We start from the raw sequence: 144,179 nt of genomic DNA, 5'->3' as shown, positions 1-144,179 counted from the left end.
AGACCATCACCTACCCTGTAGTTTTTTTGTTGTTTTTTTTTTTATGTGCCTTCATATGCTATAGCTCTTTAGATTTTATTGCACTGTGGATCTGACAGCCACAGTTTGAATACTCGATGTCCTGTACTTATAGCAGAATTAACAAATAAAGTTGACTTTTTACTAAAATAACACTTAACGTTACTGTACCCTCTGTCGTACTCATGCGATCCAACAAACACAGAATCTGCAGCAGCCCTCTCTTAGTTTGAACTTGGGACCCCTGGCCGTGCATGTTGCACTGTAAACAGAAGTGGTCAGCATCATGTTGTGTGCATGTCACTGTGTGAGGGGAGCTGAGCGTGAAGAACCAGCTTCATTCACAAGTGACACATAATGGGATATATACAGATTGTGTCATGCATTATAGGCCCCGGTGGTTATGGGAGCATTCTCAAGAAGAAAGGCAGAGAAATATGGCAGCATCCATCACAGGATGGGCTCGAGTGGAGAAGGTGCAGCGAGTAGGGAGGGAGTGAAAGCTGGGGGTTGGGGGGCTGCCAAGGACGTTTAAGAGAGCTGTCAGCGGAGGCTGATCTATGAAGGACCCTGTTGGCTAAACCTATATCCTAACGTGTGTGAGCGGGGGGAGAGGTTTGAGCACAGTCACACCAACGTGTGCTGTAACACATGGGCTCACACCCAGGAGGATAAAGTGCCGTATAGCCTCAGTGCACAGGTTAAAGGTTCAAAGCTGGTGCTTATCCACCCAGAAAATCAAATATATTCAATGTGTGCATGAGATAAAAATAGGGAGAACAGAGCACCTAATTGAATATGGTTTAAAACTGCTTTTTATCAGATTATGAAAACAGAAAAAGTGTTTTTTTAAGACCTTCATATCTACATGAGAGCAGGCCCTCTCACTGAGGTCACCGTGTTGCAGCTGTATATTCATACTGTAGCCCAAAGGGCACATACTTACTCTACATTTTGCACCGCAATTGGAAGCCGAGAAAAACATGTACAATAATTCTTGGCTTAGCCTGCATTCACTTAGTTGTGAATAGATATGCATGAAAATGGGTTTCTTTAAGCTTCATAAAGTTCATTTGACATCATGAATTTAGGGTTAAAAAATCTGCTAGTGATATTTTGAATTAACAACTCACCTGCTGAATCAACTAGCCCTGAAAATGGATAGCGCTGGAGTGTCAGGCCCATACCCGGCCATTGCCGGCGACAGGACCCCCGAGTGTTAAACCGTGATGAGTAAGAGGATTGCCATGTTGTGCATGGAAGCCCAGGGCGCAGACCCGGGTGGAGCTGCTGCGGATGCAGATCTTGGTAACAGTAGCAATTTATCAAATGAGAACTTTGAAGCCTGAAGGGAAGAAAGGTTCCATGTGAACAGCAGTTGAACATGGGTCAGTCGGTCCTAAGAGATGAGCGAGTGTCATTCAGAAAGGCGGGGCGATGGCCTACGTTGCCCCAACTGATCAAAAGGAAGTTGGGTCCAGATTCCCGAATCTGCAGCTCAACGTATCGACGAAGGAGCTGGTGGTGGACTTCAGAAGACAAAAGACCCCTCCAAACCCAGTTATTATTAATGGAACTGAGGTGGACACTGTGGAGTACTACAAGTACCAGGGTGTCCACATAGACAACAACCGGACTGGACTGTACACCAAGATGCTGTGTATAAATAAGAAAGGTCAGAGCCGACTATACTTTCTCAGGAGGCTCAGATCTTTACAATGTCTGCAAAACGTGCTGCAGATGTCTTATCACTCAGTGGTCTCCAACGCCATCTTCTACACTGTACTGTGCTGGGGCAGCAGGCTGAAGGCAGCTGACATGACAAACATCACAAGCTCATCAGGAGGGCTGGCTCTGTCCTGGGGGTGGAGCTGGAGTCTGTGGTGGAGGTGTCCGAGAGGAGGATGCTGAGAAAACTGCTCACCATCTGGGCAACACCTCCCACCTCCTGGCATGCACACTAATGTCCAGTCAGAGCACCTTCAACAAAGCCTGAGGCCACTGAGGTGCACTGCAAAATGCCACAGGAGGTCTTTCCTACCTGTGGCAATCAGACTGTATAAATCCCTCCTGCAGGATACTCAGAGAAATGTGAAATACTATTAAACATCTGTGCAAGTGTCTTTCAGTCATTCTGCATAAACACGTTGTTCTCATTGCAAAAACAAACAAACAAAGTAACAATAAATAAATAAATAAATAAAAACATGCTAAATCCAGTGAACACAATAACACAGCAACCACTGAGACTGGAACTCCAAAAATGCACTGCATTGTGGGTCCCTGAAAGACTGAATACAATGTCTGTTGGTTGTTTGTGCAGGCTAACAGTAAAAACATATGGCTAATCATAAGTGATGGTCAAGCAGCATGAGTCTTCCTCAGAAAAAAAAAAAAAGGAAAAAAGACAGCAAAAACATGAAGGGGAAACAAAATCATGGCTGCTGATGGCAATATGGAATCTACAACCTCACCACTAGATGACATTAAATGCTACAAACTGTGGCTTTAAGGTAACTTAAAGGACATATTGCACACCAATTAACACTATCTTTTTAAAAAATTATATACAAGATTATAAATCATTACTTCCAACTCTTAAACTTGTGTGAATCCTGATGTAGCTGATAAAGATAAAATTAGCCACACAGTGTCTGAAAAATGCACACAGATTGAGAGCTATTATTTGCCATAAAAGTGATTGTAACCTCAGGTGCTCGAGCTATACTAGCCTGAAGGTCACTCCACCTGTGCCCACTTCATGACTTACACAGTACAAACAGTCAATCTAGGTTGTTTTTCTGTCCAAATGTAATTTGGTTTTAATCTAAATTAAAATAAAGATTTCACAAAGCAAGATTTCGTGTCTGCTACGACAATGCACATGGAATGTATCAAACCTAAACCTACTTCTAGGCATCTTATACTATATATGCTACTCTGGAACCACCCCTAAACCCAAACAGTTCCACTGTCAACCCCACTGAGGTCCTTAGACTGGATCTCATTCACATAACATCACTGTCCTCAAAATCATTGTTGATTAATGATCTAATTATTGATCATCACTTAGATATGATTGGGCTATGTGAAACCTGGCTTAAACCTACAGCTGTCCTCCCCTTGAATGAGGCCTGCCCACGAGCATATACATTTAGTCACGTACCTCGTGATGCGAAGCAAGGTGGGGGTGTTGCTCTTATTTATAAATCTAGGTTTAGCTTATTAGCTGTTGGGGGTTACAAATATAACTCGTTTGAGCATCGGATTCTCCGCTCTGCTCAGGATATTACACATTGCCAAGGTCAGAAGAATAAAAATCAGTCATATTACTTTGTCACTGTATATAGGCCTCCTGGCCCATATTCTGAATTCTTAGATGAATTTGGTGCGTTCATCTCTAACTTGTCAACTAGTGTAGATAACATTCTGATCATTCTGATCAATGCGCATATTAAACAAATATGTAGGACTGCTTTTTTGCATTTACGTAATATCTCTAAAATTAGAAAGGTCTTGTCTCAGAGTGATGCTGAAAAACTAATTCATGCATTTATTTCCTCTAGGCTGGACTATTGTAATTCATTATTATCAGGTTGTCCTAAAAGGTCCCTGAAAAGCCTTCAGTTAATTCAAAATGCTGCAGCTAGAGTTACTAACGGGGACTAGAAGGAGAGAGCATATCTCACCCATATTGGCCTCTCTTCATTGGCTTCCTGTTTAATTCTAGAATAGACTTTAAAATTCTTCTTCTTACTTATAAGGTTTGAATAATCAGGTCCCATCTATCTTAGGACCTCATAGTACCATATCACCCCAATAGAGCGCTTCGCCTCTAAGACTGCAGGCTTACTTGTAGTTCCTAGGGTTTGTAAGAGTAGAATGGGAGGCAGAGCCTTCAGCTTTCACGTTCCTCTCCTGTGGAACCAGCTCCCAATTCAGATCAGGGAGACAGACACCCGCTCTACTTTTAAGATTAGGCTTAAAACTTTCCTTTTTGCTAAAGCTTATAGTTAGGGCTGGATCAGGTGACCCTGAACCATCCCTTAGTTATGCATGCTATAGACTTAGACTGCTGGGGGTTCCCATGATGCCCTGAGTGTTTCTTTCTCTTTTTGCTCTGTATGCACCACTCTGCATTTAATCATTAGTGATTGATCTCTGCTCCCCTCCACAGCATGTCTTTTCCTGGTTCTCTCCCTCAGCCCCAACCAGTCCAGCAAGAAGACTGCCCCCTCCATGAGCCTGGTTCTGCTGGAGGTTTCTTCCTGTTAAAAGGGAGTTTTTTCTTCCCACTGTCGCCAAGTGCTTGCTCACAGGGGGTCGTTTTGACCGTTGGGGTTTTATGTAATTATTGTATGGCCTTGCCTTACAAATATAAAGCACCTTGGGGCAATGTTTGTTGTGATTTGGCGCTATATAAATAAATTGATTGATTGGTGACTTTAACATTCATATAAATAAGCCTTTGATCCCCTCTGCCAAATCATTTATGGAAATTGTGGATGCATTAGGATTTCGGCAATGCATTTGGGATTCGACGCACATTAGTGGAATACGCTGATCTGGTTCTCACACGTGGTATTGCCTGTCACGAATATTAACATCATGCCTCTTACATCAGTGGTGTCTGATCACTCACTTATTAAGTTTACAGTTTCGTTGCCGTGTGTTTAGTGGAACAACAACCTTATATATCATTATGCAATGCATCAATGCATTATGCGATGCATCAACTCCTCAACTAAGACTGAACTCGAAGCTAGACTGCCTGATGTCTTAGCTTCACATTTGACAAATACCCAGTCAGTAGACAGACTTATGGATAGTTTAAACTCAGTGCTCAAAACTACACTCGACATGATTGCACCACCTGTGCTTAAATCGTGCTCCCCCAAATCACAGTCACCTTGGTGCAATGATTATCTGCGTGACCTCAAGCATAAAGCAAGAGGTCTAGAAGGGAAATGGTGTCATTCAAAATTAGAAGTATTTCACCTTGTGTGGAATGATGCTATCTTAGATTATAAGCATGCATTATTGGCTACAAAGCGGACCTGCTACTCTTATTTGTTCAACAAAAACAAGCATAACTCAAAGTTCTTGTTCGACACGGTGGCAACACTTATGCATGGACAACACCCTGTAGTTCGCTCTCCTTTTACAGCACAAGATTTCCTGGATTACTTTGGGAAGAAAATAGAAGACATCAGGTTAAACATATCCCGGCATGCCTTAACCCAGCCACTACACCCTGCTATTGACGTGGGCGCGACTACTGAGGTATTACCTAGATTTACAGAATTTGACAGTATCTCACTAGGCATGCTGACAAAACTTGTAATGTCAACAAAAAGCACAACCTGTTTATTTGATCCTATATCAACAAAGCTGTTTAAGGACATGTGGCCCACTCTTGGGCCAACTGTGCTGGAAATGATTAATCTTTCTTTAACTTCTGGATCTGTTCCTAAATGTTTCAAATCTGCAGTGATTAAACCATTACTTAAGAAACCTAATCTTGACCCGAGTGTATTGAAAAACTATTGGCCGATATCAAATCTATCATTTTTCTCTAAAATTCTGGAAAAAAAAGTGGTGTCACGGCAGCTCGTGGACTATCTTACTGAGAATAATCTCTTTGAGCCACTGCAGTCTGCTTTTAGAAAATATCATTCCACAGAGATGGTTCTCACTAAAGTGGTGAATGATCTTCTGTTTACAATGGATTCGGACACCACTTTGGTTCTGTTGCTGTTAAATCTCAGTGTTGCATTTGATACAGTGGATCATCATATTCTACTTGATAGGCTGGAAAATCATTTTGGGATTACTGGGAGTGCCCTTGCATGGCTGACGTCATACTTGACCAGTTGTTCTTGCTGTGTTTTGTACAGTAACACTACCTCTAACCTTAGTGACATGAAATTTGGGGTTCCAGAGGGGCCTGTCTTGGGTCCCCTGCTTTTCTCCCTTTATATACCACCGCTTGGGCACATATTGCGGCGTTTTGGGATTACCTTTCACTGCTATGCAGATGATACTCAGTTATACATGCCGATAACTGCTGGTAATCTCATTCACATAAAATCCTTAGAAGATTGCCTTGCAGCAGTGAGAAGTTGGATGTCTAGAAACTTCCTACTTTTAAACTCTGATAAGACTGAAATGATGGTTCTTGGTCCAGTGAGACATCGGCATCAATTTGACCAGTTAACGCTCAGCCTCGGCTCACGTGTCATACATCACACTGACAAAGTGAGGAACCTTGGGGTAATTTTTGATCCTTTGTTGTCCTTTGGCCTCCACATTAGAAATATTACTAGGACTGCTTTCTTCCACCTGCGAAATATAGCGAAGATTCATCCCATCCTGTCTATGGCTGATGCTGAGACCCTGATTCATGCATTTGTCTCTTCCAGATTGGACTACTGCAATGTTCTATTTTACCGCAGTCTAGCATTAGGGGTCTCCAATTGGTTCAAAATGCTGCAGCCAGACTTTTGACACGAAGCAGAAAGTACAACCACATTACACCCATTTTGGCATCCCTTTACTGGCTTCCTGTCCCAGTGAGATCAGATTTTAAGGTTCTGCTACTAACCTATAACATTATTCATGGACTGGCACCTCCCTACCTAGCTGACCTAATTAAACTTTACGTACCTGCCCGGGCTTTACGTTCTCAGGGTGCAGGACTACTTTGTGTCCCTAAGGTGAATAAGAAGTCTGCGGGTCACAGAGCTTTCTCTTATCGTGCCCCTGTTCTGTGGAATGATCTCCCTGCGTCAATAAAACAGTCAGATTCTGTGGAGGTTTTCAAGTCCAGACTTAAGATGCACTTATTTTCCCTTTCATATGGCTAGCATACGGGTACAGTTTTGTTTTACGCTTTTTACTTTTTTAATTCATTTATTAGTAATTGGAACAGGCTGCAGCCTCAACTTTACCTAAATTATGGGTCTTTTAGTGAATTTTAGGGCTAGTGGCCGGTGATCACCTGTGTATTTCTCTGTTTTTCTTGTTGTTTAATGCTGGCAAATTATACAGTATTTTTTGTGTTTCTAATGCCTGATTCTGTTTTTTCTCTGTTTAAAGTGCAGCTCCATCCAGAGATGGGAGTTGTATTTGTGTTGGCAATCCTCCTGTCCTGTGCGCCAATAGCATTTCTTGTATATTCGTCTGTGAATTGTTCTGTAATTTATGTTTGTAGCATGGATCAAGCAGAGGGTCACCCCTTTCAGTCTGGTCTGCTTGAAGTTTCTTCCTCAGAGGGAGTTTTTCCTTACCACTGTTGCTCTGGGGGTTGGTAAGGTTAGACCTTACCTGTGTGAAGCGCTTTGAGGCAACTCTGTTGTGATTTGGCGCTATATGAATGAAAATAAATTGAAAAATGAAACTGAATTGAAAATAGCGAAGTGGCCTCTGTATGTGTGCATGCATGTGTATGGCTTCGATCACAGAGAAACTGGGGAGAGCTGATAGTTGCTGTTTGGTATACTATGTATTTTGGGTCAAGGAAGAATGCTGTGAAAACAGAAAGTTGACAGGACAAATGTTTTAGGAGAAATTACTGATTTTAGCTAACCAGTAATCAATGGACACTGTCCTGCAATGCACCATGAAGTTTGTTGTTTTTGAGTTTTAAATGTTGTTATTGTGGTTCATGTTAGTTAACAGTGTTGTTAGTTTTATTGATTATTGTGTTTTTGTAGTTCATTTGGTTTAGTCAGTTTAGCTTAAGTGTCATATTGCTGTTACCATGAGTGAGTTAAGGGTCATATTGCCAGTACCATGAGTGAAAAGTGTATTGCTGTTTGATGTCTTTTGCTACTGTCGATGTTTGTGCATGTCTAAAAATAGAAGCACCTGTTTACGCCAGAATGTGAAAAGATAAAAATCTCTCTGTCGTGTGCGTGCATGTGTGTTGTATAACTTCATCATAGACAAACTGCTGCGCTTACATTTGCTGCTTTGGTATGCTTATGTATTTTTGGTGTCCAGGATGAATGCTGTAAAATGTGAACACTTTGATAGGACCCTTAAATTTTTGGAATGAAACTAGTGTATATTATCTAAAATTTGCTAATTACATTCTGGACTAACACGCCATTCCAGCAGGGGATTGCGTGCGTGCATGATTTTATTTATTAAGTTCAATATAAGTACATAAAGTAATTGTAAATACGTTAAAAACACATGGATGATACAAGAAAGTGAAAACCTTATTTCATTAAGGTCCATTTAAAAAATAAAATGACAAAATAGAAGTAATAATAATGATAATGACAATAATGATATACTGAACATTGAGTGAGGCCAAAAGCCATGTTTCCTGCCAATTTATTTCTCTCAATGAAATTTATTCGACTTTTGTTGTGATCTAGTTGCAATCACGTGTCCCTACCCATTCCAATACAGAAGCTGAAGTGTTTTAGTTAAAAAGTCTGTAGAACCCGGTGGAGAGCATCGAGGCATGTGAGAGGCAAATAAAGAAAAATGCTTAAGATGAAGGGTTTTAGGCATGCTAATGCTCCCCAGAGCCATTTCACTGAAAAAAGTCTAAAGGAATTAATGATATGGTGAGATGTTGAAGAGCTTCCAGGCATGTGAGAGGCAAATAAAAAAAAAATGAATAAAAAAAATGCTTAAAATGGCGGAGTCAAGAAGGCCCAGGTTGGGAGGGGGGTGTGGGGAGCTGAAGGGTTTTAGGCATGCTAATGCTCCCCAGAACCATTTAACTGAAAAAAAGAGTGACAAACCTCAATGACATGGTGAGGTGGTGAAGTGCTTCTCTCATTGATGTTAGTGACATGAACATATTATTTACTGTTGTAAATTACATTGATCATTCAATAAATATACTGATCTCAAGAATAGAGAAGTTTCTGTTCTTGGTGTTCTACTTAGCAAAGATATTTTCATGAATACCTTTAATAAACCCATATGTATGTACCATTGAAGCCTACAATAGTTTATCATTAACAAATTGTGTCAGTCTATTTAAAGTAGTAGCTTCTTCTCAAGACCTTCATACACCCAAGCAATTTTGTACTATGGTGTATCACATACAATCGACATGATATATATATATATATATATATATATATATATACACTCAACAAAAATATAAACGCAACACTTTTGGTTTTGCTCCCATTTGTATGAAGAGTGAACTCAAGATATAAAACTTTCCACATACCACAAATATCACCAGTTCCTCAAATATTGTTCACAACCCAGTCTAAATCTGTGAATAGTGAGCACCGTTCTCCTTTGCTGGAATAATCCATCCCACCTCACAGGTGTGCCAATACCAAAGAGGCTGATTGAAGACCACCATGATGTAGCACAGGTGTGCCCTTAGACTGCCCAAGGCAATAAAAGGCCACTCTGAAAAGGTTGCAGTTTAATCACACAGCACAATGCCACAGAGTGTCGCAAGATTTGAGGGAGCGTGCAGTTGGCATGCTGACAGCAGGAATGTCAATCAGAGCTGTTTCTCGTGTATTGAATGTTCATTCTCTACCATAAGCTGTCCTCCAAAGGCGTTTCAGAGAATTTGGCAGTACAGTCCAACCAGCCTCACAACCGCAGACCACGTGTAACCACACCAGCCCAGGACCTGTGCAGCTATCATGGTGTCTAATCAGCATCTTGGTATGGCACACCTGTGAGGTGGGATGGATTATCTCAGCAAAGGAGAAGTGCTCACATATCACACATTTAGAACTGGTTTGTGAACAATATTTGAGGGAAATGGTGATATTGTGTATATGGAAAAAGTTTTGAGATCTTTGAGTTCATCTCATACAAAATGGGAGCAAAACCAAAAAGTGTTGCGTTTATATTTTGTTGAGTAGATCTACCTATGTTGATGTTTGGTGCAAGGCTTTGCCAAGTTATATTAATAATAATAGTGTGTATCAGGGCTGGATCCAGAGAGAAAATCTGACAGATGCATTTTTGCCCAATGATAAAATAAAAATCGTACGCATCTTGTTATTCAATAATCTTCATTCTTTTATTCATGTGCAACATACACTGTCACACTTCTTTTAATATATTTATTATACTTCATGGACCATAGTGAACACTTCTTATTGTATAAGATATGATGTCCTAGAAAAAAACAATACGATAGCAAATTGACTGTAAACCAGATCAAATTTGATTGCCACAATCTTTCGATTATACCTGAATCTATATATGATTTTTTTTTCAATTGATAAATCAATAAAAAGATGACTGCATATATTCTTAATAATACATATTAGATACAGACAGTTCACAGAAGACATTTTCCATTGATACCATCAAAATTAGAAACAGTCCAGCAGGTAACAATAGTCGTCATGTCCATGACTAAATATACTGTATTTAAATATGAAGACAGTTTCTTGTGTCAACATGATTTAATTTCTTTGATTATCAGAAAGTTTCCTATGCCACGTGACCGAATGGGTGCCTTCGTTCGGATACATGTACTTAGTAATAAATTAAATGTGTTCCAATCGAAAGTTTGTGTGTGGCATAAATACGAGGTATACTTCCATGATGATTATGAGATAATTAATACTTTTACAATCAATGCATTGTGGTATGTCCGATATCGTCGCATCAACAATCAACAGCGACTGAGCGAGTGGGGTTTTTTTCCAAAGTTTCGGCCATCGATCGACCAAACGATTTTAGTCGGAAAACCACAGAAAATGTAATTTCAGTCATCACAGAATGCCTTTCAAACCACACTATTGTCTGAAAACTATTTAATAACCCCTCACTGTTTCTTGCTGAAATAAGCGCCTCCTTGCACAACAACTTTTTCCTGGATGCCATGATCATCGACTCAACTGACTGACGCTATCTTTTGATTCACCTGCGCGGTGCATTGTGGGATCAAATCAAAAGCTGTGTTCACCGCGGGGACATGTTTAACACTATTCTGGATTATTCAAGATTTTTTACCAATGACGAACGATGCGTAAAAAAATCTGACTGATGCAACTGCATCAGTCCAAACCGGTCTGGATCCGGGCCTGTATATCATAACAAGAACCTAAACAATTTATAAATACATTAGACAGTAAATTAACATTAACAAAATTACATAATTAGTAAGTCCCTTCGGCTGCTCCCTTGTTTGCACTCGGGGTCACCACAGCAAATCCAAGGTGGATCTGCATGTTGAATTGGCACAAGTTTTACGCCGGATGCCTTCCTGACGCAACTCCACATTACATGGAGCAATGTGGCAGGGGTGGGATTTGAACCCGGAACCTTCTGAACTGAAACCAAGCGCATTAACCACTTGGCCACCACCCCTGCTCAACAAAATTACATAATTAACAGGAAATAAAAGGGTTTGAGTTCCCTCGTGTAAAAACTGTTGAGGTCTAAAGTGTTGGGAGGTGTCGTAGCACAGACCCACAACAGGGGGCGCAAATGAACGGACAATGAATAAGCCAAAAAGTAACAATTTAATGTTGTGACAACACACAACTAAATACACAAAATTTGCAAAGTCAATTAACACCAGGTGACGTGTGGGCAGGCTCGAAGGTAGAAGACCCCCGACGAGAGAGAAGCCGCGTCCCACACGGCTTCCACCACCAACGGTCTGAAGAACACCGGAGCCGCCAAGTCCCGAGTCCCCAGGTGGCCTCCGTCTTCGGCTGTCGATCCTGGTACTGCTGGCAGAAAGCAAAGACAAGATGAATGAGTGTGAGTCCGCACACTCAGTAATCCACAGTCTGCACACAGTTAGGAGGGAGCACCTCCACCTCCAATCACACACTCGTGCAGCTCCTGTTTAAACCACTTATCTGGTTTGGGGTGTGAGGCGAAGCCGTCGCTGTCACACCAAACGCCAATTCCACAGATAAGGACAAACACCACAGGATAACGGCTGCAAAAGAAGTTCAGATTATCACTCAACGATATGAGTCAGCAGAGAAATTACCTCTTCGGTAGTCGATTTCTCGGCGGGGAGGTGGAGTTGCAGTCCGGCTTATATAGTGGTGTAGATGAGTGACAGCTGGTGCGATGAGTGACAGCTGTCACTTCTTCTGGGTTTGGCGCCCTCTCGTGCTTGGAGCCCGCACTCCAAGCAGGGCGCCCTCTGGTGGTGGTGGGCCAGCAGTACCTCCTCTTCAGCGGCCCACATAACATAAAGTCCTAAAAACATTCTGGACTCATATGACATCCCAACTCAATATACAAACTTTTATTTTAGCACAATTTATTACCACCCTAACCCCACAGGCAACACTCTAGTATGGCCTTTATTTGGCTTTCAAATCAAATTCTTGTAGTTTGCGATCAACATATGTCAGTCTCCGCCTCTTTGTAACCTGCGATGTATTCAGAAAAACTAAACAAAACAACAACATCGCATATGTCTCAATACGACTGAATAATAATACGTATGTGAAAGTGGTGTCTCTGATTTCACTCCTGCTGTGTTCACCCACAGAGCTATGTAGAATTATTGTTCCACTGTGTTGCGGTGTCTTTAGTCAACAGAAAAACACAATTCTCATCAGCTTTCTCCAGACTTGCTGGGAATCCAAAAATCAACAAAAACAATGTATCAATTTTTCCAAAGGTTGTTTTGGCAGCCATCTTGGATTTCTAAGTATGAAAACCTTTGAAAACTAACTTTTCACTTTCTATACTTCTGGCTAAGCTAGGATCATGATTGAAGTCGCTAAATAGGAATTTTGGAGGCAAGGATCCAGAGATACTAATTGCAAATGACTGAAGTTGATGAATAGTAGTGTGTGCTGCCATTTTGGATTTTTTGATCTGTGCCATGTGGATGTCTTTTTCTTACTAATCAGATCCATATATTTGTAAATGCCATATATATACAGTAGTGTTCAGAATAATAGCGCTATGTGACTAAAAAGATTAATCCAGGTTTTGAGTATATTTCTTATTGTTACATGGGAAAACAAGGTACTAGTAGACTCAGTAGATTCTCACAAATCCAACAAGAGCAAGCATTCATGATATGCACACTCTTAAGGCTATGAAATTGGGCTATTAGTAAAAAAAAGTAGAAAAGGGGGTGTTCACAATAATAGTAGTGTGGCATTCAGTCAGTGAGTTCGTCAATTTTGTGGAACAAACAGGTGTGAATCAGGTGTCCCCTATTTAAGGATGAAGCCAGCACCTGTTGAACATGCTTTTCTCTTTGAAAGCCTGAGGAAAATGGGACGTTCAAGACATTGTTCAGAAGAACAGCGTAGTTTGATTAAAAAGTTGATTGGAGAGGGGAAAACTTTTTTTTTATTTATTTTTTTTTTTTTATATAGCGCCAAATCACAACAAACAGTTGCCCCAAGGCGCTTTATATTGTAAGGCAAGGCCATACAATAATTATGTAAAACCCCAACGGTCAAAACGACCCCCTGTGAGCAGCACTTGGCTACAGTGGGAAGGAAAAAACTCCCTTTTAACAGGAAGAAACCTCCAGCAGAACCAGGCTCAGGGAGGGGCAGTCTTCTGCTGGGACTGGTTGGGGCTGAGGGAGAGAACCAGGAAAAAGACATGCTGTGGAGGGGAGCAGAGATCGATCACTAATGATTAAATGCAGAGTGGTGCATACAGAGCAAAAAGAGAAAGAAACAGTGCATCATGGGAACCCCCCAGCAGTCTACGTCTATAGCAGCATAACTAAGGGATGGTTCAGGGTCACCTGATCCAGCCCTAACTATAAGCTTTAGCAAAAAGGAAAGTTTTAAGCCTAATCTTAAAAGTAGAGAGGGTGTCTGTCTCCCTGATCTGAATTGGGAGCTGGTTCCACAGGAGAGGAGCTGAAAGCTGAAGGCTCTGCCTCCCATTCTACTCTTACAAACCCTAGGAACTACAAGTAAGCCTGCAGTCTGAGAGCGAAGCGCTCTATTGGGGTGATATGGTACTATGAGGTCCTTAAGATAAGATGGGACCTGATTATTCAAAACCTTATAAGTAAGAAGAAGAATTTTAAATTCTATTCTAGAATTAACAGGAAGCCAATGAAGAGAGGCCAATATGGGTGAGATATGCTCTCTCCTTCTAGTCCCCGTCAGTACTCTAGCTGCAGCATTTTGAATTAACTGAAGGCTTTTTAGGGAACTTTTAGGACAACCTGATAATAATGAATTACAATACAACCCCTGGCAAAAATTATGGAATCACTTGGCCTCGGGAGGATGTTCATTCAGTTGTTTAATTTTGTAGAAAAAAAGCAGATCACAGACATGACACAAAACTAAAGTCATTTCAAATGGCAACTTTCTGGCTTTAAGAAACACTATAAGAAATCAAGAAAAAAGATTGTGGCAGTCAGTAACGGTTACTTTTTTAGACCAAGCAGAGGAAAAAAAATATGGAATCACTCAATTCTGAGGAAAAAAATTATGGAATCACCCTGTAAATTTTCATCCCCAAAACTAACACCTGCATCAAATCAGATCTGCTCGTTAGTCTGCATCTAAAAAGGAGTGATCACACCTTGGAGAGCTGTTGCACCAAGTGGACTGACATGAATCATGGCTCCAACACGAGAGATGTCAATTGAAACAAAGGAGAGGATTATCAAACTCTTAAAAGAGAGTAAATCATCACGCAATGTTGCAAAAGATGTTGGTTGTTCACAGTCAGCTGTGTCTAAACTCTGGACCAAATACAAATAACATGGGAAGGTTGTTAAAGGCAAACATACTGGTAGACCAAGGAAGACATCAAAGCGTCAAGACAGAAAACTTAAAGCAATATGTCTCAAAAATCGAAAAAATGTACAACAAAACAAATGAGGAACGAATGGGAGGAAACTGGAGTCAACGTCTGAGACCGAACTGTAAGAAACCGCCTAAAGGAAATGGGATTTACATACAGAAAAACTAAACGAAAGTCATCATTAACACCTAAACAGAAAAAAACAAGGTTTCAATGGGCTAAGGAAAAGCAATCGTGGACTGTAGATGACTGGATGAAAGTCATATTCAGTGATGACTCTCGAATCTGCATTGGGCAAGGTGATGATGCTGGAACTTTTGTTTGGTGCCTTTCCAATGAGATTTATAAAGATGACTGCCTGAAGAGAACATGTAAATTTCCACAGTCATTGATGATATGGGGCTGCATGTCAGGTAAAGGCACTGGGGAGATGGTTGTCATTACATCATCAATAAATGCACAAGTTTATGTTGATATTTTGGACAATTGAAAGGATGTTTGGGGATGATGAAATCATTTTTCAAGATGATAATGCATCTTGCCATAGAGCAAAAACTGCAAAAACATTCCTTGCAAAAAGACACATAGGGTCAATGTCATGGCATAGGGTCAATGTCAATGAGCAGATCTGATTTGATGCAGGTGTTAATTTGGGGGATGAAAATTTACAGGGTGATTCCATAATTTTTTCCTCAGAATTGAGTGATTCCATATTTTTTTCCTCTGCTTGGTCTAAAAAAGTAACCGTTACTAACTGCCACAATCTTTTTTTCTTGATTTCTTATAGTGTTTTGTTAAAGCCAGAAAGTTGCTATTTGAAATGACTTTAGTTTTGTGTCATGTCTGTGATCTGCTTTTTTTCTACAAAATTAAACAACTAAATGAACATCCTCTGAGGCCGGTGATTCCATAATTTTTGCCAGGGGTTGTAGTCCAGCCTAGAGGAAATAAATGCATGAATTAGTTTTTCAGCATCACTCTGAGACAAGACCTTTCTGATTTTAGAGATATTGCGTAAATGCAAAAAAGCAGTCCTACATATTTGTTTAATATGCGCTTTGAATGACATATCCTGATCAAAAATGACTCCAAGATTTCTCACAGTATTACTAGAGGTCAGGGTAATGCCATCCACAGTAAGGATCTGGTTAGACACCATGTTTCTAAGATTTGTGGGGCCAAGTACAATAACTTCAGTTTTATCTGAGTTTAAAAGCAGGAAATTAGAGGTCATCCATGTCTTTATGTCTGTAAGACAATCCTGCAGTTTAGCTAATTGGTGTGTGTCCTCTGGCTTCATGGATAGATAAAGCTGGGTATCATCTGCGTAACAATGAAAATTTAAGCAATACCGTCTAACAATACTGCCTAAGGGAAGCATGTATAAAGTGAATAAAATTGGTCCTAGCACAGAACCTTGTGGAACTCCATAATTAACTTTAGTCTGTGAAGAAGATTCCCCATTTACATGAACAAATTGTAATCTATTAGACAAATATGATTCAAACCACCGCAGCGCAGTGCCTTAATATCTATGGCATGCTCTAATCTCTGTAATAAAATTTTATGGTCAACAGTATCAAAAGCAGCACTGAGGTCTAACAGAACAAGCACAGAGATGAGTCCACTGTCCGAGGCCATAAGAAGATCATTTGTAACCTTCACTAATGCTGTTTCTGTACTATGATGAATTATAAAACCTGACTGAAAACTCTTCAAATAGACCATTCCTCTGCAGATGATCAGTTAGCTGTTTTGCAACTACCCTTTTCAAGAATTTTTGAGAGAAAAGTAAGGGTTGGAGATTGGCCTATAATTAGCTAAGATAGCTGGGTCAAGTGATGGCTTTTTAAGTAATGGTTTAATTACTGCCACCATAAAAGCCTGTGGTACATAGCCAACTAACAAAGATAGATTGATCATATTTAAGATCGAAGCATTAAATAATGGTAGGGCTTCCTTGAGCAGCCTGGTAGGAATGGGGTCTAATAAACATGTTGATGGTTTGGATGAAGTAACTAATGAAAATAACTCAGACAGAACAATCGGAGAGAAAGAGTCTAACCAAATACTGGCATCACTGAAAGCAGCCAAAGATAACGATACGTCTTTGGGATGGTTATGAGTAATTTTTTCTCTAATAGTTAAAATTTTGTTAGCAAAGAAAGTCATGAAGTCATTACTAGTTAAAGTTAATGGAATACTCAGCTCAATAGAGCTCTGACTCTTTGTCAGCCTGGCTACAGTGCTGAAAGAAACCTGGGGTTGTTCTTATTTTCTTCAATAAGTGATGAGTAGAAAGATGTCCTAGCTTTACGGAGGGCTTTTTTATAGAGCAACAGACTCTTTTTCCAGGCTAAGTGAAGATCTTCTAAGTTAGTGAGATGTCATTTCCTCTCCAACTTACGGGTTATCTGCTTTAAGCTACGAGTTTGTGAGTTATACCACAGAGTCAGGCACTTCTGATTTAAAGCTCTCTTTTTTAGAGGAGCTACAGCATCCAAAGTTGTCTTCAATGAGGATGTAAAACTATTGACGAGATACTCTATCTCACTTACAGAGTTTAGGTAGCTACTCTGCACTGTGTTGGTATATGGCATTAGAGAACATAAAGAAGGAATCATATCCTTAAACCTAGTTACAGCGCTTTCTGAAAGACTTCTAGTGTAATGAAACTTATTCCCCACTGCTGGGTAGTCCATCAGAGTAAATGTAAATGTTATTAAGAAATGATCAGACAGAAGGGAGTTTTCAGGGAATACTGTTAAGTCTTCTATTTCCATACCATAAGTCAGAACAAGATCTAAGATATGATTAAAGTGGTGGGTGGACTCATTACTTTTTGAGCAAAGCCAATAGAGTCTAATAATAGATTAAATGCAGTGTTGAGGCTGTCATTCTCAGCATCTGTGTGGATGTTAAAATCGCCCACTATAATGATCTTATCTGAGCTAAGCACTAAGTCAGACAAAAGGTCTGAAAATTCACAGAGAAACTCACAGTAATGACCAGGTGGACGATAGATAATAACAAATAAAACTGGTTTTTGGGACTTCCAATTTCGATGGACAAGACTAAGAGTCAAGCTTTCAAATGAATTAAAGCTCTGTCTGGGTTTTTGATTAATTAATAAGCTGGAATGGAAGATTGCTGCTAATCCTCCGCCCCGGCCCGTGCTACGAGCATTCTGACAGTTAGTGTGACTCGGGGGTGTTGACTCATTTAAACTAACATATTCATCCTGCTGTAACCAGGTTTCTGTAAGGCAGAATAAATCAATATGTTGATCAATTATTATATCATTTACCAACTGGGACTTAGAAGAGAGAGACCTAATGTTTAATAGACCACATTTAACTGTTTTAGTCTGTGGTGCAGTTGAAGGTGCTATATTATTTTTTCTTTTTGAATTTTTATGCTTAAATAGATTTTTGCTGGTTATTGGTAGTCTGGGAGCAGGCACTGTCTCTACGGGGATGGGGTAATGAGGGAATGGCAGGGGGAGAGAAGCTGCAGAGAGGTGTGTAAGACTACAACTCTGCTTCCTGGTCCCAACCCTGGATAGTCACGGTTTGGAGGATTTAAGAAAATTGGCCAAATTTCTAGAAATGAGAGCTGCTCCATCCAAAGTGGGATGGATGCCGTCTCTCCTAACAAGACCAGGTTTTCCCCAGAAGCTTTGCCAATTATCTATGAAGCCCACCTCATTTTTTGGACACCACTCAGACAGCCAGCAATTCAAGGAGATCATGCGGCTAAACATGTCACTCCCGGTCTGATTGGGGAGGGGCCCAGAGAAAACTACAGAGTCCGACATTGTTTTTGCAAAGTTACACACCGATTTAATGTTAATTTTAGTGACCTCCGATTGGCGTAACCGGGTGTCATTACTGCCGACGTGAATTACAATCTTACCAAATTTACGCTTAGCCTTAGCCAGCAGTTTCAAATTTCCTTCAATGTCGCCTGCTCTGGCCCCCGGAAGACAATTGACTATGGTTGCTGGTGTCGCTAACTTCACATTTCGCAAAACAGAGTCGCCAATAACCAGAGTTTGATCCTCGGCGGGTGTGTCGTCGAGTGGGGAAAAACGGTTAGAGATGTGAATGGGTTGGCGGTGTACACAGGGCTTCTGTTTAGAACTACGCTTCCTCCTCACAGTCACCCAGTCAGCCTGCTTTCCCGGCTGCTCGGGATCTGCCAGGGGGTAACTAACGGCGGCTAAGCTACCTTTGTCCGCACCGACTACAGGGGCCTGGCTAGCTGTAGAATTTTCCACGGTGCGGAGCCGAGTCTCCAATTCGCCCAGCCTGGCCTCCAAAGCTACGAATAAGCTACACTTATTACAAGTACCATTACTGCTAAAGGAGGCCGAGGAATAACTAAACATTTCACACCCAGAGCAGAAAAGTGCGGGAGAGACAGGAGAAGCCGCCATGCTAAATCGGCTAAGAGCTAGTAGCTACGCTAAGCTAGCGGATTCCTAAAAACACGCAAAGTGAATAATGTGTAAATAATTTAGACTTATACGCAGGTGCAAAAAATTATAGGCTGTTCATCTACAATGATCTCCAATGCTTTAAAATGGACAAAAGAAAACCAGAGACATGTGGAAGAAAACGGAAAACCATCAAAATGGATAGAAGAATAACCAGAATGGCAAGGGCTCACCCATTGATCAGATCCAGAATGATCAAAGACAGTCTGGAGTTACCTGTAAGTGCTGTGACAGTTAGAAGACGCCTTTGTGAAGCTAACTTATTTGCAAGAATTCCCTGCAAAGCCCCTCTGTTAAATAAAAGACATGTGCAGAAGAGGTTACAATTTGCCAAAGAACACATCAACTGGCCTAAAGAGAAATGGAGGAGTGTTTTATGGACTGATGAGAGTAAAATTGTTCTTTTGGGTCCAAGGGCTGCAGACAGTTTGTGAGACGACCCCAAAACTCTGAATTCAAGACACAGTTCACAGTGAACACAGTGAAGCATGGTGGTGCAAGCAACATGATATGGCCATGTTTCTCCTACTGTGGTGTTGGGCCTATATATTGAATACAAGGTATCATGGATCAGTTTGGATATGTGAAAATACTTGAAGAGGTCATGTTGCCTTATGCTGAAGAGGACATGCCCTTGAAATGGGTGTTTCAACAAGACAATGACCCCAAGCACACTAGTAAACGAGGAAAATCTTGGTTCCAAACCAACAAAATTAATGCCTCGCAGATGTGAAGAAATCATGAAAAACTGTGGTTATACAACTAAATACTAGTTTATTGATTCACAGGATTGCTAAAAAAGCAGTTTGAACATAATAGTTTTGAATTTGTAGTGTCAACAGCAGATGCTACTATTATTGTGAACACCCCCTTTTCTACTTTCTTTTACTAATAGCCCAATTTCATAGTCTTAAGAGTGTGCATATCATGAATGCTTGGTCTTGTTGGATTGTGAGAATCTACTGAATCTACTGGTACCTTGTTTCCCATGTAACAATAAGAAATATACTCAAAACCTGGATTAATCTTTTTAGTCACATAGCGCTACTATTATTCTGAACACTACTGTGTATATACGTATATATATATATATATATATATATATATATATATATATATATATATATATATATATATATATATATATATATATATACACACACACACACACACAGTAGGGAAAATAAGTATTTGACCCCCTGTCAGTTTTGCAGGTTTTCCCACCTACAAAGAATGGAGAGGTCTGTAATTTTTATCGTAGGTACGCTTCAACTGTGAGAGACAGAATCTAAAAAAAAAAAAAAAAAATCCAGAAAATCACATTGTATGATTTTTTAAAAATAATTAATTTGCATTTTATTGCATTAAATACGTATTTGATCTCAAAGAAAAACAGAGCTTAACAGTTGTACAGAAACATTTTTCTGCCATTACAGAGGTCAGACGTTTCCTGTAGTTCTTGACCAAGTTTTCACACACTGCAGCAGGGATTTTGGTCCACTCCTCCATACAGATCTTCTCCAGTTCTTTCAGGTTTGGAGTTTCAGCTCCCTCCAAAGATTTTCTATTGAGATCAGGTCTGGAGACTGGCCAGGCCACTCCAGGACCTTGAAATGCTTCTTATGGAGCCCCTCCTTAGTTTCCCTGGCTGTATGTTTGGGGTCATTGTCATGCTGGAAGACCCAGCCATGACCCATCTTCAATGCTCTTACTGAGGGAAGGAGGTTGTTTGCCAAAATCTTGCAATACATGACCCCATCCATCCTCCCTTCAATACGGTGCAGTCGTCCTGTCCCCTTTGCAGAAGAGCACCCCCAGAGTATGATGCTTCACGGTTGGGATGGTTTTCTTGGGGTTGTTCTCATTCTCTAAACATGGTAAGTGGAGTTATTCTACTTTCTAATAAATAATCATAACAGTTGTTGTCTTCTACCAAGCTGCTTGCCTGTTGTCCTGTAGTCCATCCCAGCCTTGTGCAGGTCTACAGTTTTTCCCTGGTGTCCTTAGACAGCTCTTTGATCTTGACTATGGTGGACAGGTTGGAGTGTGATTGATTGAGTGTGTGAACAGGTGTCTTTTATGCAGGTAACAAGTTCAAACAGGTGCATTTAATACAAGTAAAGAGTGCAGAATAAGAGAGCTTCTTAAAGAAAAATTAACGGGTCTGTGAGAGCCAGAATTCTTGCTGGTTGTAGTGGGTCAAATACTTATTTAATGCAATAAAATGCAAATTAATTATTTAAAAATCATACAATGTGATTTTCTGGATTTTTTTTTTTTTTTTTAGATTCTGTCTCTCTCAGTTGAAGTGTACCTACGATAAAAAAAAATTACAGACCTCTCTTTGTAGGTGGGAAAACCTGCAAAACTGACGGGGTCAAATACTTATTTCCCCAGTGTGTGTGTGTGTGTGTGTGTGTGTGTGTGTGTGTGTGTGTGTGTGTGTGTGTGTGTGTGTATGTATGTATATATATATACTCAACAAAAATATAAACGCAACACTTTTGGTTTTGCTCCCATTTTGTATGAGATTAACTCAACGATCTAAAACTTTTTCCACATACACAATATCACCATTTCCCTCAAATATTGTTCACAAACCAGTCTAAATCTGTGATAGTGAGCACTTCTCCTTTGTTGAGATAATCCATCCCACCTCACAGGTGTGCCATACCAAGATGCTGATTAGACACCATGATTAGTGCACAGGTGTGCCTTAGACTGCCCACAATAAAAGGCCACTCTGAAAGGTGCAGTTTTGTTTTATTGGGGGGGGGGGGGGGGGATACCAGTCAGTATCTGGTGTGACCACCATTTGCCTCATGCAGTGCAACACATCTCCTTCGCATCATCCGTGAAGAGAACACCTCTCCAACGTGCCAAACGGCAGCGAATGTGAGCATTTGCCCACTCAAATTGGTTACGACGACGAACTGGAGTCAGGTCGAGACCCCGATGAGGACGACGAGCATGCTGATGAGCTTCCCTGAGACAGTTTCTGACAGTTTGTGCAGAAATTCTTTGGTTATGCAAACTGATTGTTTCAGCAGCTGTCCGAGTGGCTGGTCTCAGATGATCTTGGAGGTGAACATGCTGGATGTGGAGATCCTGGGCTGGTGTGGTTACACATGGTCTGCGGTTGTGAGGCTGGTTGGATGTACTGCCAAATTCTCTGAAACGCCTTTGGAGACGGCTTATGGTAGAGAAATGAACATTCAATACACGAGCAACAGTTCTGGTTGACATTCCTGCTGTCAGCATGCCAATTGCACGCTCCCTCAAATCTTGCGACATCTGTGGCATTGTGCTGTGTGATAAAACTGCACCTTTCAGAGTGGCCTTTTATTGTGGGCAGTCTAAGGCACACCTTTGCACTAATCATGGTGTCTAATCAGCATCTTGATATGGCACACCTGTGAGGTGGGATGGATTATCTCAGCAAAGGAGAAGTGCTCACTATCACAGATTTAGACTGGTTTGTGAACAATATTTGAGAGAAATGATGTGATATTGTGTATGTGGAAAAAGTTTTAGATCTTTGAGTTCATCTCATACAAAATGGGAGCAAAACCAAAAGTGTTGCGTTTATATTTTTGTATATACACAGTAGTGTTCAGAATAATAGCAGTGCTATGTGACTAAAAAAAAGTTTTTTGATTCCTTATTTCATAAGCTTTCCAAAACATCACAGAGAAACGGGACAGAGAATTGAGTGTTTCTTTGTCCTGCTCAAAGACACATCCACTAACCACTCAGGCAGAAACCGTTGATTTTATACCACTTCAAAAGTGATTACATTCATTTCAACAAGTGTGTCCCCCCTTATTTTTCATGTTTTACAATTTCTCCAAGGAACTAATTTATTTCATATTAATCTGGTTAGGTTCGGACTTAACCAGATGACTCAGTTGCAAATATTTTAATCTGTTCCACACATATGGTTGAACCATTTAACGTGACTTCAGATCAGATTGATTGAGGCGCATGCATGTTGGAATCTTTTTCCAGTGTGACTCCTGCCACCAATCCCTGTTGACGAGGGTGAATCTGTTGAGCACATGTTGATGGTTGGTGAATTCCCAGATCTAGTTAGAACAAACAAGTTGCACACAGAAAGGGGCTGGGGTTTGCTGACCTCTGTGCCTCTCTGCTGCACGTGAAATGAATGTAATAAGGAGAAATATATTGATTGCATCACCTGCGATCTTGACCCTGCCCTCTGTGACTTTGACATTTACCTTCAGCTATGACCTCTGTTGTCAAGCTCACATGAGATATGCATATTATGGGAAGGTACATACCTGGAAAGTTCGGTGCACAATTATGCAGCAGTTATCAAAATTAACTTTTGCAACCTTGACCTTTACCTATGACCCTCATAGCAAAACACTTGGCACATTATATCAAGGTGCATACCTGGGAAGTTTGGCACAAAATAAAAGTCGTCATATAGTTGAATTGCTTTGTTACATTAGTCAAAGAGGTTATGTTGTTGCCATTTGCCAGTAGGTCTGTTTGTTTGTTAGTCAAAAAAAGCCAAAAAAAAAGATCTCAACAGCTTTCACTGTCATTTGATGAAACAAAAACTGATTACATTTTGTTTTGGATTTGGACCAAGAGGTGGACATATATTTTTTTACTTTGATCTTAAGTCCTTTTATCATAACTTTTTGATCCTAACTCTTTGATCTTGCAGTGGATCCTCTCTTTAATTTTTAAGCAATGGATTCACTCATTCAGTCATTCATTGACACTTTTGCCATCCAAGTGCTACATTATTACCTCCAGGAGAATAATCATCCAGTTATTAAAACCATCATTCATTACAGCCTCAGAAAATCAGAGCTTCCCAAACATGTTGAATTAATAGCAGTCGGTATAAAAATGACCTCGCCACTGTTCCAGCTGTGTTGGATGTGCAGCAGTCAAACGGTGAAAACCATCAAACAGGACTGTTAGCCAAACGGGTGAAGAGCAGGAAACCCTGCCAAGGTGATGCAGCATCGGGACCATTACTAAAGCTTAATGATATGAAAAGCCTTCTATCCATCATCATGCTATGGCACTATACATCTTTCAGCAGCCCTCAGAGAAGAAAGGGGGATGATTCTTAAAGGGGTCACTTTTTGCACGATGTAGTAAAAGCAAGAGTCCCGCCCCTCCCATTGCTCCCGTGAGCTTCACAACATTCTCATCTCCTCTTAAAGATCTCGTTTAGGATTGTTATGCTCGAGGAGGGACGGCACAACCTTGGTGAAGAGTGAGGGTGAGGTGATGTGGTGGTAAGATGCACGTATGAAACACAAAATCTCATCTGAAATTCATCCTAGCATGCACCAGGAGAAGAATGTGTCACTCAGTGCCTCTAAGAGCTGATGGATGTCTCTTTGTGACCTCATAAAGAAACACTCTAACATGTCACACTACAGATCAACGATCAAATCGCTAAAGGAATCATGCTCGCCACATCAAAGCTACAGCTTTTCCCCTTTGCTGTCCCTTCAGGTTTTGGCTTTGTGACTTTTAAAACAAATGGGGCAAGTGTACAGCAACAGGAGAGCAGAATAAGTAAACACAGAGGGCAAATTCAAGTCTTGAACTTAATTTTATACGCCAAAGCCAATATGCAATAATCGGGATTTTAGTGCGTCTGTCCTGTTATTTGTACTGTTTGAATGGAAGACACCTGCTGGAGGATTTACACCAGCAGATCACAGACAATAACTGTAAAGACAGAAGTGCACTGGTTTATGACTTCAGCACTTTCAGTTTGAAGTCTTCCAGCACCAGTGAGTTTAAATTATGGTGGGAGACGTCCTTGGGATGTGAACATCTCATTTCACCAGGCAGTGCACACACACACACATACACACACACAAAAGTCATTTCATTGGGAGTCTATGGGAGGCTGGACTCAGTGGAGTATGGCATAAGAATTATACGTACATCTGGCAGCAGTAAACCTGTAAAATCTTGTGTGCGCGCGCACACACACACACACACACATATACACATTTGTGACATGAGACAGAAGACTAACTTTTTGCACATTACTTTGAACTGATGTGCATGAAATAATTATTTATTATTTTTGAGGATTGTCGCTACTGATGCTTGTAAGTCTATGCAAATGTGATGCTTTATTCCTGAGAGCTGAATCAGCCCTCTGCTTCTCCTTAGATAACACACAAGAGGCAATTTAATGTAATAACTGCCAGTCTCATTTGTAAGTGTGTATAATTGATACATCAAACTCTCATTATGGCCATAAATATCCTTTTTTTTTTTTTCATTTTACTATCAAATCAAAAGTGTACACATGTAAAATTGAAGAATTAACATAAGGATGTGGCAATCTGTGACGATGATGATTATTATTATTAGCTTGAGGGTCCTGCACAGTATTTTCCTAGGACTGCACTCTTCTGGACAGAGACTTCAGCCATTGTACGTAGAATCTGCTGGAGCCCTTCTCCCAGTTTGGGTTATGCACTTAAGAGCTCCAGTTACTAGTGGAACCACTGTAGCCTTTGCCATCCACATCTTTTCTAGTTGTATTTTCAATCCTTGGTACTTCTTGATCTTCTCATACTCTTTCTTTCTGGTACTGTCATAATTTGGAAAAGCCTAACTCTTGACACAACTGCCCTTTTCTTCTTCTTGTGAACCACCACTATGTCTGATTAGCTGGTCAGACCCTAATGCTCGTGGTCTGTTCTTCTGCTGCCATGATCATTGTCTCGGTGATGTCCTTTAGCCGTTTTGAGCCAGAAATGTCTTGATGTCAGCCACCCCCTCTATCTTCCGGTGTACATTCCATGAAGGTATCTGGTCTTCCAAGATGTCTCCTGCTCTTCCTCACCACCCTCTCAGTTCATCACCAAACATCTGAACACTCCTTGATTCATCCTGGGTAGTGGCGTTGAATCTTTTTAGCTCATCTCTCAGGGTGCTGGACTTTGTGTGGAACCCTCTGTGAATTTTTGGGAGTTAACATGTGTTGAGACCTGTGACATCTATTTTGTCCTTTGGCCAGATTTATATTCTAGCCAGGTATTTGATGACTGCTAAAGCATAAACAGGCTGATATGATTGAGCTTGGTTCTGAGCACCTGTCAAACTCTATGGAGATACTTGGCTGCATAGCTGTCCTCTTTGGTCTGTGGTCTGCAAAGGTACCGGTAACTGTCTTCCATGTCTGCTTTTGTGGGGGGTGGAGAGAGATCTGATGTCACATCACATATTGGCTTGTTTTATGTTGCATTTGTAATCTGCATCAGTTCTGTTTTGAACCCGAGGTTCCTCTAGAACAAAAGTTCATTAACTTCTCATTTGGACCACCATGCTCATGTCGAGTGGCAGTGGTGATGATGGTGATGATGATGTTAATCCCCAATGATGGAAAGCCTGTGTGTCCCACAATTCTTATATGATTGTACAATAGTTCTCTGTAGTACCTTGAGTCTTTTCGAAATGGGTCCTAAGGAAGAATCTGACTTGTGGAAAACCAATATTTGATGCCTTGACTTAACCTCTTAAGCCCTAGAGCCTATTTCAGCAAAATCACATACCCATACATTATGATTTATTTCTCAGCTTGTACAAGTTCAAAAATGCAAAAGTTTGGATCAGCTAAAAGACAGGTCCTTGGGGATGTTGTGGATGCAAAAAAATTGAAAGTAAATAATACTTGGTAGGAGTAAATGAGGTTTTTTTTTCCAAAAAATGAATTCCGATTTATGTCTTTATTTGCTTGGCGTTTCAGCTGTGGTTAGTTGATATGTGATTGAAGTGGATACTTTTGTAGAGGAAACTTCACTTGACATTTTGATATATAATAAGTGTATGTTGGCGTCATCATTGGTCGGTTATAATTGTTCAAATGTTCCAAAACAGGGCAAGTCCCCAAATTTGGGGACTCTAGGGTTTAAAAGGTTCATTGTTGTCCACAAGGCCCTCATAACCTGCATATTTTCCATCTCTGCTTTGTCTGCCAAAAGCTGATGAGCTCATTCAGGTGTGTTCAGTCAATCAAGAGCTCACAAATACCTGAAGGAGCTAATCAGCTGTTAGCAACAGCAGCATAGAAGAAATTAGACTTATTTTTACCAATAGAAAGTCTGATGTCAGCTTCAGACAGGAGGACACAACTGATTCAGACTGATACATGCATGACTCTGTTGAGTCCACTGTACTGATAAAAGACAATCCTTTAGAAAAATGAACAAAGATACATGGTTCTGGTGTGGTTTGCTGCAATATCCAGTCATACAACACTTTCTACCTTATCCAGGCATCATTATATTTCACACAGTTCACAGAGACTTTGCATTTGTCCACAAAATCAATGAAGGGGTTAAACCTATGAGATGAAGCTCCACCTTCCACGTGAAGCACTTCTTGGTTATGAAGGGATGACATGTACACCTTAAAAATTCTCTCTAAAACACAAATAATATTGATTTTACTGAAGGATGGTAGTTGTACATGATGCCTTTATTTATGTAAATCATGCTGTTATGTATCATTTGGACCTCTAATACATCTGTAGTCCCCAGATTAACCTCAAATTATACCAGTTCATCGTTAAGACACTTTTAAAAGTAATTCAAATTATTTCTGGACTTTTCTATGCTATGTTGTCAAACTTGTGGAGAGATTCAATGATATTCATATCTATCAGCTCCATAGTCTTTGAGGGTGAGACATTCCTGGGAAAAGCTTATGGAGTTATGAGGTCCCTGGAAAGAGGTGAGGTGTTTGGTCCAAGTCTTTAGGGTCCTGGTGTTTCCTGTCGTACTGTATGAGACGTCAACTAATGTCCCTAAGGTGATTCCTGTGGTAAAGGTCTCTTCAGAAAATTCTTGGGTACCACTAGAATTACTCAGGCTAGGTGTCCCACTTACATCACGAGGGAACATCAGCTATGATGTTTTGGCCATGTGACACATTTCCCTGGATATGATTCAGCACACACGTGCCTTAGTATTGAGGACCTCAACAACTGGAAAAAGTCAAGGGGACAGACACATTTCACTGGGGCTGTTGCAGATTGATGACTATCAATCAATCAATCAATTTTATTTATATAGCACCAAATCACAACAAACAGTTGCCCCAAGGCACTTTATATTGTAAGGCAAAGCCATACAATAATTACGTAAAAAACCCAACGGTCAAAACGACCCCTGTGAGCAAGCACTTGGCGACAGTGGGAAGGAAAAACTCCCTTTTAACAGGAAGAAACCTCCAGCAGAACCAGGCTCAGGGATGGGCAGTCTTCTGCTGGGACTGGTTGGGGCTGAGGGAGAGAACCAGGAAAAAGACATGCTGTGGAGGGGAGCAGAGATCAATCACTAATGATTAAATGCAGAGTGGTGCATACAGAGCAAAAAGTGTTGGGGAAAGTGAGGAACACGGACCCACAACAGGGGGCGCAAATGAACGGACAATGAAGAAAGTCAAATAACAAGGCTTTACTGTTGTGAACACGCACAACAAACACAACAGATCACAATTGTGGAAATAAACCAATTCCAATGGTGTCGTGTGGGCAGGCTCGACGATAGGAGACGTCTGTCCGAGTCGAACCGGAACCACCCGATTTCCTCTGCCACCGAACCCCGGGAATACTGGAGCCGCCAAGTCCCGAACTCCCAGGTGGCCACTGCCTCCGCTCGTCGGATCCGGTACTGCTGGCGAGGAACAGAAACAGATAGATGTGGGTGCGGCTGCACCCAGCAACACGTAGGGTGGAAACACCACCTCCACCTCTACTCAAAAACAACACTGCAGTGTAGGAATATGGGTACTTATCCGATATATGTCCAATACAGTCTTCAGCTGTCTTAGGCACAAGCAATAAAGTGTTATTCCTCTGAAATGAAGCGACTGGCTGAGTATGTTACCTCCTTAGTAGAGCGATATCTCGGCCATGAGGTGGAGATGCCGTCCAGCTGATATACCCCTCCGCTGATGGATGTCAGCTGTCTCAGTTGATAGGTGACGGCTGTCACCTTGGCTGCTCCTGTGAGGCGGCAGCGCCCTCTGGTGCCTGGAGCCCGCACTCCAGGCGGGGCGCCCTCTGGTGGTGGTGGGCCAGCAGTACCTCCTCTTCAGCGGCCCACACAACAGGACCCCCCCCCTCAACGGGTGCCTCCTGGCGCCCGACCGGGCTTGTCCGGGTGGCGGCGGTAGAAGTCGGCCAGGAGGGCCGGGTCCAGGATGAAGCTCTTCTTCACCCAGGAGCGTTCTTCGGGGCCGTACCCCTCCCAGTCCACCAGGTATTGAAAGCCCCGGCCCATCCGTCGGACATCCAGAAGCCGGCGCACAGTCCAAGCCGGCTTGCCATCGATGATCCGGGCAGGAGGTGGCGCCGGACCGGGAGTACAGAGGGGCGAGGTGTGATGCGGTTTGAGTTTTGACACATGGAACACAGGATGGATCCGCAGTGAGGCCGGAAGCTGAAGCCTCACTGCGGCGGGATTGACGATTTTGAGGATCTTGTATGGTCCTATATATCGATCTTTCAATTTCGGGGAGGCCACTTGCAGTGGAATGTCCTTGGTGGACAGCCACACTTCCTGCCCGGGGCGATACGTAGGGGCCGGGGTCTGCCGCCGGTCTGCAAGGGTCTTAGCCCTCGTCCGGGCCCTCAACAAAGCAGAACGGGCGGCACGCCACACCCGACGGCACTTCCGCAGGTGGGCCTGGACCGAGGGCACACCGACCTCTCCCTCAACCACCGGAAACAATGGGGGCTGATACCCCAAACACACCTCAAAAGGGAGAGGCCGGTGGCTGACGACACTTGACTGTTGTGGGCGTACTCGATCCAGGCCAGATGAGTACTCCAGGCCGCCGGGTGCGCGGCTGTCACACAATGTAGTGTCTGCTCCATCTCTTGATTGGCCCGTTCTGCTTGCCCGTTGGTTTGGGGGTGATACCCGGACGAGAGACTGACCGTGGCCCCCAGTTCCCGGCAAAAGCTCCTCCAGACGTGCGAGGAGAACTGCCACGGTTCTTCGCACCCCAGGATGACAGGAGAGCTTAGAACCGTGACAGAAGTCCAGGACCGCAGCCCTTGCTTCTGGTGGGACGTAGAGCCTATTCTTTGGCCCGGTTCCGGGGTCCGGGCTTCGTGCCAGGGCCTCCCGGACGGTCTTCTCCACGTCCCAGGTGAGGGTGGCCACGATAGTGGACTCCGGGATGATGGGATCCGGGGGATCCAACGACTCCGTTCTGACTTCGTCTTCATGCACCCGGGACAAAGCATCCGATCTTTGATTTTTGGTCCCGGGACGGTAGGTGATCCGGAAGTCAAAACGGCCGAAGAACAGTGACCAGCGGGCTTGCCTGGGATTCAGCCGCTTGGCTGTCCTGATATACTCCAGGTTCCGGTGGTCAGTGAAAACCGTGAATGGCACGGACTTTCCCTCCAACAGATGTCTCCACTCCTCAAGAGCCTCTTTCACCGCAAGGAGTTCTCGATTGCCGACGTCATAGTTCCGTTCGGCCGGGGTCAACCTGCGGGAAAAATAGGCACACGGGTGAAGGACCTTATTGGTCTTCCCGCTCTGGGACAGCACGGCTCCTATCCCTGAGTCCAAGGCGTCCACTTCAACCACTAACTGGCGACTAGGATCGGGCTGCACCAGAACGGGTGCAGACGAGAAGCGCCGTTTCAACTCCTTGAATGCGGCATCGCAACGATCCGACCAGGTGAAGGGAACTTTTGGCAAGGTCAGGGCTGTCAGGGGGCTAACTACCTGACTGTAGCCCTTAATGAACCTCCTATAGAAATTAGCAAAGCCGAGGAACTGTTGCAGCTTCCTACGGCTTGTGGGTTGGGGCCAGTCTTTCACCGCCGCAACCTTGGCCGGGTCAGGAGCGACGGAGTTGGAGGAGATGATGAACCCCAGGAAGGACAAAGACGTGCGGTGGAACTCACACTTCTCGCCCTTCACAAACAGCCGGTTCTCCAACAACTGCTGTAGGACCTGGCGTACATGCTTAACATGGGTCTCAGGGTCCGGAGAAAAGATGAGTATATCGTCTAGGTATACGAAGACGAACCGGTGCAGGAAATCCCGCAAGACATCGTTAACCAACGCTTGGAAAGTCGCGGGAGCGTTTGTGAGACCGAACGGCATGACCAGGTACTCAAAGTGACCTAAGGGGGTGTTAAATGCCGTCTTCCACTCGTCTCCCTTCCGGATCCGAACCAGGTGATACGCATTTCTAAGATCGAGCTTGGTGAAAATACGGGCTCCATGCAGGGGTGTGAACACCGAATCCAACAGGGGCAACGGGTATCGATTGCGAACCGTGATTTCATTCAGTCCCCTGTAATCAATGCATGGACGAAGTCCGCCGTCTTTTTTACCCACAAAAAAGAAACCTGCACCCATCGGGGAGGTGGAATTCCGGATCAACCCGGCGGCTAACGAGTCCCGGATGTAGGTCTCCATTGATTCGCGCTCAGGCCGTGAGAGGTTGTACAGCCTGCTGGACGGGAACTCACTGCCCGGAACCAAATAAGTGGCACAATCATAAGGACGGTGGGGGGGAAGGGTGAGCGCCAGATCCTTGCTGAACACGTCGACAAGGTCATGGTACTCCACCGGCACCGTCCCCAGATTGGGCGGGACTCTGACCTCCTCCTTAGCCTGGGAGCCGGGAGGAACCAAGGAACCTAAACACACCCGATGGCAGGTCTCGCTCCACTGTACTACTACCCCGGACGGCCAATCGATCCGGGGATTGTGTTTCAACATCCAGGGGAACCCTAAAACCACTCGGGAGGTAGCAGGAGTCACAAAAAACTCGATCTCCTCCCGGTGATTTCCGGACACCACCAGAGTTACAGGTGGTGTCTTATGCGTGATTGGAGGGAGTAGGGAGCCATCTAGTGCTCGAACCTGCACAGGCGAGGTAAGCGCCACCAGAGGGAGCCCTATCTCCCTGGCCCATCTGCTGTCCAACAGATTCCCCTCCGAGCCCGTGTCCACCAGTGCTGGGGCCTTCAGGGTTGAGTCCTCATAAAGGATCGTAACTGGGAGTCGTGTGGCAATGTGGGTGTGTCCCACGTGAATGTCTTGGCCCACCCCTAGCCCAGTCTCTAGGGGCGGGCATTGGTGTTTAACCGCTCGGGGCAGTCTCTTACTTGGTGCTCTATCCAGCCACAAACAGAACATACTCCGTGGGCCCGCCTCCTCTGTGCATCTGGTGCCCTAAATGTTGCCCTGCTTGTGTCCATAGCTTCGTCAGCAGGGGGAGCTGTAGCCACATGGAGCGCAGGGGCCGTGGAGCGTGGGGAAGGCGGAGCATGGTCGGAACCGGAAGGGAGAGGGACGGCGCGTGCCCGGCCACGCCCTTCGTCTCGTTCCCTCTAACCGGTTGTCTAACCGTATGACAAGATCGATGAGCCCATCTAAATCCGGCGGTTCGTCCTTAGCCACCAGGTGCTCCTTAAGAACCAATGACAGTCCATTTACAAAGGCGGCGCGGAGGGCAGTGCTATTCCAGCCGGACCTCGCAGCCGCGATGCGGAAGTCGACTGCATAGGCAGCTGCGCTCCGACGCCCCTGTCTCATTGACAGTAGCACGGCTGAAGCGGTTTCTCCTCTATTAGGGTGATCGAACACGGTTCTGAACTCCCTCACAAACCCATCATATGTCTGAAGGAGCCGTGAATTCTGCTCCCAGAGCGCTGTAGCCCAAGCGCGTGCCTCGCCGCGAAGCAGGTTTATTACATAAGCTACCTTGCTAGCATCGGTCGCGTACATAACAGGACGTTGTGCAAAGACGAGCGAACACTGCATAAGGAAATCCGCGCACGTCTCCACACAACCTCCGTACGGCTCTGGAGGGCTTATGTATGCTTCCGGGGAAGGTGGGGGGGGGTCGTTGAACGACCTGTGGAACGTAAATATTACACACAGGGTCGACAGGAGGGGGAGCTGCAGCAGCGCCCTGGGGGCGCGCCTCCACCTGCGCGGCGAGAGCCTCCACCCTGCGGTTAAGGAGGACGTTCTGCTCAGTCATAAGATCCAACCGAGCCGTGAAAGTAGTGAGGATCCGCTGCAACTCCCCGATCACTCCTCCTGCGGGCGCCTGTGCGCCCTGTTCTTCCATTGGCCGTTCAACAGCCTGTTGACGCCCCTCAGGATCCATGACGTTGGCCGAGATATCCTGTTGGGGAAAGTGAGGAACACGGACCCACAACAGGGGGCGCAAATGAACGGACAATGAAGAAAGTCAAATAACAAGGCTTTACTGTTGTGAACACGCACAACAAACACAACAGCTCACAATTGTGGAAATAAACCAATTCCAATGGTGTCGTGTGGGCAGGCTCGACGATAGGAGACGTCTGTCCGAGTCGAACCGGAACCACCCGATTTCCTCTGCCACCGAACCCCGGGAATACTGGAGCCGCCAAGTCCCGAACTCCCAGGTGGCCACTGCCTCCGCTCGTCGGATCCGGTACTGCTGGCGAGGAACAGAAACAGTCAGATGTGGGTGCGGCTGCACCCAGCAACACGTAGGGTGGAAACACCACCTCCACCTCTACTCAAAAACAACACTGCAGTGTAGGAATATGGGTACTTATCCGATATATGTCCAATACAGTCTTCAGCTGTCTTAGGCACAAGCAATAAAGTGTTATTCCTCTGAAATGAAGCGACTGGCTGAGTACGTTACCTCCTTAGTAGAGTGATATCTCGGCCATGAGGTGGAGATGCCGTCCAGCTGATATACCCCTCCGCTGATGGATGTCAGCTGTCTCAGTTGATAGGTGACGGCTGTCACCTTGGCTGCTCCTGTGAGGCGGCAGCGCCCTCTGGTGCCTGGAGCCCGCACTCCAGGCGGGGCGCCCTCTGGTGGTGGTGGGCCAGCAGTACCTCCTCTTCAGCGGCCCACACAACAAAAAAGAGAAAGAAACACTCAGTGCATCATGGGAACCTCCCAGCAGTCTAAGTCTATAGCAGCATAACTAAGGGATGGTTCAGGGTCACCTGATCCAGCCCTAACTATAAGCTTTAGCAAAAAGGAAAGTTTTAAGCCTAATCTTAAAAGTAGAGAGGGTGTCTGTCTCCCTGATCTGAATTGGAAGCTGGTTCCACAGGAGAGGAGCCTGAAAGCTGAAGGCTCTGCCTCCCATTCTACTCTTACAAACCCTAGGAACTACAAGTAAGCCTGCAGTCTGAGAGCGAAGTGCTCTATTGGGGGGATATGGTACTATGAGGTCCCTAAGATAAGATGGGACCTGATTATTCAAAACCTTATAAGTAAGAAGAATTTAAATTCTATTCTAGAATTAACAGGAAGCCAATGAAGAGAGGCCAATATGGGTGAGATATGCTCTCTCCTTCTAGTCCCCGTCAGTACTCTAGCTGCAGCATTTTGAATTAACTGAAGGCTTTTCAGGGAACTTTTAGGACAACCTGATAATAATGAATTACAATAGTCCAGCCTAGAGGAAATAAATGCGATGAATTAGTTTTTCAGCATCACTCTGAGACAAGACCTTTCTAATTTTAGAGATATTGCGTAAATGCAAAAGCAGTCCTACATATTTGTTTAATATGCACATTGAATGACATATCCTGATCAAAAATGACTCCAAGATTTCTCACAGTATTACTAGAGGTCAGGTAATGCCATCCAGAGTAAGGATCTGGTTAGACACCATGTTTCTAAGATTTGGTGGGGCCAAGTACAATAACTTCAGTTTTATCTGAGTTTAAAAGCAGGAAATTAGAGGTCATCCATGTCTTTATGTCTGTAAGACAATCCTACAGTTTAGCTAATTGGTGTGTGTCCTCTGGCTTCATGGATAGATAAAGCTGGGTATCATCTGCGTAACAATGAAAATTTAAGCAATGCCGTCTAATAATACTGCCTAAGGGAAGCATGTATAAAGTGAATAAAATTGGTCCTAGCACAGAAACTTGTGGAACTCCATAATTAACCTTAGTCTGTGAAGAAGATTCCCCATTTACATGAACAATTGTAATCTATTAGATAAATATGATTCAAACCACCGCAGCGCAGTGCCTTTAATACCTATGGCATGCTCTATTCTCTGTAATAAAATTTTATGGTCAACAGTATCAAAAGCAGCACTGAGATCTAACAGAACAAGCACAGAGATGAGTCCACTGTCTGAGGCCATAAGAAGATAATTTGTAACCTTCACTAATGCTGTTTCTGTACTATGATGAATTCTAAAAACCTGACTGAAACTCTTCAAATAGACCATTCCTTTGCAGATGATCAGTTAGCTGTTTTACAACTACCCTTTCAAGAATTTTTGAGAGAAAAGGAAGGTTGGAGATTGGCCTATAATTAGCTAAGATAGCTGGGTCAAGTGATGGCTTTTTAAGTAATGGTTTAATTACTGCCACCTTAAAAGCCTGTGGTACATAGCCAACTAATAAAGATAGATTGATCTATTTAGATCGAAGCATTAAATAATGGTAGGCTTCCTTGAGCAGCCTGGTAGAATGGGGTCTAACAGACATGTTGATGGTTTGGAGGAAGTAACTAATGAAAATAACTCAGACAGAACAATTGGAGAGAAAGAGTCTAACCAAATACCGGCATCACTGAAAGCAGCCAAAGATAACGATACGTCTTTGGGATGGTTATGAGTAATTTTTTCTCTAATAGTTTTATTTTAGTTTAATTTTATTAGCAAAGAAAGTCATGAAGTCATTACTAGTTAAAGTTAAAGGAATACTCGGCTCAATAGAGCTCTGACTCTTTGTCAGCCTGGCTATAGTGCTGAAAAGAAACCTGGGGTTGTTCTTATTTTCTTCGATTAGTGATGAGGATAAGATGTCTAGCTTTACAGAGGGCTTTTTTTTATAGAGCAACAGACTCTTTTCCAGGCTAAGTGAAGATCTTCTAAATTAGTGAGACGCCATTTCCTCTCCAACTTACGGGTTATCTGCTTTAGCTGCGAGTTTGTGAGTTATACACGGAGCAGGCACTTCTGATTTAAAGCTCTCTTTTTCAGAGGAGCTACAGCATCCAAAGTTGTCTTCAATGAGGATGTAAAACTATTGACGAGATACTCTATCTCACTTACAGAGTTTAGGTAGCTACTCTGCACTGTGTTGGTATATGGCATTAGAGAACATAAAGAAGGAATCATATCCTTAAACCTAGTTACAGCGCTTTCTGAAGACTTCTAGTGTAATGAAACTTATTCCCCACTGCTGGGTAGTCCATCAGAGTAATGTAAATTTATTAAGAAATGATCAGACAGAAGGGAGTTGTCAGGGAATACTGTTAAGTCTTCAATTTCCATACCATAAGTCAGAACAAGATCTAAGATATGATTAAAGTGGTGGGTGGACTCATTTACATTTTGAGCAAAGCCAATTGAGTCTAATAATAGATTAAATGCAGTGTTGAGGCTGTCATTCTCAGCATCTATGTGGATGTTAAAATCGCCCACTATAATTATCTTATCTGAGCTAAGCACTAAGTCAGACAAAAGGTCTGAAAATTCACAGAGAAACTCACAGTAACGACCAGGTGGACGATAGATAATAACAAATAAAACTGGTTTTTGGGACTTCCAATTTCGATGGACAAGACTAAGAGTCAAGCTTTCAAATGAATTAAAGCTCTGTCTGGGTTTTGATTAATTAATAAGCTGGAATGGAAGATTGCTGCTAATCATCCGCCTCGGCCCGTGCTACGAGCATTCTGGCAGTTAGTGTGACTCGGGGGTGTTGACTCGTTTAAACTAACATATTCATCCTGCTGTAACCAGGTTTATGTAACGCAGAATAAATCAATATGTTGATCAATTATCATATCATTTACTAACAGGGACTTAGAAGAGAGAGACCTAATGTTTACTAGACCACATTTAAACTGTTTTAGTCTGTGGTGCAGTTGAAGGTGCTATATTATTTTTTCTTTTTGAATTTTTATGCTTAAATAGATTTTTGCTGGTTATTGGTGGTCTGGGAGCAGGCACCGTCTCTACGGGGATGGGGTAATGAGGGGATGGCAGGGGGGGGTGAAGCTGCAGAGAGGTGTGTAAGACTACAACTCTGCTTCCTGGTCCCAACCCTGGATAGTCACGGTTTTGGAGGATTTAAGAAAATTGGCCAGATTTCTAGAAATGAGAGCTGCTCCATCCAAAGTGGGATGGATGCCGTCTCTCCTAACAAGACCAAGTTTTCCCCAGAAGCTTTGCCAATTATCTATGAAACCCACCTCATTTTTTGGACACCACTCAGACAGCCAGCAATTGTGACTACATTTGAAAGCTGGGGATGGATCAGTTGGGTGTCTGGATGGTTGTCATCCAGTACCTGGGGTAGTTCTGTAGCATGGTGCATTGTGTAGCACCAGCACATATTCTTAGGACGTGCACCCAAATGCAGAGCAAAATAAATTCTACCAGAGGACTCAGATCTTTAAGTATAGTCACTCAGAATTGGTTATTCTTTACAGTAGGTGTTTCCCATTAGTCATCAGCTATCAACCAACAGCAACAACGCACATTCCTTAAAACAGCAATGATCTAACCTATCTCGCTGTTTACAGTTCGCTGGCAAGATGTCCCCTCCTCCACCCCACAGCCACTAGTTGGTTCCCATCCTCTGAATGGAGAGCAATCTCCACCCTTGCCATTTTCATCAGCAGGATTTGTGATTAAGTCCGCTCTCTAGCATAGCAGGACTATCGCCAAATTTAGTACACCATAGACTATACATGTCTGTGCATTAGCTTGTCGTATTAAAATGATAAACTTTAACTTGACTTCTGAATCTTTCTGGTCAAACTGATCAGGGAATATTTGCAATTGGAGAAAACTGATTGCTATCTATCGATTGATCGATATATATATATATAGAGAGAGAGAGAGAGAGAGAGAGAGAGAGAGAGAGAGAGAGAGAGAGAGAGAGAGAGAGAGAGAGAGAGAGAGAGAGAGAAATCAATAAATAAATTAATAACGTGTGACTGCCGCATTATTCATTCATAGACTGCGCTGTGATCCAAAGCTTCCCAAATGATCATGAAACAGCGCATCATCCTCAATTGCAATTTTATTATCATAAACACTTGAGGACACGCCCACCGCCGGCTCTCCAGCTCTTCCATTGGCTTACCCTGTAAATATTCAGCCAGCTGTCCGGTCATTGGCTCAATCCTCGCACAGGCGATTTCATAAAGCAAATCTTTTCGAAGTTGTGTGAAGGGAATAAGTGGGTGAAAACCTCCTGGGATAAGCGTGTGATTTTGTTTGCGTGCGCGCCGTGTCACTGCGGTCAGAAGATGGAGATCTGTCGGAGCCTCTGTCTGTCTGTGAGTACCTGAACGATGCTGTGAGTTTGGAATCTGCTGCAGAGACACGACACAAAGTTGATCTGCGCCTCGATCCGCGCGCAACTTTGCTGTCGGAACGGATCAAAAGTTATCGATTGGGCTGAGATATCAATCAGATTGATTTCAGATTTAAACAGCAGAGCTGGTGGATTTCCTCAAAGAAATCGGTGATGCGCACAAAAAAGAAGACATGATTGACACGGTTAATATTAAAAGTTATTATTATTATTTTGTCATTATTATCAGAATTACTCTACTTTCTGGTAGTTTTTAATGTGTAATTTTCCAATTTTAAATATGCTTTGCTACTGAGATATAATTATTAACAGTTGTGCATTTAAAAATTAAATCCTATTATTATTATTATTTTGTTGTGTTTGGATTGCAAGAAGATATGCAGCTGATGCATCATGGAATTATGAGTGATGTTGCAACTTTTCCAGCTGCTGTAGCTGATTTATTGATAAAGTTGTGGTTATGAAATATCTAAAAAAAAAGTTTTCAAGCATTTCATTCATGCTTTTCAGTGTGACACTTCTTTCAACATTTGGTTGTGTGTCTCTGCTGCATGCATGGATCATCCGTGTTGTGCACAGACAGTTGTGTGTGTGGCTGTGATTGTTTGGTTTGTGCTGCTGTGTATGCAGCACTTTGTGTGTCTGTGTTCTGCAGTGATGCTGGAGGATCCAGGAGCGTATGTTTCCCAAACTGAAGCTGTGTGTGGCTCTTTGTCGCAGTGTTATCAGGATCAGACTTGTCTTGAACGCTTCAGAAAGCACATGCTGATGTTGCACACTGTGGTAATAGCTTCTTAATGCCAGCATAAATAACCAAATCAAAAGTGATTCTCGGCTTCAAACAACTCAATATTTTAGCACGGATATGACACTGTGTTTGTGTGATGCTTCACTGTTGTCCACTCTGTAAATGTCAGAACAATAATGAATGTGTTTGTGCATTCTTGCTCTGGAAAACATTCATTGTAACTTTACTTGAGGGATCAAACTGGGTGTCTTTGGCCTCACAGTGCAGTAGTTGTTAGACAGGACGATGTCCTTGAGAGGATAATGTCCCACTATTTTATCAGGTTGGTCTCCAGTGGTTTCAAGTGATCATCTGTCTTTTTCCCCTTTCATCCAATAGTCTATGTGGCTTAATTGCCGAGATGCTGAGAGTAAAGCCCCGTCTTATATTTAATCTTCATTTATTTGGCTGTAATTCTTAAGCAGTACACCTGTGAAATTGTGCATCCATCATTTTGCTTGTTTTTTTTTTTCCTTTTGTGATATAAAAGACTAATTTAAAAAAACTATTTTAAAGTGGTTTCAATCACATTTTCTTTTCTCCACGATTGCACGCCAAAACATACTGTACTCACTGTAGAAATAAAACAAGAAAGCTAAATTAAATTGCTTCACTTTGTAACACTCAAATGAATTAAGTTTGTCCAAATTAAGTTAACAAGTTGGTGTAAATATTATTGAGCCAAATCACAGTTCACTGTTTTCAGTGTGGGGTCTGTTATGGTTAAAGGTCCGGCCCGGTTCAGGCTATGGAACCAAATGCTGGGAACAAAGAACAGAGCAGGTAGTGAGCAAAAAGATATTTATTTACAAGAAGTAAAATAATAATGCTGCGCTGGGGGTGCCTGCAGAGTGGAGAGTCAGCCCACTTGTGGCGGTGGAAAATAGGGAGCTGCAGGTTCCCGAGCCAGTCTTGCAAACGAACTGAAAACTTGAGAGGATCAGAGCCAGGGACCAGGTGGGCGTACAGAGCCGAGACCGGGAAGTGGAAGAACAGAGGAGAAAGATGGTGAGTGATTGCACTCTTAACACAGGATGCCTTTAACAGTTCACAGGAGGCTTAAGCAGAAGTGTTCACAGTTCTGGAAATAATGTTCTCCTTTTTGGAAATAAGGTTTACTATTCAGGAATCGTTCACAGTTCATGAGTCATCTTCAGAGGTCGGGGTCAAGTGTCGCGTGTCTGTGATGCAGTTCCAATTAAGCGAGACTTGATGGCTTGGAAAGTTCTTAATAGTTCAATGTCAGAGTTCATACAGTTCTTTGGAGGAGTTCTTTACCATGTACAGTCACAGGCAGGAATGAGTGAAACCCATTGAGACATGAAGAAACTTAACTGGAACGAAGCAGAGCCGCGCGCTCTGAGCTGAGAGCCGTAGAGTTCCAAAGTGGCATTGCTGTGCAGATAGCCAGGAACCAGGGCAGCATGGGAGCCACGCAGGATAGCATCTGGAGCACCAGGAAAAACAGTTCAGTCTAGTATGGGAATTAGAGAGCTGGCCAGGTTAACTTAAGTTTAGCTGCGGGAAGCTCCATCATCTTAGTGCGTGGAAGCAGCAGGAAGACGAGGTCAAGGTCAGGAGTCTCGGAAAGCACCAGGCAGCAAGTATCTGGTACAGAAGAACTGAAAGGCTGAGTTTAAATAGCCTGCTGCTTATCAGCCGCTCATACATGGCAGGTGTGCAGCCGTGATGAGCAGTGAAGCGCAGCAGGTGTGAGTCGGCTATGAGTGTGCCATCTGGGGGAAAAACACGTAAACTACAACTAGGATTAAAAACAGGATCAGGAGGCAGACCATGACAGAGTCTCCACTATTCCACAAAGGACCCCAGTGTACTGATGAAATTTAAAGAGGCCCAAGCAATATTAAACTTTTAATGTGACCTGGTATAAAGCAAATTCAAATCACTATGAAATTGTTTTCATTGGTAATACTCAAATGAATTAAGTTTGTTCAAATTAACAAGTTGATGTAAATATTTCTTGTTAACTAATTTCAAACCAACCTAATTTATTTGAGTATTACCAGTTGAAGCAGTTTATTATGTTAGTCCAACAATTCTCTTTTTTTAAGTGTATTGCAGTATTTAATTTGTAATTCTGCTTACACAGATTAAACATCTGTGGGTTTGTGTTACACTTAAATCCCAATGACAGCACACAGTTGTAATGATTGTACCACAATTTTATTGAACTGTGCCATTTTTGAAGTGATGTGACTAATTAAATAGAGATTAATATATATATTTGTGGCATTGAGATAATATAATGAAAAATGTACAACTGGGGTCCACCTGCACTCAAATCAGAGTCTTTAGAATGAAGTTGGCATACCTGGACCAAATTCCTCAGTCTTTGGTGGGAGGTGATATCCAGTACAGGCAACAAGTGAGGAAACAATGACATATACCTCAACCACGTTTTTTGGACCCCTGCCACTTAGCTACCATAGCAGTGCCAAATTGTACAGTCTTTGGTGGGAGGTGACATCTAGTATACACAACAAACTATGATGAAAAATAAACAACTCGGGTCCATGTGGACCCCAACCAATTTTTGGACCTCAGCCAAAAAAGGCTACCATAGCAGTACCAATTACTGCAATTATATGCCTCCAAATATGATTAAAAAATATACCACTGGGACCCCAACCAATATATATATGTGCCCGGGTTAACCTGTTTTATACATAGGCCAAATGGCAATCATTTTAATCAAAACAATTGCCCAACATTTGTTTTTGTAATGCTGATGTCTTACAAATGTAATATTTAATGGGCTAAAGTAGCAGAACGATAAGAGGTGGACTCCCCAAACTAAGTGGAAATACTTGGTTAAAAGACAAACACATTTGAAGTCCTTCATGCAGACTTTGTTCTGTAATCAAATTTATAACAAAATTACAGACAAAAGATAGATAACAGTAAATGTAAATATCAATGAATCATAGAGAATAAAATCAAAGAGTATAGATTAAAGCATTAGTCCAGTAACCATAAAGAATTAAAGTGAAAGTTCTTTTTGTCTAAGATTTCTAGCAATAATGATTAAAGCTGAATTCTGTAATGGATAAATAGATAAAGAGAATAGATTAAGGCATTAAATTACTGGTTGGTATAAAGTGGTCAATTCTAATTCCACCCCACCCAAACTATAACATGTAGTCCTAAAAACTATATGCAGTATATTCTGAATACTCATGACATGGGGAACATTAATCAAAATTAGAATTCTGACCGCTTTATACTTTTTGTACTCAGGCTTTCTTGATGACATCCTCAGGATGGGGGGGGGGGGTAATTAAAATTCTGACCACTTTATTCAGGCTTTCTTGATGACATGATGTAGTCTTTAGTAGGAGCTGACATCTACCTAAAAAAAAAAACAAAAACTTGATCAAAAATACCGAGAGATTTTTTTAATTTTTTTTTTTTTAAGGGACCATACTCAAACAAGATGTAACATAATTGGTAAGATCTACACGTACATAAAAATATATGGACACTGTAGAAATACACTGAAAGCACACATCCGCGCGGACCCCAGGTGTACTGATGCGGGTTATTTAATATGAATTATAACAATCATGAAGCTGCCTGCTACAGTTCAGAATTGCTCCTCTCATTTGTCACAACCTCCTCCTTCTAATAGGCAAAAACTGCCTCATCTTGGTCTGGCAGTGTTGTTAATTAACCCTTCTTGCTAACAACCGCAGTTTACAACGCTGCCTTATCACAGTGGCGCCTGCCAGGAGAGCTAGCATTAGCGCGGCCACGTATTTTTGCAGGTCTCAGCCGAGGTGATCCACTGTGCTTCCTCTCCCTGCGGATGTGCTTCAGAGACTATTACTCAAACCGCAATGTGTTTTTATCTTAAATTGAATTGTTGAGGGAGATGTTAAAGAGCCATACATCACACGGACACTCAGAGCGGCGAGACGCGGTACAGAAGCACACAATGGTTCATTGGAACGTGGCCGTGCTCATAAATCCACCGGCTGAGTGGATCAAGCTTGTAAACGCCGTCCCGTATACGTTGGGTGTTTTTTGCACTTTGGAGTATTTTGCCTTGAGGAGCTTAACTTCTCCTTCTGTACAGTTACTCCACTTGCACTTCAGAAGTAGTTTGCATCAATCTCTTTGTTCACCTTTGGCCATTCTGGCTCCCAATCACACGTTCCTGAATTAGAGATGGTCACAGTCATGGAGAGGAGAGCCCCCCCGGCTCTGACTGGTTTCCTCTGTGCTCACTTGGCCTCTGGCTGATGTTCTACTCCATGTATGGATTTTCTGTCCTCTAACTCCTCAGCCTGTCTGCACGTGATATGTTGTTCAGAGCGTCCCCTGCAGAATGCTGCTGATTGCAGGGTCATATCTTCACCTTTATGTCCGTGTTACTGCACAAACCCATACTGACCATTCACTGCTGTTTGACTTGTAGTGAATATGGAGAGTTTTGATCTGATTATCATTTGCCCCAGCTGCCAGAACAGTGTACTGCATTTTGGCTGAGGAGTAATGTGTGTATTTGCCGGGCTGCTGCACAAAGGTTCACGCTGGATTTGAACTGATTCATACGCATGCATTGTAACAGATTTCTTAATTAGTTCAAACTTAATTGCTGCACTTTTGCTAAACAGTTTGGAAAATTAACTTGCAACAGTGGTGCTTGCTTGTGCAGCCTTATAACACAAGACAGCAGCACTCTGATGTTTGACTTGTTGCAGTAGTACTGTTGCAGAAGGTGTGTGTGTGTTTTCCCCCCTCTTTAGGTGAGGATGTTGTTGTGGTTGCTTGTGCTCCTGCTGTGTACCGTTTCTGCAGCTCAGCGCTCGGAACCCATGTTCTCAGCAATCACCAAGTCCGTCCTTCCTCCTGACTATGACAACAACCCCACCCAGCTCAACTATGGCGTGGCCATTACAGATGTGGACGGAGACGGAGACCTGGAGATGTTTGTCGCTGGGTGAGAAAGAGAGGAAAATAAATAGCTTTATTTCTGCAGTTATTACATCTGTAGTAAGCAGGATTTCACAAAAGTGGTGGAGATGTGGGCACTGGGTCAAGTAATACCTGCTTAAATTTGAGTATAATCGAGTACTGGATTGTGGGTTTGATTAGTGATCTCTAATCCTGATTAATTTGATCCTGTAAGGAGGTTTGCTGTTTACTTTAGTAATCATGATCAAGGTCAGGAGCCAACCCTTGATCATGATTATAGTATCAAAGCAAGGTCAACACAGCATAACCTCCTTGGTGAGATTCAATGAGCAAAGATCTGTTATCAGGTTGGAAGATGAGTCATCAGGGTCAAAGTAGAGAAATATGAAAATTCAGTAAGGTATGTCTTCTATAATATATTCCAGTTCTAAGGTAGAACTATACTAATGTATACTAAGGTATATCTAAATATCTAAAAAAGGAAGAGTAGAATAGAAGAGTAGAATAAAGTAGAGTAGAGCCACTTAGGTGCCTGGTCTTGAGAACCAGGGATGGTAGACTGAAAAGCTTTTTTATCCCATGGGAACTCTCCCTACCCACCCAAGCGGCTCAAGAAAAATATGTGTGATATATGCCTCGAGACCCATTAGAGCTTATAGCCAGATTCTGCAGCTCCCCCTGGATGGGACACCAGTCCATCTCAGGTTACTTCTCCAACTCAGCTTGGTGTCTATTTACAGCTGGGTGGACCGGGACAATGCACATAAATGATCTTCTCCAAGGATACAGACACATAGCGTGATCAGGAATCAAACCCAGGTCTACATATGGTAGTCTAATTTCTATCCCACTGAACTACCTGCGGATCCTCGGCAGTAAGACAGAGTGGTTTTTGGTGGGGGTAGGTCTCTGCCAGGGCTGCATCTTGTCACCAATCCTGTTTGTGATATTCATGGACAGGCTATCGAGGCATAGTGGTGGTGGTGGTGGTGGGGGGGGGGGGGGGGGGGTCTTCAGTTTGGCGGGCTCAGGGTCTCATCATTACTTTTGCAGATGATGTGGTCCTCCAGCACTCACTGGAGTGTGAAGCGGCTGGGATGAGGATCAGCACCTCTAAATCTGAGGCCATGGTTCTCAGCAGGAAACAGATGGACTGTGTACAATGGGTAGGGAATGGAGGTCTGTCCCCAAGTGAAGGAGTTCAAGTACCTGTGGAGCGTGAGATTGTCTGAAGAATCGGAGCAGCAGTGGCGATGTTGCATTCATTCTACCGTACTGTTGTGACAAAAAGGGAGTTGAGCCAAAAGGCGAAGCTATGGATCTACTGGTCAATCTCTGTTCCTACTCTCACCTATGGTCATGAGGGTTTGGTTATGACCAAAATAAGTAGATCATGGGTACAAGCACCCGAAATGGGATTCCTCAGGAAGGTTGGTTATCCATGAGGAGCTCAGAGTAGAGTCGCTGCTCCTTCGTGTTGAAAGGACCCAGCTGAAGTAGTTCGGGCATCTGGTAAGGATGCCTCTTGGGTGCCTTCCTAGGGAGGTGTTCCAGGCACATCCATCTGGGAGGAGATCCCAGGAAAGACCCAGGACTAGGTGGAGAGATTATATCTCCACAGTGGCCTGAGAATGCCTCAGCATCCCCTAGTCAGAGGTAGTTAATGTGTTCCTTGAAAGAGAAGTTTGTGATCCCCTGCTGGAGCTGTTGCCCCTGCAACTCGGTTCCAGATAAGCAGGTGAAGATGTTTGTAGAGTATGTATGTATGTATGAATTATCTGCTCTGGGTCATTGATTGAGATAAAATACGAGTGATGCGGCTCAAACATTAAGATTAAAGCTCTGTGATCAGTATTAAAGGATCATAATCAAATATCAGTGAAGAAAATCAGTGATGAAACCTTGTAGAGCAGGTAGGTCTGTGAGGAGGTAGTCTGCCACCTTGGACCTTAATTTGTATTGTCTCTATTATAAAACACCTTGAGCATCTGCTAGATAGAAATGTGTGATAGAAATGCAGTCCTTCTGAAAGATATATGATCAGGATGAAAGATAAGTAATCACATCAAAGATCAGGATGAAAGATGAGTGATGAGGATGGAAGATAATTGATCAGGATCGAACTTCAGAGTGAAAGATAAGTGGTCAGAATTAAATATCAGCTATGAAAGACACATGGTCACAAACAAAGACAGGGATAAAAGATTAATGATCAGGATCAAAGTTAATGATCACAAAATGGTGGCCAGGATCAAAAGTCAGAATCAAATATATCAGCAGTCCAAGATGAGTGACAAAGGACCAAGATCTGTATTTGGGTCGCAATTCAATAATCCCAATCAAAGGTGAGTTATCAGGATCACAGATCATGAAGATAGATCACTCATCAGCATCAAACATCAGGATCAAAGCTCAGTAATAAGGATCAAACATCACAATCAAATTTCAGCCATCAAACCTGAATGATCGATATGCAAGACCTGGATCAGTTTTAGAGCTCTGCAATGAGATTCAAAGGTCAGTGATCAGGGTCAAAGATCAGAAAGGAAGATAAGTGATCAGGACCAAACATCAGGATGAAAGATGAATGATCAGGATCAAAGCTCAGTGATCACCATCAAAGGTCAGACTCAAATATCACCAATGATAGATAAGTAATCAAGAACAATGATCTGAATCAGAACCAAATGTAAGTGGTCAGTATTAAAGGTCAGCAATTAGAACTTATAATTCAAACAAGAGATCAAAGTAATGACTCTTTCACAATGAAAAGGAAAACAGTTAAATGAAAATGTCAACAGAGACTCACAGAGAAGACTGTTTGGTTGAGATATGCTCTCTGAGGCCTCTAGCTTCTGAGTGACATGTCTATTGCAAATAGAAAATTTTTGTTTCTTTACTAAGCTACATGTCAAACATAAAGGCAAAATTATAAAAGATAACCGACGCGAGGGCGCCCTGAAACTCACTCAGCTGGAGAAAATGGATGTGATTGGACAGAGCTGCATTGATGGGAACAGTTTGGCAAGCTAGACTGTATCTGGTGAGGCGAAATGATTTTGTCAGTGCTTATCAGAATATAGATGGATGAAAATGATCCTCCTTAAAAAATGTCATTTAGCCAAGAGGTGCTATTCAGCAAATACTCTGGACAGGATGGTATCACAGATTTTAGTGGGTACTACAACGACTTTTACTTTTATTGCATTAGAATTGTTGCACTATTGATCCTCTCTTGTAGTAAAGCATGAAATGTTCAAATTCAATTTAATGTTGCTGTTGTAGATTTAGTAGGAGTAATGATTTTATAATAAATCACACAAATTTGTCCCTTTCTCACCTTCTTTTGCTCATGATTTTAAAATTTATTCTAGTAGTAGGGGTCAGCATGTGCAAAGTTTACTTTAATTTACCTTTTACTTTTTATTCCGCATTTGGTTTGATGTTAAATGGACTCAAAGTCACACAAGTCTATATTAGTACAATGAGAAAATCTCGTGTTATGAACAAAATTTAAGTCTGCATATGTGAGGTATGTCACTGGAAACCATATCAAACAAATCTAAATTACGTACACACGATGCAGAGTGTGTATAGATTTATTGGGTACAAATTCATACTGTATATGTAAAACACAAATCTAAAAAATTACAGAGGATAATGCATAAAGAGCAGTTTCTCCCCAATATACAGGCCAATGACAACCCCACCAGGCCAGAAATATTTTTTACAATGCAGATGAAATAACAAAAACAATACCAAATTTCCATTCATTTGGAAATTAATACTTGTTTTGGTGCATGTACAACACTTAGATCAGCACTGCAATCAAAATTAAAATAGTCTTGATCAAAAAAGATAATCATTAAATGAGTCATGTAGTGTGAAACCATTTTATCTTCAATTTACGAGTTCATGTGTTTGAGGTTTGAGACTCTCACAATTCTGACATGTCTTGTTTGACACCTGTCCCACCAAATACCCATGGCTTCATTTTACCTCAGATTATTATTATTTTGCTTCTGTACACCACCACATTGGAATTAAGATGTGCTTGTATTGTAGACTTTCAGCTTTAATTCAAGGGGGTTAAAAAAAATCACATTAAACATTTAGGAATTGTACACATTTGTATACCTGTGAGTATTCAAACTAAATGCTGTGCATTGGGAAAGTACTCACAGGACTTCACTTTTTTAAACATTTTATTATGTTACAGCCTTATTCTACAATGGAGTAAATTCATTTTTCCCTTCAAAACACCCCATAATGACAACATAAAAAAGGTTTTGTTTATATATATATATATATATATTGCAAATTAATGAAAAACAAAAAACTAAGAAATCACATGTATATAAGTATTCACAGCCTTTGCTCAGTACTTTGATGATGCACCTTTGACAGCAATTACAATCTCAAGTCTTCTTGAGTATGATGCCACGAGCTTGGAATCATACTCAAGAGATATTCAATCGGATTCAGGTCTGGGCTGTGTGGCTGGGCCACTCAAGGACATTCACAGAGTTGTCCTAAAGCCAGTCCTCTGATATCTTGTCATTGTCCTGCACAAAGATGAACCATCGCCTCAGTCTGAGGTCAGGAGCACATGTACTTATGTACACATGATTTCTTATTTTTTTTATTTTATTTTTAATAAATTTACAAAAACAAACAAACAAACAAACAAACAAAAAAACCCAACTTTTTTCCCATTGTCATTATGGGGTATTGTGTGTAGAATTTTGAGGAAAAAAAATGAATATAATCCATTTTGGAATAAGGCTGTAACATAACAGAAAAAATGAAGTGCTGTGAATACTTTCTGGATGCACCGTATAAGGATTATTTTTAATTAAAATGATCACTTCAATCAATACGTTCAGTTACCATGAGACAAAGTCTGGGAATGAATCCTTGAACATTTCCAAGGCACTGAATATGTCTTGAAAATGTTCATTAATGTCAGTCATGAAGAAATACAAACCGTGTGATAATGTGTAGTTAATGTGCCTGAAGCAGGCAGTTCTCAAACACTGAGTGAGCATGCAAGAAGACTAAAGAGGAAAGGGAAGGCTCACAACACTAAGCAAAAGACTTAAACCCATCATCACACAGACTACCTGATAGGACATGACATGCAATCACAAGGACATATGTGCCAGCATGTTGGGTTCAGGTGCAGGCACAAAGCATATCATGGCATGTCACGCCCAGGGTTGTCTTGTGTTATGCCAGGTTTAAGTCTTTTCCTTTCTGTTGTGATCCTTCAAGTCACCATTTGTGCATCCATAATGTTGAATACCAAGAGGAGACTGTGGAAACTGGCAGGAAGTAGAAAGCAGTTTTCAGTCATTACAAAATATTTTTACAATCTAGCTCTTTCTTGTGGCCTCTCATTCAAGGTTGTCTTCAATCTTGTGTTGGGGAGGATCCACAGAATGCAGGCGAGACTAACCTAACACTACAGATACTACAAAATGGCAAACAGTGTGTCATAATCACATGTTCAGTGACGAGGCGATGCTGTATTGAAGCATCGTTGCAGAACAATGAAGCTGACTGGTCAACTGAATAACTAGTTTATGCAACTACAAATGTATATGGCAAAAAAAAAATGTATGTATAACATATACGTGTAGGGTGTGTAACTGGCGTATAAAATGTATATATTTACCAAAACTGGGGCTTTTATCCTGCTGCTTGCACTGGAAACCGGTTTCATCAAGCAGTCTAATCTTGTTTAGTCGACTAAACTCACTTAATTGATTAATCTTTTGACGTTGTTGCACAAAGCACTTAGTCGGCTAAAGTTTTGGGTTAGCCGACTGAAGTTTTTAGCCTGGTACAGGGGAGACTAATTTTATTTTAGTTGACAAAACTTCAGTGTCTTACCTCAAAGATGGTGGGTGTTCCAGGACCAGAATAATCCACTGGAGATGTTTACGGTTGCTGAGGTTCAACAGCGATACCGCTTCCATCCGCCTTGGCCATGGTTTTAGCAGATGATATTCCGGAAGTAAACACAACCAAACAAAACTCTTGTGCATTGGAGGTGTTTCTTGGCAACGGCACTCACGAGGCCGCTATGGCTGTGAAAATCGTCGACTAATGTAAAACGGCTAATTTACCCATCGATGTGAAACAAAGATTAGACAGCTAATGTTGGGCAACTAACCTTAGTCGACTAAGTAAGTTTAGTAGACTAAAAGATTACACTGCTTTATGAAACCTGGTCTGTTGAATAAAATCTCCATGACAGAATCTATAGGTTGGGTGTGTGTCAATATAACTGCATTTTTCCATGTTGGCACACTTTGTCTATATTCTAACACAATCACATTAACACCAAAATATTTCATTGCTTCTCATCAGCATCATTTGCACAAAAGTGGTCATGTGTGATTTAAGCTTTGTGCATCATATAATGGAGTTGTAACAGTTTATTTTTGGTTCCTGATGACAGCTACAACGGCCCAAACTTGGTGCTTAAGTATGACAGGGAGAGGAAGAGGCTTGTCAACATCGCTGTTGACAACCGCAGTTCCCCGTTCTATGCCCTGAGAGACCGTCAAGGCAACGCCATCGGAGTGACAGCTTGTGACATCGATGGAGATGGTCGGGAGGAAATTTATGTCCTCAACACCAATAACGCCTTCTCTGGTACAGTGCATGAGAGTGTGTTTGCACACATATGGTATTTTCACCAAAATGCATAGACAAGTGTGGATGCGCACACACACACCCATCCACAGACATACACACAAATTCATTTGTCCTTGTATAGACACACAAAAGCTGAAAAATCAGTGTGCATGAATTTATTTGCTCAGTGTCTTCATCAGATTACGATAAGCTTTAGGATGGAATTAATCAGTGCACACAAAACTGCAGCATTTTTACACACAACCCGTGAGTGACAGATCATTGTTGTATGACACAACCCACAAACTGACCTGTGTAAAGTGTCCCAACAAAGACAAACCCAAAAATTCAAAGAAAAAATAAATAAATAAAATTTCTACATCATATCCTGTCTAATTTCTGCAGGGGTGGGCATGAAGGTTCAGGACGTGCAGGATGTACTTTCTTCTGATCACTTCAGCAGGTCATTTCACGGATGAGCCAGACTTGAACTTGGGGGGAGGAGCTCATCATTAAAAATATATCTGCTGAGGTGTTCCGTTGCAATGAAAACGTGCACCTTCTTCTGTTCTGTCAACCCTTCATGACACCCTGTTGTCCACCCCTGATCTGTACTCTTTCTTTGGTAGACATTTAGTGCAGCAGATAACAGAATATTTACAGAGGAATCCTTCAGATCTGGAAAGAAGCAACAAAGTTGGCACAAATACTCCTTAGACATTACTCTTTTCAAAAAACTGAGTAGCCACTTGAATTTTCAGTAAGCGGCCAGGTAGGGGTCAATTGAAGAATTACACAGGGGTCAAAATTTAAAAATGTTTCAATCATATTGAATGCTATACCACATTATTTGTCTGATCACAACGATACCAAAAAGGTATAGTTTGGACTATGTATGACTGAATGTTATGGAGTTATGGGGTAAAAACAGCAAGAAAGGTCAGCATTAGTTTGTACAGGGGTCAGATGTTAAAGTTGCTCTAAATATTGTAAAATGTGATGCAAATTATTGGTTGAGTTAATAGGGTTTTAAAAAGGAATAGTTTGCACTATGTGGCATGCTTAGTTATCATGTTACAGGGTAACATGTCACATGTCATAGAATCCAATGGACGTCGACATTGCTCTACCTTTACCTTGCAGACCAAACATTCAACACAGTCAAAACTATTTCATTTATTAATCATATTAGTTCAACCAATAATTTGCACCACTTTTTACGAAAATTGGAGCAACTTTAACTTCTAACCCCTGTACAAACTGAAATTGACCTTTGTCACCATTCTTGTTGTTTTTACCCCATAACTCCATAACATTCAGTCATAGATAGTCCAAACTATACCTTTTTGGTATCGTTGTGATCAGACAAATGATGTGTTATAGCTTTCAATATGATTGGAGCATTTTAAAATTTTGACCCCTGTGTAATTCTTCAACTGACCCCTACCTGGCCACTTACTGAAAATTCAAGTGGATACTCAGTTTTTTCAAAAGAGTAATGTTTGAGGAGTATGTGTTTCAATTTTGGCGCTTATTTCCAGAAATGAACAATTGTTACAGTTATCTGCTCCACTAATTAGGCTACTTCTCAGGAAGTGATGGTTGTATGGTATCAAATTATTTGCAAGATGCAATTTTCTATCAGCTCAAACACTTAGAAACCGAAACAATACCATAGGTGTGACCATGGCCAGACAGCAGGACTTGTGCTGTAATTACTCAGTGAGACCAAGTTTCTACTTGATCTAATTAAACCTGAAAATGACCAGAAACACCTGCTTTGACCTTTCATCCAGATGAAATGGTTGGATTTCTGTAACAGATCAGCAATTTAATGTACTGTATTAAATACTCCCACCAAGGAGGTTATGTGTTTGTTGTTGTTTGTTTGATTGTCAGCAGGCTGTCTCAAAGGGACAGAAACAGATTTCAGTGAAATTTAATGGCGGGGTTGGACTTTGGTCAAGAAAGAGCTGATTAAAATATGGTGCTGATCTGGATAAACAACTGGGATTTTTCTTTAATATTTGACTCGAGAAAACCAAGCAGACGCCCACATTTCACCTGGCTGTGGCAGATAGATGGCTACTTTCGAGAACTGGGAATTAGTTTTCTGTCTTGGTGGCTGCCGTCCAGGATCCAGGGTGGTTCTGTGGTGCGGTGGATGCAGCAATGCACAGCATGAGTGTATACTCCCACACCTGGCCTGTCCTGACATGATCTTCAAGCTTTGATCTCTGATCTTGACTCCTTTGATAAATCTGGATTGCTGATTCTCTTGCCAATCAGAATCAAACATCACATTCCTCCCCTTTATCATGATTCTTTTACAATCAGTATCAGTGCAAGACAGACAGACAAATGATAATGAAAACATGACCTCCTCGGAGCAGTATCATGACCAATGATCACTGTTCAGAGTCAAAGTTAAGTGGTTAGGATCAAGGGTCAACACACAGGGTTAAAAGTCAGGATCAAAAATGAGCTTTCAAAAGTGAATAATTAGGAACAAAGTCAAGATGAGGATTCAAAGTCAGCAATCAGAAACAACTGTAAGCAGTCAGGGTCACAGGAACAAGGATCGGCAACTGGAATTGAAGAATATTAGAGATCAAAATAACAACCCTCTTACAATGAAAAAGAAAGAGGTAAAAAGGGAAAAAATAGTACTGTTGGGCCTTGGTGGGAGTATATGCTCTCTGAGTGCCTTTCTATTTTTCACACAGATTAAAGACAAACTTGTGAGAATTCAAAAGGTCACAGTTGAATACCGTGGTGGTGGTGGAGTGGTTCAGGGATATCTGTGAACACAGTGACTTCAGTCAAAATTAATGAATTAATCAGCTTCTGTTTATGGTCCTGCATGGTGGGCATAAAAAAAGAACAACAAAACCTGGAAGGCAACCAGACACAGAAGTGCCAGAACCAGCTAATTGGAAGATTTGGCCAACTGAACACAGAGACAGCAGGAGCTTTTATTGGGACACTTCTTGTTTATTTGTTTTTTGTGGTCCTTCAGACCATATTTATGTCCGTTGCCATCATCTGTACTCTCATAGAACCTTGTTACAAACAGCTATTCTTCAGTTGATGTAGGGTAATGGTTTGGCATATATTTAGTGCTGTGGAAATGTTTTGCCCCATGACCATTTTAAATCAAACTTAATTTATCAAATTAAAACAATAAATTAATTTATAAAAATGCAGGATTTCTTTAAATTAAATTGAAAAAAGAAAACTACAACAGAATCCTTTTGGGTCCAGAAACGTTAAAAAAAAACATAGATGTGAAGTTGCTGGCCAGTCTATAGGGTTAAAAAATGCCTAGACTGTAGAGTGATTGAGAAAACGTAGGGTGTGGTTCTCCATTTTTGCATTCTCAGAAACCAACATTTCTCAAGAATGTGTGAAATTTTGACTCATTTGGTGCAATGTTGAGAAACGGTTTCTCAGGATGCAAAAGATGGAGAACCATACCCTAGTTTTTCAAGGTCAGGCTCAAAACTTCTCAATCGCCTCTTGTATATATGCTGGACAAACCTTCCGTTACGTCACCTGTATGTTTTCTGAAAAGCTGGTTTGAGCTCACATGGGCTGGTTGTAGATGTTGGCACCTTAACAGTGTCTGACTTCTCCTGACAGCCATCCTATAAATAATAAGATGGGGCATGGGCAAGACTGAACTCGTACATGAGCACCATCTCGTAGATACCAAACAACTACGACTGGGTGGTGGTTGTCATAATGGCTGGTTTTGATACCGGTATTATGTAAAAAAAAAAATATGACTGGCTTATTGCCTTATTGACCATGCCATTATCAGTGGCGCTAATGTCACCAAGATACTACTACGTGCTGATTAATGCTAATGGTGCATAATAATGTGAAAAATTTCACTCAGTAGAAGTACTGGAACACAGGCATCTTATATGGTCCAATTAACTGCACAGTTAACCATACAAGGTCTGTCCATAAAGTATCGTACCTTTTTATTTTTTTCAAAAACTATATGGATTTCATTCATATGTTTTTACGTCAGACATGCTTGAACCCTCGTGCGCATGCGTGAGTTTTTCTATGCCTGTCGGTGACATCATTCGCCTGTGAGCACGCCTTGTGGAAGGAGTGGTCCCGCCCCCTCGTCGGATTTTCATTGTCTGGAAATGGCGGAATGAAAAGGACTTTTTTTTCCATCAGAATTTTTTTCAGAAGCTGTTAGAGACTGGCACCTGGAAACCATTCGAAAAATTTATCTGGCTTTCAGTGAAAATTTTACAGGCTTCACAGAGAATAAGGACTTTAACTACAGGTTTAAGGACCCCTTTAAGGACCCCTTTAAGGACCCCTTTAAGGACGGTCGGTGCGCCGCGCTGCGAGCTGCGACGATGCGGCACAAACCACTGGATCATTTCTAAGCTGATGGCTCTGTGGATACGAGACCGTTGTGTGCTCTTTCTCTGGTTATCACAAGACCTGGACATCAGCCATTTTCCAGCAAATTTCACTTTTAACAAGAGATTTTGTCATGGAAAGCCGCGCGGAGGCTTTGCGCGTCACAACCGATTCGCTGATGTAGCGAGACAAAGGAACACATCCGTTTCGGAGTGTTAGAGGACAAGTTGGGACATGTCCAGCTCTCCACAAGTTCTTTTATACTCACTCGACTGGTAAGCACTGAAAGCCGAGATAGACATGTCCCAACTTGTCCTCTAACACTCCGAAACGGAGGTGTTCCTTTGTCTCGCTTCATCAGCGAATCGGTCGTGACGCGCGAAGCCTCCGCGCGGCTTTCCATGACAAAATCTCTTGTTAAAAGTGAAATCTGCCGGAAAATGGCTGATGTCCAGGTCTTGTGATAACCAGAGAAAGAGCACACGACGGTCTCGTATCCACAGAGCCATCAGCTCAGAAATGATCCAGTGGTTTGTGCCGCATCGTCGCAGCTCGCAGCGCGGTGCACCGGCCGTCCTTAAAGGGGTCCTTAACCCTGTAGTTAAAGTCCTTATTCTCTGTGAAGCCCGTAAAATTTTCACTGAAAGCCAGATAAATTTTTCGAATGGTTTCCAGGTGCCAGTCTCTAACAGCTTCTGAAAAAATTCTGATTGAAAAAAGTCCTTTTCATTCTGCCATTTCCAGACAATGAAAATCCGACGAGGGGGCGGGACCACTCCTTCCACAAGGCGTGCTCACAGGCGAATGACGTCACCGACAGGCGTAGAAAAACTCACGCATGCGCACGAGGGTTCAAGCATGTCTGACGTAAAAACATATGAATGAAATCCATATAGTTTTTGAAAAAAATAAAAAGGTACGATACTTTATGGACAGACCTTGTATTATCTGAGATATTTGCCAGAAAAGACAGCTAGCAGCCACTGGTAGCAGGGCCCTCGACCCTACATACTAGCTGTCATTCAAAGTGACCACCCCCCTAAATAGTCATACCTTTGTGTCATCTCTCTTTACAGTTGTCATAAGGTCGGAAACTAATTATAGAGACCAAAGCTGTTTTTTTGTACCAGGCTTTAAACATGTTTATGCCTGCTGTAAAGATGGAGATTTTTACATGGGTGTCTATGGGGAGTGCCCTGAGGAGGTAGCCTTAAGCAACCAGTCAACCAACTTAAAAAAAGACTTATTGGATGAACTCAATTCAATTATGTGCAGGATTTCCATCGAATAAATATTTGTAGCCCCAACTCAGATAATGCACATCCATACAAGATAATTTAATTTAATTTACTTACGACTACATATCGGGGTCAGAGAAAGGAGCAGACTCTAAATAAGCATGTTTTGATTGTGGGTCGAAACCGGAGTGCCCAGAGGAAACCCACACAGACACAGGGAGAACATGCCAACTCCACACAGAAAGGGCAGGAAGCGATCCCATAACCTTCTTGCTGTGAGGCAACAGTGCTAACCATTCATCCACCGTGCTGCCAGTCTATCAGTGTATCCGTACACCATCTTGTCAACAGAAAACTAGTTGGGAAATTGATTGAGATATGTTATAATGAAGGGGGTACATCCATCCATCCATCCATCCATCCATCCATCCATCCATCCATCCATCCATCCATCCATCCATCCATCCATCCATCCATCCATCCACCCATTTTCTATACCCACTTACTCCAGTTAAGGGTCACGGGGTAGCTGAAGTTTATCCCAGCAGTGGGGCACTGGATGCCATTATTTTGGCGCTGATGTTTTTTGTTGATGTCATGTAGTAGAGATTTGTTTTCACTGTGAGGTTAAAGGTTATCATTCCTTAAATTTTAATGTGGAAAATTAAAATGTGGAGATGCTTAAAGGGACAAAAATATTTTTCACAGCACTGTAATTTGACACCAAACTCATGACCATACAATCCATCAAAATATCTGCTTGGTGCCACTTTACAAGGTCGCAGGTTGTGCACTGGTGGTTGCTCCATATACCTTTTCTGTTTGCTTTTGTGTTTGTCTGCATCAAGGTCGGGCAACATATACTGACAAGCTGTTCAAGTTTCGCAATGGACGCTTTGAAGATGTGCTGAACGATGACATCAATGAGCACAGAGACGTAGCTAACCGTATGGCGGGGCGCTCAGTGGCCTGCGTGGACAGGAAGGTACGACACACACGCACACAGGCTGTTGTGTATGTAAAGCCATGCCACAAACACACAAATGAGCCTCTCCGGAGGGCCTTTGTGCACATGCATGGATGCATCTGTTTGTTTTCTGGTGATAACTCATGCCCTCCCCACACCGCCCTTCTCAGCATGTGCTATGACAGTTCATTTGGGGGAATGGCGTGCCATTTTCTGTCCATCGCACCAGTGTAATTACAGAAGCCAGGGCTCGTTTGTTTTATAGAACATCGTACGAGGGGAGGAGTGATGACTGCACACCGCTGCTTTCTGCTGGTAGCGTTTTCTTCGTCACTTTCTCTTGTTTTCTTGCCTCCTTACACACTTTTACTCCGTCTGACCGACTCAACGCTGCTTATTCTTTGTCTCTTATCTCCTACATGCGCGCGGCATCCTCACTTCCAATCACAGTGCAGGATAAAGAAGGTAATAGTGGGGAGAGGACAGTAGGGATTACAATAGATTTATTTTAACCACAGTCCCATTCCAGTGAGCACTGATAGGTAGTGCAGCTGCCAAACAGATTGGAAAGATATCCCCTTTTAATGGCACCATGCTTTTATAGTCTCTGATCCCTCATGTGCATTCTTCTGTGCTATTTAAGCCAACGGACACACAGAGAATACATTTAACAACTGCTGAATAAGATTTTTTTCTTTTTTAAAACAGTGACCACGTTGGCACACTTACGCCCCTATCATTCACCCAACACAAAGCACAGGAGCTGCACACACACCAGTCGATTTTACCGCTGTGCAACAACACTTTAAGCTTGACACAGACGAAACAGTGATGATGTGATTATGGCACGTGTGTCACCCACACGGATGGCGGTAATGGCGGAGATACTCTGTCTCTCGGGCTGTGTCAAGCAGGTAGAAGGTTCGCCAATCTTTGCAGTGTTTCTCGTACTTGCAGTGATTGGCCAGAAAGCATCACCTGTCTTTGCACCAGCCAGTGTACAGTGGCGCCTTGCAGTACCCAGTGTGGCATATGTGACAATTGTTACGAACATGCACTGTGACAACAAGGATTAAAGTAAACTGCCGTCACGTGGGATGATCTGAGGATGCATGCATCATGTGTGTTCACCATATTTGTTATACGGCTGACTGGATCCTTATCATTTGATTGGTGGCTTGTATGTCACGTGACATGGATTATTCATACCAGTTGCTGTTGTGTTTCATTGACCGTGCAAAACTTCTTTTTTAGTGTGCAATTTTGGTGATATATGAAATGTACTATTGTACGTCTGACCATCGTGCATGCTCGCACTACCAGGGGCGGTGTTTAGCTAAACATGGAGTTTGTTTTACTGGCAGACAATGATTTGACGTTGCTAATTCTTCTAACACACACACAAAAAACAAATCCACTACGCTGTAAGCCATCTGGAGGCATGAAGAGCTGTTAAGATGAAAAGATGGACAAATTTCTGATGGGATTTTTCACTGGACTGAGGAACTACACAAAGTCTTTTTTCTTTTTTTTCTTTTTTTTTGGAAGTACACAAAGCCAGTGCACAGCATCACAGACTACATTGTTGCAATTTTGGACTCCAATTTAAAGTTTGTGTTGGACTGGAATTCCATCTTTCACTTCATGAAATACTCATAAACATTCATTATTTGTATATTATATAACAGCTGAGTGGATCCTTGTCATTTAATTGGTGGCTTTTTTTAGCGTGCAGTTTTGGCCCTATGTGAAATGTGCTATTGCACACCCCAACCACTGTGTATGCTGACAGTACTGGGGGCGGCATTTAGCTAAACATAGCGGAGTTTGTTTTGCTGGTGGGTGATGATTTGAAGGAGCTAATTGATGCTGCTAATTCTTCTGACACACACACACACACACACACACACACATACACACACACACACACACACACACACACACACACACACAAAACAAATTCACCATGCAGTCTAGAGGCATGAAGAGCTGTCAGAATGAAAAACTGGACAAATTTCTGACACGGTTTTTCACTGGAGTGAGGAAAGCAGTCTGTGCACAAAGTCAGTGGACAGCATCATGGACTACTGAGAACAATTTGGACTCCTATTTAAAGTTCGTGTTGGACTGTTAAGCACTAGTGGAACACCAAAATGTAAGTCCCTTTTCTGTTGTTTATAAATTAATAAAATATAAAATGACAAGGATCTATTTTTGCCATTATAGAAAACAAATAATGAATGTTTTTTCCATTCTTTCACCTCATGAAATATTCACACCATTGAACTCAAACATTCATTATTTGCATAGTATATGACTTTTTAAGAGCGGGAAACAGCATACAACAGGGATAGCAGCTTTGGGAATTCAGTCAGAATGTGACAGAATCAGGGGAAAAAAGTTTGTTCAAGCATGGATTTATGGACAAGTGCAGCACGGACATTATACAGGACTGATGGTCCAATTGGAAAATGACAATTTTCCAAACTGCACATTTCATAAAATAGGTCCTTTTTCCCTGTGAAAAAAATGTGAGCCTCAAATACACAACAGTCTGCATTTTGCTTAAGTTTAATATTCTCTTATCCTGACATTTCAATCCCTCTTCATGAATGGAACTCACAAAACACACACACTACTTGTTTTTGTCAGTGATATCATACATTTATCATGGATACAGGTTGTTTTAATAATAATAATAATGCTTTTATTATTATTATTATTATTATTATTATTATTATTATTATTATTAATGATGTCGTCAGTAGGCAGGTTTTTATTACTTTCCAAACTGCACAGTTTGAAGGAGCGAATTGAAAATGCAATGAATGGAAACATGTATTAATAAAACACTTATCAAATATCACAGAAGTGTTTTTATGCTCACATGAGGTTGTTTTTCAGGTGACTCAAAAAAGGCATATTTTGCTAAATTGCAATGGAGACACTTTTTCTATCGTTATAGGTCATTAAAATACAAGGTACATGATGTGTGAATGGAGTAAGAGATGAAAAGCTTGTTAAACCTCATAAGAGATGACATTATTAGTTAGCAGTGTTGGATTTTAAAAAAAGCAACTAAATGGAAATATTTAGCGGGACTTACCCTTCTGTTGCCATGACTACTGGTCTGGAATTATAGTTCTCCCATTCCACATTCCATCACTCAATGGAAACATTGTCATTTTACATTCTTGTTGTGTTGACATTCTGAAAATATCAGTTAAATTCTGCTCAAATCTGTAATGGAAACCCAGCTAGTGGTTACTACATCTCAGCTTGGATTTCATGGCAAAATCCAGAACTTAAAAAAAAAATTCTAAAGTTGTGCAAGGTTAGGGTGGTTAGAAACTATCACATTTCCAACAGACACAGTTGTCGTTTTCACCCCTAGTGTCCAAGTTACTTAAATGGCAAATAAACCTCAACTGAATAGGAAATTGTGTCCAAACTGGGGCTGAGGGTGTACATTTTTATGCTGCTTTTCTTTATCCACGGGTTTGTAGATGCAGATCACCAGGGAAGGAGGTGGTGATAGGGGTTCATGTAAATGGTCTACTTGCATTCTTTGACACTTTGCCAGTAGATCTGTTTCCTTGCCAGAAAACCTCTCACTTCTGCCAATGAGTGAGTCCACCATCTACGAGGTCTGTTAGAAAAGTATCCGACCTTTTTATTTTTTTGCAAAAACCTGATGGATTTGAATCACGTGTGCTTGCATGAGCCAACCTTCGTGCACATGCGTGATTTTTTTCACGCCTGTCGATTGCGTCATTTGCTGGCAAGCAGCCTTTGTGTGAGGACGTGTGTTGTGCTCTTGTTGGATTGTTATTGCAAGGAAAATGGTGGAACGACTGGAGCAGTGCTACTGCATCAGATTTTGCTGGAAACTGGGCAACAGCCAGGTGGAAACCATTGGGAAGATTCAGATGTCTTTCGGTGACGATGCTATGGGCATCACACAGATTAAGGAGCAGTACAACCGGTTTAAAGACGTCCGCACAATGGTAGAGAGCGAGCCGCGCTCCAGGCGGCCATCAACATGCTGAAATGACCAGATCATTTCCAAAGTGAACGCTGTGGTGATGCGGGACCATCGTGTGACAAACAAGGCCATAGGGTCACTGACCCTAAAGAGATTCCCTCCTTGGCACAGTGATCTATTCTACAATTCAGTGTTACAACCAAAACTATGATACATACACTTTTTTTTTTCCTTTATATTTGACATCCTTGACCATGAAAACATACCACTAGAACTTGGAATCACTTTTATGTCTTTATTAGTTCAAACGTTATTGTATAAAAACAATTTTTCGGTAATGGCTGTTTTCTTCTGGATCTAGCTCCATAACATTTGAAGCTACATAAAATCTGATGACACAATACTGAATCAGTACAGATTCAGCTACAATTTCTAGCTTCATTTGTCACCTCACACTGACACATTTTCTATTTTCCCTATATTTTTGCATATTCTGGATCACCAGATCCAGAATCCAGATCCGATCATCACCAGACTTTGTTGTTTGATAGAACATTTGACTATGTTACACCCTAATTTTTTTCAAGCCTTTCTGCCTTGTTTTTGTGGAGTTAGAAACTAGAATGTCAAAATTCCCCCTATCCCACAATGGTGAAGAATCTTTTAAAAAATTCCTGGATCCGGCTCGTGATCCGGATCACCACTAAAATTTAATCACTTGTTCCTCTTGTCATTTCCAACCACTCTACAAAATTTCATCAAAATCCGTTCAAAGCTTTTTGAGTTATCCTGGTGACAGACAGACAGACAGACAGACAGACAAACAAACGCGAGCAAAAACGTAACCTCCTTGGTGGAGGTAATAAATTAATTGACAAACTACAGCTTCTGTGCCCTGCACCTCATTTTCAGATTTCATACTGTGGAAATAGCAAAGTAGAGTTGGTCACGCTCTCAGTACATTTGCACTATGAACTTTAGCATGTGCGCTATAGATAATCAACCTCGGACTCATAATATGACACTTGCTATTAAAACAGCCTCACTACTGGTTGAAGTGTCCGAAAAATATTGTACACTTTGCTGCGTATCTAATGTGCTGGGTGTTGTTTACTCATAAATAAACTGTTATCATTCAGAGAATGAAAAAACGGGACTATTACTCATCCAGCAGCCTCATTCTTTCACGTCTCCTTGACTGCGACGTCCCATCATTAGTCTTGCACAAACTGATGAAGTTGGCGTATTGAAAGGTCCCAGGTTGAACTGATGGATCATTTCACTTAACGCTGGCAGCCAGAAGGGACTTCTGTGCGTTTCTGGAAAATAAGTGGATTTAAAAAGCCTCACTAATTGAAATAGCTCTGATAAAAAGAAGTTTGCTTTGACATCAAGAGCCTTGTCTCCACTTTTGCCTGGTCGTGCACCATATTTATTCTGCCTTTTTAGTGACAGCTGGAAAATGGCTGTAAAGTGTGCACAGCCATATATCTCTGCACCCGTGTGAGCTTTGCAAGCATGCACGTCCCACTATTCACAATGCCAATTCCAGTGTCAGAAACTAGCCTTGGGTGAAGACTTATTGAAAAATCATTGACTTTTAAGTCTGTTAAGTAAGTGCCAGTGGCCTTCAGGTCTTTCACTGTAGCACCGTCTCATTTCTCCCCACTCCTCCTGCCTAACTAGGCCATAAGGGGAGACTTGATGACATTTACATTAACCACACTCATTTGATTTTTCTGTCTTGTAAGTGCATAGTAAAGCTAATACAAACAAGCAAAATGGTGTGTACGGGCACGTTTGCATATGTGCACGTGTTTGTATTGATTGAAATATGTTCAGCCTGGTGGGAAAGCTCATTGGAATTGAGTGTGTAGTCTATTAGTGTGGTTCCATCGGTGAGTTTGTGTCTGCAGGGACTCTGACTGATAATGGAGTGTGAAATTAATCTCCAAAGGGAGGCAGGGAAAGGAGGAGAGGGACATGCCAAGGAAGTGGGGGCAAGGGGGTAGGAAACGGGGTAAGAGGAAAGGCGAGGCTTGATGGTTGAAAGGTGCCGCTTTACGTGTTACATTTAAAGAGTAACATAAGAGAATTCAAAGAGGGTTAAAGGCTTATTACTATTATTATTTTCCTGTCATACTCCCATCATTTGATGCACATTTCCACACACAGGAAAATGTGCCTGTTGACATGGGTAACCAAAAGCTGATATGGTCACTGACCCATTAGTCAAATCCTCTGCTAGTCTGCTATAAATTTACAATGGAGGACTTTAAAATTTAAAGCTCTTTCCTGAAGTGATAGCACTGGGAAGTGACGGTGCTATGTGTGCTTTAGCCCGGAGGCTATCTTGTGCGTTCATTAAATTTTTATCAGTCTTATCATAAATTGTTGTGGTTGTGCTCACAAACAAACCTTAAAGCAAAAATAAAATGACAGACATTGTATTTAGATGACATGGCTACCCATGATAAAATGTTGCAAATGCTACTTATAGGGGACACGGTGCATCCACGGGCCGCTCCAATTTTAAGGAATTAAAATCCAATAGAAGGATTAAATAAGTCTTGTTTTAAAAAAAAAAAGCACTTTTGACAATATATTAGCGGGTTTATGTTAAACATTCTAAAAACCCAGTAAATTGAATTTGAATTGAATTTATTAGGCACCAATGCAAAAAACAAACAAACAACACTCATTTGCAGACCACAAAATCACTACAACAAAATAAAAATAAAATAAAACAAAAGATACAGGAAGACAGAACAAGAAAACAATAAACAATAAACATGGTGCCCGAAAGTGTAGGCAGAAGCAATGCTTATCAATGCCTACACCCACTCATACAGTCAAATCAACCCAGGCTAGATGCCAGTTCATATACATTCATTTCCAACAAAGTCTGAACAGTAGTAGCTCATAACTACCGCTGAGGGAAGTGAGTATTTCATAACAGCTCCTATTTTGTTCTCGTTACCCCAGTACATTCAATAGTAAAAATTTAAATGAAGCACATTCATCATACAACACAACTCAACGTTTTCCATCAGATACATATCCGTCGAACACCATTTCTTTGTATAAATATTTAAACTGATTGATATTTGGACATCGTTGGAGTTTCTCAGGTAACTTATTCCGTTTTTCTGGGCCACAAATAGAGACACAGAAGCATTTCCTGGTGGTCCTTGCGCCCGCAATTTTAAAATGATACAAACCCCTTAAATTGTATATTCCTTCTCTTTGCATAAAATATCCTTGAATTCTGAGAGGAACATGCTTATTTTTTACTTTATACATCAATTGAACAGTCTTAAATGAAATCATGTCATGGAGTTTTAAAATCTTTGATTTAATAAACAGTGGATTGGTATGATCCCCATAACCTGCATTATGAATTATTCTTAATGCTCTTTATTGAATGTTGAATAATGGTTGTACTGTAGTTTTGTAGTTATTGCCCCATACTTCAGCATCATAAGTCAAGATTATGTAGTGCTTTACCATCAAGAATGTGCTTTGCCCTGCTTAATATTGGCGTACTTTTGATACTTCTTTTGAATATGTTGAATATTCTTCTGGCCTTCTTGCTCTCGGTCGGGACGGTCGCATTTTTCTCTCCTCCTCCCTCCCCAACTTTCCTGCTACTGTAGCGTGTTTTGTCTGTGAGGCTGCCAGCCCTGCTCCTCTGGAAAATGGCAAAATGGATCTGGTCAAGTGGTCTCTGAACACCATTGATACTATTTTTTTCCACAAGACACTCGGGAGCGGAGGACCCGACCTGTCCTGCCGGGACACATGTGGCGGGTTACGGAGGTGGCAAGTCATGTGCCTGTACACGTTGTCTGTGGAGGACGTTGAAGATGTTTACTTATTTGGAGCTGTGGTGACCGGGTTTCATAGCACTGGTTTACCGGAAAATTAAGAAGATGGAGGCCGCATTAATTGGCCCGTCCAGGCTGCCCCACATGATTGATTCGATTGGAAGGGCAGTGTCATCTCAGTCGGCGGGTGTCAATCGCACATTGGAATCCATCTCGGGGAGAATGGCTGCACTGGAAAACCGCTTTGATTGTCAGTAAGACCACATCTCCTCTATTCAGATGTATTTGGGAGCCACTCTGAAGTTTCAGACTGTGGAATCTGCCAGGCGTCTGTTAATCTGGATATCGATTTGGTTTCCAAACACCAGCTGTCCTTCAAGGCCGCTGGGATAAAATCCTCCCCCCCGAAGAACACTCCTGATAGCCTCACTCCTCATTTCCCCCGCCTCCTTGTCTTCCCCTCCCTCCTTCCCTTCCCAGTCCTGAGATGTTGACTGTGGGACCTTGAGACTCTGGTGGACTGATTCAGGACTGGGATGGACCCAGGATGGACAGATAAGGCCTGTTGATGGCGCCTCAAGGGCGGCCTTTCCGGGCAGTCTGTCTGGACACTGGACACATCCAAGTCTCGGCTGTTGTCTGTCGTCTGTTGTGTTTTTTTTGTTTTTGTTATGACTGTTTTTCTGTGCTATGGGGTTTTTTTTGCTCTCCAGTGATGCTGCGGGAGTTCAACGCAGCAGCAATGGAGGTTTTTCTTTTCCCAATTCTTTCCTTGTGTGTGCTTTTATATGTGTTCATGTACCGGACCGGCTTATGTGTGTTGTTGTTTGTTAAGTGTGTCATGAGGCCGGTCAAGGTTTGCTCCGCCCTGCTCTTGACCTAGGGCAGGGATATACATCTGGAGCTGGGTCCCCGGGCGCCAAAAAGGTGACCTCTGCTCCTAACTGGCAATTAGGATGGGTAAAAATGCAGTAAACACATTTCATTGTGCAGGGAACATGTTCCTATGTGCATATGACAATAAACTTCTTTTGAATCCTTGAATTGAATCCTTGAATCCTTTGAATCCTTGAATATGTGCTTTCCAGTTGATTCTGTCATCGATGACCACACCTAACAACTTGTTCTCTTTGACAGGTTCTATATTTACCTCCTGTATATTTAATTGTATTTGTTCATCTTTTTTATGGTTTCCAAATAACATTATTTTAGTTTTAGACCAATTTAGTGACAATTTGTTCATATCGAACCATCTCTTCGACTTTATCATTTCTGTAGCAAATTATCTCCTGAACAAAATAAGTTTGTATCATCTGCAAAGAGGACTGCTTTAAGTAGATCTGAGACTTTACATAAATCATTGATATACAATATGAATAATTTTGGTGCCAACACAGAACCCTGAGGAACCCCACAAACGATGTACAGATATGAAGAACAGCAGTCCCCAAGTTCAACAAACTGTTTCCGGTTTTGTAAATAGCTTTTAATCCAATTCAAAGCCACTCCTCTGATCCCATAAAGCTCCATCTTTTCAAATAATATGTTGTGATTGATTGTGTCAAAAGTCTTTATTAAGTGAACAAATAATCCTATCACTATTTTCCTTTGGTCCACATGTTTATTAATCTCTTCTATTGCATCTAACAAAGCCAGTGTTGTGGACCTTTTTGCTCTAAACCCATATTGACTATCATTAAGCAAGTTGTGTCATTCAATAAATTTATCCAATCTGTTATTGTAAAGTTTTTCCAATATCTTTGAAAATTGTGACAGTAGAGACACAGGCATAGTTAGTAAAAAGATGCTTGTCACCAGATTTGAATAAAGGTATCACTTTTGCTACTTTCATACCATTTGGGACAATTCCAGTTTGAAATGATTTATTAAATATATATGTTAATGGTTTGGCAATTTCTGTAATTATTTGCTTTAATAAAGACATATGTACGAGATCTGTCCATAAAGTATCGTACCTTTTTATTTTTTTCAAAAACTATATGGATTTCATTCATATGTTTTTACATCAGACATGCTTGAACCCTCGTGCGCATGCGTGAGTTTTTCCACGCCTGTCGGTGACGTCATTCGCCTGTGAGCACGCCTTGTGGAAGGAGTGGTCCCGCCCCCTCGTCGGATTTTCATTGTCTGGAAGTGGCGGAATGAAAAGGACTTTTTTTCCATCAGACTTTTTTCAGAAGCTGTTAGAGACTGGCACCTGGAAACCATTCGAAAAATTTATCTGGCTTTCAGTGAAAATTTTATGGGCTTCACAGAGAATAAGGACTTTAACTACAGCTTTAAGGACCCCTTTAAGGACGGTCGGTGCGCCGCGCTGCGACGATGCGGCACAAACCACTGGATCATTTCTAAGCTGATGGCTCTGTGGATACGAGACCATCGTGTGCTCTTTCTCTGGTTATCACAAGACCTGGACATCAGCCATTTTCCAGCAGATTTCACTTTTAACAAGAGATTTTGTCATGGAAAGCCGCGCGGAGGCTTCGCGCGTCACGACTGATTCGCTGATGAAGCGAGACAAAGGAACACCTCCGTTTCGGAGTGTTAGAGGACAAGTTGGGACATGTCTATCTCGGCTTTCAGTGCTTACCAGTCGAGTGAGTATAAAAGAACTTGTGGAGAGCTGGACATGTCCCAACTTGTCCAGGTGCCAGTCTCTAACAGCTTCTGAAAAAATTCTGATGGAAAAAAAGTCCTTTTCATTCCGCCATTTCCAGACAATGAAAATCCGACGAGGGGGCGGGACCACTCCTTCCACAAGGCGTGCTCACAGGCGAATGACGTCACCGACAGGCGTGGAAAAACTCACGCATGCGCACGAGGGTTCAAGCATATCTGACGTAAAAACATATGAATGAAATCCATATAGTTTTTGAAAAAAATAAAAAGGTACGATACTTTATGGACAGACCTCGTACATCATTATGATCAGTTGACTTTTTGCTCTTACATGTACTACTAACTACCTTTAATAATTTCCCTCTCATCAACTGGGCCAAGAAACGTATATGGATTTCTGTCAATTAATTTATGATTTTCCCATGAGCTGTATGGAATGTTAGCTGCCAAATCTGGCCCAACATTAGCAAAAAATTTATTGAAACTGTTCACAACTTGGTTCATGTTGTATTCATCCTTGTTGTTATACGTAAAATATTTTGGGTAATTTTTTGCATTCGGTTCATTTGCTATAATACTGTTAAGTATTTTCCATGTTTCCTTTATGTTATTTTTATTATCGCTTAGTATTTTTGCAAAGTATGCTTTTTTGCAGTTCCGCATAATGGTTGTTAATTTATTTTTATAGTCCTTATATTTATTCTCAGTCTCTCTTGATTTGTTTCTAATAAACTCTCTATATAGCCTATTTTTCATCTTGCAAGCCTTTTGCAAGCCTTTTGTTATCCATGGACACTCCTTATATTTATTATTTACACTGTACTGTATGATTGGACAGTTTTTATTGTATGCACAGTAGTGTTCAGAATAATAGTAGTGCCATGTGACTAAAAAGATTAATCCAGGTTTTGAGTATATTTTGTATTGTTACATGGGAAACAAGGTACCAGTAGATTCAGTAGATTCTCACAAATCCAACAAGACCAAGCATTCATGATATGCACACTCTTAAGGCTATGAAATTGGGCTATTAGTAAAAAAAAAAAAACTAGAAAAGGGGGTGTTCACAGTAATAGTAGCGTGGCATTCAGTCAGTGAGTTCGTCAATTTTGTGGAACAAACAGGTGTGAATCAGGTGTCCCTTATGTAAGGATGAAGCCAGCACCTGTTGAACATGCTTTTCTCTTTGAAAGCCTGAGGAAAATGGGACATTCAAGACATTGTTCAGAAGAACAGCGTAGTTTGATTAAACAGTTGATTGGAGAGAGGAAAACATACGCAGGTGCAAAAAATTATAGGCTGTTCATCTACAATGATCTCCAGTGCTTTAAAATGGACAAAAAAAAAAACAGAGACGTGTGGAAGAAAATGGAAAACAACCATCAAAATGGATAGAAGAATAACCAGAATGGCAAAGGCTCACCCACTGATCATCTCCAGGATGATCAAAGACAGTCTGGAGTTACCTGTAAGTGCTGTGACAGTTAGAAGACGCCTGTGTGAAGCTAATTTATTTGCAAGAATCCCCCGCAAAGTCCCTCTGTTAAATAAAAGACGTGCAGAAGAGGTTACAATTTGCCAAAGAACACATCAACTAGCCTAAAGAGAAATGAAGGAATATTTTGTGGACTGATGAGACACAGTTCACAGTGAAGATGCATGGTGGTGTAAGCATCATGATATGGGCATGTTTCTCCTACTATGGTGTTGGGCCTATATCGCATACCAGGTATCATGGATCATTTTGGATATGTCAAAATACTTGAAGAGGTCATGTTGCCTTATGCTGAAGAGGACATGCCCTTGAAATGGGTATTTCAACAAGACAATATCCCAAGCACACTAGTAAACGACCAAAATGTTGGTTCCAAACCAACAAAATTAATGCCTCGCAGATGTGAAGAAATCATGAAAAACTGTGGTTATACAACTAAATACTAGTTTAGTGATTCACAGGATTGCTAAAAAAGCATTTTGAACATAATAGTTTTGAGTTTGTAGCATCAACAGCAGATGCTACTATTATTGTGAACACCCCCTTTTCTACTTTTTTTTACTAATAGCCCAATTTCATAGCATTAAATCAAATCAAATCAATTGTATTTATATAGCGCCAAATCACAACAAACAGTTGCCCCAAGGTGCTTTATATTGTAAGGCAAAAGCCATACAATAATTACAGAAAAACCCCAACGGTCAAAACGACCCCCTATGAGCAAGCACTTGGCGACAGTGGGAAGGAAAAACTCCCTTTTAACAGGAAGAAACCACCAGCAGAACCAGGCTCAGGGAGGGGCAGTCTTCTGCTGGGACTGGTTGGGGTGGAGGGGAGAGAATCAGGAAAAAGACATGCTGTGGAAGAGAGCAGAGATCAGTCACTAATGATTAAATGCAGAGTGGTGCATACAGAGCAAAAAGAGGTGAATAAAAAGAAACACTCAGTGCATCATGGGAACCCCCCAGCAGTCTAAGTCTATAGCAGCATAACTAAGGGATGGTTCAGGATCATCTGATCCAGACCTAACTATAAGCTTTAGCAAAAAGGAAAGTTTTAAGCCTAATGTTAAAAGTAGAGAGGGTGTCTGTCTCCCTAATCTGAATTGGGAGCTGGTTCCGCAGGAGAGGAGCCTGAAAGCTGAAGGCTCTGCCTCCCATTCTACTCTTACAAACCCTAGGAACTACAAGTAAGCCTGCAGTCTGAGAGCGAAGCACTCTATTGGGGTGATATGGTACTATGAGGTCCCTAAGATGAGATGGGACCTGATTATTCAAAACCTTATAAGTAAGAAGAAGAATTTTAAATTCTATTCTGGAATTAACAGGGAGCCAATGAAGAGAAGCCAATATGGGTGAAATATGCTCTCTCCTTCTAGTCCCTGTCAGTACTCTAGCTGCAGCATTTGAATTAACTGAAGGCTTTTCAGGGAACTTTTAGGACAACCTGATAATAATGAATTACAGTAGTCCAGCCGAGAAGAAATAAATGCATGAATTAGCTTTTCAGCACCACTCTGAGATAAGAACTTTCTAATTTTAGAGATATTGCGCAAATGCAAAAAAGCAGTCCTACATATTTGCTTAATATGCGCATTGAAGGACATATCCTGATCAAAAGTGACTCCAAGATTTCTCACAGTATTACTGGAGGTCAGGGTAATGCCATCCAGAGTAAGGATCTGGTTCGACACCATGTTTCTAAGATTTGTGGGGCCAAGTACAATAACTTCAGTTTTATCTGAATTTAAAAGCAGGAAATTAGAGGTCATCCATGTCTTTATGTCTGAAAGACATTCCTGCAGTTTAACTAATTGGTGTGTGTCCTCTGGCTTCATGGATAGATAAAGCTGGGTATCATCTGCGTAACAGTGAAAATTTAAGCAATGCTTTCTAATAATACTGCCTAAGGGAAGCATGTATAAAGTGAATAAAATCGGTCCTAGCACAGAACCTTGTGGAACTCCATAATTAACCTTAGTCCGTGAAGAAGACTCCCCATTTACATGAACAAATTGTAATCTATTAGCGAAATAAATAGATAAATATGATCCAAACCACTGCAGCGCAGTGCCTTTAATACCTATGGCATGCTCTAATCTCTGTAATAAAATTTTATGGTCAACAGTATCAAAAGCTGCACTGAGGTCTAACAGGACGAGCACAGAGATGAGTCCACTGTCTGAGGCCATAAGATCATTTGTAACCTTCACTAATGCTATTTCTGTACTATGATGAATTCTGAAACCTGACTGAAACTCTTCAAATGGACCATTCCTTCTGCAGATGATCAGTTAGCTGTTTTACAACTACCCTTTCAAGAATTTTTGAGAGAAAAGGAAGGTTGAAGATTGGTCTAAAATTAGCTAAGATAGCTGGTTCAAGTGATGGCTTTTTAAGTAATGGTTTAATTACTGCCACCTTAAAAGCCTGTGGTACATAGCCAACTAATAAAGATAGATTGATCATATTTAAGATCAAAGCATTAATTAATGGTAGGGCTTCCTTGAGCAGCCTGGTAGGAATGGGGTCTAATAGACATGTTGATGGTTTGGAGGAAGTGACTAATGAAAATAACTCAGACAGAACAATCGGAGAGAAAGAGTCTAACCAAATACCAGTATTACTGAAAGCAGCCGAACATAAAGATATGTCTTTGGGATGGTTATGAATAATTTTTTTCTCTAATAGTTAAAATTTTATTTGCAAAGAAAGTCATGAAGTCATTACTAGTTAAAGTTAAAGGATACTCAGCTCAATAGAGCTCTGACTCTTTGTCAGCCTGGCTACAGTGCTGAAAAGAAACCTGGGGTTGTTCTTATTTTCTTCAATTAGTGATGAATAGTAAGATGTCCTAGCTTTACTGAGGGCTTTTTTATAGAACAACAGACTCTTTTTCCAGGCTACATGAAGATCTTCTAAATTAGTGAGATGCCATTTCCTCTCCAGCTTACGGGTTATCTGCTTTAAGCTGCGAGTTTGTGGGTTATACCACAGAGTCAGGCACTTCTGATTTAAGGCTCTCTTTTTCAGAGGAGCTACAGCATCCAAAGTTGTGCTCAATGAGGATGTAAACCTAGTTACAGCGCTTTCAGAAAGACTTCTACTGTAATGAAACTTATTCCCCACTGCTGGGTAGTCCATTAAAGTAAATGTAAATGTTATTAAGAAATGATCAGACAAAAAGCGATTTTCAGGAATACTGTTAAGTCTTCAATTTCTATGCCATATGTCAGAACAAGATCTAAAGTGTGGTTAAAGTGGTGGGTGGGCTCATTTACATTTTGAGCGAAGCCTTCTGAGTCTAATAATAGATTAAATGCAGTGTTGAGGCTGTCATTCTCAGCATCTATGTGGATGTTAAAATCACTCACTATAATTATCTTATCTGAGCTAAGCACTAAGTCAGACAAAAGGTCTGAAAAATCACAAAGAAACTCACAGTAACGACCAGGTGGACGATAGATAATAACAAATAAAACTGGTTTTTGAGACTTCCAATTTGGATGGACAAGACTAAGAGTCAAGCTTTCAAATGAATTAAAGCTCTGTCTGGGTTTTTGATTAATTAATAAGCTGCTGCTAATCCTCCTCCTCGACCCGTGCTACGAGCATTCTGACAGTTAGTGTGACTCGGGGGTGTTGACTCATTTAAAATAACATATTCATCCTGCTGTAACCAGGTTTCTGTAAGGCAGAATAAATCAATATGTTGATCAGTCCACATTTAACTGTTTTAGTCTGTGGTGCAGTTGAAGGTGCTATATTATTTTTCTTTTTGAATTTTTATGCTTAAATAGATTTTTACTGGTTATTCGTGGTCTGGGAGCAGGCACCGTCTCTACGGGGATGGGTTTTGGGGGGATGGCAGGGGGAGAGAAGCTGCAGAGAGGTGTGAAAGACTACAACTCTGCTTCCTGGTCCCAACCCTGGATAGTCACGATTTGGAGCGTTTAATAAAATTGGCCAGATTTCTAGAGATGAGAGCTGCTCCAAAGTGGGATGAATGCCGTCTCTCCTAACAAGACCAGGTTTTCACCCCAAAAGCTTTGCCAATTAACTATGAAGCCCACCTCATTTTTTGGACACCACTCAGACAGCCAGCAATTCAAGGAGAACATGCGGCTAAACATGTCACTCCCGGTCCGATTGGGGAGGGGCCCAGAGAAAACTACAGAGTCCGGCATTGTTTTTGCAAAGTTACACACCGATTCAATGTTAATTTTAGTGACCTCCGACTGGCATAACCGGGTGTCATTACTGCCGACGTGAATTACAGTCTTACCAAATTTACGCTTAGCCTTAGCCAGCCGTTTCAAATTTCCTTCAGTGTTGCCTGCTCTGGCCTCCGGAAGACATTTGACTATGGTTGCTGGTGTCGCTAACTTCACATTTCTCAAAACAGAGTCGCCAATAACCAGAGTTTGTTCCTCGGCGGGTGTGTCGTCAAGTGGGGAAAAACGGTTAGAAATGTGAACGGCTTGGTGGTGTACACGGGGCTTCTGTTTAGGACTACGCTTCTTCCTCACAGTCACCCAGTCGGCCTGCTTTCCCAGCTGCTCGGGAAGCTGCTGGGGGACAGCTAACGGCAGCTAAGCTACCTTGGTCTGCACCATCTACAGGGGCCTGGCTAGCTGTAGGATTTTCCAAGGTGCGGAGCCGAGTCTCCAATTCCTCCAGCCTGGCCTCCAAAGCTATGAACAAGCTACACTTATTACAAGTACCGTTACTGCTAAAGGAGGCCGAGGAATAATAAACTCACACCCAGCGCAGAAAAGTGCGGGAGAAACAGGAGAAGTCGCCGTGCTAAACCGGCTAAGAGCTAATAGCTGCACTAAGCTAGCGGATTCCTAAAAACACACAAAGTGAATAATGTGAAAATAATTTAGAGGTGATTCAGCAGAGAGAGTGCTTTAGTTAAGGCACGTGAAGATTACACTGTGAAATAAATCCTTATCTAGTTATCTAGATCAATCTAACTACACAGATTAAACAGCTAACAGATACAGCAAAACACCGCTGTGCTCCGGAACAGGAAGTGATACAATACCGCAGTGAGAGCCAACCACCAGTAGAGGTCCAACCACCTGTCCATGAATGCTTGGTCTTGTTGGATTTGTGAGAATCTACTGAATCTACTGGTACCTTGTTTCCCATGTAACAATAGGAAATATACTCAAAACCTGGATTAATCTTTTTAGTGTTGAATCAACACTGATATAATCAAACCTGCAAAATAGTTCCAAAACTGTACAGGGCTTTAAGACTAAGGGTGTTATAATATCATTTTCAGTAACTCTGAAATATTTGTGCATGCTGGTATTCATGCTTAGGATGAATCTTTGATATTTATTGTTGTTGTTACATCTTTTCTAGGGTACAGGTCGTTATTCTATCTACATTGCTAACTACGCCAGTGGCAATGTGGGTCCCCATGCTCTCATAGAAATGGATGAAGCTGCGAGTGACCTTTCACAGGGGGTCGTTGCCCTCTCTAATGTGGCTGAGGAGGCTGGAGTCAACAAGTTTACCGGTAGGTGCAAGAGTCTGCATTTTTAGCCTGTGAATTTGGGATATAATTGTAATTGTGTAAGGTGTTGTAATCTCAAATATGTGTGTGTCTTTGTGCAAAATAACTCAGAAACAGCTGAGCTCATTTTTACAAAACCTGGTAAAAATATTTCTTGGATTAGTGTCTTGAAATGAAGTTCTCAGAAATTTTGTCTGAATAACACATTTCCAGGATATCTACACATCCATTCCAACTAGAGAGACTATGTGAAGGTTATGCCAACCAGTAAGTCATACGTAATTAAATGGTATGACCGAGGTTATGATAAAGCATTTTGAAATATCATGTAGATTGTTTCAAGACAGTACAGAGTAAATTTCATGGTGATCTACATGTTCCCTGAGCGTCCTCTGTGCATCCTCTGTGCCACACTTCGGTGACCAATGGCCTTCATTGAGCATCTATTCAGCAGTGCTTCTGCCTCCTAGTAGACCCTCGAGTGTTTTTGGGTGACACTGGCATCTCGTTTTTGACCATATGCATCTGGCAGCAGCAGCAGGGGTGGTGGCCAAGTGGTTAATGCGCTTGGTTTCAGTGCAGAAGGATTTGTCACCCGGAACCCCACCCCTGCCACATTTCTCCATGTAATGTGGAGTTGCGTCAGAAAGGGCATCCGGCGTAAAACCTGTGCAAATTCAACATGTAGATCCACCTTGGATTTGCTGTGGCGACCCCGAGTACAAACAAGGGAGCAGCCGCAGGGACTTACTTACTTACATCTGGCTATAGATAGGTAGGTAGGTAGGTAGGTAGGTAGGTAGGTAGGTAGGTAGGTAGGTAGGTAGATAGATAGATAGATAGATAGATAGATAGATAGATAGATAGATAGATAGATAGATAGATAGATAGATAGATAGATAGATAGATAGATAGATAGATAGATAGATAGATAGATAGATAGATAGATAGATAGATAGATAGATAGATAGATAGATAGAGAGGAAGTGCTTTTCCATCACTCTTTGCCTCGCTGTTGAAGAAGAAACATCCTCTGTCTGATTTACTGGACTCTGCCGGCTATGCCTGTTTTAGACATGGAGCCTCGGGCTGCACCGCTGTGGGTCTGTGCTGCATTATAGCGCTGTGCGCCGGCATTCGTTACCTTGACTGTCAGTCACGTCTGATCACATCTCCTCTCTTTAAAAAAAGAGAGAGAAAAAAAAGGTGCGTCAATAGCTTATCCACTTTTTACTTGATTGCTTAGGTGAATTTTGCTTGCCATTGCATTCACCTGTGGTAACCTATATTGTAAATACAACAACAACAGCGCATTATAATGAACTTTATTCATAAAAATCATGGCAAACAGCCCCAATCATTGTGTTCATTCAACGTCCATTACCTGACCATGACGTCATCCGTGCCTTCTTTGTGCCTCGTGTGTGCATCCTTTGAGTGCCCTCCAGCCTCTGCATCCCTTCTGCATTTGTTTTGAACATTCTCAAAAATTCACACTGACTATGGTGACTATGACAACCACATCCATAACTAGTGGTTGTGGATGTGCTCAGGGAGGACATGCATGCTGGTTGCTGTGCAGTGGTGGGCACACACTTCCGATAATCCGATAACAGATAATTATCGAAGATAATGTTTTCATTATCGGATTATCTTTTTAGATAACTTAAAAAAACATTATCGGACCAATTATCTTCCGATTAATTTTTGTCCGTTAACTTTTAAACCGATAATCAAAGTAAACAAAGCTGAACAGCAACAAGCATTTTTAAAATTTAAAATCAGTTCAGCACCCACCTGTTAAAAGTTTTGTAACAGATGCACAGTTGTAACCTCTGCAAACAGAAGAGAACTGCTTGTATGAAAAGCGTCTTAATCCTTAAACCAAACAAACAAAAAAAAAAAACCCACTTCCTTTAACACCATAACAATATGCTGGCAATATCACCTAAGTCATCCAGAGGCATACATTTTTAACTTATGGTTCAAATTTTAACCAAACTAATTTTGGACAAGTTATTTAAAATTACTGTCATGTCTGAAGTTTTATTAAGTGAAAATATCAGATATATGTTTTAGTTTTAAAGTAATGTGCTAATTTTTAAGGTTTTGTGAGCACATGCTGTGCCCCGCAGTGCATTATGGGTACGATGATGTAATTTCAGTACGTCACGACAGGACAAATGCATTTCAGACACTCTGTTCAGGCTCCACGGACAACAACTCAACTCTAGTGCCTAAAACTCCCTTGAATATATTCTCTGCGTTTATAGACGTTGGTTTTGTATTTGCGTTTGTTAAATTCCACGCATTTTAAATGTAGCAGACAGGGATTATCTGGAATTTTGTTTTCAAGGCCTCTACTGCCATCTACTGGCAAGTACTGTTCATGGCAGTATTCGCCCTAAGTACTAAGCATCTGGGAACCAGTAGATGGCAGTGTTCTATTTATTTTGACCCCGGTTATATCAGATGATTGTCAAATCAACTTTTTGGCTTTGCAAATGGCATTTTTTTTTTTTTTTTACAAATGAAGTTTAAAAACAAAACAAAACAACAGCAAAATAATAATAATAATAATAACATTACAAGCCAGCTCTGCAGTGTTTGTACAGGCACAGTGCAAGCGTTTGGATGCTTGTAGCTTTTCAGCAGCAGGAAACCCTCACGACAGCCAACCACAATAATATATCAAACAGGTTTGATTCTCATTCGACCATACGATCAGCGATCAGGAGGTGGTCGTCAGATGTTGACCGCAGCTTGATACTCCACGTACACTACACGATGCAGGACGCACGATCAACCTGAAACTTGGTCCAAAAAATTCCTGCATGAAAAATCATCTCGCACAGTATAAAGCACGTTTTACAACATCATAAAACGTGTGCACATTCTCTCCACATGCAAAACACTTTCAGGGCGCTGTAAAAATGCCTGTTTTTACAAATAAAAAAATGGAATATTTTACAAAAGCACATTTATCTTTAAGCACCAACACACGACAGACATCACATTAACGTGTTGGTTTACATAATGAATGACTGAACCAATCAGTGTTTAGCAGAGGCACTTTTACCCAGAATCCTTTGCGATCTGTCTGTTTGTTACAAAACCTCAGAATTAGTGCATTATTCAACATTAAAAGATATGTTATATTTTAACTTTGTACAAATGACAGAATTGACATTAATGGAGTTATTCTATCGGTATTAATGTTATTTATAAATCAAAACCATAACTCAGCATGACTTTATTTTTCAAGACCACCTGATCAGAGCATTGTAATTGATAGAGAGTTGGCTTTATGGCTGCTCTCGGGGTGCCTTTGTGCTGGGAGCGCTGTAGTAAACAAGAGCTAGCTGCTAGCAGCTAGCAGCGTGTTGAAAAAAAAAAAAAGTGTGGTCTCATTGTTTGGGTCTGTTGTTATTTTTAATATTACTAGAAGCTATTACATTTATTTTACTAGTAGTTGTAAATGTGCCAGAGATAATATTGGAATTTATCGGTTATCTGTAACTTCCGATACATTTTTGGGTGGTTTATTGTTTTATCTTTATCGAAGATAACTTTTCAGTTATCTGATTATCTGTTATCGAAGTTAATTTTTTGGTTATCTGTGCCCACCACTGTTGCTGTGACAGATTAGGATACAGAGGACAAAGTGCAATAGAGATGCATGATCTGCTGTGGCAACCCCAAGCAGGGGTAGCTGAAAGAAGAACAAGAATAAGCTTCGCCTGCCCAATACCTATCATTGTATTTAAAGAAAGTACATTATATATACAAGTATGATGGAGACTGAAATATAAAGAGAGGATGGCAGGAGGCGAAGGAGGGGGCGTTGTAATGGTGCTCAAAAAGGAAAAACAAAAAGCCTGAGAAAGAAATAGAACACGGTGACTGCTCGAGAAAAGGTGAGGTTCTATAGATATGTGGAAAGTACTCGTAATTCCTTTTTTTAAGCGTAGCTCAGTGGTCCCATTTGGTTTTTGAAACATCTTAGTTTATTTCACCAGACGTCTTTGGGGAAAGTATTGTGTATTTAATGTGCAAGTGTTCTAATAAATCCTGGACAACAGAGGAAATATTTTCAAAAGAGTGGTTATTGAAATGCATTAGAAAATTAAGGTGTGAGATTAAAATTATCATTTAAAAAGAAAAATTGCACTAAAATGAATTTGTATTGTGTTTAATACTTAGATCAGTACATCATATTTCAGTGCACAAAACCTAAATATAACAAGTCTTTTAAAAGTTCTTTGAGGTTAAAGTCCAACTAAGTTTTGCTGTATTTGAATAACAAAGTCAATCTTCATCAGATGGCCATTTTATGCTTGTAGGACGTCATCTAAGCCACCAGGGGGGCAAAGTGAGCTGGCTCTGAATTGCTCTCAGTGATATACTGTAGATGGCATTGTCGTCAAACCGCAGTTAATCCGTGCAGAGGGGCAGTCAGTGAAGTTGTATATCTAATGGTTACATATCTCTGGAGAGACATTAGTGCTTTATGGCTGTAGGGGGCGAGTGATATTTGTCTGGGCTGATGGAGTGGACCACTAAATCAGGAACAAGTCCTGACTCACAGCAGTGACTGCATACTGGATGGGCAATCAAAGCCCTCTTAGCTCCATAATTAGACCTTGCAGAGGCTCTTTAGCGAGATGCTTCACTTTGTACAATGTCACCAGAAAAATTCAGGCATGACAGTGAGTGGGTACTGAACAGGCTCTTTTCATCCGGAGTTAACGCTTTGCTAAAGGTTCCCAGAGTGTTGTGTGCTTTTACTTTAATGTTTGTTTGTAAAAGCATGAAAATCTGTCTTGTTCAAACAATTTGGAAAGACAGGAATGATTTCTTGATCTTTTTTCTGCTGTTCTCTCAGTTATGGTCCTTTCACACCATGACAATTTTGTTGAATAACTTATGGGTAAGTTATAGTACGGGTAAGTTGGATAAGTTAAGAACATATTGAAGCATCCTTTGTCGTTTTTATCAGTCTTTTATTGAGAGTCTTTTGTGTTTTTCATTTATCTGTTGGTTTCACAGCCTCTCAGTGAAAGACAGAAACAGCCTGAGCAACATTGTTAAAATTTGTTCAAAGATTATCGGAGTGTAATCAACAGATCCTCCGGAAGGCTGAAATCATCTTGTCCATGTCAGGTCATGTTCTTTTAGGAGAGTTTTCTCTGCTTCCTATAGGACGCCGTTATCCTTCCCCGGTGTGTAGAACCAACCGGTTTTTAAAGTCGTTTATACCTTCAGCAATTCATCTTTTAAATGCTCCGTAGGTCTGCCATGTTTTTATTTATTTATTTATTCTTGCTATTCATTTTAACTTCTTAAGTCTGTTTTATTTGTTTTTATTCATTTTATTGTTGTTATATATTGTTATTTTATTTTTTCTTAAACGGACTGCTCAAATGAAATTGCCCCTTGTGGGATTAATAAAGTTGTTGACTGATTGATTGATTGACTGGTATACGACAGAGTACAGTGAGGTCGTCAAAAAAATTTTGTGCACGCATAATATTTTTGACGTACTATGCCAGTGTATGACTGATATGTCCCACATACGTGTTCCATAAGTTGTAGGTAAGTTATGCAGTTGTTGATACACCTTACTTGTAAGTTAAGTCCAAATATGTCGAGATAATGTCTACCGTATCCAAAACTTATTTCTAACCCATGAATAACGTTCTTTTAACCTATGTGTAACTTATATCAAAATGATCTCCAATGCATAATTGACAATTGCCGACGTATGTGACGTGTTCCGGATGACCACAGAACTTACTAAACGTATCAGCTACCATATAATGGCAAAATGGCAGCATTTATGGAAAGCTGGCTTTGTCTTGGGGTTGAGCTAGAGTCTGTAGCGAAGGTGTCAGAGAGGAGGATGTTGAGGAAACTGCTCAGCATCTGGGACAACACCTCCCACCCTCTGCATGCCACACTGACGTCCTGTCAGAGCACCTTCAGCCATAGACTGAGACCACTGAAGTGCAGCACAGAATGCCACAGGAGGTCTTTCCTACCTGTGGTAATCAGGCTATATAACTCCTCCCCCTTCTACAGAATGATTACATAATTGAACAGAGTTATTCAGTTACTCAGAGTTATGTGGAATATTGTTGAACATTAACAAACATTGTTAACTGTTTACTGTTACTGTTTCAGTACTCTAGCAAAATAATTTCCTTCAGGATAAATAAAGTTGATCGTATTGTTATTTTTGATATTGTGGCATACGCTGGCTAAATCATTATGGTGTGACAACTGCATAACTTATTCAACATATTCACCAAATTTTTCACAAGTTGGCATATCAAATCGTCAAGGTGTGACAGGCCCATAACCTATTCTCCTTATTTTTGTGTTTAGCTATGAAGTGTTGCTTTCATGTTTCAGTCCTCTGCTGTACTCAGTCACTGATCTCCGTCTCTGCAGGAGGGCGAGGTGTCGTGGTGGGGCCCATTGTGAGTCAGACGCTCTCTGATGTCTTTTGCGACAATGAGTATGGGCCAAACTTTCTATTTAGGAACAATGGCGATGGAACTTTCTCTGATGTGGCACAGAAAGCTGGTGAGACAAAAACAGTCAGAGGAACATACTGTAGATAATGGAAATGTAGTTACAATGACCTAAATTTAGTTACAATGACCTAAATTTATAATCTAAAATCTCTGTAATTACATTTTGCCCAAGTAATTAGTCAGCTAGTTTCTGTGCTGTTCACAGTCAGATGTGTGTTATTCCCTCCATAATTTACAGAAAACCATGCAATGAAAGCACTAAATTTTACTTTTCAATATCCTTCAATTTATTCAGATCAGTTTTTAATAAATGGAAACGGTATGTTACAATTTAACAAATCAGTCTTGAATTGACAAGTCTCAAGATAAGAAGATTTACCATAGAGTGTCATACTCACATTTCACATTTGTTAGTATTTGCTTTAAGTGAACTCCAATTTCAATTCAATTTCAATTTATTTCCTTTATATAGCGCCAAATCACAACAGAGTTGCCTCAAGGCGCTTCACACAGGTAAGGTCTAACCTTACCAACCCCCAGAGTAACAGTGGTAAGGAAAAACTCCCTCTGAGGAAGAAACCTCAAGCAGACCAGACTCAAAGGGGTGACCCTCTGTTTGGGCCATGATACAGACATAAATTACAGAAATAATTCACAGAACAATTCACGGACGAATATACAAGAATTGCTGTTGGTGCACATGACAGGAGGTTCGCCAACACAAACACAACTCCACATCTCTGGATGGAGCTGCACCTTAAACAGAGAAAAAACAGAATCAGGCATCAGAAAGACAAAAAATACTGTATAATTTGCCAGCATTAATCAACAAGAAAAACAGAAGAAATACTAAGGTGATCGCCGGCCACTAGCCCTAAGCTTCACTAAAAGACCCAGAATTTAGGTGAAGTTGAGGCCGCGGCCCACTTCAATTACTAATAACATGAATTAAAAGAGTAAAAAGCGTAAAACAAAACTGCACCAGTATGCTAGCCATATGAAATGGAAAATAAGTGCGTCTTAAGTCTGGACTTGAAAGTCTCCACAGAATCTGATTGTTTTATTGACGCAGGGAGATCATTCCACAGAACAGGGGGACGATAAGAGAAAGCTCTGTGACCCGTGGACTTCTTATTCACCTTAGGGACACAAAGTAGTCCTGCACCCTGAGAACGTAAAGCCCGGACCGGTACGTAAGGTTTAATTAGGTCAGCTAGGTAGGGAGGTGCCAGTCCATGAATAATTTTATAGGTTAGTAGCAGAACCTTAAAATCTGATCTCACTGGGACAGGAAGCCAGTGAAGAGATGCCAAAATGGGTGTAATGTGGTCAAACTTTCTGCTTTGTGTCAAAAGTCTGGCTGCAGCATTCTGAACCAATTGGAGACCCCTAATGCTAGACTGCGGTAAACCAGAAAATAGAACATCTTAGTAGTCCAATCTAGAAGAGATAAATGCATGGATCAGGGTCTCAGCATCAGCCATAGACAGGATGGGATGAATCTTCGCTATATTTCGCAGGTGGAAGAAAGCAGTCCTAGTAATATTTCTAATATGGAGACCAAAGGACAACGAAGGTTCCTCACTTTGTCAGTGTGATGTATGACACACGAGCCTAGGCTGAGTGTTAACTGGTCAAATTGATGCCGATGTCTCACTGGACCAAGAACCATCATTTCAGTCTTTTCAGAGTTTCAAAGTAGGACGTTTCTAGACATCCAACTTCTCACTGATGCAAGGCAATCTTCTAAGGATTTTATGTGAACGAGATTTCCAGCAGTTATCGGCATATATAACTGAGTATCATCTGCATAGCAGTGAAAGGTAATCCCAAAATGCCGCAATATGTGCCCAAGGGGTGCTATATAAAGGAAGAAAAGCAAGGGGCCTAAGACAGACCCCTGTTGAACCCCAAATTTCATGTCACTAAGGTTAGAGGTAGTGTTACTGTACAAAACACAGTGATAACGACTGGTCAAGTATGACGTCAGCCATGCAAGGACACTCCCAGTAATCCCAAAATGATTTTCCAGCCTATCAAGTAGAATATGATGATCCACTGTATCAAATGCAGCACTGAGATCTAACAGCAACAGAACCGTAGTGGTGTCCAAATCCATTGTAAGCAGAAGATCATTCACTACTTTAGTGAGAGCCGTTTCTGTGGAATGATATTTTCTAAAAGCAAACTGCAGCAGCTCAAAGAGATTATTCTCAGTAAGATAGTCTACAAGCTGCCGTGACACCACTTTTTCCAGAATTTTAGAGCAAAATGATAGATTTGATATCGGCCGATAGTTTGTCAATACACAAGATTAGGTTTCTTAAGTAATGGTTTAATCACTGCATATTTGAAACGCTTAGGAACACATCCAGAAGTTAAAGAAAGATTAATTATTTCCAGCACAATCGGCCCAAGAGTGGGCCACAGGTCCTTAAACAGTTTTGTTGGTATAGGATCAAATAAACAGGTTGTGCTTTTTGTTGACGTTACGAGTTTCATCAGCATGTCTAGAGAGATACCATGAAATTCTGTAAATCTAGGTAATACCTCAGTAGTGGCGCCCACCTCAATAACAGGGTGTAGTGGCTGGATTAAGGCATGCTGGAATATGTTCAACCTAATGTTATCTATTTTCTTCTCAAAGTAATCCAGGAAATCTTATGCTGTAAAAGGAGAGTGAACTACAGGTGGTTGTCCATGAATAAGTGTTGCCACCATGTTGAACAAGAACTTTGAGTTATGCTTGTTTTTGTTGATCAAATCAGAGTAATAGGTATGCTTATAGTCTAAGATAACATCACGCCATGCAAGGTGGAATACTTCTAATTTTGAACGACGCCATTTCCGTTCTAGACCTCTTGCTTTATGCTTGAGTTCACGCAGGTAATCACTGAACCAAGGTGACTGCGATTTGGGGGAGCGCGGTTTCAACACAGGTGGTGCAATCATGTCGAGTGTCGTTTTGAGCACTGAGTTTAAACTATCCACAAGTCTGTCTACTGATTGGGTATTTGTCAAAAGTGAGGCTAAGACATCAGGCAATCTAGCTTCTAGTTCAGTTTTAGTTGAGGAGTTGATGCATCGCCGTAATGATAAATAAGGTTGGTGTTCCACTAAACATGGCAGTGAAACTGTAAACTTAATAAGTGAGTGATCAGAGACCACTGATGTAAGAGGCATGATGTCAATATTCGTGACAGCAATACCACGTGCGAGAACTAGATCCAGGGTATTTCCACTAATGTGCGTGGAATCCCGAATGCATTGCCGAAATCCTAACGCATCCACAATTTCCATAAATGATTTGCAGAGGGGATCAGAAGGCTTATTTATATGAATGTTAAAGTCACCAATGACCAGAATGTTATCTGCTCTCATTGACAAGTTAGAAATGAATGTACCAAATTCATCTAAGAATTCAGAATATGGGCCAGGAGGCCTATATACAGTGACAAAGTAATACGGCTGATTTTTATTCTTCTGACCTTGGCAATGCATAATATCCTGAGCGGAGTGGAGAATCAGATGCTCAAACGAGTTATATTTGTGATCCCCAACCGCTAATAAGCTAAACCTAGATTTATAAATAAGAGCTACACCCCCGCCTTGCTTTGCATCACGAGGGACATGACTAAATGTATATGCTGGTGGGCAGGCCTCATTTAAGGGGAGGACAGCTGTAGGTTTAAGCCAGGTTTCACATAACCCAATCATATCTAAGTGATGATCAATAATTAAATCATTAATCAACAATGATTTTGAGGACAGTGATCTTATGTTAATGAGACCCAGTCTAAGGACCTCAGTGGGGTTGACAGTGGAGCTGTTTGGGTTTAGGGGTGGTTCCAGAGTTGCATATATAAGATGCCTAGAAGTAGGTTTAGGTTTGAGACATTCCACACGCGTTGTAGGTAGCAGACATGAAATCTTTGATATTGCTGGAACAACCATTGGGCCATCCTCAATTTCAACATGATCCAATATAGTAATGGGTATTAAGTTTGCAGAGCATATCCCTCTATGATTTTTATGGACACGTCTACGGGAGCAGGCCACAGTCTCAACTTGTTGAAATTCCCTCCCTGGCAGATAAACTACACTATCACCATAGTGGATTTTCTGCACTAATTTCCGCGCTAAGCTAATGGATTTCACACCCACATTTGTCATAAGCCTTGCAGGGTCTCTAATCACCTGCTCCGTGGCCTGCTGTAGATTCCAAGTGATTAAGGAGGTCAGACGAGTGAACAGATGATTCCAAGTGAACTCCAAGGGATATGTAACGCTTTAAATCAACTATCGAGCATTTACCTGCTGGCTTTGATGACTTGTTATTTCAGGAATGAACAAACATCAGTATTTAAAACATGTCAGCAGTTAATGGTCCAATTACCTTTGGGCCCACAAGAAAGCATGGGGTGGAGTGGCAAATGTTAAATATTACACCATTCTCCTCATTTGGATGTACAGAGTCAACAGTACAAACTCTGATTCATTACTTTTTTATTCATTCATTCAGTTTTGATACCTCTTACTCCAAGTAAGTGTCACAGGAGAACTACAGCCAATTCCAACAACCACTGGGCAAGAGGTGGGGTAGACTGTGGACATGCCGCTAGTCTATCGCAGAGTCACATATAGACAACACGTCATAAGATTCTCTTAATGTTGACATGCGATGACAAATGGCTGAAATTACAAAATGTTTGTGAATATAAAAGTATATATGGACCTAACTATTTGTAAATATTCATATTTATTGTTCTGAATAGCGAAACTACAATTTTATATATATATATATATATATATATATATATATATATATATATTACACATGTGATCATGTCACATTGCAAGTCATATTCATGCTAACTGCTATTAGCCTGCTAGTAATTCACTTCTTTTGTGCAACAGAAGGCAATAAATATAAAAAGGTTTCTTCATTAGTTATATGTTGGAGCAAAACTGTTCACCATTAACTGACTGGTTATAAGAATGTACAAGTTCACTGTGTTTTCTCAACAACTATTGTTGTATTTGTTTTTTGTTTGTTTTTTTGCTATTGCTAATTGAGATCAGAAGGCGCAGCTGGTGTTGGTTTGGAAAGTTACATCATGATGAACACTTTAATGTGTCGGAAGACTAATCCAGACACTAATGATCAATTAAGCTGTGTAACAATATAAATTCTATTGTGATATTGTTCTAAAATAATTCCAGTGGAATTCAAACTACTCAAAACTTACTGAGTGATCATGTAAATTCTCATATGTAGTAGTCAAATAGTCACAGCATTTAAGTTAAATTATCATTTTGAGTAGACAAATTGTAATTATAAGGAGTTACAATTTATTTGTAGCCATCTAAATTCTAAACTTATATAGTCAGATGCAGTATTTTCTGTATTATAATGGCTTGCCTTACTGTACAAATGGTGGACTATGTTTTTCATAAGTCCATACTGCTGTGTAATTTTAGGAGTGGAGGATCCCATGCAACATGGACGAGGAGTGGCTCTGGCAGATTTTAACCGTGATGGCAAGACAGATATCGTGTATGGCAACTGGAATGGACCGCACCGCCTGTACATGCAGCTGAACAGCCGCAAGCAAAGGTTCAAGGTACAGCCCATGATGTGCTTCCTGCAACTGAGCAACACTACATGCACACGTCACAAGAAAATGTACAATAGAATCACATAGTTCTCATGTTTCAGTATCCATTAAAAGTGAACTTTTACAGTGATCGGACAAAGCCACATCTTGAACACCTCCCAGGTGGATGGATTATCCTGGCAAAGGTGAAATGCTGGCTAACATGGATTTTTAACACATTTGTGAACAAAATTTAAAAAGGAATAAACCTTTTATGTGCACAAAAAATCTTGCTTCAGCCCATGAAAAATGAAAACAAAAGTGTTTCATTTATGTTTTTGTTGAGTATAAATTCAAGCAATCCTTGGATCTCAGTAACCGCTGAGTGATTTTGTGCTTATATTACTGTGATATTCCAAGTTTGTATTTTCCCTGAAAATGTCTGAAATTGTGTTTTTCACCTGTGAGATCAATGAAATCACCCCCTTGCCATATCTCAGTAACCAGTTTATGTTTGTTCGAATTGAACATTGTTGGTGAAACTGCCTGTTTTGACATTGGACCATAATCAAATCACAGGAGGTGGGTGTACTACTCGTCTGACCTCCTTAATTAAGTTCTGGATGTCCCCAACAAACAACAGTTTGGTGGATCACAACATTTGCATATACTTCTTATTTGCAATTGTAATTATTACATTTTATTTCTCTTTTTCATGCCTGAAAGAATCTTGCACTCTTACAATTTCAGACACCCATAGAGTAGATCAAACCATATCTTGACATTAGTTAAATGCGTAATCTGCCTGTCTTGTTCCCATCATTGCAACAGATCATTTACGTCTATGGTCCAATTTGTAGCGCAAGCCAAAGTATACTGTAGTAGTTTAATGTAAGTAGCTATCTAGCTTGTTTAATACATTTTACTTTCTTACCTTGAGTATCTGAATTGGACGATCAAGAGTTTGGCTAGATAGCGTTATTTAGTCAAACAATAACTTCAACCAAAAGTTAGAAAATAACAAGCATTAGCATTCAACTACAAAAGGTAATTTCATTTAATTAGTGTATCATGTACGCTAATAATAATAATAATAATAATAATAATAATAATAATGGAATGCCTTGGGGTTCCCCCGGAGGAGCTGGGGGAGGTGTGTGTGGATCGGGAGGTCTGTGTGGCTTTGCTTGAGCTGCTGCCCCCGCAACCCGACTCCGGATAAAGCGGAAGAAAATGGATGGATGGATGGATGGATAGCGTATAATGTGCCAAATCACAGCAAAAGCCATCTCAAGGCACCTTACATAAAACAAGTCAACATAAAATTTAATAAATAATTAAAAATGAATAAAAAAAATTCAAATACATAAATAAAAACAGAAGTAAAATAATAAAACAGATAAAAAAAAATAAAAACTCTTTATAAGAAAGAGAATTAAAAATAGGTTTTCAGTCTTGACTTAAAAATGTCCATGGACTCCGACTGCCTCATGGTTGCAGGAAGACTGTTCCACAGGGTGGGTGCACGATACGAAAAGGCTCTTTGACCTGCTGACTTCTTCTTCACCCTGGGAACACGGAGAAGTCCCGCATCGTGCGACCGCAATGCCCAGGCCGGCACGTAGAGTTCCACCAGATCAGCCAGATAAGATGGTGCCAGTAATATTTGCCTACCTAACTTTACTAATCAATGATATGAAACATTAGTTAGCTGATGTTAGGGAAGAACCTCCACATCTGTTATTATATAATTTGAACTCTGCCTTTGGCCCCATTTAAATGGGCCCTTTTCTGGATCTCTGAAAATATTTAGAAACTCCTAGTTTGTATTCAGTCAGATTGATCTTTTGCCCTCAAATGGAAATAAATAAATAAATCCTGTTTTTATATTTTTCTCAGATTAACTGCTTGTTTTGTTTCAGTAACAGGTATATAACAGGTACAGAATGTAAAGAATCACCCATTTTTCAAGATAATGCAGACAGGGAATAATGTAGTCCCAAATTCATGCTGATACAGCCAGTATAATAATTATTTTCTTTGGAGGTGATTTACATTGTAGTGGCTTGTGCACCGTCAGTAAAATTTGCTTATATTACAGTCTTTAATATTTCCTACTTGAAATTATCATTACAGTCAGTGATGAAGAAACGGTTCTGATTGCAGTCATGTTTCTTTCTTCTCCGGCAAACTGTAATCAATGTCTAATGAACAAGTAGCACAAAGATAGCAAAGCTGACCTATTGGCACTGTGAATCATCACATTATCAATGCTAATGTTTGCCTCATGAATTAGCACAAGTTCTCACTGCTTCACTTTGGGACTGAGCAGGATTTGGCGGCAGATGCGCTGTGATTTACCTGATCTGCCTGTGAAGAAGCCGGCAGAGTGAACGTGTTTACCATAAAAAGCGGAGGGATTTAACACAGGTATCACATGCAGCGATCTGTCTGCCAGAACCAGCCACCCCATGTTTTACCAAAGAAATAAACGACAGAAGCAACATCTTCACGGGGGTATCGAGGGTCAAAGAAGGGGTTATGTATCATGCTTTCCACAGAGACAGAACCATCAGTATGACACACGCATGGCATGCCGTAATACACACAAACACATATTGAATTTGCTCTTGTTTGTGTTTCAAACACAAAGATTGTTAAATTATGTGCCTGCAGCACAGTTAACATGCTGTCTCTCTGCAAAGCTGACACTCCTACCAGCCACATTGACCTTTGACATGCATAATGAAGCTGTTGCATCACTCCAGTAAACCGCTAATTAAATCGGGCTGAAACAGCAGTTTGCCTGGGTGGTGGAAAGTGCCGATTAGGCCCGTTTGTGCTTTAATTAAAACCTATTACCAAGTTTGTTTATTGTTTTAGCCTCACAATTGCTTTAACAGAAAAATACATACAACCCCAAATCAGAAGAAAAAAAAAATACATTGAAAATGCAGGAACAACCTCCAACACATTATTACATTTACTGTGACTTCTGTGTCATTGCAGACAGTGTGAACCCATGTTTTGTGAAGTCAGTTTCATTTCATGTCTTAATGCAGTATTAAGACATGAAGTGACGTTGACTATGCAAAACATGAAATATGTTGGGTTCATACTGTCTGAAATGGAAAAGAAGTCAAAGTGAATGTTAGGAACATTGCGTTTTTATTTATTTATTTGCATTTTTCATGTTGTTCCTTTTTTATTTGGGTTTGTACATGATATATATATATATATATATATATATATATATATATATATATATATATATATATATATATTTAAATGATAAAAAAAACTATGATGTCATCTTTGCCCTTGAGTTTAGGATGATGTAATCAGGCATATGTAATTTTGTACACACTATAAATGAAAACAACTGAGCCACTGATTTGCCAATCTAACATATAACAGGACAACTCTGTGGTTTCACTCATGCATCATTTGGATCTGGTTTCAAGAATTTTTTTCCTTTCCTTTTCTACAACCCCTGGCAAAAATTATGGAATCACCGGCCTCAGAGGATGTTCATTCAGTTGTTTAATTTTGTAGAAAAAAAGCAGATCACAGACATGACCAGTGTTGCCACAGTTACTTTGAAAAAGTAATCCAATTACTGATTACTGATTACTCCTTGAAAAAGTAACTTAGTTACTTTACTGATTACTCAATTGTAAAAGTAACTAAGTTAGATTACTAGTTACTTTTTTAGTTACTTTTCCCAGCTGCCGACAACAACCCTCTGCCACCTCAACATGACAATGATACCTGTTTTGCCAAAACTTACTTTATAGTCACCCTTTCTTGACTTCAATGAAAATAAATACTTGTTTTATAAAAAGTAAAATAAAGACCTATTTCTTGACCTCATATTTAATTGTTGACAGCACTGTAACAGTAAAACTTGCAATTTCGAACCTACATTGTTTATAAATGTAACTATTAAATTCATTCTAGCATTTTTCTAACATTTAAATTCTCTCTAAATATTTTACTTGTCGAAATTAATATTATTTTAAGTAGTATTAGTAGTTGTAGTAAAAAAGGCTTCAAAACTGGACCTTTAATCTAGGGGTGTTGTGAGGGGGGCACATCCTTGCCCCACGCCCCCATTCCATCTGGATTCGCCCCTGCTTTGGCGTTTGAGCACAAAGAATGGATAACATTTATTTATGCAGAAAACGTGACCAGATTTACAGGTAAGAAAGTTTTATTGTGTTTTCACATCATGTGGTCCTCAGAAAGAGAGTTTAGGTGCATTTGAGTGGAAAATAGTGTTAGTTGTTGACGCGTCGCGGAGGATCAGCTGTTTTAACGTGCAGATACAGAGCGGCTCAGCTCTAAATAAAGGAGGAAAAAAGTATAAAAATGTCTTTGTAAAGCTCAGTGCAGGTGTGCTGATCACCGTGCTTTAAGAGGTGACGACGAGTCGAGCAGCTGCAAAAAACCGCGGATGAAAAGCTCACACTCACTTAAAGTGGGCAGTTCAGTCGAACCCCGACCCCCTGCCCACAGACCAAGTTTAATGCTGCTATCGACCCACAATGAAAAATAATAGTAACGCACAGTGACATGAAGAAGTAACTTTAATCTGATTACTGATTTGGAAAGATTAATGCGTTAGATTACTCGTTACTAAAAAAAGTGGTCAGATTAGAGTAACGCGTTACTAAGTAACGCGTTACCGGCATCACTGGACATGACACAAAACTAAAGTCATTTCAAATGGCAACTTTCTGGCTTTAAGAAACACTATAAGAAATCAAGAAAAAAAGATTGTGGCAGTCAGTAACGGTTACTTTTTTAGACCAAGCAGAGGAAAAAAATATGGAATCACTCAATTCTGAGGAAAAAATTATGGAATCACCCTGTAAATTTTCATCCCCCAAATTAACACCTGCATCAAATCAGATCTGCTCATTGACATTGACCCTATGCCATAACATTGACCCTATGTGTCTTTTTGCAAGGAATGTTTTTGCAGTTTTTGCTCTATGGCAAGATGCATTATCATCTTGAAAAATGATTTCATCATCCCCAAACATCCTTTCAATTGTCCAAAATATCAACATAAACTTGTGCATTTATTGATGATGTAATGACAGCCATCTCCCCAGTGCCTTTACCTGACATGCAGCCCCATATCATCAATGACTGTGGAAATTTACATGTTCTCTTCAGGCAGTCATCTTTATAAATCTCATTGGAAAGGCACCAAACAAAAGTTCCAGCATCATCACCTTGCCCAATGAAGATTCGAGATTCATCACTGAATATGACTTTCATCCAGTCATCCACAGTCCACAATTGCTTTTCCTTAGCCCATTGTAACCTTGTTTTTTTCTGTTTAGGTGCTAATGATGCCTTTCGTTTAGCTTTTCTGTATGTAAATCCCATTTCCTTTAGGCGGTTTCTTACAGTTCGGTCACAGACGTTGACTCCAGTTTCCTCCCATTCGTTCCTCATTTGTTTTGTTGTACATTTTTCGATTTTTGAGACATATTGCTTTAAGTTTTCTGTCTTGACGCTTTGACGTCTTCCTTGGTCTACCAGTATGTTTGCCTTTAACAACCTTCCCATGTTGTTTGTATTTGGTCCAGAGTTTAGACACAGCTGACTGTGAACAACCAACATCTTTTGCAACATTGCGTGATGATTTACTCTCTTTTAAGAGTTTGATAATCCTCTCCTTTGTTTCAATTGACATCTCTCGTGTTGGAGCCATGATTCATGTCAGTCCACTTGGTGCAACAGCTCTCCAAGGTGTGATCACTCCTTTTTAGATGCAGACTAACGAGCAGATCTGATATGATGCAGGTGTTAGTTTTGGGGATGAAAATTTACAGGGTGATTCCATAATTTTTTCCTCAGAATTGAGTGATTCCATATTTTTTTCCTCTGCTTGGTCTAAAAAAGTAACCGTTACTGACTGCCACAATCTTTTTTTCTTGATTTCTTATAGTGTTTCTTAAAGCCAGAAAGTTGCCATTTGAAATGACTTTAGTTTTGTGTCATGTCTGTGATCTGCTTTTTTTCTACAAAATTAAACAACTGAATGAACATCCTCCGAGGCCAGTGATTCCATAATTTTTGCCAGGGGTTGTATCAGTTTATATTCCATCTCAGGGATCTTGAACATAAAACATAAAAACAAAATGGACAAACTTTCTCTCAGTGTCCATGAAATAATCCAAATTTTCAAGTAGACCTAGGCTTTAGAAATGAAAGAATGTGACAAGCTCACAATAACACACATATTGAGAGCAGATATACTCAAATTATTTCATTGATGGGTCACAAATTAATGTGGATGAGGTGCCGATGACCAAAAATAAATGTTGATGTATCATTGTCATACATACGATTACATTATAATTAAATGCATTGTATTTTAGAGTCAATTAACTTTCAAAAATGAGATAAATTTTCATCCATCCATCCATTTTCTTCCACTTTATCCGGAGTCGGGTCGCAGGGGCAGCAGCTCAAGCAAAGCCGCCCAGACCTCTCGATCCACACACACCTCCCCCAGCTCCTCCGGAGGAACCCCAAGGCGTTCCCAAGCCAGCCGAGAGATGTAGTCCCTCCAGCGTGTCCTGGGTCTTCCCCGGGGCCTCCTCCCAGTGGGACGTGCCTGGAACACCTCTCCAGTGAGGCATCCAGGGGGCATCTGGAAAAGATGCCCGATAAATTTTCAAAATAATAATAAATACATGACTGCTTAATCTGAAGAAGTAAGTCTGCTGGACATCTCCTTGTCGTGAGCTGGGTAGGCATGGCACAGAATGCGGTTGAACACAAATGCAGACTCAAAATACTGAGGTATAAGTTAAAGGTTTTATCTTAGAAATAAGGCAGGGGTTCGGTACACAGAAAGGCAGTCTGGGAAGCGGCGGTACAGGCAGGGGTCAGGCAGAGATGTAGTCAACAACAAGCACAGTTTCAAAATACCAGGAGACACAATACATCAGCTGAGGCAGGAGCAAGGTCAAAAAATACAAAGCACGGTCAAAAACCGACAAGGCAAATACAGAGCATAAAAGAAAGGCTGGAATGTGGACAAGTAATCACAGCGAACTGGCAGGGAGTGGAGAAAGTGCAGAGCTTAAATAACAGGTGCAATAATTAGGGAAACAAGGCACAGGTGTCAGGGAAGGTTCTGGAAGGGCGTGGTCAGATGAGACAGAGGTGAGACAAGAGGCAAGAGAGTGCAGGAAGACAGAACAGACAGAATTACAATGAAGGTGAGAGAAGCTGGTGCAAGATAGTACAGTAAGACAAATGCAAAGTAAACAGGACCTGACAAGATGGTGAACCTAACCACAGTGATCAAAATAAAACACCAACACAAAAGATGAACAAAACCCAAGTCCCAATAAACAAGAAATAAAATAAAGAAAACCCAACATGAAGGAACAAAGAATTAAACCATGAAACAAATGTAAGAACTTAAAAGAGCTAAACAAGAAAATAAAGACTAAGCCCAAACCAGAATGGAACTGTGTAACAATAAACAGATAATTCAACATAAGACAAAAGAAAAGCAAACAGAAAATAAAACTAATGCATATACAAAGGTAGGACTGAAACTAGACACATGACTAAAGTAAGATAAACAGGAAATAACTGAAACAGAAAATAAAACCACTGACAAAAGTATTATTCACAGGAGCAAGATAATCAGAACCAAAGTATGACTAGACGAGATTAATAACTAAAATATAATGACCAGACACCTGACACTCCGAGACACCAGTCTCTTAAGGGATGCTTTCCCAAGGCAAGCCCAGAACTCATTTACAGCTGGATAAACTGGGATGAAGCATTTTGTCCAAGGACATACAGAGGAAGTGTGAATTGTAACTGTATATTGGTAGGTTAAATTCTATCCCGCAGATCCACCTACTTTGCTGTTTCAACTGCTTAACAACAATTTATTAATTTGCTGAGAATTTGTCAACTTCCATGGTGGGCCACAACAAACAGAAGGCAGGTCAATTGTGGGCCCACATTGTGCCACCCTGGTTGAGGGAGAGAGCATACAGGAAGAAGTCTGCTTTAGCTAAAAAATCCACATTACATAGGCAACACAGACCAGATAAGAGAACCACTTCAGTGCAGTGCCGCACTAACGGTTCTCTTCTTACCAGCGGCAGCTGATGGTCTGTCAAAGAGGGGAAGCTTTTTGTCGGCTTACATCATAAAATTTGTCAATTTATTTATATGTAAATTCAAACAGTCCCTAGTTGCACAAGCATTTCAGAATTTATATCTCTATTACATACAGTATTTTATAATGGCACAATTACCAAGTGGTTAGTGCACTTGGCTTCAGTGTGGAAGGATCCCAGTTCAAACCCCACCCCTGCTACATTTGTCTATGTAATGTGGAGTTGCGTCAGGAAAGGCATCCAGTTTAAAACCTGTGCCAGAATCAACATGCAGGTCCACCTTGGATCTGCTGTGGTGACCCCAGGTGAAAACAAGCAGTGGTGGGCACAGCTAACCAAAACGTTAGCTTCAATAACAGCTAATCAGCTAACTGAAAAGTTATCTTTTATAAAGCTAAACCAATAAACCACCCAAAAATTTATTGGAAGCTACAGCTAACCGATAACTTTCAGTATTGTCTCCAGTACACTTGCAACTACTAACAAGCTGATTTTGGTTTTTAACACCACAATTGCTTCTGTGTTAGTATCAAAGGTGATCACAGACCTAAACAATGAGTCAGCACTTCTGTCTTTGTGCACCCTAACCACTGCTGGAAACTCCTGTTTACAACATAGCTTCCAGCAACAAAGCTCAACTCTCTACTCAGTAACAGCATCGCCGTGAGGCGGAGGTCTTGGAAAATAACGCAGTGCTGGCTGATGGTTTGGTTTCTAAATAAAATTAATACCGATATAATAACTCCATTATTGTCAGTTCTGTCATTTGTACAAAGTTAAAATATAACACATATCTTTTCATTTTAAATAATGCACTAATTCTGAAGTTTTAACACAGACAGATGCCAAAGGGATTATGGGAAAATGAGCCTCCACTAACACTGATTGGTTGACTCATTCATTCTATGTAAAAACCAACACGTTAATGTGACGTGACGTCTGTTGGTATTTAAATGTGCTTTTGTAAAATATGCCATTTTAATTATATGTAAAAAAAAAAAAAAGCAATTTGTTAAAGCCATAAGTTGTGATTTGACAACCATCTGATGTAACTGGGGTCAAAATGCATAGAACACTGCCATCTACTGGCGCCCAGACACTCAGACCCTTACCCTTAATCCTTTGCATGCAGTTTTTTTTTTTTTTTTTTTTTTTGGCACCAGAGAGTTCTGCGATTTAAATAACAGAATCCATGACGACAATTGTAAATGAACATTATACAACCAAAATGTGTATTTTTTCTTTAGCTGCAGCAAGAGGCTGTAACAACTATCAGGCGCGCAAAGAATTAGAATTTATGGGATATCTCCTTAGGGTGAATACTGCCATGAACACTACTGGCCAGTAGATGGCAGTAGAGACTGTAGAGCAAACAGGAAAATATTGGATAAGCAACCTGAGCTTCTTCTGACATTTAAAACAAACACAATAGCAAGTAACAATGTCTATAAACCCAGAGAATATATTCATGAGAGTTTTAGGCACTATATAAAAAGAGTTTAATGCTGCTGACCGTGTGGAGCCTGAGCAAAGCGTCTCAAATGGATTTCTCCTGTCGTGACTGTACTGGATTACCCATAATGCACCACCTGCGCACAGCATGTCCACACTAACGCCTTCAAAATTAGTGCAGTACTTTAAAACTAAAACATATAGCTGATATTTTCACTTTATAAAACTTTAGAAGTGATGTTAATTTAAATAACATGTCCAACATTAGTTTTGTTAAAATTTTAACCATAAGTTAAAGCTGTATGCCTCTGGATGACTCGGGTGATATTGCCAGTGAGTTGGTATGGTGTCATGAAGAATTATCTTGTGATCAGCTTTTTTCTAACTGCAGGGGATAGAGTGTTTTTTTTTTTTTTAACTGATTCTCCTCTGTTTACAAAGGATAGAGTGTTTTGTTTTTTTAACTGATTCTCCTCTGTTTACAAGGATAGAGTGTTTTTTTTTTTTAACTGATTCTCCTCTGTTTACAAAGGATAGAGTGTTTTGGTTTTTTAACTGATTCTCCTCTGTTTACAAAGGATAGAGTGTTTTTTTTTTAACTGATTCTCCTCTGTTTACAAAGGATAGAGTGTTTTGGTTTTTTAACTGATTCTCCTCTGTTTACAAAGGATAGAGTGTTTTTTTTTTTAACTGATTCTCCTCTGTTTACAAAGGATAGAGTGTTTTGGTTTTTTAACTGATTCTCCTCTGTTTACAAAGGATAGAGTGTTTTTTTTTTTAACTGATTCTCCTCTGTTTACAAAGGATAGAGTGTTTTGGTTTTTTAACTGATTCTCCTCTGTTTACAAAGGATAGAGTGTTTTGGTTTTTTAACTGATTCTCCTCTGTTTACAAAGGATAGAGTGTTTTGGTTTTTTAACTGATTCTCCTCTGTTTACAAAGGATAGGGTGTTTTGGTTTTTTAACTGATTCTCCTCTGTTTACAAAGGATAGAGTGTTTTTTTTTTTTAACTGATTCTCCTCTGTTTACAAAGGATAGAGTGTTTTTTTTTTAACTGATTCTCCTCTGTTTACAAAGGATAGAGTGTTTTTTTTTTTTTAACTGATTCTCCTCTGTTTACAAAGGATAGAGTGTTTTTTTTTTTTAACTGATTCTCCTCTGTTTACAAAGGATAGAGTGTTTTTTTTTTAACTGATTCTCCTCTGTTTACAAAGGATAGAGTGTTTTTTTTTTTTAACTGATTCTCCTCTGTTTACAAAGGATAGAGTGTTTTTTTTTTTAACTGATTCTCCTCTGTTTACAAACGATAGAGTGTTTTGGTTTTTTAACTGATTCTCCTCTGTTTACAAAGGATAGAGTGTTTTTTTTAACTGATTCTCCTCTGTTTACAAAGGATAGAGTGTTTTGGTTTTTTAACTGATTCTCCTCTGTTTACAAAGGATAGAGTGTTTTTTTTTTTTAACTGATTCTCCTCTGTTTACAAAGGATAGAGTGTTTTTTTTTAACTGATTCTCCTCTGTTTACAAAGGATAGAGTGTTTTGGTTTTTTAACTGATTCTCCTCTGTTTACAAAGGATAGAGTGTTTTTTTTTTTTAACTGATTCTCCTCTGTTTACAAAGGATAGAGTGTTTTTTTTTAACTGATTCTCCTCTGTTTACAAAGGATAGAGTGTTTTGGTTTTTTAACTGATTCTCCTCTGTTTACAAAGGATAGAGTGTTTTTTTTTAACTGATTCTCCTCTGTTTACAAAGGATAGAGTGTTTTGGTTTTTTAACTGATTCTCCTCTGTTTACAAAGGATAGAGTGTTTTTTTTAACTGATTCTCCTCTGTTTACAAAGGATAGAGTGTTTTTTTTTAACTGATTCTCCTCTGTTTACAAAGGATAGAGTGTTTTTTTTTAACTGATTCTCCTCTGTTTACAAAGGATAGAGTGTTTTTTTTTTAACTGATTCTCCTCTGTTTACAAAGGATAGAGTGTTTTGGTTTTTTAACTGATTCTCCTCTGTTTACAAAGGATAGAGTGTTTTGGTTTTTTTTTTGCTTACAAAACATTAAACAGATAAGTGCTGACATCTTTGATATTAGACTTAACAAAGGTTTTTAGCTGTTAATGCTGGATTCACTTTGCTTGCAAAAAAACATATTAGCGATCTAAAAATTATCGGACCAAAATTCATCAGAAGGTAATGGGTCCGATGATGCTTTTCAAAGTTATCTAAAAAGCTAATCCAATAATGAAAACATTAGCTTTGACAATTAGTGGATTAGCGGAACTGTGCCAACCACTGTAAACAAGGGAGCAGCCGAAGGAACTTACTTATACAAGTATATTATTGTTTTTAAACAAAAATATCAACAATTTCAAGAAGCATATAGAACCTTTATTATGAAACATACATAACAGAGCCTCCCTGTTTGATGACATCTTGTGCTTTATTGTTCCAGGCAAATGTTATTTTAAAAGACTGGCCAGCAGATATCACCATATCTAATTGTATCAAAAGGTTCAAAACACTGAACCATTGCTTCAGTGGTTCAAAACGCTTTGGTTTCTCTGTCACTAATTTTTATGAATAAAATACATCAGCAATCATTAATTATTACCACATATGCCCAGATAGACTTATAATTATGAATACTTTGATGTGTTGCGAACCGGGACGTTAATTAATGTGCGACAACTTACTGAAGACCGAAGCAGCGAGTAACTCACTTAGATCTTCTCACATAATGTCTAATCCAGTGTGCTTGTCTGTGCAACTTTAAAACAGACTGATTTATAGTGCACACAAAACACTTTGGCATAAAATTAAAAATGCAAAAATGGGATTCAGCCTTTTGACTGAACATCCAATCATTGTGCAGAACTCCAGCGTCCAGGCCCTCTCACAGCTCCATTCACCCCCAGAGACCCTCAGCGTCTGGGGGGCGGGACAAAATTGTGGCTTTATCCAATGACTGTCGCGTTTCGTGGCAATGAAAAAACCTTTCCAGGCAGTTCCACTGAAGTGAGCGGACGCTCAGCTTCTACAGGATAATGGATTGACCACAGACCATATGACAAAAAAGATTTGGGAGAAGTTAACAAAATAGAGTCAATCAATTTGTGATAAGTAGCTGATTCTGAACAAACACATCTTCAAGATGAACGTGTTCTAACACATTTGTAGTCAAAGAAATGGCAACAAACTGTACAATTTGACCATTTTTTTTGACACTTTAGGGGAAGCTGAGCTTCCCTTGCAGTCTTAGAGAAATTGCCCCTGCTTCTTACCTGACTGACCAGTTTTTCTGTCATGGTTGGTGATATGTTTTCCTCTGGTGCTTCCCTCTCTTGTGGGGCACCACGAGATTTGATTCTTGGCCCTACATTGTTTTCGCTCTATATGCTACTGCTTGGGTCAGTTGTTGCTACGTGTAAGCGATCTTTCCATTGTTATGCAGATGATGTTCAAATTTATTTACCTGTAGGACCAATAAAAAGTTAAATGAAGAAAAAACTGAATGCATTGTGTTTGGGGATAAGGAAAATGTCCGTTTTTTTGTGCAGTGCCCTCTGATTTTAAAACTACTGTTAAGAATCTTGAGGTACCATTTGACAGTGTTTTTAAATTTGACAGACAAATTGACCTAGTAGTCAGATCTAGCTTTTTTCAACTGCACCTAAACTCAAACCTCTTAGCCATTCAGAACTTGAAAAAGCTATTCGTGCTTTCATCAGCTCAAGACTGGACTACTGTAATGCAATTTATACTGACATTTCTCAGTCCACGATTAATGACCAGCAGTTCGTGCAAAATGCTGCAGGTCGTCTTTTAACTAACACCCCCAGATGTGAGCACCTTAACCCTATCCTCTACTCTCTGCAAAGGTTTTCCATCTGCTGTCAAATTGATTTTAATATCTTAATAGTTGTTTTTAAAGTGCTTAAAGGTCTTGCACCACCATATTTGAGTGAGTTATTGGTGTTATGTGACAAAGGCAGGGTTCTGAGATCATTCATACTCTGTCTGTTGGAGGTTCCCAGATCAAACCTGAAACATTTCTCAGTCAATGGGCCCAGACCTTTGGAACAAGCTTCCCCCTGATCTGTGCATCATCACTGATCTGGGTCTTTTAAAAGCTAAACGAAAGACTTTTCTTTTTAAAATGGCTTTTAACATTTAGTAGTGCTATGACATTTTATTCTGGCTTCATGTACACACTTATTTATTATTGCTGATTTTATTTTGTCATTGAATATTGTCCTTGTGTTGTCTGATCGTAGTTTCACTGGAAAGCATTTTGGTCGCCGTTTGGGCTGTGTAAAGGGCTATACAAATAAAAGTTGATTGATTGATTGGTCAATTGATCTGGTGAAGTGTTGTCTTTATTATATATAATAAGATTATATATACTTTACTCTCCGAGAAGGAAAGTCTGGCTTACCCAATACTCCTCATAGAGCTATGCACTGTTCTGCATCTTCAGTATGTCATGCACAAGCTTTGTAGTTTTGCATAAATACTGCGTTCGAGTCGAGATAACAGTACCTCCAGTGTCCTGTCTCTACCTGCGGCATGGATCTTATGTTCCTCTGCTCGATATTTATTTTGGTAGATCATAGTGGCTCATTCATTCATTCATCCATTTATCCATCTATGCACTAATACATTCACCTCTCTTCATCATGTTGGCCGGCCCCTCTTTTTCACCTGAGGAGCCGAAGGTCACTGGGCACCCCCCTCCCCCAGAAGCTTTATGAGCCTTATAATTAAAACAGGGAGTAAATACTGGAGAGAGTGACTGGGTCCTCTATAACTCTTCCTCAACTTATCACCGTGTCACTCAAGCGAGGAGATATCCGTTACTTTCTTGTGCGAAACCTGCTCTGCTGAGGAGGCTGTTTGTACATGATACGCCTCGTACTTTTTGATGGCAAAGGACTTGAAAGGGCCTTTTGTTCTTATCTTTATGCAGAAAACTGTGTTCCTGACTTACAGTGAATGAGGAAGAAACAGTGTTTCCCAACACATTATTGATGTTGTCTCTTCTGGAGATAGATCTTATGACCTTAAGGTTATCTTTCCAGCGACTACACGATGTTGAGCAAAAGCAGCTTCTTTTTTTTAAATGTTGACAATATCAGAGCGATATGAGTAACATTTAAACTTGTCAGTTTTCCGTTAATTTCCAGATAAAGCTCAAGACTCTGGACATGAGTCTCATGTTCAACCATGGTTTTCTCAGTGCTGCAGTCACCTACTGTTAAAGGCTTTTTAATGTATAATAAGCATATTATTCATCTATCAATTACTTTTCTAAGCAGTTAATTAATTATTTCATCTATAAATTCTCAGAGGCTGTTGTTCTAGCAGTCTGGAGTCACCAGTCTGTACCAGCCCGTGTTACGGAGACGACTGTCATCAATCCATCCAGTTCAACTTAAAGGAAAAACTTCTCTCACAAAAGACTTTGAAAAGCAAAACCTTTAGAGGTAAAAACAGACCTTTATGACTTACAAAACAAAGCAAGTTTTTGACTTGAAATGGAGTCACAATTTTTTTAGCATTAAAAAGTTGATTTTTGTTGTCAGAACTGTATTTTTTTCTTGCTTGCATTAAAAAGACAACAGAATCCACTCCATCCATGTTCCTTCTGTAAAACAGATGTTTTACTTGTTGTTTTGTTTTGTTTTTTGTAAGCAATTCTTTCTTTGCACCACTCCACTATGAAGCAGTATAACTAGTAATTGACAGATCTCATTTACACACTAACAGAAGCCCCTAACACCTTCAGAGTTGGAACTGGTGTTTTGGTGGCTTCCCTCACTAACCTCCTTCTTGCATAATCACTCAGTTTTGGAGAGGTGACAGATTTACCATTGAGTACCCTGCTTTTTGAACTTCTTAATGATTGTTAATTTCATAACGATGATTCACTGATTTCATCTATCTATCCTCTGACGTATCTAAAGAAAACACTTTCTGATATGAAAGCGTTTTTTTCTTGTTGGCCAGTATATTAAAAATTCTGCCTTTGCAAAATTGGTTAAGATGCATTTATTTTTGAATACATTTACCCTGTACCTTGGCAAGGCAGCGAGCAGGGCATTGTTTTCACTGGTGTGTGTGTGTGTGTGTGTGTGTGTGTGTGTGTGTGTGTGTGTGTGTGTGTGTGTGTGTGTGTGTGTGTGTGTGTGTGTGTGTGTGTGTGTGTGTGTGTGTGTGTGTGTCTTTGGACAAGATAACTCAAAAATGGCTCCATCTTCAGACTCGATTGGATTACTTGGATAGATCTCTAGAGATGATTAGATTTTGGAGTGGCTTGGTCAAAGGTCACAGTCAATGAAAACATGTTCTGAAAAACACTTTTTTTGTATATCACAACAACCAGCAAGCCTAGATGGATCAAACTTGGCGTGAATATTACTTAGATACCTTTGAGTGAAAGGAATCTTCAGATCCTAAGGACAGCAAGAAGCAAGGTATAGCAAACATCTTGCCACTGTGAGAATGAGTACTGGATAAAGCTCAGTGAAGAACATTCTGACAGCTTCAGACACAGGACACATCAGAAGAATGTATGAGGGCCTTAAGAAGGCTCTTGGCCCAACACATCCACAGGGGAAGAAATCGTTGATAAAAGGAAACCAATGGAGAGATGGGTGGAACATTTCTCTGACATCTCCTCTAGTGAGAGTCCTGTGGGATCGGCAGCCCTACATTCAATGGCATGCTGAGCAACCATGAATGAGCTTAATATGGATCCCACCATTAAGGAGCTCAGCAAGGCTACAGACAGTACAGCCCAAGACAAGGCCACAGGTTGTGATGGGATTCAACCAGATGTTATCAAGCACTACAAGGCTGTCCTCTTCCAGGGGCTTCATGAAGTCATCCTAGGAGGATTTTCTTTCACCAAAACATCAAATCTAGGCTTGCATCTCAGATGTACCTTCTGGCAAATTGTAGCTGAACTTTCAGGTCTTCTTTTTAAGAAAATCCTCCTCTATACCACTTTATCATGAAGCTGTATAACTGGGGATACAAAATGCAAAAATTGCTCTATATGCACAATTTCTCCAGTCACAGCCAGAGAAGCCTATAACTTCTTCTGGGATGTCTGGGTGTCATGGTGTCTTTCCTCACTCTTCTCCTTCTTGCACAGTCACTCAGTTTTTGAGAACTGTCTACTCCACACAGATTTACCATAGAGTGACATACTGTTTGTATTTCTTCATAACTGATGTAAATAAAGTCCAAGACATATTCACTGACTTGGAAATTGTCTGAAGAAAACTGGCAATAAAATTGATTATTTACAGGTATTATACCAAAGCGTTCCATTACTTATGAAACCCATCATCTTGGCTTTTATATCAGAGGGAGTTTTTCCTTACCACTGTTGCTCTGGGGGTTGGTAAGGTTAGACCTTACCTGTGTGAAGCGCTGTGAGGCAACTCTGTTGTGATTTGGCACTATATAAATGAAAAGAAATTGAAAATTATATTTTTAATTAATTTATATTATTTATTTATTTATTGTATTTGAAATGGCATAAACAAATTTAAAATGTATGAAATACCAAGTGTTCCAGGTCTTATATATTTACTTATATTTATGTATATTTACTTATACATTTATATTATGGTGTGTAGAGTGTGCAGGATATGCATCAGTTCTCTCGTGCCTTTCATTTAAATTTTGTGCTTATAATTCAGGGGTGCCGATAATTCTGAAAACTATGTAGTATGGGATGGAAAAATGTTTGTTGGTGATTGTCTGCAAGTAGTCAATCAAATCCAAAAACCACAAATCCTCTAGTATCTTGTTTCAGACTCTTATCAATTTTCTGAGAGCCTGATGCCATTTTAAGTCTAAAATCTCTCAGTGTGGACAAGTCGTAAATTAAATTTTTCATCTTTTGGCAACACTAATAATATTTTTTTTAAGAGATACCAGTAGTAACAGATCATTTTTGCTACCTGTGCTTTATCATAGCTGTTCAGCATTTTTTGTTTCATTGAAATTTGGTGCATTTACTCCTCTCAGGACATCGCATCCCAGAAGTTTTCCATGCCGTCCCCAGTTCGCACAGTTATCGTTGCAGACTTCGACAATGACAATGAGCTGGAGGTCTTCTTCAATAATATCGCCTACAGGGGCTCCTCTGCCAACAGGCTGTTTAGGTATACACACACACACACACACACACACACACACACACACACACACACACACACACACACAGTACACTTCAGTAACACTTTGATGACGAGCTTAATGGGCTACTCCACTGGCTTGATTTAGCATTCTAAAAGGAGACTCAGAAACAGAGCAGAATTTAAAATTCCCAGCCAAGGATATTTATCTAGTCTGGCATCCCGCCTTCTCTTCCACACGCCAGTGAATCTTTCATTAAGACCATTTTTGGTCTTGTGTTGGCTCACTGTTTAGCTTCCTCTTTGAGATAATGTTAATGAACTTGGTTCTCAAAATTAAAAACATGATGCGTGTCAATTGTTAATACTTAATAGTGGAAAATCCATCCTGTTGGAATACAAGTCTTGTTTGACATATTTTTATGAACACAATGCAGGCGTTGAATTCAGCCAAGAGATAGCGTTTCACTTCGTATTGAATACCGACTATCTGTGATTTGCTGTTTATGTGTTTTATCGGATGCAAGTTTATTGGATGAAAGTCTCTTTCTGCAAAGTATGGTGTTATGACTTTATGTTAGAACCCAAATCAAATCACTACCATTATCTAGTAGTGTTACACTGTAAACCCAAGAAATCTGGCATAAAAGGTTTATGTACCTAAAAATAACAAGTAACAAATATCTCTAGCTAAAGAGTGCAGTTAAATTAAAATACTGATTGAAGAAAGCTAATGGATCTAGCATGAGTGGTGGCTCAAACACAGAGAAAGACACACTGGAATGAGTGCAGCACATCGGTTCCCAAGGCGACGATGTTCAAGGGGCTAGCTTGAAAGGCACATCCAAAAGACAGGTAGTTACTTCAGTTCACAAGAAGCAGTCAGAGTGGGCAAACATCTCCATGACTGGTAGTGAGCCAGACACATGTAAAAGCACCACTGTTTGATATATAATAAAAACATTTAGATCTCATGCCATGCTCAGTTTTTATCCTGAGGATAATAAATCTCCAAATCCAAGATGGCTGCTGTCTCATAACAGAATATCTTAAAAAAAAAGCCTAAATAAATAACTAAAATAATAAATAAATAGAAATCTGTATTACTGTGTGTCATATGGACACAAGTGAAGCATTGTTTTCTATGTTTTCTTACACATGGAATCCATACCAACCACAATCACATCGATGAACAAAAACATACGTGCTTGGCATGATATCTATCTATATATTTTTTATTATATATCAAAAAATGTCTGTGCACAAAACACAATTGTTTTACATATGTCCCCAGTACAGGAGCAGGACAGAGATACGAAAGAATACTGGGGGCAATCACAGGTCGGCAATGGCAGAACACCAGGAAAAACAGTGTCAACAAGACTTAAGCCTGGTTCACACGGCAGGATCTTAAAATTATCTTTAGGTTTCCAAAACCTGAGAGACAACACACATGAAGATAAAAAATCATAGCTCTAACAGGTTTGGTCGTACAGTGTGTGGTGTTCAGCCACACAGTAAGGACCGCAACACCACACACGAACAGATTTCACACACAGACATTCACAGTTCAGACAGGAAATCTCGCAAAATCTCTCGAGATTAAACGTGACTTCAGAGTAAACAAACAGAGGTACTTTGTGGACTATTTAAAAGAGGGGAAAAAAAATACAAATATAAAAGAAAAGGTGTTCCTTAAAGGAGTGGAGACAGCGTGACCACCGGACTTTCTGGTAAGTCAGAACAGCTGTTTTGATTTTAATTTCCGCTCCGTACGTCTGTCACCTCACTTTCTGATTGGCTGAACGTCACATTCAGCAGGCTGTGAGCTTGTTTTGGTCGGAGGACACAACACACACAGCGATATCGGGCCAAAAAAATCCAACATGTTGAATACCCCGATTTGTGATCGGAGCACTCCTGACGCCCTTCCGAGCAGATCAGAGTGCTCTGAACACACCACACACGGCAGGAATATCTGATAAGATTATCTTTAGCATCATTACGATTGTCGGGGCGTCCTTAAGATTGTCGGAAGGGGAAGATCGGGTCCGATATCGGCCTAATTATCCTGCTGTGTGAACCCGGCCTTAGCAAAGCCATATGACTTTCTGGCACTGGAAAATGGGCAACACACACACACACACACACACACACACACACACACACACACACACACACACACACACACACACACACACACACACACACACACACACACACACACAAGGAGATAATTACAGAAATTAATAACAGGTGTGTATAATGACCTGGAAGAAACTAGCCAGAAACATACAAAGGGACTATCAAAAAACACAGGAAATGAGGACCAGAAACTAAAACAATTGGCCGATGACAATGAACTCATGTATTTTCAATTGTTTGAAACCATATTCAAATTAAGAACTTTGCAATTTTACACACAAAAACAGAATATCCAAAGAGTACTCAAGACAGAAATCCATATGCAACACAGAGTACAGTGTTCCTTAACTTGAGCATGTTTGAGTTTCTTGACCTTTTCAAGGATACTTACACATACAGGAGTACTTGGGGATTGATCCAGCAACGTTCCAGGTTCAGAACATGTTTTACCATCTGCACCATTGTCTAAAAGTAGGGTATGTTGTTCTCATAAATGTGGAGAACACATTTTCTGCTGTTTGCCTCAGTTACCCCCCCCCCCCCCCCAAAAAAAAAGAGATAATAACATCTAATCAGACATTATAGTTACATAGTTACATTAGAGCCGAGATTTGGATGTGACTTTGACTTGAGTCAAGCCTTCAGTTGTATTTCCTGTGCTAACCTTGGCACTATTCCTTTGCCAGGGTTAGCAGGAGAGAGCATGGAGACCCTCAGATAGAAGAGCTGAATGTCGGGGATGCAGCTGAGCCAGAAGGAAGAGGAACCGGTGAGACTGTCCGCTCAGACATCTCAGGAATGACCTTAAACCAGGCAAACAAAGAGCTCAGACTAAATCTGCTTTGCCTACATGGTACCATTAGATGGCATCAGAGCTTCACTTCAGATCTAGTTCCACTGTGCTGAAGGACTTGTTCCACAAAATTACATCTGTCTGTTGAAACATTAAGCCTGCTAGAGGATGAGTAATGTTATCTCTGATGTTTGTTGGAGTGTTTAGTTGCATCATTTCTGTCATGAATCTCCAGGAGCTGTAGCAACAGACTTTGATGGCGATGGCCGCCTGGAACTGCTCGTATCGCATGGTGAGAGTGCTGCACAGCCCCTGTCTGTGTACAAAGTCAATCAGGTGAGACAAAATGTAAACCAGTAGCTTGGTTTGATATTCTACATATAGGGCAGTTACACATTCACGGCCTGTTTGTGTCTCAGGGCGCTGCCAACTCATGGCTCCGTGTGATACCCCGAACCAAATTTGGTGCCTTTGCTAGAGGGGCTAAAGTGGTGGTGTACACTAAAAAGAGTGGCCCGCACACTCGCATCATCGATGGCGGCTCTGGGTACCTGTGTGAGATGGAGCCTGTCGCTCACTTTGGGCTTGGTAAGACTGTTTCGCTGAGATCACACCTGATCATGGGGTTTTCACAAATTTTAGCTCACACGCTCAAACAGATACTGAAAGGAAAAGAAAAGAAAAGAAGACTGAACTGTACTGAGATCAGCAGTGAGAAGGAAAATTAAAGTTCCATGTGGAAGGAATTTCTTTAATACCTCTTGCCTGATTGGATCTCCTTAGCAAAACTGTCTGGTAGAGATCTATAGGGGGGAGGTTCTGCAGCAGCAATGTGGCCTGGTTTATGAGGAACCAGCTCCATGTGACAAACCCTCCCCAGGACAGTCAGCTGCTGGCCATCCAAATCTGGCAATGCACCTATTACATTTACTGGGCCTGTTCTGTATCACAAATGTCCAAGCACACATCAGCTCAACACAATTACTTAAAAATTTGTAAACCAGCAAGACTCCAGCGCAGATCTCTACATACAGTATGTACAGATAATCTACTCTGCTAAAGATGCACTTTTCATGTTTGTTCTTCAGACTGTATTTTGATTACTGACATAGCGTTTCCACTTACCAGAAGGTGGCGTAATGGCATAAGCAATTCAGCAGGTCTGTGCACCACGTCTGCTTGACAAATGTTAGGAAATTTTTACTTGACCAGAAAATGTTTAGCTTGTCTGCTCACATGTGTGGTATAGCTGATTTGAAAATGGCAACAAAAGAAAAAGAAAGAAAAGCTAATTAGTTTAACCAATGTGACTGATGGAAAACAAAGTGAATTTTTACATTCCATTACCATAGACTCTGATCAAGGAAAATCAGCTTTTTAAAGCAGACGTTCTGTGCTGTGATGTAACGCAGAACGCACGGGCACTCAAACCTCTGAACTGTCGTGTTCAGGAAAATGTCAGAATTTCATCAAAGCGACATAACACCCTTTCTAATCAGCTGTAAGTAATTTAAAATGATTACATATTAAATTGGACTTTATCTGTCTGTGAGATCAGGAACCCGCCTTGAACTACACATGCTAGTCATGATTTTTGGATAAGGTTATGGAAAAATAATTGAGGCTTGCAACCAGTCTAGATTCAATTACAATAAATGCCAAGTGATGCTTTGTCATTTTGAAATTGATGTATCTATTGATCGACCAACCTACCTACCTGTGTACTTACCTGCGTACCATCTATCACAATTCTCAAAGAGTACTGCTTGTTGCTGTCTATTCAGTGAAATTATGTAGCCTCCAGCTTGTACGTAATATCATAGAGTGCATTATATTATTTGCCTGCTTGATACCTGAAAGATTTTTATTTTGTGGTCATATTTCTCCAAAATGTAAATTAGCTTTCATTTATGTTTATGTATTATGTTTATGCTGACTAGGTAAGGATGTCGCCACCAATGTAGAGGTCTACTGGCCTGATGGTCACTCAGTGGCCCGACCCTTGGAACCTGATGAGCTCAACTCAGTGCTGGAGATCCAGTATCCAAGAGAAGAGGAGGAAGTCACGCCTACTGTGAACATAGAGGTCAGTCTTACATAATCATGAATGGTGCAGTTCTTAAAGAGTCATCATTCTATTACTTTCTTTGAAAGTATTGAAATCTCACTTTATGTCTCGAATGTGTCTTTGCTTTGTGTTTTGCAGTGTGGTGATGGGTTTGCGCTTAACGAGTATGGCCGTTGCACCGGTAAGTTGAAAAAGTTTAGCTGTTGTCACCTGTAAGATTGTGTGTTTTTTAAAATTCAAGGAGTTGTCTTTGCCTCCCTCGCCTCCTCCTCGGTCAGACAAAGATGAGTGTACCCAGTTCCCTTCTGTGTGCCCCTCTGATCGCCCTGTCTGCACAAACACCTATGGCAGCTATAAGTGCCGCGCCAAGAGAAGATGCAACCAGGGTTTTGAACCCAATGATGATGGGTCAGCATGCGTGGGTGAGTGGTAACGGTAGTCATGGAAAATTTAAGACAGAAACATGCTTCACCTTATACAGCCACTGTCAAAATAAGTCAGAAAAAAAACTTACAGAGAGCCCATCCTCACCAAAAATGTCACATTACAGAAAGATATTAGCAAACAAGCTCATGAGTTTTGTCATGAATGTAATTTATTTTTCATTTCTAATATCACATGGTGTCAAAAGAACAATGCAACTTGAGATGTGCACACTTCCATCTGCATGTTTCCGCATCACAGTGGGGATGACACAATAACTCTCCGTCCTCATGGTTTTCAGGATTGGCACTGGCGCTTCCAACTAATACTGAACCTAATACGCCTGATTTGATGGTTGGAGGAAATCAGCATTTCCCAATTAAACCCAACAGACACGAGACAACATGCAAATTCCATAAAGAAAAGAAGTGTCGGAATTGCAGCCCAGTCTAACGGGTTTTGTTCATGCTTCCGTCACAGGGTTATCTTACTATTACTAACCTACCCCTCCCCTTAACTATGACCATAGCCACAACCACAATCTAACCTTCCCCCTCCCCCTAAACATAACATAACCCTATCCCTCCCCCTAACCTAACCTTACTCATTCCCCTAGCCCTAACCCCCCCCATATTACTTTTCATTCTGTGCTCCTGTCACGGAATGTTTTCAAATAAATTTATGCTCCCGTTACGAAAATGTGACACTTTTGTGACAATATCACAAACCAATAAATTAATGTGTATTTCCTGATGCTGAATGACGAAATGACATGAGATATGGTAGCGGAATTGAACTCACAACTTTCTTGCTGTGAGGCAAAAGTGACAAAACACTGCCCCGCCATGCTAAGTAAACATAATGACAAGCACAACACTAACCTGCTATTACACTAAGTGAAATACTAATAGTATACAATGTTAACTTAATATAAAGCCAACTAAAAAGTTGAACAGATGATTGAACATAAAGCTAACTGAAAAGTAAGTCAACTTAGGGCAAAATCAATCTAAAGCTAGACAAAAAGTTAACTGGAAAGCTTACAGAGTCGAAAGACCAGCAATAAAAGTCAGTAAATCTCGTGCAAAGTGAAAAAGCTAGCCATATATAAAGATACTTGAAATTAAAGCTAATTCTGAAAAGTTTACAAAATATAAAGTGAATTGAAAAGCTATAATCTAGAGCTAAATTTGGGGGCAGCAGCAGCATTTCCGCCACGCGGCCGAGTTCGGGGGGACTGGCAGAGCGGAGGCTGGGATGGGGGAGTGGGGACAGAAACACAAGGAGGGGGGTAGGGGTGGGGGGTGTGCGTCATGTGTGCAGATTAGTTCATATCAGTCTCTGTCCATATATGTGTAGAGTCTAGAGTGGCCTTGACAACCGCAGACTGTAGGGGAGGGCAAATGAAAAGGAGCCAGATGCTTCACCAAGGCCGTTGTAATCCTTCTGGAGGAAAACAAATGGGGCATTTTAACCTTTGGTAGCTGATAAGGCTGCCATGTTTGGGTTAGGCAGAGAGTTCCAATACAGCCTCTCTTTAAGCGTCCAGATCCAGTTGTAAATATTCACTGGTCTCCAACATCAATTCCTGTGCAAGGCAGACATTTGCTCGGAGGTGATTTCCAATTTGCGTTTAAGTTCAAGAGTTAATGCAGTCTGAGACTGTACTGCCTTGCCCACAACATTAATCATGATGGACATGTGTGGGGTTGTGGTTTTGGTAGCAGCCGTCTTGCCAATTTCCCGGTAGGTCAGGGCAGCGCTTAATCCAAGCAGCAAAAGCCCTCCTGCCATAAAAGCAAATAAGAATAAATACTCCACGTCTTCCACGGAGAGTGGTGCCAAGCACATGACGTGCCACTTCTCCCAGGCGTCGAGAACATAGCCCACAGGATAGGTTCCATCTGGGCACGCAGGGTCCCCCAGCCCTGATTTCCTTGTTGAAAAGATGGTGTCAATAGCGTTGAGAGACCAGCTGATCAATTCCATGGTTATTCCAAATATAGTTAGAAGAATTAATAGTCTTGTGAAGTTGGGACTTTTGAAAGTTGGGGCAGAGATAGAGAAATACAGAAGAGAGGAGAGAGGAGGAGATGCGACTGCCCTCACTGGAGTCCCAACCGAGATGGACATTTCCCTATCTTGGACCAAATCCTATAACTCTTCCTGGTGGATCCCGAGGAGTTCCCAAGGCAGATGGGCTACATAATCCCTCTTGTTCTGGCTTTTTACCGGGGCCTCTTCCCAGGTGGATGTGCCTGTATGCGTTTGTCTGCTGCAGTGATCCTGGGAGCAGTGTTTTCTGGAGCATTAGTTCCCGGTAGTGCCAACCTTGGCAAAGTGGTCCGGGGTGAGGAGACAGACAAAGGGCGATTCAAAAAGACCCTTTATGATGGACAAATATACAGATGGAGACACCTCGTCCAGTTTAGGGAAACTGGGGCCTCCTCCTGGAGCCAGGCCTTGTGGAGGTGGGACGCTCACAGACAAGTGCCTGGTGGCCAGGTCTACAACCGTGGAGCTTGGTCAGGTTCAGCCCAAAAATACAACATAGTATCACCTCCATGTGGACTCACCACATGCAAGGAGAGCGTAAAGGGTCAATGTCCAGTGGACAGAGCACAAGGGCAAATGTCCACACAGACACTGGCACATGAAGAAAGAAATGTGTTGTAATCTAGTGATGACAATGTTGAGAATCCCAGCTCCTTGTAGAGACCCAGATTCCAACCCTTTCTTTGAGCTGTTTCAAAAGAACATCTCATCATTTTTTCCCCTGCTCAGTTATGACTGATTCTCCTGCTCTGTCTGTTTGACCAAGCATGGAGCCGAGCTACATATATGCATGCGCACGCACAGAGCATTGCCTATTTGTGCATTGGTATATGGTCTACCACATTCAATGTCGTTCCAAACCACTCAGCCTTGACATGGGTGGGTTCTAAAGCTCTCCAGCACAGAAAGACTGCAGGGTTACAATCTGCACCCTTCTCAGCTGCAGCACCTCTTTGCTTCTCTATGGGGGAAACGCCACATTACTGCAAACATTATTTTCGTGCTCCTTGCTCCCCCTCCCTCTGCCCTCTTTCTCACCCTCCTTTTTCTCTCTGTCACTGTCATTGCTAGCACTAATGTTCACATAAGGGCGGATGGGATTTAAGATAGGCAGTGAAATTTTGGCACACTGATAAGAGGAATGACTCTCCAGTAAAACTTTGATCCCTTTATTCATACGAAATAGCGGTTCGAAAAATTCATATATGAGGGTCTAATTAAAAGTTCTGCCTCAAGTGGGATTATTTCAACAACAAGCAAGTTATTGAAGTGAAACTGGTATGAGAATAATCCTTTTCTTATTGAATACTCCTACACCAAATGGCGAAGAATCACCTTTGGCGTAACAGATGGGCACAGTAGGCGACCAAAAATTACAACATATATGGACGTGCATTTGAAATGATGTGCTCTTGTTGAATTCCTCATGGGGGAAAGTTGTACACCTAAGGACATTCATGGGCGAATGAGTGTGGTCTATGGTGACGCCTGTGCAGATGTCAGTACAGTCAAGAAGCTCTGCAAGGCGTTTGAAGGGAGAAAACCTAGCTATGATGAGTCTGCATGACCAGGCCCTGTAACAGCTGCCACATAACAGCTACAGATGCAATTTCTTGGGTGTGAGGGCATAGTCCTCACAGAATTTTTGGAACATAGAAACTGTCAGCTCTGACTGATATGTACAAACGTTGCAAAATAAAGATGTAATTCTTCATGACAATGGATACATTGCAGTGGCTCAAATCTTAGATTAGATTAGATGGAACTTTATTGATCCCTTGGGAAGACTCCACAGGGAAAACTGAGGTTCCAGCAGCATTGTATAGCAGCACACAAGTAAGCTAAGGTAAGAAGCACACAGAGTATCAAAAGTGAAAGTAAAAAAGAAAAACAGTTTGTAATATAAATACACAAAATACTAGACATACTGGTTTACTGGCTACTACTGTTCCTCTCATTCCTGACCTCTGTCTTCCTGTTACTCCTCCTCCCCCTGAATGAGGAGTTGTACAGTTTCCGCACTCGCCATAAAGTCAGAATCTTGATCGTGGCCTTTGACTTTTTCCTTTTTCCCAATTTGAAAGGACACTTGAAGGGACACTATTACAATTATAATGCAGAGATGCAAGCAACTGTGTATCTCTAGTGCCTAGAAAAGACACCCAGTTTCTTCACCAGCAGGATGCAAAAATTGGTGTTAATGTGAGTGTGTGGAAAAGGAAGGTTACTAGGTGGAAAAGTAATGGCACCCCCTGATGGACAACATTCCAAGGATTAAGCAGATATGTGAGTTATGTGAATATCTTATCAAAATATTTGCATAGGAGGCAGAATTTTTCAGCCAAAACATGTCATTTATTGGGCTGTTCCACAGAGCACCGTTCCTTCCCATTTAATCCAGAATAGCAAATCAGGGCACATTTTGAAGCTTCGTAGTAACTTCGTGATCCATCCTCAATCTTGAATAAACTTGGTATATGTAGTAGGTACGGCCATCACCGGCACCAGATTTGAAATCAGGATCTAATATTTAAACTGTTCAAAATTTTCATCCCAATTCCGGAAATTGTTGGTAGTACGTGGTAACTTCCAGGTATTCGTAGTCTTAACGGCTTCAATCATGTTTGAATTTCTTTAGTGACTATGGCTTGAAACTTGTTTGATCATGCTCCACCGGGGAAAGAATTAAAGCCGCAGTAGAGTTTGTAGTGATTCTGGCCAAGAGTGCATTCTTTTCTTTCAATTTTAAGTTGGTTGCCAGGTCTGCACTTTATAAACCAGCCTGTTAGGAGGCAAACATGATTAAGCCATTTCATCCTGTTTTTGGACTTTTTTGGGGGCGATCGTAGGAGAACTGTGGAGTAAGGGTGTCATGTTGGTGTGTTTTGACACCTTTCTACAATGTGAAATGGCTCTCAGATAAAGTTTGGAGCGCTCTCTGGTAGCTGAATTATAATTGACGTGTTACAGAATGGTACACCTTAAATTGCCTCAACCTGTTAGATTTTGAGTAAAGGCCTAGAGGCACTAACATTCCTCTGACTACATCCCCTCGCTGTGTTTCATTATCTGCATGACTAACCCTCATGAATGTGTTGTCATTTAGCCATGAAGACGCAAATTGGCTGACTTCTACATGCCATCTAATTTGATTCTCTCTCCCTCTCTCTCTCTCTCTCTCTTTGTAGCCCAGGTGGCATACTTTGGGGAGACGCGGTCTTCTGGAGAACGCAAGTGGCCGGGCCTCTCTTTCTGGCTGCTTTCCATCTCAGTGCTACCAATTCTCCACCTCCCAACAGGATTACTGTAGCTGCCATTTCCCAACTGTCCCCACCGCCTAATGAGGTTGTGCAGAAACTCTCAGAACAGACTTGTGTATTACACCTCTGTCTCTTCACCCTAGAAAATTTCCACATGGATCTCTGCTATCTCTTTACTTTTAGTTAATTAATTTCTTGCTCCGTGTTGCTACTATGTGTCACCTCATGGCTCCCGGCACCCTCTGGACTGTAAAGAAACTCATAGGGAGCATGCTCGCTGGGAGTAGCGGGGTTCACACCCGCAAAGCCCTCACGTCATCACCTGGCACTTATCGTAGTTGGGCCTGAACTGGAGCCAAGTCAATAACTGGAGCTCCAGCGAATAAACCACTTCACATACAGCAGACAGAGCTGGTGGCTCCACAGACCACATTCATTAGAGACATGCTGAGGCCCCATCTGTATCTCCACAAGGCCACTCTGTTAATCCTTACAATGTCAGCCTCATTCTTATGTGGTGGGTGTACTGGGATGCTGATGAACAGCATATGTGTGTTTATATGTGTGTGCATGTGAGTGTGTGCGCTGTGCCCAAAAGAACAGTCGGGTAGAGGACCATATGCTGGACCATCTGTTATCGATGGCATTTTGTTTCCTCTGTAATACAGAGTGTAGTAAAGAAGGTGTGTCCCTGAGCACAAGAATAAACAAATTTTAATTTTTGGAAGTAAAACAACAAAACAATCATAGAAACACCCTTAATTAACCTTTTTATTGAGAATTTGCCACAAAAAGATACTTGTGAATATTACACCAACACCACCCTTTATAGTTAATGTCTGTGCCAGGTTAAACTCAACACTCACACTGGAGATTGAAGGACATTTCTACAGAAGGTCATGCTACTGGCAAAAGTATCTGAAAGCCTCTGCAAACACAGGGAGTCTGAATGTTAAATAGTGAAGTAGCAAGTACTATATAGTCTAGGCCCCAAGTCTCATTAGTACTGGTGTTTCTCTCCAGATACCACAGTGTGAAGTGAGAGTCTTCAACTCCCCCTGGACAGGAAACCAGTCCATCGTAGGTTACCTTCCCAGCTGAGGCCTATCCACATTACGGCTGGATGGACTGAGTCAAACCCATGTCTATGTATTGGTAGCCAACTCCAATTCCACAAATGTGGATAAATGTGGAGTCCTACTATTTGCACTGAGCAGGTAGCTCAGCTGTCCCAATATGAAGACCTAGGTATGAGTGCTGCTCATGCTACCCATCTGTGTCCTTGGGCAATGCACTTAATCTGCATGGTCTCAGTCCACCAAGCTGTAAATGGGTACAGAGGCCTGCGTCGGACTGGCATTCCATCCAAGAGGAGTTGAAGACTCTCACCTGCCTCATCCTACGGAATCCAGGGACAAACACTGACACCCGTGGGACTCAGGCCCTATGTAGGATTTTCTTCTACTTATTCTGGTTGAGTCTACCCTGAAAGATAAACTCTAAATCTTTTGAGTGGATCTGAAAAAGAGGTTGGGAAGTCTTTCTTTTTTTTATTACTGTTATAACATGGGGGGGTTAGGTTTACACTTTAAGAGAAGCTGATCTGTTCTTTTAAAACTGTAATTTTGTTGGAGGAAGTCAAAGTTCCTGAAGTGGAATTAAAACAGAAGCTTATTAATACTTCATATCCCTTGATTATTGTTATGATTGTTATCCATTGTTAAAGTCTGTTAAACAGATAAAGCACATTGAATTCTGATTTATTTTTTTATGCCAAAATCATTGGCTTTTTGGAAAAAGAACAAGACCTTGACAGCATGTCAAGTGATTTTTGCTGCCATGTATTTTGCAGTCAAACATCACCCCTTCTGTTAGCACTGAGTTATCCCAGTGGACTAACACAGTAACACGACTAATGGAGTCATTGCGTATTGTTGGCCAGCAGTCCAGCACTGTCCTGTAGAGCACTCACTGTGTGTCCGTGTGAGTGTGTGATTCATGGACGTCTCCTCCCTGTTCAATACTGTCATGTTTTGGAATTTTTTTTAGCCTGAACTGTCAGACATTCCCTTTAAGGTACCGCACCAAAAAAATCCACTCTTCTGCATCAGCCTGTAAATATCAAACATTTCAGCTGAGATTTAAAGACTGAACTTGTTCCTCTCTGAGACATTTTTTAATAAAATCTAAGCAGCATCAAAGCATGAAAAACTCATGAATACTATAAGCGATGTGCTAAAACTATAAAATTCGCTCGGGTCGTTTGTGTGTTGGATCCATAATGACCATGTTGTCATGCTCCATGTAAGCCAAAGAATGTGCAGAGAGTGAAAGTTAACGGCTTCATCAAGTTCTGATGCAAGATTGTTCAGAAAAACGCATTAATATGTCAACGCGGTTCTGCTGATCTTGCTGTTGTGTCGTTAAGGACTGATAATGTGGGCACACAGTTTGCATGAACAATAAGATCACAAGTGTTCATCAAAACTGCACGCTTTTAAAGAGCATACTATTGTTTTTACGCAATACTTTGGCTCCTCTTTTTGCTCATTTTTCAGTATGTTCAGCACAATGTATTTGTCGTCAAAGACATGGTTGTGTACATTTTCCGATAAATGTGAAAAGTATTTGCTGTCGGTACTTTACCAATTCAAACATGCAGGTTATTAGACTGATTCAAATCTGAGATTTTCTCTTTTATTACATACACGAGTTCATACTGAGAACAATAAAATAAAATCAAAGAAACAACAGTATTCCTTGTGATGGATTACTTCTCTCAACCACTTGTGACATAACTGGATGTGTGTAGAAGTTTATATTTTGGCGATACGTCTGGAGAGGGAGTGACATCTGATACAGGTATCTCAAAACAACATTCAGAGAGGCGCACCTTACATCTTAGAAAAAGGATTCACGCATATTCTGATTTTGTAAATCAGTATTACCATAATATATGGCTTTGTCTGGTTTAGACATTTGTATAAGTCAGTCCAAAATTCAGCCACTTTATCCTGACACACCAGCCTAATGGTATGGTTAATCCATACTGGCTGCACAGTTTCATCTTTCAAACTTAACCAGAAGTCCTTCCTAATGGTTTTGAGGTTTCAAGGTCACCCAAGGTCAAAGATGATGTGCTCAATTGAAAGGTGATACGTGATATATGAGGTCTGTTAGAAAACTGTCCGACCTTTTTATTTTTTTTTAAAACTATATGGATTTGAATCACGTGTGATTGCATCAGCCAAGCTTGAACCTTCGTGCGCATGTGTGAGTTTTTTCACGCCTGTCGGTTGCGTCATTCGCCTGTGGGCAGGCATTGAGTGAGCACTGGTCCACCCCCCTCGTTGGATTTTCATTATCAGGGAAATGGCTGAGCGATTGGAGCAGCGCTGAATCAAATTTTTCCAAAAATCGTGAGAGACAGCCAGGTGGAAACCATTTGGAAGATTCAGACGGCTTTCGGTGAAGATACTCTGGGCATCACACAGATTAAGGAGCATTACAACTGGATTAAAGACGGCCCACAGCGGCGGAAGGCGCGCCGCGCTCCGAGCGGCCATCAACAGGCTGAAACGACCAGATCATTTCCAAAGTGAAGGCTGTGTTGATCCGGGACATCGTCTGACTAGCAGAGAAATTGTGGAAGAGGTGGACATCAGCACTTTTGCGGCACATTCCACTGTTACAGGAGATTTTGTAATGAAAGACGTGCGGAGGAATTCGCGCATCGGGACGGAGCCACAATGGTGCACAACAAAAAGCACCTCCGCTTTAAGTGGCTTTTCAGTCGAGTGAGTATCTGAGAAATTGTGTAACAGCTGGGCATGTCACAACTTGTCCTGTGAGACTTCCAACACGGACATGCTTTTACCTCATAACTCCATAACATTCAGGCACAGATTATCCAAACTACACCTTTTTTTGGAATCTTTAATAATGTGGTGTAGTTTTCTATATGATTGCAGCATCTTTTAATTTAGACCAGTGGTGGGCAACTTGTTCCAGAAGTTGCCCACCCCTGATTTAGACCCCTGTGTAATTCTTCAATTGACCCCTACCTGGCTGCCTATTGAAAATTAAAGTGGCCAATCAGATTTTTTTTAAAGAGTTAATGTCTATGGCTTATTTGTGCCAAATTTGATGTTTGTATCACCATTTGCAGGATTCCACTCTAAATATTCTCTTATCTGCTGCACTATATATGAGATGTAAGATGCTGCTCCTCAGTGTTTCTCAATTGCCCTCAAAAGTATTGGAACACTTGGTATTTCACACATTTTAATTTGTTTATTCCATTTCAAATACATTTTTTTTCCAGAGGAGGAGGAGCTTTTCCAAGTATGTGAGAGGCAAATAAAGAAAAATGCTTAAAAAGGCGGGGGGGGGGGGGGGGGGGGGCAGAAGCTGAAAGGTTTTTGCCATGCTAATGCTCCCCTGAAGCATTTACTCAAAATAAAGTCTGAAGAACATAAATGACATGCTGAGATGCTGACGAGCTTCACTCATTCATGTCCGCAACGTATGCATATTAATCATGAACATATCTGCAACCAGTTCCTCAAAATAGACATTCTAAATCTAAATATGTACATGGCAATGCCTGTTACCTTGTTCCTGACCTCCTCTCTCAGTTTTTCCAACTTCACTCATCATTTTTTCCATCTTTCTCAGGCTGCTGAAGGTTTAGGACACTTTCATATTGTAAGGGTGTGTGCATGAAGGGGAGTATACTGTACATACAAGTACTGTAATACCTCTCTGAAGTGTGGCATCAGAACTCTGTCCTAAAACCAGTGCAAGGTTTACACACAGCATGGAAACTATGGTGCACCCATAAAGTATTCACAGCGCTTCACTTTTTACACATTTTCTTATTTCACAGCCTTATTGTAAAAATTAAGAAAATAAGTCCCCCCCAAAACTTCTACTCATAACACCCCATAATGACAACACAAATTTTTTTTTTTTAAATTGTTGCAAATTTATACAAAAAATAATAAACCTAAGAAGTCACATGTGCATAAGTATTCACACCCTTTGCTCAATACGTTTGTTGATGCACCTTAGGCAGCAATTACAGCCTCAGGTTTTCTCGAATATGATGCCACAAGCTTTGCGCACCTATTGTTGGGCAGTTTTGTCCATTCCTTTTTGCAGCACCTCTCAAGCTCCAACAGGTTGATTGGGGCGTGTCGGTGCACAGCCATTTTCAGATCTCTCCAGAGATGTTCAATCGGATTCAGGTCTGGACTCTGGCTGGACCACTCAAGGACATTCACAGATTTGTCCTGAAGCCACTCCTTTGATATCTTGGCTGTGTGGTTAGGGTCATCGTCCTGCTGAAAGATGACCCGTCAACTCAGTCTGAGGTCAAGAGCGCTCTGGAGCATGTTTTCATCCAGGATGTCTCTGTACATTGATGCATTCATCTTTTACTCAATCCTGACTAGTCTCCCAGTTCCTGCTGCTGAAAAACATCCCCACAGCATGATGCTGCCACCACCATGCTTCACTGTAGGGATGGTGCCTGGTTTCCTTCATACATGTTCCCTTGCATTCATGCCAAAGAGTTCAATCTTTGTCTCATCAGACCAGAGAATTTTGTATCTAATGGTCTGAGAGTCCTTCAGGTGCCTTTTGGCAAACTCCAGGTGGGCTGCCATGCCATGTGCCTTTTACTAAGGAGTGGCTTCTGTCTCGCCACTCTACCATACAGGCCTAATTGGTGGATTGCTGTAGAGATGGTTGTCCTTCTGGGAGGATCTCCTCTCCACAGAAGAATGCTGGGGCACAGACAGAGTGACCATCGGGTTCTTGGTCACCTCCCTGACTAAGGTCCTTCTCCTGTGATCGCTCAGTTTAGACAGAAGGCAAGCTCTAGGAAGAGTCCAGGTAGATCCAAACTTCTTCCATTTACAGATGATGGATGTTACTGTGCTCACTGGGACTTTCAAAGCAACAGAAATGTTTCTGTACCCTTCCCCAGATTTGTGCCTTGAGATGATTCTGTCTTGGAGGTCTACAGACAAATCCTTTGACTTCATGCTTGGTTTGTGCTCTGACATGCACTGTGGGACCTTATATGTAGACAGGTGTGTGCCTTGCCAATTCATGTCCAGTCAACTGGATGTACCCCAGGTGGACTCCAATTAAGCTGTAGAAACATCTCAAGGGTGATCAGTGGAAAAAGGATGCACCTGAGCTCAATTTTGAGATTCATGGCAAAGGCTGTGAATACTTATGTACAATAGATTTTCTTAGTTGTTTATATATATATATATATATATATATATATATATATATATATATATATATATATATATATATATATATATATATATATAAATTTGCAATATATAATAATCTCATAAAAACTTTTTCAGAATTGTCATTATGGGGTGTTGTGTGTGGAATTTTAAAGATAAAAAAATGAATTTTATTCATTTTGGAATAAGGCTGTAACAACAAAATGTGGAAAAAGTGACATGCTGTGAATACAACCCCTGGCAAAAATGATGGACTCACCAGCCTCTGAGGATGTTCATTCAGTTGTTTAATTTTGTAGAAAAAAAAAGCAGATCACAGACATGACACAAAACTAAAGTCATTTCAAATGGCAACTTTCTGGCTTTAAGAAACACTATAAGAAATCAAGAAAAAAAGATTGTGGCAGTCAGTAACGGTTACTTTTTAGACCAAGCAGAGGAAAAAAATATGGAATCACTCAATTCTGAGGAAAAAATTATGGAATCACCCTGTAAATTTTCATCCCCAAAACTAACACCTGCATCATATCAGATCTGCTCGTTAGTCTGCATCTAAAAAGGAGTGAACACACCTTGGAGAGCTGTTGCACCAAGTGGACTGACATGAATCATGGCTCCAACACGAGAGATGTCAATTGAAACAAAGGAGAGGATTATCAAACTCTTAAAAGAGAGTAAATCATCATGCAATGTTGCAAAAGATGTTGGTTATTCACAGTCAGCTGTGTCTAAACTCTGGACAAAATACAAACAACATGGGAAGGTTGTTAAAGGCAAACATACTGGTAGACCAAGGAAGACATCAAAGCGTCAAGACAGAAAACTTAAAACAATATGTCTCAAAAATCGAAAAATGCACAACAAAACAAATGAGGAACGAATGGGAGGAAACTGGAGTCAATGTCTGTGACCGAACTGTAAGAAACCGCCTAAAGGAAATGGGATTTATATACAGAAAAGCTAAACGAAAGCCATCATTAACACCTAAACAGAAAAAAAACAAGGTTACAATGGGCTAAAGAAAAGCAATCGTGGACTGTGGATGACTGGATGAAAGTCATATTCAGTGATGAATCTCGAATCTGCATTGGGCAAGGTGATGATGCTGGAACTTTTGTTTGGTGCCGTTCCAATGAGATTTATAATGATGACTGCCTGAAGAGAACATGTAAATTTCCACAGTCATTGATGATATGGGGCTGCATGTAAGGTAAAGGCACTGGGGAGATGGCTGTCATTACATCATCAATAAATGCACAAGTTTATGTTGATATTTTGGACAACTGAAAGGATGTTTGTGGATGTTTCAAGATGATAATGCATCTTTCCATAGAGCAAAAACTGCGAAAACATTCCTTGTAAAAAGACACATAGGGTCAATGTCATGGCATAGGGTCAGTGTCAACGAGTAGATCTGATTTGATGTAGGTGTTAGTTTGGGGGATGAAAATTTACAGGGTGATTCCATAATTTTTTCCTCAGAATTGAGTGATTCCATATTTTTTTTCCTCTGCTTGGTCTAAAAAAGTAACCGTTACTGACTGCCACAAAATCAATAAAATAAAAATCAATAATGTTCAAGATGTAGCAACTGAGGCAGTGTAGCATCAGCTGAATCCAGTATTCCATTCAACAGATCCTATCATCTGGACTAACCAATCCAGTCAATGGCTGCACATGGCGTGGCACAGAGGGCCATCTACTTCCCTATATACGAGTATAAACCACTGGGACAAGATAGGGGAAGCCGTTGCACAGTGGATCAGAAATGTTGTTTTGTGGCAGCATAAACACATTATGCATAGGTTTAGGTCATTCTGCTGTGGATTTAATACAGCAACTTATTGTTAATAAGGCTGTGTTATTTATGTCTCCCCAAGTGCAATTTATAGGTGTTTAAAATCGATTTGAAAATTTTTGATTCACTGTGCCCCGGACACTAATAATAAATGATAATAAAATGAAAAAACACATAAAGATTTCTTCAAAATTATTAAATATATGCTGATGCATATACAAACTATAATCCAGCAAATCAGCGATGTAATGTGTGACTGTCTTATATAGTGATATAAGTCCTTTAGAAACTATTATAAATACAACTGTCACCATTTCTGTTCAAACATGAAAACAGTTGTTTATATACACAAGTTATAGAAATAATTCATGGAAAAATAAATGTATAAGCTTCAACAAGTAATATGTGTCATCCACTTCATACTGGGGCTTAATAAATCACCTTCTAGACTGATTCAATTCACTGTGCCCCGATTCACTGTCCCCCAGGTGCATGTGACACACGGGTCATGTTATCAAATAGCTGATAGTCTGGAGAAGACATAACACATGCTCATCAGTTGTACGGGGTAGTCTTCTAACTAACAACAATCTTTTTGGGCCACCTTTCCTTTGTTGTGAGAAATAAATACAAAGACACTGACATCCACAAAATTTAGTTTTGATAGGAAAAAACTGACTTCACTTGCCACTTAGTTTTACCCATAATGTATCCAGAAACAAGACACTAATTTATAAGAGGGATGTCTTTATGCATAAAAATATCACATAACTGCTGCAAATACATATGTAGTTTTGCAGATATAGCAACTGATTCACTGTGCCCCTTGATTCACTGCGTTTCCCCTACTGATTTTGGCCTGACACTTTGACTTTTAGCTGCAGGGTTTGGTGGACAAGCGGTTCAGAGTGCTTGTTCCCAGTGGGGAAGACTAGAGGATCAAGGAGGCTACCCCTGCTCATGCGGAGTTGCATCAGGAAGGTCATCCAGCATAGAAACGTGTGTTAAATCATTATCTGCTGTGTGACTCTGAGTGAAAAGAAGGGAGAAACCAAAAGGAACTTACTAACTTTGACTTTTAACCAGTTTATCTCCAAATCAAATCACTTTCTCCTTGGATGTTATTCCACAACGTGTAGATATGTATATAGATGTGTGTGTGTGTGTGTGTGTGTGTGTGTGTGTATGCATGCACACATAGCGTGTTTGTGTAGTTTGTGTGCACCACATAGAAGTCATATAGACGTCCCTTGTTGTTTCCTCTGACCACCACTCGCAAAACGTCCTGTAAGTGGATTTTCAAACTGTACATAAGCAACATGAAACATACACAGAACTGACAGTAGGTCAGATATGGAGGGATTTTTAAACAGAATATTTATACTGTAGGGAAATTCCCAAAGTTAAATTTGTCAAATTTTAAAAAAGGAGCGGAAGAAGGAGAGAAGAAAGTCGTATAAATGTTAATGGATACACTCATTCATTCTGACTGCGGCCACAGACGTTTATTTTCTCTGAATTTAAAGGGATGCTTTCTGAAAAATTAACCTTTCATGCCAGTGACTGAGCCGTCTTTTCAGAACGTGATGAGAAGAGTAGTGTTGTGCGCAAACTCTTGTCTCTTCTGTCCTCAGGCTGCTGCAGGCCTGATTCCACTGACTGTGCATGTTTTGGGTGCATCACCTCCTCAGATAACATAAATGCTTGTCCAGTTTGAATCTCTGTTATCCTTATCACGCAAACACATGCTGGCTCATGTCAGTGCAGAGCTTTTTTTTTCCTGACTGATTGGGATTGTTTAGGAGTGGTCGGTAAGATGGAGCATGAGATAGACGGATGGATGGGGGCTTCGTCTGATGTGTTACAGATGCTGTACCACTATAGAAGGAGCTGAGCCAGAGGGTGAGACTTTCAATTTACTAGTTGATTTTTGCTCCTGTCCTCACCTATGGTCATGAACCTTTGGGTAATGACCAAAAGAATAAGGTCGCGGATGCAGGTGGTGGAAATGAGATCAGGGCTTACACTCCTGGACAGGATGAGAAGCTCGACTACCTGGGTGGGACTTAGAGTTGGGCTGCTTCTTCTTTGCATCGAAAGGAGCTGCCCATCTCCCTGTGGAGGTCTTCCAGGCAGGAGGAGGCTACTGGGGAACCCCCAGGATGCTGGAGGGATTATATTTAACAGCTGGCTTGGGAACACTTTGGTATCTCCCAAGAAGAGCTACAGGACTTGGCCGAGGCTAGGGAATTGTGGGATGAGCTGCTTGGTCTGCCGCCACTCTGACCTGGGCCCAGATAAGCGGCAGAAAATGAATTTTTGAGTGCAGCACTCATAAGTGGAAGTATGTCCACTAATGAGTGCTGCTACAGCAGAAACTGTGATTGTTCTTCTTCCTTCAGAATGGCAGGGTGCTGGAAACTGAAGCCTTTCTCAGAAAACACAGAAAAAAAGGAAAATAAAGCGTTATTGATGTCTTTGGCCATCATTAAGCTTAAAATGAGTCTAAATGAGCAACATTTGTCTGGCTGTCTCTTCCACTACTCCTCTCAGGTCCTCATTCTATTATTTCAACCCTGAAATTACTCTTAAAGCGTTTGTGTCAGCAAAGGTCCAGGTCACTGGGTTCAAGTCATGTCTGGAGGCGTGCATTGGTGCTGCGCACACCAGAAAACCAACAGAACTGCCTTCGGTCCTGGATAACAACCAGCCCAACCCCAAATGTCTAAAGTCTATCTGCTGGAGGGAGGTGAAATGTGGGCGTCCCCTTGGCCTTTCCAACCTCTGGGTTCCTCAACACTTGAGTTCAAAGGTGAAATTTTTGATTTTTTTTTCACCCCAGTTTGCACCAAACATGGCACACATATGGATGGAGATCGGTTCCTGTATTGCTCAGCAAGGTCAAATTTGCCAAAGGTCAGTCACTGGGGCCTAGGTCATATCTGCCTATCGTTTGTTGGCCAACTTCAACCAGGTCATTGCTACATGGATGAAGGTCAACCATGGAGTTACTGTAAAGGGTTAGTTTTAGCAAAGGTTAAGGTCATTGAGTTCAAAGGGCAAACTTTTGATGTTTCACTCTGATTTGCACAAAACGTGGCACTCTTATGGAATTGGGTTCTGAAATTGCCCAGGTGACATCAAATTTATCAGCAGTCAGTCACTGAGTCGACATCATTGGGCTCAATGATCAAATTCTAAGTTCTTCACTCTAATATACACCAAACCTGACAAACATATGGATGTGGGTTCTGCAGTTTTCCACCAAGGACAAATTTGCCAAAAGTCAATCACTGAAGGCCGCATTTCATTTTGCTGATTTCTTTCAATGCATATAGGCACAACATGAAAAATAAATCAATAATCTCTGTGCCACCACAGTGAGGAGAAGTCAACCAGAACTGCATGTTTTTTGTGTCACAGTCTGTGTTGCGGTTTTGACAAAAACCAGCAGTCAACACAACACAAACTGTCAGTCAGACTGAGAGCAAATAAACCAAACGGAGACATACGCCAAATCCAACAGGCGAGGCAGGAGAGTGTGACCAAAACACAGGCACAAATCCTGCAGTTACCACCATGTTTCTGTGTTCCTGCGGCTTTCCGTGCACATGGAATTACATGTGTGAGAAATTTCAAAACAAACAATGTAAGCCAAATCCAATAACCATTCACAAGTTCAAAAATAACAATGCTGAAAGGACCTCACTGTGTGAGGGACAGCAGCACTGAGAATGCACAATCATAATCCGCCGCATTCTTTAATTTGAGTTTGTGGAATCTGAGTCAGAGTTGCAGTGGCAAACTGCAAACTATTCGACTGAATTGTGTTGCTTTTGTGATGTTTGTTGATACATGCAGTGTTGCATGCGTTGAGTGCAGCCAAAGATCAGGGTGATGCAGGAATAAACAGTGAGCATTTGAAGAAATAAATATTAATTCAACTGCAAAAAAAGGTATTACATCAGTCCAACATTGAACTTAAACAATCATAGGTTTTAACAATGTACATTTTCCACAGGTACCTATTTTTTCACCTGGTTACACTAAAATATAATACAAAATAGAGATCAAAAGGGCTTTTCAATGTTAAAATTAAATATCCCCTAAATCCGCAATATGGATCAGGTGCATTTCAAATTTAGTCTATTCATTGAGTGGCAATTGTCACAAATGAGAGTGATTGAGGCAATTTTGATTGAGCTATAATGCAAAATGTCCACCAAATGTGTTATGTGGGGATTTATGTCTGTCCATTATATTCATGATGTGGTCTGCTTGGTGTTTGTTTTAACTGCACTCTCTTGTTTGGTGGGTCATATCTCTTTGTTTTCCACACCCTTTCCTGTTTGTTCTCCCACACCTGTATCTCATCTGCTGTAATCACGCTTGTTATTTAAACCCTCTGTTTGCAGTGCACCCGTGCTTTGCCAGTTCGTTGTTCCTTAGTGTCTTCGTTTGAGCTGTATCCCGTAGTTCTTTATCTTGTTTTTCCTGTTTTTGACTTCGACCTTGTCTCATGTTTTGTATATTGTTGCTGATTTTGGGTTGCTTACCTGTGTACAGACCTTTTTCTGGCTCCTCAGTAAAACCCTTTTTTATACAATGCTCTTCTGAGTGTTGCATTTGTGTCCAACCTTTTGGGTTCAGGCTCGTGACAAAATGGGTTTTCAATATGAAATTCAAATGTCCACAAAATTGACAATTCAGATCAGATATGGATCAAACTTTGTTAGGCAATAGTGAGTGCCAGTCTGCACCTAACTTTTGAATATGATGGTGATTGGGGCATGTTCGATTGAGATATAATGTACAAAATACACATTAAATGGGGCTTTCAATGTTAAATTTAAATGCCCACAAAATATGTATTCAGGATCATAACCAGATCAAACTTTGTCAGGCAATAAAGGATACTTAACAATTTGCTGGCATTGTCTTAATTTTGAAGTGCATAAAAGAATGAGAAACAAAAATAGTTTTAATTTGTAAAAATGTGAAAACTGTAAACAATGCAGCAATGACCTTAAAGCGGAACATGCAAAAATGTAAGAAGAAAGGAGTCCTGTGAGGAGTCCGAACGGGCTGTTAGTGTGACCTTTTTCCACAGGTGTTGCAGTGTTTCTTCACTCCTTGTGGTCTTTTGCTTAATATTAATTCACTCCCACCCTGTCTCTTTCTCCACTCCTGTGATCTTAAATAAGCTTCATTACCTGCCACAATGTTATCACTAATTTTTGGCCTTATGAGCAGGCCATGATGGATCTACTCTATGCTGTTAATAATACACACTTTCTTACACACACCAACACATAAGTGCCTGTCTGTTGCTGCCACAAAAAAAAATAAATAAATAAATAAAATAAAATTAAGGAACTCAGCCTCTGAGCCAATTTCAATGCCCTGGCTTCCCTAATGAAACCGTTCCGCTTGTTTTTTGCTTTTTTAATTTATTTAAAAATAAATTTGATTTAAAGAATGGGTTTAAATATAGACACTGACATTTATTAATTAAGTGAGAAAGTTGTTTTTATTGCAAAGGCTCTAATAAGTGGCTCTATGTGCAGAGGTTTTATTTGACTCATAAAAGCGTTCATAAAAGAGTTCAATAAAGAATATGAAGGGTGAAACAGGGAGAGATGCGAAGACTTCAACTCCCACACTGGAAATCCAATTGATATGTACAGATGGATAAAAACAATTTGTCTTTTTATATTCACTGCATGTTAGATGCGTATACCGACCCTTTTTGCATTTGCATATTAACCACCATATAGTGTCTTAAGGTTAAAATCAGCTGTCACAGATTATATTTGACTGTTCATACAATCTCAAATCCCTTCTTGTTTGTATTTATTTGCAAGGGTGTCTTCAACTAAATCAAATTTACATTACGGTATTTTCTGGACTATAATGTTATGTGTCGACGCGGGTTGAGGAGCGGACCTGCGTCAGACGGAACCCAGCACTACAAATAACCAGAAAGCGGTTCCAAAAACAATATATTTATTACACCCACTGTGCATAAAAGGTGTAAAAACAAAAACAGCGTCCCTCTGGTGGAGTGACTGTTGGCACGCTCTCCAGCGCCCGCAAGGATCAAAGCCCGGCACTCCTGGACTCACTACCACCGCCAAACACCCCCCAGGTGGACACGACAAACCGACTCTCTGTGAAGCAAAGAAGAGGTGAGGTAAGTCAGCAGTTACAACAATATCTTTCAAAAGACACACGCTATCAGCAACACATTCAGGTCTGAATCTTTTTTAACTTTATGCAAATGAGCAGCTTCTCACAACAGGTGGAGGATCACTTATCCGCACGCCACAGCAGTGAGAAGCAAGCTGCACAATTCTCATCACAATTCAAGTATACTGTGTAACAAAACACCAAGTTACTATCAACAATTAATCAAACACTTAATTACCTTTAATGTGTGCTGACAGCATGTGTCCTCACCCTTCCCTGCTTCACGGGCTCGATGTGTCAAACCCAGGCGCGGTCCTCAGCGTCTCACAAACGAACATCACAAGGTCGAGTTCCCGGCAGTTCTGCTTGAATCACACATGACTTAAATGCAGAACGCCATCCAATTATCTGCTTCAGCTGAAAGTCTTTAAGGTTGCATGTGAGCACCAGTCACAGGTGCTACACATGATGTTGATGAGGGTGAGGACTCTTCAGCCAGCACCTTCTCCACAGACAAATCAGTTTCCATGCCACCTGAAGAGCAAAGAAAAGAAAAGAACACCAAAATATCCAGCCACACCCCCCAACACACAACATATAAGCCATGTTTAATTGTTTTTTCCCCCTGTAACTTATGTTTTGAAGTGCCTTATGTGTCAAAAAAATACTGCATTATCATCTATAATGACAAAATTGGCACAATCTACATGCATGACAAGCTGCTTCTATATACTGTTATGAATGACATACCGTCTGATCTACACTGTGGAGCAGAAGATGGTGGTAATGCTTGTGTGAAGCACCTTGAGGCAGCTTTGTTGTGATTTGCCGCAATATAAACTAAATTCAAATTTAATAATTTCTAGAGCGCCAACTCACAATGAGATCGCTTCAAGGCACTTGACACAACACAATACCAAAAACAGAGGAAAAATTGAATTAGAAAGTTAAAAACACAATAAAAAGACAAAACATAAAAGAACACAAGAATAAAAACATGACACAATAAAACTAATGATAAAACAAGGAAAACAAATGGGTTTTCAGTCTCGATTTAAAAGTCTCCACATTATCCGACTGCCGTATATGTGCCAGGAGATCATTCCATGGAGCTGGGGCATGGTAGGAGAAAGCTCTGTGACCGGCAGACTTTTTATTCACTGTAGGAACACATGAAGGTCCTGCACCCTGAGAGCGCAGGGCCTGAGCTGGTATGTAGGGATTGACCAGGTCAGCCAAATAGGGAGGTGCAAGTCTATGAACAATTTTAAAAGCCAGTAACAGAACTTTAAAATCCCATCATGCAGTGACAGGAAGCCAGTGAAGGGATGCCAAAATGGGCTAAGGTAAGCACCAGCTGGTCAAATTGATTCCAATGCCTCGCTGGACCAAGAACCATCATTTCAATCTTATCAGAGTTTAAAAGTAGGAAGTTACTAGACATCCAACTTCTCACTGATGCAAGGCAATTTTCTAAAGATTTTATGCGAGTGAAATTACCAACAGTTATTGGCATGTATAACTGAGTATCATCAGCATAGCAGTGAAAGGTAATCCCAAAACGCTGCAATATGTGCCCAAGGGGTGCTATATAAAGGGAGAAAAGCAGGGGGCCTATGACAGAACCCTGTGGTTCTGTGGTCACGCAGGTAATCATTGAACCAAGGTGACTGTGTTTTGGGGGAGCGCGGTTTTAACACAGGTGGCGCAATCATGTCGAGTGTAGTTTTGAGCACTGAGTTTAAACTATCCACAAGTCTGTCTAGTGATTGGGTATTTGCCAAATGTGAAGCTAAGTCATCAGGCAGTGTAGCTTCGAGTTCAGTCTTAGTTGAGGAGTTGATGCATCACCGTAGTGATATATAAGGTTGTTGTTCCACTAAACACGGCAGCGAAACCGTAAACTTAATAAGTAAGTGATCAGAGACCACTGATGTAAGAGCCATGATGTCAATATTTGTGACAGCAATACCACGTGCAAGAACCAAATCCGGGGTATTTCCACTAATGTGCGTCGAATCCTGAATACATTGCCGAAATCCTAATGCATCCACAATTTCCATAAATGATTTGCAGAGGGGATCAGAAGGCTTATTTATATGAACGTTAAAGTCACCAATGATCAGAATGTTATCCGCACGATTTGACAAGTTAGAGATGAATGCACCAAATTCACCTAAGAATTCAGAATATGGGCCAGGAGGCCTATATACAGTGACAAAGTAATACAGCTGATTTTTATTCTTCTGACCTTGGCAATGCGTAATATCCTGAGCAGAGCAGAGATTCAGATGCTCAAACGAATTATATTTGTGACCCCCCAAAAGGTAGTCAGCTGAACCTAGATTTATAAATAAGAGCAACACCCCTGCCTTCCTTCGCATCATGAGGGACATGAGTAAATGTATATGCTGGTGGGCAGGCCTCATTTAAGGGAAGAGCAGCTGTAGGTGTAAGCCAGGTTTCACATAACCTAATCATATCTAAGTGATAATCAATCATTAGATCATTAATCAACAATGATTTTGAGGATAGTGATCTTATTTTAATGAGACCCAGACTAAGGACCTCAGTGGGGTTGACAGTTGAACTGTTTGGGTTTAGGGGTGGTCCCAGAGTAGCATATATAAGATGCCTAGAAGTAGGTTTAGGTTTAAGACATTCCACACGTGTTGTATGTACATGAAACATGACAGACATGAAATCTTTGATATTGCTGGAACAACCATTGGGCCATCCTCAATTTCAACATCATCCAATGTAGTAATGGGCAATCGGTTTGCAAAGTATATCCCTCTGATTTTGTCTACGGAAGCAGGCCATAGTCTCAACTTGTTGAATTTCCCTCCCTGGGAGATAAACTGCAATATCACCATAGTGGATTCCATAGAGCATATTCCCAAGGGGTGCTACATAAAGGGAAAATAGCAGGGGGCCTAAAACGGACCCCTGTGGAACCCCAAACTCCATGTTCCTAAGATCAGAGGTAGTGCTATTGTACAAAACGCAGTGAGAACAACTGGACAGATATGATGTCAACCACGCCAGGGCAGTTTCAGTAATCCCAAAATGATTCTCCAGCTTCGAGTAAAATATGATGATCCACAGTATCAAACGCCGCACTAAGGTCCAACAGCACCAAAACCGTAGTGGTGTCCGATTCCATTGCTCACAGAAGGTCATTCACTACTTTAGTGAGCGCTGTCTCTGTGGAGTGATATTTTCTATACGCAGAATGCAATGGCTCAAAAAGATTATTCTCAGTAAGGTGGTCCACAAGCTGCCGCGAAACCACTTTTTCCAGAATTTTAGAACAAAATGACAGATTTGATATTGACCTATAATTTATAAAATACACTAGGGTCCAGATTGGGTTTTTTAAGTAATGGTTTAATCACTACAGACTTGAAACATTTAGGAACAGATCCCAAAGTTAGTTATGCTCAACCTAATATCAACCTAATATCTTAAATTTTCTTCTCAAAATAATCCAAGAAGTCCTGTGCTGAAAAGGTAAAGTGAATAACAGGTGGCCGTCCATGAATGAGAAAAGCTACCGTGTCAAACAAAAACTTTGAGTTACGCTTGTTTGTTGATCAAATCAGAATAATAAGCCTGCTTTGTAGCCAGTAGTGCATGCTTATAATCTAAAATAGCATCACGCCATGCAAGGTGGAACACCTCTATTTTGGAACTCCGTTCCAAACCTCTAGCCTTCTGCCTAAGATCACGCAAGTAACCACTGAACCAAAGCCACTATGCCTTGGGAAGGTGTGGCCTTAAAAGAGGAGGTGCAACCTTATCAACTGTAGCCTTGAGAGCTGAATTCAAGCCATCAATTCAAGACAACTAAATAAATTGAATTGACGCCAACTGTGGTGAAAGAAGATCTGAATGAGAAGGAGGTGCTGGGTCTTAGATAATGACTGAAATGAATAAATCATGTTTTCAAATGGAAATATCATACTCTTTAGGGACAGCTAGGCTGAGGTCAGACTATTACATTTTTAAATATGTGTAGTCACTTTTAATAGTTTATTTACACTTAGTGAAGTAAACATGCACATCTTTAGCTCTGTATTGAGGCTTTTGTCTGTTCAGTGGTGACAAGAAGCAGTATACTCAAGTTATTTGTGATTCCTACAATAACATTATCTCATTAGCCTCTTCTTGGTAACACAGTCTTTGCATTATAAATAAATTCCTTTTTATTATTTTTGGATTAAACAGTAGCACCTTGTTTAAAAAATGTGACTTTAAACTGGTGCAACTTGCCCTTTTTTTTTTTTTTGCAACTAATATGATGGTGCAACATCCATCCATCCATCCATCCATTTTCTTCCGCTTTATCCAGAGTCGGGTCGCAGGGGCAGCAGCTCAAGCAAAGCCGCCCAGACCTCCTGATCCACACACACCTCCCCCAGCTCCTCCGGGGGAACCCCAAGGCGTTCCCACGCCAGCTGAGAGATGTAGTCCCTCCAGCGTGTCCTGGGTCTTCCCCGGGGCCTCCTCTCAGTGGGACGTGCCCGGAACACCTCTCCAGTGAGGCGTCCAGGGGGCATATGGAAAAGAAGCCCGAGCCACCTCAACTGACTCCTTTCGACGTGGAGGAGCAGCGGCTCGACTCCGAGCTCCTCCCGAGTGACCGAGCTCCTCACCCTATCTCTAAGGGAGCGCCCAGCCACCCTGCGGAGGAAAATCATCTCGGCCACTTGTACTCGCAATCTTGTTCTTTCGGTCATGAGCCAAATCTCATGACCATAGGTGAGGATCGGAACGTAGATCGATCGGTAAATCGAGAGCTCTGTCCCCCTACTCAGCTCTCTCTTCACCACGACGGTCCGATATGGCGACCGCATCACTGCAGATGCTGCACCGATCCGTCTATCGATCTCATGCTCCATCTGTCCCTCACTCGTGAACAAGACCCCGAGATACTTAAACTCCTCCACTTGAGGCAAGGACACTCCACGTACCTGAAGAGGGCAAAGCACCTTTTTCCGGGCGAGAACCATGGCCTCGGATTTGGAGGTGCTGATTTTCATCCCGGACGCTTCACACTCGGCTGCAAACCGCCCCAGTGCACGCTGAAGGTCCTGATTTGACGAAGCCAACAGAACCACATCGTCCGCAAACAGCAGAGACGAGATTCTGTGGTTCCCAAACCAGACCCCCTCTACACCCTGGCTGCGCCTAGAAATTCTGTCCATAAAAATAATGAACAGAACCAGTGACAAAGGGCAGCCCTGGTGGAGGCCAACGTGCACTGGAAACAGGCTTGACTTACTACCGGCAATGTGAACCAAGCTCCTGCTGCGGTCGTACAGAGACCGGATAGCCCTTAACAAAGGACCCTGGACCCCATACTCCCGGAGCACTCCCCACAGGGTGCCCCGAGGGATACGGTCGAACGCCTTCTCCAGATCCACAAAACACATGTGGACTGGTTGGGCAAACTCCCATGAACCCTCGAGCACCCGATGGAGCGTGTAGAGCTGGTCCAGTGTGCCGCGACCAGGATGAAAACCACACTGCTCCTCCTGAATCCGAGGTTCCAAAATAGGTCGAATTCTCCTCTCCAGTATTCTGGAATAGACCTTACCGGGGAGGATGAGGAGTGTGATCCCCCTATAGTTGGAACACACCCTCCGGTCCCCCTTCTTAAACAGAGGGACCACCACCCCGGTCTGCCAATCCAGAGGCACTGTCCCCGATCGCCACGCGATGTTGCAGAGGCGTGCCAGCCAAGACAGCCACACAACATCTAGAGACTTAAGGTACTCAGGACGGATTTCATCCACCCCACAAGCCTTGCCACCGAGGAGCTTTCTAACCACCTCGGTGACTTCGGCCTGGGTAATGGATGAGTCCGCCTCTGAGTCCCGAGTCTCTGCTTCCTCTTCGGAAGATGTGACGATGGGATTGAGGAGATCCTCGAAGTACTCCTTCCACCGCCTGACAACATCCCCAGTCAGGGTCAACAGCTCCCCACCTGCACCGTAAACAGTGCTGGTGGAGAGCTGCTTCCGCTTCCTGAGGCGTCGGACGGTTTGCCAGAATCTCTTCGAGGCCGACCGATAGTCCTCCTCCATAGCCTCCCCGAACTCCTCCCAGACCCGAGTTTTTGCCTCTGCGATCGCACGGGCTGCAGCACGCTTGGCCTGCCGGTACCTGTCAGCTGCCTCTGGGGTCCCACCTACCAACAAAGATAAGTAGGACTCCTTCTTCAGCTTGACGGCATCCCTTACTTCCGGTGTCCACCAACGGGTTCAGGGATTGCCGCCGCGACAGGCACCAGAGACCTTGCGACCACAGCTACAAGCGGCCGCATCGACAATGGAGGTGGAGAACATGGTCCACTCGGACTCCATGTCTCCAACCTCCCCCGGGATCTGGGAGAAGCTCTCCCGGAGGTGGGAGTTGAAGACCTCGCTGACAGAGGGTTCCACCAGTCATTCCCAGCAGACCCTCACGATACGTTTGGGCCTGCCAGGTCTGACTGGCTTCCTACCCTCCCAGCGGATCCAACTCACCACCAGGTGGTGATCAGTCAACAGCTCTGCCCCTCTCTTCACTCGAGTGTCCGAGACACATGGCCGAAGGTCAGATGATCAAATCAAATCTATTTTATTTATATAGCGCCAAATCACAACAAACAGTTGCCCCACGGCGCTTTATATTGTAAGGCAAAGCCATACAATAATTACGGAAAAACCCCAACGGTCAAAACAACCCCCTGTGAGCAAGCACTTGGCAACAGTGGGAAGGAAAAACTCCCTTTTAACAGGAAGAAACCTCCAGCAGAACCAGGCTCAGGGAGGGGCAGTCTTCTGCTGGGACTGGTTGGGGCTGAGGGGATAGAACCAGGAAAAAGACATGCTGTGGAGGGGAGCAGAGATCAATCACTAATGATTAAATGCAGAGTGGTGCATACAGAGCAAAAAGAGAAAGAAACAGTCTAAGTCTATAGTAGCATAAATAAGGGATGGTTCTGGGTCACCTGATCCAGCCCTAACTATAAGCTTTAGCAAAAAGGAAAGTTTTAAGCCTAATCTTAAAAGCAGAGAGGGTGTCTGTCTCCCTGATCTGAATTGGGAGCTGGTTCCACAGGAGAGGAGCCTGAAAGCTGAAGGCTCTGCCTCCCATTCTACTCTTACAAACCCTAGGAACTACAAGTAAGCCTGCAGTCTGAGAGCGAAGCGCTCTATTGGGGTGATATGGTACTATGAGGTCCCTAAGATAAGATGGGACCTGATAATTCAAAACCTTATAAGTAAGAAGAAGAATTTTAAATTCTATTCTAGAATTAACAGGAAGCCAATGAAGAGAGGCCAATATGGGTATAAGCATGTATAAAGTGAATAAAATTGGTCCAAGCACAGAACCTTGTGGAACTCCATAATTAACCTTACTCTGTGAAGAAGATTCCCCATTTACATGAACAAATTGTAATCTATTAGATAAATATGATTCAAACCAATGCAGCAGTGCCTTCAATACCTATGGCATGCTCTAATCTCTGTAATAAAATTTTATGGTCAACAGTATCAAAAGCAGCACTGAGGTCTAACAGAACAAGCACAGAAATGAGTCCACTGTCTGAGGCCATAAGATCATTTGTAACCTTCACTAATGCTGTTTCTGTACTATGATGAATTCTAAAACCTGACTGAAACTCTTCAAATAGACCATTCCTCTGCAGATGATCAGTTAGCTGTTTTACAACTACCCTTTCAAGAATTTTTGAGAGAAAGGGAAGGTTGGAGATTGGCCTATAATTAGCTAAGATAGCTGGGTCAAGTGATGGCTTTTTAAGTAATGGTTTAATTACTGCCACCTTAAAAGCCTGTGGTACATAGCCAACTAATAAAGATAGATTGATCATATTTAAGATCGAAGCATTAATTAATGGTAGGGCTTCCTTGAGCAGCCTGGTAGGAATGGGGTCTAATAGACATGTTGATGGTTTGGAGGAAGTAACTAATGAAAATAACTCAGACAGAACAATCGGAGAGAAAGAGTCTAACCAAATACCGGCATCAATGAAAGCAGCCAAAGATAACGATACGTCTTTGGGATGGTTATGAGTATTTTTTTCTCTAATAGTTAAAATTTTATTAGCAAAGAAAGTCATGAAGTCATTACTAGTTAAAGTTAAAGGAATACTCGGCTCAATAGAGCTCTGACTCTTTGTCAGCCTGGATACAGTGCTGAAAAGAAACCTGGGGTTGTTCTTATTTTCTTCAATTAGTGATGAGTAGTAAGATGTCCTAGCTTTACAGAGGGCTTTTTTTATAGAGCAACAGACTCTTTTTCCAGGCTAAGTGAAGATCTTCTAAATCAGTGAGACGCCATTTCCTCTCCAACTTACGGGTTATCTGCTTTAAGCTGCGAGTTTGTGAGTCATACCACGGAGTCAGGCACTTCTGATATAAGGCTTTCTTTTTCAGAGGAGCTACAGCATCCAAAGTTGTCTTCAATGAGGATTTAAAACTATTGATGAGATACTCTATCTCACTTACAGAGTTTAGGTAGCTACTCTGCCCTGTGTTGGTATATGGCATTAGAGAACATAAAGAAGGAATCATATCCTTAAACGTAGTTACAGCGCTTTCTGAAAGATTTCTAGTGTAATGAAACTTATTCCCCACTGCTGGGTAGTCCATCAGAGTAAATGTAAATGTTATTAAGAAATGATCAGACAGAAGGGAGTTTTCAGGGAATACTGTTAAGTCTTCAATTTCCATACCATAAGTCAGAACAAGATCTAAGATATGATTAAAGTGGTGGGTGGACTCATTTACATTTTGAGCAAAGCCAATTGAGTCTAATAATAGATTAAATGCAGTGTTGAGGCTGTCATTCTCAGCATCTGTGTGGAAGTTAAAATCGCCCACTATAATTATCTTATCTGAGCCAAGCACTAAGTCAGACAAAAGGTCTGAAAATTCAGAGAAACTCACAGTAACGACCAGGTGGACGATAGATAATAACAAATAAAACTGGTTTTGTTATGTGTCGACGCTGGTAGAGGAGCGGACCTGCGTCAGACGGAACCCAGTGCTACAAACAACCAGAAAAGCGGTTCCAAAAACAATATATTTATTTCACCCACTGGTGCATAAAAAGTGTAAAAACAGAAATAGGGTCCTTCTGGTGGAGTGAAGGCTGGCACGCTCTCCAGCGCCCAAAAGGATCGAAGCCCAGCGCTCCTGGACCCACTACCACCGCCAAACACCCCCCAGATGGACACGACAAACCGACTCTGCGAAGCATAGAAGAGGTGAGGTAAGTTAGCAGTTACAACTAATATCCTTCAAAAGACACACACTATCAGCAACACATACAGGTCTGTATTTTAAGCTTTATGCAAATAAGCAGCTTCTCACAACAGGTGGAGGACCACTTGTCCGCATGCCACAGCAGTGAGAAGCGAGCTGCACAATCCTCATCACAATTCAAGTATACTGCGTAACAAAACACCAAGTTACTATCAACAATTAGTCAAACACTTAATCACCTTTGATGTGTGCTGACAGCATGTGTCCCTCACCCTTCCTTGCTTCACGGGCTCGATGTGTAAAACCCAGGCGCGGTCCTCAGCGTCTCACAAACGAACATCACAAGGTCGAGTTCCCGGCAGTTCTGCTTGAATCACACATGACTTAAATGCAGAACGCCATCCAATTATCTGCTTCAGCTGAAAGTCTTTAAGGTTGCATGTGAGCACCATTCACAGGTGCTACACATGATGTTGATGAGGGTGAAGGATTCTTCAGCCAGCACCTTCTCCACAGACAAATCAGTTCTCATGCCACCTGGAGAGCAAAGAAAAGAAAAGAACACCAAAATATCCAGCCACACCCCCCAACACACAACAGGTTTTTGGGACTTCCAATTTGGATGGACAAGACTAAGAGTCAAGCTTTCAAATGAATTAAAGCTCTGTCTGGGTTTTTGATTAATTAATAAGCTGGAATGGAAGACTGCTGCTAATCCTCCGCCTCGGCCCATGCTACGAGCGTTCTGGCAGTTAGTGTGACTCGGGGGTGTTGACTCATTTAAACTAACATATTCATCCTGCTGTAACCAGGTGTCTGTAAGGCAGAATAAATCAATATGTTGATCAATTATTATATCATTTACTAACAGGGACATAGAAGAGAGAGATCTAATGTTTAATAGACCACATTTAACTGTTTTAGTCTGTGGTGCAGTTGAAGGTGCTATAGTATTTTTTCTTTTTGAATTTTTATGCTTAAATAGATTTTTACTGGTTATTGGTGGTCTGGGAGCAGGCACCGTCTCTACAGGGATGGGGTAATGAGGGGATGGCAGGGCAAGAGAAGCTGCAGAGAGGTGTGTAAGACTACAACTCTGCTTCCTGGTCCCAACCCTAGATAGTCACGGTTTGGAGGATTTAAGAAAATTGGCCAGATTTCTAGAAATGAGAGCTGCTCCATCCAAAGTGGGATGGATGCCGTCTCTCCTAACAAGACCAGGTTTTCCCCATAAGCTTTGCCAATTATCTATGAAGCCCACCTCATTTTTTGGACACCACTCAGACAGCCAGCAATTCAAGGAGAACATGCAGCTAAACATGTCACTCCCGGTCCGATTGGGGAGGGGCCCAGAGAAAACTACAGAGTCCGACATTGTTTTTGCAATGTTACACACCGATTCAATGTTAATTTTAGTGACCTCCGATTGGCATAACCGGGTGTCATTACTGCCGACGTGAATTACAATCTTACCAAATTTACGCTTAGCCTTAGCCAGCAGTTTCAAATTTCCTTCAATGTCGCCTGCTCTGGCCCCCGGAAGACAATTGACTATGGTTGCTGGTGTCGCTAACTTCACATTTCTCAAAACAGAGTCGCCAATAACCAGAGTTTGATCCTCGGCGGGTGTGTCGCCGAGTGGGGAAAAACGGTTAGAAATGTGAACGGGTTGGCGGTGTACACGGGGCTTCTGTTTAGGACTACGCTTCCTCCTCACAGTCACCCAGTCGGCCTGCTTTCCCGGCTGCTCGGGATCTGCCGGAGGGGAACTAACGGCGGCTAAGCTACCTTGGTCCGCACCGACTACAGGGGTCTGGCTAGCTGTAGGATTTTCCAAGGTGCGGAGCCGAGTCTCCAATTCTCCCAGCCTGGCCTCCAAAGCTACGAATAAGCTACACTTATTACAAGTACCGTTACTGCTAAAGGAGGCCGAGGAATAACTAAACATTTCACACCCAGAGCAGAAAAGTGCGGGACAGGAGACAGGAGAAGCCACCATGCTAAATCGGCTAAGAGCTAGTAGCTGCGCTAAGCTAGCGGATTCCTAAAAACACACGAAGTGAATAATGTGTAAATAATTTAGAGGTGATTCAGCAGAGGGAGTGCTTTAGTTAAGGCACGTGAAGATTACACTGTGAAACAAATCGTTATCTAGTTATCTAGATCAATCTAACTGCGCAGATTAAACAGCTAACAGATACAGCAAAACACCGTTGTGCTCCGGAACAGGAAGTGATACAATACCGCAGTGAGAGCCAACCACCAGTAGAGGCGTCACAGAGTAGCCCATGATACGACTACAAAGTCGATCATCGACCTCCGGTTCAGGGTGTCCTGGTGCCACATGCACTTATGGACACCCTTGTGCTCGAACATGGTGTTCGTGATGGACAAACTGTGACTAGCACAGAAGTCCAACAACTGAACACCACTCAGGTTCAGATCGGGGAGGCCGTGCTTCCCGATCACCCCCTCCAGGTCTCACTGTCGCCGCCCACATGGGCGTTGAAATCCCCCAGGAGAACAATGGAGTCCCACCCCATTTTATGTTTTACCTTCAGCTACATTCTAAGAAAAAATCTGTATGAAAACAAATAATGTCCTGATGATTCATCATATTAATTTGAGTAATTCTGACAATAAATTAAGTCAACTCTTAAGCAGTGAACTCAATTTCAGTTTATTTTCATTTATATAGCGCCAAATCACAACAGAGTTGCCTCAAGGCGCTTCACACAAGTAAGGTCAAACCTTACTAACCCCCAGAGCAACAGTGGTAAGGAAAAACTCCCTCTGAGGAAGAAACCTCAAGCAGACCAGACTCAAAGGGGTGACCCTCTGCTTGGGTCATGCTACAGACAAAAATTACAGAACAATTCACAAAACGAATATACAGGAAAAAACGAATATACAGGAAACCAGCACTATAGAGCTCTAAGATGATAATGTGACTTGGCAACCTGAGCAGGCTGAGTCAGGAAAACTGGATTTGTTTTAGTTTTGAGAAAAGCTTCATCCATTCTAAATGGAGTTGTGGGAGACTCAAACATTCATCTTGATGACAGTGATGTAATGACAATTTTTAAGATTCCCTGGTCACCTTCATGACTTCAGTGTGATGCATGCCTTCTCTGTTTTGCATGTTTGACAGTTATTTGATGCACTTTGTTTATTTTATGTTTATTATTGTTACCATGTCCGAATCGGATGGTTACCCCTCTGAGTCTGGTCTGCTTGAGGTTTCTTCCTCCTGAGAGAGCTTTTTTTTTCCTTACCACTGCTTGCTCAAGGGGGTGGGTAAGGTTCAACCTTACCCTTGGGGCAATTTATGCTGTGATTTATAAATAAATTGAAATCATATTGAATTTTAAACAACTGAACCTCATTCTCCATGGAATAACAGTCATGTTGAAAAATGACATGAATGCATTGATTTTTAATTTATATCTGATGTGGATGTGTAAACAGCATCTATACTCAACAAAAATATAAACGCAACACTTTTGGTTTTGCTCCCATTTTGTATGAGATGAACTCAAAGATCTAAAACTTTTTCCACATACACAATATCACCATTTCCCTCAAATATTGTTCACAAACCAGTCTAAATCTGTGATAGTGAGCACTTCTCCGTTGCTGAGATAATCCATCCCACCTCACAGGTGTGCCATATCAGGATGCTGATTAGACACCATGATTAGTGCACAGGTGTGCCTTAGACTGCCCACAATAAAAGGCCACTCTGAAAGGTGCAGTTTTGTTTTATTGGGGGGGATACCAGTCAGTATCTGGTGTGACCACCATTTGCCTCATGCAGTGCAACACATCTCCTTCGCATCATCCGTGAAGAGAACACCTCTCCCACGTGCCAAACGCCAGCGAATGTGAGCATTTGCCCACTCAAGTCGGTTACGACGACGAACTGGAGTCAGGTCGAGACCCCGATGAGGACGACGAGCATGCAGATGAGCTTCCCTGAGACGGTTTCTGACAGTTTGTGCAGAAATTCTTTGGTTATGCAAACCGATTGTTTCAGCAGCTGTCCGAGTGGCTGGTCTCAGACGATCTTGGAGGTAAACATGCTGGATGTGGAGGTCCTGGGCTGGTGTGGTTACACGTGGTCTGCGGTTGTGAGGCTGGTTGGATGTACTGCCAAATTCTCTGAAACGACTTTGGAGACGGCTTATGGTAGAGAAATGAACATTCAATACACGAGCAACAGCTCTGGTTGACATTCCTGCTGTCAGCATGCCAACTGCATGTTCCCTCAAATCTTGCGACATCTGTGGCATTGTGCTGTGTGATAAAACTGCACCTTTCAGAGTGGCCTTTTATTGTGGGCAGTCTAAGGCACACCTGTGCACTAATCATGGTGTCTAATCAGCATCTTGATATGGCACACCTGTGAGGTGGGATGGATTATCTCAGCAAAGGAGAAGTGCTCACTATCACAGATTTAGACTGGTTTGTGAACAATATTTGAGGGAAATGGTGATATTGTGTATGTGGAAAAAGTTTTAGATCTTTGAGTTCATCTCATACAAAATGGGAGCAAAACCAAAAGTGTTGCGTTTATATTTTTGTTGAGTGTACATAAGATAAAAATTATTTTCTGTGTTGTTTGAGGAGTTAACTTCTTGGTATCCGTATGTTTTAACACAGCGTGCAGCATTAATCATCAGTGCAGATTGAGTGTCTCTGAGGAAAAACAGTTCAGGACTGAAAGCACAAAGAGGCTGGCACATACACAACACATACATTTTATATAGTAGGAAGACAATATTGCACCATGAATGAGTTTACTCTTGTAACAGTAGCATAGAAACCTTTTCTTACATACATGAGAAAGACTTCTTGCACTCACAATTACAGTACAGAGATCAAGATATGACATGTGACAAACAATATACACAGTAAAATGACATGTC

The 144,179-nt window shown here is 41.2% G+C and overlaps 1 protein-coding gene across 1 annotated transcript; it reads left to right on the top strand.

Annotated features, from left to right (window-relative positions):
* The first annotated feature begins 38,490 nt into the window (after window positions 1-38,490).
* On the top strand, window positions 38,491-116,828 carry crtac1b (cartilage acidic protein 1b). Its single transcript, XM_034185427.1, has 15 exons — window positions 38,491-38,578; window positions 44,173-44,366; window positions 50,808-51,004; window positions 57,465-57,601; window positions 74,906-75,062; window positions 81,513-81,647; window positions 87,080-87,222; window positions 104,858-104,994; window positions 107,799-107,881; window positions 108,141-108,241; window positions 108,325-108,493; window positions 109,846-109,991; window positions 110,112-110,154; window positions 110,252-110,395; window positions 115,640-116,828. The coding sequence occupies exons 1-15, from the start codon at window positions 38,549-38,551 to the stop codon at window positions 115,759-115,761; spliced, it is 1,938 nt and encodes a 645-aa protein (XP_034041318.1). The 5' UTR covers window positions 38,491-38,548; the 3' UTR covers window positions 115,762-116,828.
* Window positions 116,829-144,179: the final 27,351 nt, after the last annotated feature.

The sequence above is a fragment of the Thalassophryne amazonica genome, chromosome 13, assembly GCF_902500255.1.
Source record: "Thalassophryne amazonica chromosome 13, fThaAma1.1, whole genome shotgun sequence".
Taxonomy (NCBI): domain Eukaryota; kingdom Metazoa; phylum Chordata; class Actinopteri; order Batrachoidiformes; family Batrachoididae; genus Thalassophryne; species Thalassophryne amazonica.
Note: the sequence above shows the minus strand (reverse complement) of the source record. Positions and strands in the feature narration are given on the sequence as shown.

Excerpts from the sequence above, each read along its gene's own strand:
- crtac1b (XM_034185427.1), top strand. The coding sequence starts at position 38,549 with ATGGAGATCTGTCGGAGCCTCTGTCTGTCT. Across the intron at positions 44,367-50,807 it reads CTGGAGATGTTTGTCGCTGG|CTACAACGGCCCAAACTTGG; the intron begins GTGAGAAAGAGA and ends TCCTGATGACAG. Across the intron at positions 107,882-108,140 it reads GCCAGAAGGAAGAGGAACCG|GAGCTGTAGCAACAGACTTT; the intron begins GTGAGACTGTCC and ends ATGAATCTCCAG.